This window comes from Taudactylus pleione, unplaced genomic scaffold (genome assembly GCF_031769625.1).
Source record: "Taudactylus pleione unplaced genomic scaffold, aTauple2 ptg000333l, whole genome shotgun sequence".
NCBI classification, from domain to species: domain Eukaryota; kingdom Metazoa; phylum Chordata; class Amphibia; order Anura; family Myobatrachidae; genus Taudactylus; species Taudactylus pleione.
In genome coordinates this window covers 17,226-161,404 of record NW_028284734.1, presented here as the reverse complement: position 1 = coordinate 161,404, position 144,179 = coordinate 17,226, and the positions used below count along the sequence as shown (strand labels likewise).

Sequence of the window (144,179 nt, the reverse complement as noted above, 5' to 3'; positions counted from 1 at the left end):
TCAAGTGCCGCTATCTTACATCTACCCCAATATCCTCTTGTTCCAACACCGGCAGTTGGTGTGGATATGGTCAAGAGACTTTACTACTGGAGATTTTCATGCATTTCCTAATTTGGATATAAACTTTCATCCGAAGTAAGTGAGGTGCAGGTACTTTTCTATCACACAGATATATATCCTGGGATCATCCATTTATGATCAGCTTTGTGTGCACCTATATAAGATCACTTTTTAATCATATTGCAACACTGTGATATGTGTCAAAGATTATTATACTGCAGATACTTATTATCAACAAGACAATGTTAATATACTGTTGTAACACTTTGTCACAAGATTTATAATAGCCTGTTTCTGTCAGTGTGCTTTTTTATATCTCTTTCTACATATGTTTAGGAAACACATTTTAGGGCTTAACAAAGTGTAAGTAAGTAGTTCTCCTGTAGCATACATTAATGTCCAAACTGTATATACAATATGCAATGACTAGCATGGTAGATATACAGGTATTGTGTTTTCTTCTAGTACGCAATGGATACAAACTGTATATTGGGCGTGCGGTCGCACAGGGGTGCTGGTGTCTAGCTGTAGAAATCCCCGCCCTCCACTCACCTGCTGCATTTATTTTTGTTATGCTCAGGGGGAGGGCGCAGTGAGGGAAGGGGCAGCACAGGACCGCGCTGGGTGCCGAGACACCTAGCACCAGCCCTGACTGTGTATACTGTATACAGTATATACTTATGTATATCATTTCATCTCTTATTGTGTCAGTCTAGCACAGGTGTAGTAGGCAGGACTGCTCTCTCATGCAGGTTCTGTCCTAACAGCGCTGGTGAGAGAAGAGAAGTGGGCGGTCTGGAAGTTTGCCCTCTTAGCCAGTGAGAGCTAAGAAAGGAGGGAGATGTGTGTATGTACTGTATGCAAAGAGGATACTTTGCCACCTTCTGATTTACCGAACAGGACCCGCTACCTAGGACAAGGGGCAGACAGGGTTTCCTACAGGAAAGGTTTTACATGCAGCTGCACTACATGGGTGTGATTGCTCTGGAGTGTGTGAAGTGGGGCTTCCAACTCTGACTAGCAGCCTGACGATAGTTAGGGCTGGTGGGGCATATCTAGTCAAAAGGTGACCAGGTGCACCATACAACCATTTCATAATTATATATCATATATGAGGTTTAGGCATACATTTGGCCAAAGTTATGAGCTTACACACCCCTGAGGTGCCCTGGGGTGATTTGGCTGAGCTGGTTTGGGGGTGCCCTATGACCCAGACATGAACCCCTATAATGCTAGGGACTTACCCGTTGAGGTTACCTTGATGTTGGTGGGTAAGCTCATAACTTAGGCCAAATTTATGCCAAAAACTTGTATATGATGTACAATTATTAAATGATTGTATGGTGCTCCTGCTCTCTTTTGTCTATGTTGCTGTACTAAGTCTCAGCTACTGTAGGTAGCACATCCCATTACATTAGCTAGAGTGTGCAGTCCAGACCCCTAGCCCTAATATATGTGGCATAGGTAGTATCAGGAAGCCATCTCATGTATACAAGTGTGCTGTAACAACATTTCTGATGAATAAAGAAGCCATCTAAAATAACTAACCGGGGTGAGAAGTCATTTGTTTGCACTCTGGTTTCTACAAGTAGAAGAGAAACAGCGCTTTTGAACTCAAAATGTATATTGTAACATTTAATAGCAAGTTTAATAAGTACATCAATCTAACATAAAAAACCATAAGGTTCAAAATACAATGTAATGGTGCATACACACGATCAGATTTTTTCTTCAGATATGGACGATAACGATTTAAAAATCGTTCAGTCGTTCATATCTGAAGGAAAATCGTTCATATCTGACATGCCTGAACGATGGACGATCAACGATGCGCGTTCCCGTTTGTCAGATAACGATATCTGACATCTGATGGGTTTGCAGTCAGACTTGGACGATTCCATTCATTTTAATGCAGTCAAAAATCGTTCAAATCGTTCAAATCGTTCAAAACTTTGGTCAAATCGTCCAAATCGTTCAAATCGTTTAATCGTTCAGTCGTTCATCTGACAAATCTGACAAGTCTGACAAATCTGACCGTGTGTACGCTCCATAATGCTGTATAGAATTCTAATTGTCCCACGGCATAAATTCATATATAGTCTGTGCACACTCCTAATATCTCATAGATCCACATGTTCTGTGGGGAGACAATGTCCAGCTGCAAATGTTTATTACCGCCTCTGTGGAACAAGTGGGTGGAGTCCTTAATTAGCGGTGGTCAAATGTTGTAACAGAATTCAACACAGATATACAGGCTCCTAGTCCTCAGACCTACAAGTTATAAGCTGGTGGTCCCCAAATATGGACAATGGTATTGTTTGCGTAGAGAAGCTTCTCATAGGTAAAATCTAATGCCTAGTTTCTACAAGTGGTTTTAGATGTGAGATACTACTGCCAGGCACGTTCCGCGTGGCATAAACCAGGCACTGCCTTGCTAGGTCGGTGAGTGGGGTTAACCAGCCTGTAAAAATCAGCATGGATAAGTTATGCAAAGTGCAAATGTGTAAAGTCTATGCTGTGTCCTTGAAGAGAAATAAGTGTTTACGCAGTATGAATATTTTCAAGCAAAGGCAACTGTTTGTGAATTTGTTGCAGCAGAATATGGTTATTGAAAAAAAATTGTTTTTTCCTTCCTCTCTATTCTCTGCCTTGTTAAACCAGAGAAACCTGGGAGTAGCGTAGTTACCTGAGCACAGGACAGCTAGGGAGAAGTTGTACCTGTGTGTATAAACCCAATTAAAGGGGAATATTTTTTTTTTGCGTTGTGTGTGTGTTGTTCCTCCTCAGAAGGTTATATGCAGCAGCCACTGGCAGCTAAAATTATATGAGTGTCAGTAACACTGGCTTGTCGGTGTATGATAAGGGAGGCCCAATTTCGCTATTCCGTCAGCTCAGACAGCAAGGAAATCCTCCGGGCCTTAACTAATGTGGCCACTGCGAAACAGGCTCAGCAGGGCCAAATGCTAGCCATTGCTGAGGTCCAGGTGGAGGGCAACAATTGTTGCAGGCAGAGCTCAGTCAGGTCTGACTGGGTAAACACGGGCTTGCCGTGATGCAGATGATGATACCCTCAGATGATGTTGAGGCCTTTCTGTTGTCCTTTGAGAGGTTGAGAAATCGGCTTAAATGGCCAATAGAGTGGGTAGCACAACTGGGTTCTACATAGGTACTGCCACTCCAGAATTATACTCTCCAGTACAGACTTCTTAAAGTGTTGTTTAAACACATGTTTGTCCTCAAAACAAATGCTTTTCCATCATGCTCCCTATAAACAATCACACCTCTCATGGTGCCCCTTATATGCCATCAGACTCCTCCACATGCCCCTTATTTATTTTATTATTATTTATTAACAGTTATTTATATAGCGCACACATTTTCCGCAGCGCTTTACAGAGAGAATATTTGGCCATTCACATCAGTTCCTGCCCCAGTGGAGCTTACAATCTATATTCCCTACCACATGCGCACACACATACACACACAGGTTAATTTTTGTGGGGAACCAATTAACCTACCAGTATATTTTTGGAGTGTGGGAGGAAACCGGAGTACCCGGAGTACCCGGAGAATATACAAACTCCACACAGTTAGGGCCATGGTGGGAATTGAACCCATGACCTCATTGCTGTGAGGCAGTAACGCTAACCATTACACCGTCTGTGCTGCCCACTTATATGCCATTAGACCCCTCCACATGCCCCTTATATGCCTTTAGACTCCACCACATGCCCATTATGTTGTAATGCACACAATATGGCAGCCTCCATTAAGTACCTCAGTGTTGCCCCTTAGAGTGGGTCTTTTTATATATATTATCTGAGCCCTTAATTTATCAGACAGGTAATCACATATATACATATTTACTTTAAAACAATATAAGCTGTAGAGAAGATACAGAGGTGAATACAAGATGCAAGATAGCTGGAGTGTCAATAAATGACACTTTACTTTTATCAGTGCCTATGGCTCTTCATTGTTATGGAGCTACAAAGCAAACCTGCAAGGAAGAATGGGCAAAACATGCTCCCAAACAGTGTGCACACCTGGTAGAAATTCACCCCAACAGACTTAAACCTGTTATTGCAGCAAAAGGTTCTATCAAGTACTAGTCTGCAGATGGTCCCAGGTTGGGTGAGGGTCTGTCTGCTGTTCAGCCTTTGGATTTGAGACCTGGATAGATACCGGTGTCTCTTCTGAAGTTGGAGTGCCTGTAAATTGAGGATTGCCAGTCTGCATTATCTGCTCCTGCCACATCCCTTTAGGTCTCCTGTTAAGGGTCTGCAGAGTTGGTGCAGCACACTGTCGAAGCCGGATAATTGGCTAAGACAGAATCTGTTTAAAATCAAGATCTGCAAAACGCCATTTTAGCTACAACTACAAAAATCCTTACATTAAATATTCAGTGATGACAAGACAGGTTTTGTAGATTTGTCTGTAACAAATAATTTAAAATACACAAAGACACTAATATACTCAGGCAGAGTGAATTTGGAAACAATTGTTAGGCATTTAAGCTATCATTAGCCATTGTAGGCTTGGTATCTGATGTTGTTAAGCTAAATAAACCATTGTATTTAAGTTTGAGGCATAAACAAATTAGCCTTACCTGTGTGATCTCATCAAGCATCTTTTGATAACATGTGTAAACACATTGCCTGTCATTGTTGTAGTCCAGACAATAATACCAAAATATGTCAAGTAAAGCATAGAGAAATATATATATATATATATAATAATTCATGATAAATACATGCATGCACATAGACAATTGCATGTGTATTCACAATGCGTGCAAATATACACACAACTACATTAAAAGGTTCCGCAGTATTTTAGGTTAATATTCAGGGTTTTATTTATATCAGCAATGTTGTGAAGTGCATATTATATGATATCTATGGTTTAGTACATGATAAGCAGACCATGTTTGGTGCCATTCTGATCCGCTGTTTATTTGCAAATCTCCGGTTCTATCAATGGGGAGATCGCTACATGCATCTGCGAATTATGAAATATAGAGAGATAGCCATTGAAATGCTGTAATGATATAGCTAGATTAGATTTGTTTACAGTACACAAAGAGCCGTTGGGAGGCTGAACTACTGAAGTACAAACAGACCAATGAACTATCGTAACAGAAGATTCAAGAAGAAGAACCAATTAAATTATGCCAGCTCATGTCCATTGTATTGCTTATCTCTGTTCGGATATATAGTCAGGCTCTCTGAAACCAGCTTGTCAGTCATCTTCTTTTCTTGACGAAGGTTTCATCTTTGATGCCAGGATCTGGATCCAGAGTGCCTGCATAGGTATCGACTGTACCTATATTGAATGTAACCTTTGCACGTATTGCCTAGATCATGTGCGTTTAAGTACCTTTTTCTTTTATGCTGAATAATAACTTTTTGTGCTTCGAAACGACAACCAAAGTCTGATAGTGTTTATTGTTGTGTGCGACTATTCATAACGCTAATTAGCATCATCTAAGGTTTAGAGGTTATAGGTAGGATCCCATAGCGGTTATAGGCAGGATTGCATAGAGGTTTTAAATAGGATTCCATAACACAACACTCCTTATAGTCGCTTATGCCTCCAAAAAGATATATACAATTAATTCAAACATGGGATTTAGACTGATTCTGAAAGCAAATTTATGGATGATGTAAGTTGTCATATAGGAGGTGCCACGTTTTTTCCAGGAGGAAGTCTGGGTACATCCTAGACTATCCAGAAATATCAAAATAAAAAGAAAAATGAAGGGTAAGAAGAAATTACCACTTAAGTGTCTGGAATCTACCTTCTGAAGGGGGACATGATGTTAGGATTCTGTTCTGGTGAACCATGTATTGTGCAGTACTGTGGATTCACTACTGTGGGTTGCTGTCTGGACACCACTCTGTCTGTACTTTTGAGGGTTTGCTTGTGAGGAGTTAATTTTGCCTTATTAGCTGCTCCTGTTGGGCATGTATTTGATTCCACTCTCTGAGACAGCGAGTTGCTGGTCATTGCTATTCATGTGATCTTGTTATTAGTGTCTCCTGTTTCATGTTCTTGAGTCTGTTGCTGCAAGTGCTTCTCTCCCAAGATTCCAGTGGCCTGCGTATACAAGGTGCTTCTCTCCCAAGATTCCAGTGCCTGCATATACAAGGTTCTTCTGTTCCAAGATTCCAGGGCTTGCATATACAGTACAAGGTGCTTCTGTTCCAAGGTTCCAGGGCCTTCATATACAAGGTGCTTCTGTTCCAAGATTCCAGTGTCTGCATATACAAGGTGCTTCTGCTCCAAGATTCCAGGGCTTGCATATACAGTACAAGGTGCTTCTGTTCCAAGATTCCAGGGCCTGCATATATTAGGTGCTCCTGTTTCAAAATTCCAGTGCCTGCATATGCAAGGTGCTGCTCCAAGATTCCAGGGCCTGCATATATTAGGTGCTTCTGTTCCAAGAACCCAGGGCCTGCATATACAAGGTCCTTCTGTTTCAAGATTCCAGTGTCTGCATATACAAGGTGTTTCTGTTCCAAGATTCCAGTGTCTGCATTTACCAGGTGTTTTTGCGTCAGAGAGAGTCCAATATCTGCATTAACAAAGATATTTTGCTGTGGTTCCAGACTTTCTATTCATTTGCATTAACAAGTACACTCTGCTGTGGTTCCAGATTCATGCTTATCCTGTCTGAATACCATTGAATGTATTCATTGAGTTTGTTTCTGTGCTCTCAGCTTTCAAAGGCTCCATACACACCTGCACTGTATCCTGTATCCAGTGGAGCTATATTACTCCTAGTAACCACACTCATACAGGGGAATTTCCCGTAGTAACGTAAAAGGGACATAGCTTCACCTTAAGCTGGCCACACACTAGACCAATTTTCATCCAACCATCCAACTTGTTGATTGGTTGGAATGAAAATCTGGTAACGTATGGGAGTAAATGATGATCAGCAATTTGCTCCTAAATGCCAGAAAACAGATGAAAATGGTCGTCAGACAAGTTTGTTAAATGTTTGATCTAAACAATTTGTTCAATCAACAGTTTTTGTCCATTATCTGGCGTTTGGGAGCAAATTGCTGATTGTCATTTGCTTTCATACCTTAACAGATTTTCATTCCAACCAATCAACTAGTTGGCTGGTTGGATATAAGTTGGTCTAGTGTGTGCCCAGCTTTAAAGCCTGCATCTCTAAGAAATCTTACTGGAGACTTTATAAGTTCAACAGTAAATGCTGGCAATCGACTATTAGCCTCACTTAGCATTCTTAACAGTACAACAATCTGAGCATAAACAATCCCAGGAGAGGGAGGATTCGGTAATATTCAACTGGCAGAAAAAACATATATTCAGCTTACCAAACACATAAGCTGCTGCATAGAATATATTGCTGGACATGTCTGACTGTATTCATAACAGCATAAATAGGCTGAAGGAGATCACCTCAGATATAAAACTATTTTCCCTTGGCGGCTATAATTAAAGTCCACAATTGGCTGTTATATACCTGGATATAAACTGCAATTATATATATATATATATATATATATACATATATATATATATATATACACTGTATATATTACTGTAATGTATATATACTCATATAAATATTGTATAGACCGCCAAGATTGCTATAAAACACCAAGGTGATATTATGAATCAGATGCAGAACTCAAACAGGAGCATCAGTTGCTAGAATCAGCTGCCTATTTCATGATTGTCTTAATGTGCCCCAACATTGTTCAATCATTACGGTGTTATTATAGAAATGTTTTGGAACGTTGTCAGCATAATACATGTTTATAAAGGGATGTAGTTGGCATCCCGGCGCAAAGAATGCTGACACTCAGAATTCCGAGACAGGGAATCCCAGCAAGGTTACGATCCTGGCTACAGAATCCCAGCAGCTATGATCCCGACGGTAAGTATTAGGTTTAGGGTTAGGGGTTAGTGTTAGGCACTACGGGGAGGGTTAGGCTGCAGGAGGGGAGGGTTTGGGTTAGGCTGCAGGAGGGGAGGGTTTGGGTTAGGCTGCGGGAGGGGAAGGTTAGGGTTAGGCTGCGGGACGGGAGGGGTAGGCTTAGGCTGTGTAAAAGGTGGGTTATAGTTAGGGGTAGGGGAAAGGTTAAATGACTTACTGGCATATGTCTGGATTTATAACCTTCGGGATTCTGGTGCCGGGATTCTGACCGCCGAGATTGTGTGTGCTGGGATTGTGTACCCAACCCATTTATTAGTATTAATGCAAGGGTTTAACACCCATTTAATATGGGTGAAAAATGAATTAAAGTATTACTTATCACTATTGTTATTGCAAGTAAGGATAGCATAGGTGGCTACACTAAGGAGTATATTTACAAAAATGAGAGTTTTTAGAAATAGAGTTGTTCCCCATGGCAACCAATCAGATTTTATTTAACATTTAACTAGTATCTTCTAAAAGATAATAGTTAGAATCTGGTTGGTTGCTATGGGCAACATCTCCACATTGTACCTTGGCAAAAGAGGCTCTGAAACGTTGGTGAAAATATACTAAACAAGTTTCTCTAAATCCCGAAGTGCCTTCCCTGTCTGTCCTAGGATCGACAAGAGTACATACATTTCGATTACTGGATAGGCACCATTTAAGTACATGTGGACCTGAGAGTGCCGCTTTTTGTGGTTTGGTATATACAGTCAGGTGCATAAATATTGGGAAATTGACAGAATTTTCATATTTTGGCCTCTATTCACCACCACAATGGCTTTGAGATGAAACAAACAAGATGTGCTTTAACTGTAGACTTTCAGATTTAATTTGAGGGTAATTACATCCAAATCAGGTGAATTACAACGGTTTCTATATGTGCCTCCCACTTTTTAAGGGGCCAAAAGTAATGGGACTATCAACTCAAAAGCTATTTCATGGACAAGTGTGGACTATTCCCTCGTTATTTCATTATCAATTAAGCAGGTAAAAGATCTGGAGTTGATTCTAGGTGTGACATTTGCATTTGGAATCAGTTGCTGTCGACTCTCAATATGAGATCCAAAGAGCTGTCACTATCAGTGAAGCAAGCCATCATTAGGCTGAAAAATCAAAACAAACCCATCAGAGAGATAGCAAAAACATTAGGTGTGGCCAAATCAACTGTTTGGAACATTCTTAAAAAGAAAGAACGCACACGAGAGCTCAGCAACACCAAAAGACCCGGAAGACCACGGAAAACAACTGTGGTGGATGACAGAAGAATTATTTCCCTGGTGAAGAAAAACCCCTTCACAACAGTTGGCCAAATCAAGAACACTCTCCAGGAAGTAGGTGTATATGTGTCAAAGTCAACAATCAAGAGAAGACTTCACAAGAGTGAATATAGAGGGTTCACCACAAGATGTAAACCATTGGTGAGCCTCAAAAACAGGAAAACAATCTACAAAAGCCTTTACAGTTCTGGAACAACATCCTATGGACAGATGACACAAAGATCAACTTGTACCAGAGTAATGGGAAGAGAAGAGTATGGAGAAGGAAAGGAACTGCTCATGATCCAAAACATACCACCTCATCAGTGAAGCATGGTGGTGGTAGTGTCATGGCATGGGCATGTATGGCTGCCAATGTAACTGGTTCCCTTGTATTTATTGATGATGTGACTGCTGACAAAAGCAGCAGAATGAATTCTGAAGTGTTTCGGGCAATATTATATGCTCATATTCAGTCAAATGCTTCAGAACTCATTGGACGGCGCTTCATAGTGCAGATGGACAATGACCTGAAGCATACTGCAAAATCAACTAAAGAGTTTTTTAAGGCTAAAAAGTGGAATGTTATGCAATGGCCAAGTCAATCCCCTGACCTGAATCTGATTGAGCATGCATTTCACTTGATGAAGACAAAACTGAAGGGAAAATGCCCCAAGAACAAGGAGGAACTGAAGACATTTGCAGTAGAGGCCTGGCAGAGCATCACCAGGGATGAAACCCAGTGTCTTGTGATGTCTATGCGTTCCAGACTTCAGGCTGTAATTGCCTGCAGTTGCAGTTAAAGCACATCTTGTTTGTTTAATTTCAAAGCCATTGTGGTGGTGAATAGAGGCCAAAATATGAAAAATTCTGTCAATGTCCCAATATTTATGGACCTGACTGTATATATATATATATATATATATATATATATATCAAAGTGTTATTGGTTTGGCACTCAGACAATGAGGTGAAAAGGTGGCTTCCTTCCCAGTAGAGATGTGGATGTATTTTCTCTTAGGAGCTATGCAAGCCCTAAAGCAAAAGGATAGGTGGCACTCCAAATGATGAAAAAAAAAATATTTGTATTGAAACAATTACATGGTACACAAAAATATGTTTGATCATCTGAGAGTTGTCTCATGACCTCTAGGTTGTAGTATACTGTATCTAGTACGACCACTGCTCCCCCCTTGTCGGCTGACCTTATCGTTATTTTGTCATTCGTTTTTAAATCTCGTAAGGCTGATCTCTCTAATGATGTTAAGTTGTGTCTGGCCTTCTGTTGTGTTTTTAAAGAGTCATTGATCAAGTAATCTGGTGAAGGTTTTAATACTGGGGTTTTGTGAGGGTGGATCGAATGAGCTCTTGTTTTTTAAATTTATTGATTTTTATGTTGGCTGTATCTCTAAACTTCTCTTTCAGTCTTAGTTTCCGACTGAGTTTATAATTGTCTACTCACCTCATGAATTCATCATGGTAGGTAGTTGGTACAAAAGAAAGCCCCTTGGATAGAAGACATATCTCTGTATCACTCAAAGTGTGCTGACAGATTAATTACTGATTCTTCTGTGATTTGGTTTGTTTTCTCCCTCCTCTTGAATTTGCCATGCCTCGGTGGGGCCTTCTGCATTTAAAGGGATATCAATCTGGGAACAAGTGTATGCACGTGGTAGTGGGGGGTTTTGTGTGTCCGAGGAGTCCCTATCTGAAGATGTATAGCTGTCTAATTGAAATTGAGTATTTCTGAGTCTGGTTTTCCTAAATCTATAGGTCACATTGTCACTTACAGTTAACCAGTGGTATATCCAATGCTCATGGTAATCACGGTTCACCTTTTCCAGTTTTGCTCTTTTAAATGTTATTAGATCTTTCTGGTAACGTTCTATATGTAAGTTTAGTTTCTCTAGCCACTGTTCTGTGTTGTCACTCTGTAGTGAACTGACAGCCTTAGATTTAAATGTGGAGATTTCAGTCCTGATTTTTTTGTAAGATCTACACCAACCTCTTCTATTACTAATAACAGTAAATCAAACAGGCACTTGTTTAAGACAGAACTCCATTTGCTACAAAAAAACAGATTACTTCTCCCAATCATGGGGATATTTTTTAGCCTAAAATCACGTGGTATCTGTTTTTTCCGATAGTAGTCGGATAAAAACTGTCCGTTGAGTAATAAATCAATTTCTCTCTTTTCTAAATGTAGCAGCTGGGACATCAATCCAATAAGGGAGGGGTTATGCAATTAGTCTGGTGGGTATATAGGGGGTTGTAAATCACTTGTATTGTTATCTTGACAAAGGTCCACGCACAGGACCGAAATGTTGATCCTGGTAATGCTGTCATTTTTTACCTATGGAATAAAAAATACTTTTTGAGAAGACTGGTGAGTTCACCCCTATTTTTCTTTATATATATATATATATATATATATATATATATACACACTATACGGACAAAAGTACGTGAATATAGAGTTGGTCCCCCTTTTGCAGCTATAACAGCTTCTACTCTTCTTGGAAGGCTTTTCACAAGATTTTAGAAGGTTTCTGTGGGAATTTCTGCCCATTCATTCTGTAGAGCATTTATGAGGTCAGGCACTGATGTTGGACAAAAAGGCCCAGCTTGCAATCTCTGTTCCAATTTATCCCAAAGGTGCTTCATGGGGTTGAGGTCAGGGCTCTGTGCGGGCCAGTCAAGATCCTCTACACTGAACTCATTAAACCATGTCTTTATAGTCCTTGTTTTGTGCACTTGGTATGCTGAAGCATTAAGATTGCCCTTCACTGGAGATAAGAGGCCTAGCCAAAACCCTGAAAAACAACCCTATACCATTATCCCTCCTCCATCAAACTTCACAGTTGGCAAAATGCAGTTGGGCAGGTAACGTTCTCCCGGCATCCACCAAACACAAACTCACCCATCTGACTGCCAGAGAAGCACGATTCGTCACTCCACAGAACACGTTTCCACTGCTCCACAGTCCAGTGTCATTGTGCTTTAATATATATATCTATAAATATGCCCTCCTGCAGCCATACTGGCTAAAGGAGGAAACAAGGACCTGGCTGTCACCGTGACCCCACCATCACCTGACAAGCTGACCGTTGTGCTACCCGGCAGCCCGGGGGGGGGGGAGTTCTTCTGGGGAGTGGGGGGAGCTGCAGAGTCGAATGCCCCAGTCAAGAATACCATATTTCCATGGGGATTACAAACTTTGTTGAACATACTGTACCAGTTTTGTTATTTTTGTTTCCTTTCTCCCATCTTGGACGAGTTTGCAATCCAGACTGATATTTGGACAGGTGACTGCATCTTGAATTGGTTGGCATTTACTGTTGAATTGCTTAATGGGATGTATTGTTTTATTTCCTTTATTATTATTTAAGCATCGTTACTGTTGTGTTTCTATTATCTATCCATTACCTGATCTTATGAAGTGCTGGCAAAAAAAATTTTTTAATACTCGGTATAGGCAGCTGTAATTTGTGCACCTAGGATAATCATTTTGTATTTTTGCAGTCTCAGTTTTCTGAAAACCGAGCTCACTCGAACTTCATGGATCAAAATGAATCCAAACGGCGGCTCGGGTTTTCCCACCTTGCTCGGATTGCAAATCGAGACAAAACATCATCATCCCAGCGTCGGATTTTCATGGGTTTTGGATTCTATATATATAAGTCCCTCCCACTGTGATTCGGGTGCCATTTCACACTGACTCCAGTCTGTGCTGTGCTGTGTGCTAATGTTGCCAGTGGCTGCTGTGCTGTGTCCATCCTCTCCACCTCCAGTAGCTGCTGCTGTACTGTGTCCATCCAGTCTCTGTGTCCAGTGGCTGCTGCTGTGTCCATCCTCTCCACCTCCAGTGGCTGCTGCTGTGCTGTGTCCATCCAGTCTCTGCGTCCAGTGGCTGCTGCTGTGTCCATCCTCTCCACCTCCAGTGACTGCTGTGCTGAGTCCATCCTCTCCACCTCCAGTAGCTGCTGCTGTACTGTGTCCATCCAGTCTCTGCGTCCAGTGGCTGCTGCTGTGTCCATCCTCTCCACCTCCAGTGGCTGCTGCTGTGCTGTGTCCATCCAGTCTCTGCGTCCAGTGGCTGCTGCTGTGTCCATCCTCTCCACCTCCAGTGACTGCTGTGCTGTGTCCATCCTCTCCACCTCCAGTGACTGCTGTGCTGAGTCCATCCTCTCCACCTCCAGTGGCTGCTGCTGTGCTGTGTCCATCCAGTCTCTGCATCCAGTGGCTGCTGCTGTGTCCATCCACTCCCTGTGTCCAGTGGCTGCTGTGCTGTGTCCATCCTCTCCACCTCCAGTGGCTGCCTGCTGTGCAGTGTCCATCCTCTCCACCTCCAGTGGCTGCTGCTGTGCTGTGTCCATCCAGTCTCTGCATCCAGTGGCTGCTGCTGTGTCCATCCACTCCCTGTGTCCAGTGGCTGCTGTGCTGTGTCCATCCTCTCCACCTCCAGTGGCTGCCTGCTGTGCTGTGTCCATCCTCTCCACCTCCAGTGGCTGCCTGCTGTGCAGTGTCCATCCTCTCCACCTCCAGTGGCTGCTGCTGTGCTGTGTCCATCCAGTCTCTGCATCCAGTGGCTGCTGCTGTGTCCATCCACTCCCTGTGTCCAGTGGCTGCTGTGCTGTGTCCATCCTCTCCACCTCCAGTGGCTGCCTGCTGTGCTGTGTCCATCCTCTCCACCTCCAGTGGCTGCTGCTGTGCTGTGTCCATCCAGTCTCTGCGTCCAGTGGCTGCTGCTGTGTCCATCCACTCCCTGTGTCCAGTGGCTGCTGTGCTGTGTCCATCCTCTCCACCTCCAGTGGCTGCCTGCTGTGCTGTGTCCATCCTCTCCACCTCCAGTGGCTGCCTGCTGTGCTGTGTCCATCCTCTCCACCTCCAGTGGCTGCCTGCTGTGCAGTGTCCATCCTCTCCACCTCCAGTGGCTGCTGCTGTGCTGTGTCCATCCAGTCTCTGCATCCAGTGGCTGCTGCTGTGTCCATCCACTCCCTGTGTCCAGTGGCTGCTGTGCTGTGTCCATCCTCTCCACCTCCAGTGGCTGCCTGCTGTGCTGTGTCCATCCTCTCCACCTCCAGTGGCTGCTGCTGTGCTGTTTCCATCCAGTCTCTGCGTCCAGTGGCTGCTGCTGTGTCCATCCACTCCCTGTGTCCAGTGGCTGCTGTGCTGTGTCCATCCTCTCCACCTCCAGTGGCTGCCTGCTGTGCTGTGTCCATCCTCTCCACCTCCAGTGGCTGCCTGCTGTGCTGTGTCCATCCTCTCCACCTCCAGTGGCTGCCTGCTGTGCTGTGTCCATCCTCTCCACCTCCAGTGGCTGCTGTGCTGTGTCCATCCTCTCCACCTCCAGTGGCTGCTGTGCTGTGTCCATCCTCTCCACCTCCAGTGGCTGCTGTGCTGTGTCCATCCTCTCCACCTCCAGTGGCTGCTGTGCTGTGTCCATCCTCTCCACCTCCAGTGGCTGCTGTGCTGTGTCCATCCTCTCCACCTCCAGTGGCTGCTGTGCTGTGTCCATCCTCTACACCTCCAGTGGCTGCTGCTGTGCTGTGTCCATCCACTCCCTGCATCCAGTGGCTGCTGCTGTGTCCATCCTCTTCCTTACTAGTCTAACTGGTCTAACTGTCACACAGTGGTGCTGCACTGCGACTCCGCAGGCCATACCCCACTATGATCATATACGAAGTGTGACTCCGCAAAAGTAATACGAAGTTAAAAATTTTTTTATTTATACAACCTCTGTGCGCTGTTCCCCAGTGTATTTGTTCACGTACATATAATGCTGGCCATACACGCTACAACTATCGGGGCGATCCGCCTGATATCAGCGGATCGCCCCGATAATTGTAGCATGTGGGGGGCGACTGAGGGTCAGGGCTGTTTTAACAGCAGTGTGGTCCCTGGGCAAAGCAATGCACTGGGGCCCCTACCCACCCATTCACATCAGTCCCTGCTCACAGGGTAGGGAAGGCTTGACTTTGATGGTGGGTGGGAGCCACAGGGCAGGGAAGGGTAGCGGCACAGGGGTGTGCACAGGTGCAGGGTAATAATATATGTACATTGTGCACTGGCAGCAAGCCAGGCACAGTGAAACAGGACTGAAGGGGAACTATCTGCAACTATGAAATCGCGCCGGGCTGCTTGCTGCAACCCGGCAGATGAAATGGCGCCTATGCATAACCCCAACACCTTTACCCCATTGCAGCAAACCCCCAATTTCAGTCCTGTATCTATTGCATATCTAAACCTCAGTGACTTATCTCCACCTCTGCATCATCAGTGCCACAACCTCAGTTCTGTACCCCCACTTCTGCATACCCACCCCATATCTGACCCCCACGACCTCAGTCCTGTACCCCTCCCCTGTATATCCCCCCCAAAAAAGAGTCCAGCGTCCCCCTTCTGCAGAACCCCATCCCCCCCCACACACAAACACACACACACACACATCTAAGCCCCACAACAGGCCAGGGAGACAAGATCATCCATTCCCCCTATCTCTCCCATACTTCTGACACCCCAACAACTATCACCTCTCTCCATCCTCAAATCCCCTATACTATCGTTCACCCTTCGCCTCATGGTTCCATCCTGTAATGCGATTCCAGACCATGTTGTAGTGCCCAGCCTCCTGTCAAGCCCCCTCACCCAGTTACTTATGCGACCACCTCCCCCGGGGCCACATGACCACGAGCCAACAAATTCCTGGACTGCTAGCATCCTGCAATCCCAGCATTACCTAGGGAGTATAAGTTCTAACCGCAGTGTACCTTCATGGCTCCCGGTAGTGCCGCGTCACCCTCAGTCCCACGGAGCTCCTGTAGTGGTTTCAATAGAAAAGAAGCAGAACACACAGACTCCCGGCTGCCGTGCAGCGCTCCTGTGCCTGACTGCAGCGCCGCTCCTGATTGGCTGCCATTCCAGACGCTATGATTGGCCGTGGTGATGTTGATATACTGCCGGCACTATTTCATTGTGCCGTGATGCAGCAGGCACCCCGGCCAAATAGGTACCGCTGCCTCCATTAAGTATGGTGGAACTGGGCTAATGGGTGGTCCGGTGCACCCCCGGACCACCCCCCAGTTTCGCCTATGCTCGTCACCCGGGGAGGGGGAGCAGAGGAATACAGTGCGTTGGCGGCCAGTCTTTAAAAATATCACTAATTTACAAACAGGCCCCAGCTGCAGGGGGGCAGGTTGGTGGGCCCCTTAATCTTCGGGCCCATGGGCAACTGCCCAACAAGCCCAATGGAAGAAACGGTCCTGCTGAGAGTTAAATATTGCTCAGTCGGGCATGCCGGACTGTCCAGCATGCCTGTCCGATGCGATATTTCCCGTTAAACTGTCGGCCGCATCGGGCAGTGCATGCCCAGCCGCGGCCGACAGACAGACATTTCCTGTGTTCCTTCCTATGGAAGGAACAGGGAAATGTCTCCTCCCCCGGGGGCGGAGCGCGGATGTCTGCCGAATACACTGTGAGAGAAATCTCACAGTGTATGCCTGCGACATCTGCGGCTGGCAGCCGGATAGATAAAAGTCTGTCGGTCTGACAGACATTTTATCTGGCCGTGTATGCCCAGAATAAGCGAAGTGACTGTACGCAGTGTGAGCTAAGAATTTTAAAAAAAGTAGAAAAAAAATATTTCTTCTATTGTTTGTACTACGTCTGTGCGCTGTCCCCCAGTAAAAACTCTGTAATATAGCAGAGTGCCATTGCATGATGTCACACTTCAATATCTTTTATTGCTAAGGTTTCACAAGGCTTCTGTAGCGCCGGACATAGGAGGTAGAGGAGGTAGCCGGCAACCCGGTGGTCGTGATGCCGGCTGTCAGAATCTCGGCGACAGGAATCCCAACAGCAGTCAGAATCCAACACAACGCATACATATACAAACAGAGGTTCCTAATGACCGAGGGATAAGGTGCTTGTCCCCCACACAAATCGTCTCATCATATTATGCATGGCATATTAAGGTTATTATTTCATATAAATAGTACTATTTTTAACAATATGAATCTATTCAATTGCTCCACCAAAGCAAATTAGCTCTATTCTTTCTGATCCTATTGCGGTCATATTTCTGATATGAAGATTCATCTGATATATGATTCACCATTTTCTATATACCCTTAACATAATTCTAATTGTGCAGTAATTTCATGCATAGACCAGTCAGCCTGCTGCGAAGGAGGCTTCAGGGAACAAAACACAAATTATTGATCTAACTGGCATATTAATCAGGAACAATCTTCATCTTCTTGTTTACGACAGATCAGGATTAAACTGACTGTTCTCAATTACTGTAATCACAGGTACAATATTTACATCTAAATGATATATTGATGCCACATGAATTACATACTGCAAATGAAATGTCATCTAACAATTATTTTAATTGTAACAAGCTTGTTTTTATTTCATCTAATCTCTGTGTTTATTTTAGTCTTAAAAATAGAACCATGGGTAACACATAGAGGACCTCATTCAGTGTCGGTCGTTGCGACCGCTCGGTCGTGCGCCACCAATGTTCGCTAAACTGTGCATGCATAAAATTCGCAATGCGCTTGCGCAAACTAGCTACTACGATCAGAAATTGCTCTCTCCTTGAACACAGCCAGGTTGTTAGTTTGAGTGACAGGATGAGGCGTTTGTGGGCGGTAACAGGGGAAGGTGCTTGTGAACGGGGGAGTGGAGATCCGAACACAGGCATGCCTGACTATGCAAACGGCGTTTTCTGGGAGTGCATAATTAACTAAGTAGTGTCATGGCACATGTGACATGGGAGGTTTTTACACTGACTTGTTCGTAGTGTTTAAGAGAGGGTATGGTCAACCTTAAGCTCTACGAGCAGCTCCGATGGTTCCCGATGGTCTCGATTAATCCTTATATGCCCGGAGATGACATGTAATGCGAACGAGAAGGGGGCGTATTTTTAGTCTTACGGCCGCATCCTCCCCTCGCTCGTCCAGCTAACGATCCCATCTTAATGACGCAACTTGCGAGCGCTTCATTTGCATATCTGGCCCCTTTTACCTTACGACCGTGCGACCACAACAACCGACTCTGAATGAGGTCCAGAGTGTGGGATTGTAAACTGCAATGTTCCTTATTGTGTGTTTTACCACAAGCAATGCTAGTAACATTCCTAATTACATCCTATAATCCGAGAATTAATTTAAATGGGTTTTATTCTATGCCACCAAATATTATCTCCAATTAATCCTTATTTACAAATGATTAGGGAGATCGCCCCTAAACCCTTTCATTATCATAAAATTTTTTGCTCATTTTAGACATCAAATTAATTCATTTTTATTATAGTATCTTTAGGGATTACTATCTGAGTTTAACAAAGCAATATATGGGAAAAAGGTTGTTTTTATACTAACACCATGGAAAGCAGAAAAAATCAATGCACTTAAATACCCTTTCAAGATATTTTTGTTATATTCTTTACTAGGGGTGTGCACCGGCCACTTTTCGTGTTTTGTGTTTTGGTTTTGGATCTGGATCTTTCTTCGTGTTTTGGATCTGGATTGGTTTTGCCAAAACCACCCTTCCGTGTTTTGGGTTCTGGGTTTTGTGTTTTGGATCTGTATTTTTTTTTAAAAAAAGCATAAAAACAGCTAAAATCACAGAATTTGTGGGTTTTTCTGCTCCTATGCTATTATTAACCTCAATAACCTTAATTTCCACTCATTTCCAGTCTATTCTGAACACCTCACAATAGTGTTTTTATGTCCAAAAGGTTGCACCGAGGTAGCTGGATTACTATGCTAAGCGACACGAGTGGGCGGCACTAACACGTGGCCCATCTAGGAGTGACACTGCAGTGGCAGACAGGATGGCAGTTTCAAAAACTAGGTCGCAAACAGTACATAATGCAAAGAAAAAAAAGAGGTGCAAGATGGAATTGTCCTTGGGCCCTCCCACCCACCCTTATGTTGTATAAACAGGACATGCACACTTTAACAAACCAATCATTTCAGCGCCAGGGTCTGCCACACAACTGTGGCTGAAATGATTGGTTCGTTTGGGCCCCCACAAAACAAGCTGGCAATTAATCTGTCCCTGCACAAACTGGCTCTACGGAGGCAAGATGTCGTCCTCATCCTCCTCATTCACCGATTCCTCACCCTCTTCAGTGTTGTGTACATCCTCATCCTCACAGAGTATTAATTCGTCCCCACTGGAGTCCACCACCACAGGTCCCTCTGTACGTTATGGAGGCTGGTCTCCTTGGAAGAGTTGATAATTCATTTTTATGAACATCATCTTCTCCACATTTTGTGGAAGCAACCTCCTACGCCTTTCGCTGACAAGGTTCCCGGCTGCACTAAACACTCTTTCGGAGTACACACTGTAGGGGGGGCAACTCAGGTAAAATAGAGCCAGTTTGTACAGGGGCCTCCAAATTGCCTTTTTTTCCTGCCAGTACATGTACAGACTGTCTGACATGCCTACTTGGATGCTGTCACCGATGTAATCCTTTAACAGACAGACGCACGCTTGTCGCTGCTGTTTTGAGGATGCAGGTGCGGCTACAGCCCACACAATTCACAAAGACAGAAAAAAAAGAAGAATTTTTTATTTTTTGTGGAGCGCACTTTGAGGGTTACACCACCATTTAAGACAGACGCACGCTTGTCGCTGCTGCTTTGAGGATGCAGGTGCGGCTACTGCACATACATTTCACACACAAACACAGAAAAAAAGGTTATTTATTTTGGTTGGAGCGCACTTTGGGGGTTACACCACCCTTTAACAGACAGACGCACGCTTGTCGCTGCTGCTTTGAGGATGCAGGTGGGGCTACAGCCCACACAATTCACAAAGACAGAAAAAAAAGAAGAATTTTTTATTTTTTGTGGAGCGCACTTTGGGGATTACACCACCCTTTAACAGACAGACGCACGCTTGTCTCTGCTGCTTTGAGGATGCAGGTGCGGCTACAGTCCACACTTTTCACAAAGACAGAAAAAAAAACATGAATTTTTTATTTTTTGTGAAGCGCACTTTGGGGTTTGCACCACCATTTAACAGACAGATGCACCCTTGTCGCTGCTGCTTTGAGGATGCAGGTGCGGCTACAGCCCACACAATTCACAAAGACAGAAAAAAAAGAAGAATTTTTTATTTTTTGTGGAGCGCACTTTGGGGATTACACCACACTTTAACAGACAGACGCACGCTTGGCTCTGCTGCTTTGAGGATGCAGGTGCGGCTACAGTCCACACTTTTCACAAAGACAGAGAAAAAAAGATGAATTTTTTATTTTTTGTGGAGCGCACTTTGGGGTTTGCACCACCATTTAACAGACAGACGCACCCTTGTCGCTGCTGCTTTGAGGATGCAGGTGTGGCTACAGCCCACCCAATTCACAAAGACAGAAAATAAAGAAGAATTTTTTTATTGTTTGTGGAGAGCACTTTGAGGGTTACACCACCCTTTAACAGACAGACGCACGCTTGTCGCTGCAGCTTTGAGGATGCAGGTGCGGCTACAGCCCACATAATTCACAAAGACAGAAAAAAAAGAAGAATTTTTTTATTGTTTGTGGAGCGCACTTTGAGGGTTACACCACCCTTTAACAGACAGATGCACGCTTAGCGCTGCTGCTTTGAGGATGCAGGTGGAATCTAGATGGGATTTGGAACCGGGGACACACTACCTCCATCAATTGTCTAAATCGCACGTCTAACACCAACATAGCAGTCAAGGCCTTAGTTATACGTTTTGCTTCAGGATGACTGCTGTCGTACTTCATCCTCCTTGCTAAGGACTGTTGGAGGGTCAATTGTTTAGTAAAAGTAGTGGTGTTCCTACTTCCTCTCTGGGATGATGAACAACTCCCAGCAGCAGCAGCAGCACTAGGAGGAAGTGGTTCTTGATCTTTCCCTATTTTATTTTTATCGGAGAAAGTTTGGTCCTCCATTTATGTTGTATTGATATATACGTGCGGCTAAAGCGCACACAAACACAGAAAATAATTTTTTATTTTTGTTGGAGACTAGTGCACTTTTTGGGTTATACCACCCTTTAAGAAATGAGCCAGCCAGCCCTTTACTTATGGGACACAGGCAAATGCTTGGCGCTGCTCCTTTGTTGATGCACGTGCAGCCACAGTGCACACAATTCACAAACACAGAAAATATTTTTTTATTTTGTTTGGAGTGCACTTTGGAGGTTACAGCACCCTTTAACGGTCAAGCCAGCCATCCCTTTACCTATGGGACACAGGCGCACGCTTGGCGCTGCTCCTTTGTTGATGCACGTGCCGCCACAGTGCATACAATTCACAAACACAGAAAATATTTTTTTATTTTGTTTGGAGTGCCCTTTGGGGGTTACAGCACCCTTTAATGGTCAAGCCAGCCAGCCCTTTACCTATGACACAGGCGCACGCTTGGCGCTACTTTGTTGATGCACGTGTGGCTACTGTGCACACAATTCACAAACACACAAAAAAATATATATTTTTTTTTGGGAGTGCACTTTGGAGGTTACAGCACCCTTTAATGGTCAAGCCAGCCGTCCCTTTACCTATGGGACACAGGCGCACGCTTGGCGCTGCTCCTTTGTTGATGCACGTGCCGCCACAGTGCATACAATTCACAAACACAGAAAATATTTTTTTATTTTGTTTGGAGTGCCCTTTGGGGGTTACAGCACCCTTTAATGGTCAAGCCAGCCAGCCCTTTACCTATGACACAAGCGCACGCTTGGCGCTACTTTGTTGATGCATGTGCGGCTACTGTGCACACAATTCACAAACACACAAAAAAATATATATTTTTTTTTGGGAGTGCACTTTGGAGGTTACAGCACCCTTTAATGGTCAAGCCAGCTGTCCCTTTACCTATGGGACACAGGCGCACGCTTGGCGCTGCTCCTTTGTTGATGCACGTGCCGCCACAGTGCATACAATTCACAAACACAGAAAATATTTTTTTATTTTGTTTGGAGTGCCCTTTGGGGGTTACAGCACCCTTTAATGGTCAAGCCAGCCAGCCCTTTACCTATGACACAGGCGCATGCTTGGCGCTACTTTGTTGATGCACGTGCGGCTACTGTGCACACAATTCACAAACACACAAAAAAATATATATATTTTTTTTGGAGTGCACTTTGGAGGTTACAGTACTTTTTAACGGTCAAGCCAGCCATCCCTTTACCTATGGGACACAGGCGCACGCTTGGCGCTGCTCCTTTGTTGATGCACGTGCCGCCACAGTGCATACAATTCACAAACACAGAAAATATTTGTTTATTTTGTTTGGAGTGCCCTTTGGGGGTTACAGCACCCTTTAACAGACAAGCCAGCCAGCCCTTTACTTATGGGACACAGGCGCACGTTTGGCGCTGCTCCTTTGTTGATGCACATGCAGCCACAGTGCACACAATTCACAAACACAGAAAATATTTTTTTATTTGGTTTAGAGTGCACTTTGGGGGTTACAGCACCCTTTAACGGTCAAACCAGCCGGCCCTTGACTTATGACACAGGCGAACGCTTGGCACTACTTTGTTGATGCACGTGCGGCTACTGCGCACACAATTCACAAACACAGAAAAAATATTTATTTTTTTTGCACTTGAGGGGAGCACCACTGATGGACAGAGCACCCCCTGGACAACACTACAGCACCCCTTTAGGACTGGGACACTGCACAGGACTTTGGAGTGGACACAGCCCCTATGGACAACTGACTGCACAACACAGTCCAGCCAGCCCATATGGACTTTGGACTGGAGGAGTGGACACAGCCCCTATGGACAACAGCAGCACAGCGCAGCACAGCACAGCACAACACTACACTGCACTACACTACACTACACAGCCCAGCCAGCCCTAACTCCCACCCTCCCTCTTCACTGTCCACAGCCGATTGAGAAAATGGCGGCGACGCGGGTACCTTAAATAGGATCCAAAACCCGTGAGACCCGGAAGGCGGGATGATGACGTTTTGCTTCGATTTCAGATCCGAGTCAGGCGGGAAAAGTCGAGCCTGACTCGGATCGGCGTCGGATCGGGGGGGCTCGGGGGGGTTCGGATTTCAGAAATCTGAACCCACTCACCCCTATTCTTTACACAATTAAGCTAAGTCTGTGATCCAGATGAGTTGCAGATGTTCACCCAAAATGTCACTTATTACACCCAATCTCCTACTTTCACTTTTGGACCAACCCTATAATTATTTTTTTTTCCAATAGATATTTATACTTAATTTATCTCTCAAATAAGTTATGAGTGTAATCAGATATCTTGACTGTATACAGTATATTTCAGTCCGATTTATACTGGAAAGAACATTATTTTACATTTCATGTAAACATTTTGCTATCTTAATTATCACTGCATTTAAATGTTCAGCCTATAGCAAAAGCACATATGTAGGATGAAAAATGTATATTAGTGGTCCATACTCTGTTGTGTTCCATCCCACATATGTAACTTTATCTCTAAATATTCTCCCTAGGGCTTGTTACTGGACCTGGTGCTTAACACCTCTCTTATCCGTTCACATGAGAATGCAGGACTTCTCCAGAGTTTCCCTCTTATCTGGAACTCTCTGCCTTGCTGAGCAATTGGAAATGGTGCATACTGCATTCATGATCCATTATCATTTAAAACAGAAGGTCTATTTAACATACAGTAGACATCAATAATCATTATATCAACAACTCCTTCCAATATGTCTTCAACAGTTTTTTTTCAGATTGTTATTTATACCCCTATTCCACCAAAATTCCTGGTCTGACCCAGAGTTGGAACAGGGTTCCTATACGGATCAAACCTGGAATTTAGCCGGCGCCGACTCGGGATATTCCCGAGTCAGCGCCGCTCACACCGCAGTCGGGTCTGTATAAACTCGGCTTTTCCGGCGTGAAAGTGGACACTTGGAGGTGACGTCTTCTCCAAGCGCCACTGAAGCCAGACCAATCGGCCGGCATGCGGCTCACTCCAGGTCATCAAGACCCGGAGTGCGCCGTACACACAGCAGGGTTTCACGGGCTACACCCGTGTTAAACCCTGCTATTTACCTGGGTTGGATTGCCGGGTCACTCGACCCGGCGATCTAACCCTAACCCCTTTTACACCAAGAAGCTGCCCGGGTTAACCCTGCAATAACCCGGGTTTTAGCTCCGGTGTAAAAGGGGTATTAGTAAGATATAAGACATTTAGCTTATGATCTCCTGGGCAACACAGGTTAAAGGGTGCACTTTACCATACAGTATATGAGTTCAACTCGTTGGTTGTTTGCCACAAAAATGTTATATAACAAGCCCCTCAGCTTAACAATTTCAGCAAACGATTTGCAACTTTAAAAGGAAAACATCCTGGCACCTGATTGTAATGTTCAGGAACACTTCACAGAATCACAAGGGAAAACAGAAATATCTGTATGCTCACTGGATTTTCTATAATGCAGCACAAGTCCTTCCACACTAACCAAAACACTAGTCATAGCCAGTGATTACAGGGATGGGGGATTTACAATGTTATTGGTGATGTAATGACAGAGTACATTGTAAATTTGTTTAATTGCCACATCATAATTACAAGTCAGTGATCCAAAACTGGCAATTTCCTAGTATTTGGTTGCATCCTATAGCATTCATTTAATTAATGGGTTTGTTATTTTATCAAAGAGAACATGCTTGCTGATTACACATGTGTGCCTCATGAGACACATGATGACATATAACCTTGCAAAGGAAATCAGCAAGTGGATAAGGGATATAAAATGATGTTACATGTGCTGTACTATATGCATCATTAATTGAAGCAACCTGCCATCTGCATATAACATAACAATGTTGTGTGCATTTTATATACCAAATGAGGATTTATATAGATAAGTGGTTATTGACAGGATAAATTATCTGTTCATTGTTCTACTAAAAACAGCCCCGGTACCACCTTTCTTCAAGCATTTGAATAGAATGCTTGTTGAAATGGTCGTGCATAAAATATAAGGACTAGATAGGCTAAAAAGACAATAATAGAAAAAAACAGTAAACATTTTCCGTATGTGCTAAAGCGTGGGTCCTCTGAAAGCTTTGACTGATTATGGTAGGTTCATTCTCAGTCAATAACTGCTGAGAACAAGAGTCACTAATCCTCATCATCACAGGAGAAAAGATATATAAGGTATGTTATATTCATATAGGGGATATCATTGCTACAGGTTGAGTCTCCCATATCCAAATATTCTGAAATACGGAATATTCCGAAATACGGAATTATTTTGGCATGACTGAGAAAATAAAACCTTTGATTAATGATGGTTCAATGTACACAAATTTTGTCTAAAGCAGAAATTATTAAAAATAATGTATAAAATTACCTACAGGCTGTGTATAGGGTGCATATGAAACATAAATGAATTTCATTTCTGTACACAAACTTTGAGCCACAAAATTATTGAAAATATTGTATAAAATGACCTGCAGGCTTGTGTATATGGTGTATATAACACATAAATGCATTCTTTGTGTATATTGGGGTCCCATTCCTAAGATATTTCATTATGCTATGCAAATATTCCAAAATACGGAATATTCTGTTATCCAAAATACCCCTGGTCCCAAGCATTTTGTATATGGGAGACTCAACCTGTACTAGGTATCTGACATTTTAGGTTTTGTTTCTTTTCAGTCTAGATACTTTTTCAGTGCTTTGATATTACCCATTGAGTAAACTCTATATAGTACTTGTGCAAATGTGTCTTTCCACAGATGACTAGAAGATTGTGACAATCTAACGTGGAAGAACAGAGGACTGTCACATGCTTCACTAGTTCTACATGGCAAGTAGTATTTTCTGGGCCTCTGACTAAAGTAAAGTATTGTACATCTTGAGCTCCTAATTTGGGTCCAGTGTAGTGAGTTCCCATAGTAACCCAGCATAGTTTGCCAAATTAGCAAACGGCTCAGCACAGTAGACCTGAGGCAGACCTGTCAAGGAATGTGGTCCCACAGTCTATAAAAAGAAGTTTACATAGTAACCCAGCATAATTTGCCAAATTAGCAAACGGCTCAGCACAGTAGACCTGAGGCAGACCTGTCAAGGAATGTGGTCCCACAGTCTATAAAAAAAGTTTACATGGTCACACTGTGACAGTAGCTCATCGGGCTTGGTATAAAAGATCGACAGGAATTAGATAGACAATGTCTGGATAGACAACAGATGTTAGACAGGCAATAGGCCAACAGGGACAAAAGGTCGAGAGGGACAAATTGTCGACACAGAAAAGGTTGACATGGATGAAGGTCGACAGGTACAAAAGGTTGAAACAAAAATGATAGACATAAAAATGGTTGACACATTTTTTTTTCTAACTCTAATCTTCACTCGAACCCTAACCCTCCCCTTGGTACCTAACATGTCGTCCCTCCTAGTGCCTAACCCCAACCCTCCGGTAAGTGCCTAACACTAACCATTGAGGTACATGCCTAAATCCTAACCGTCCCTCCTAGAGCCTAACCCCAACCCTCCGGTAAGTGCCTAACCCTAAACGTAACTCCTACTGCCATAACACTAACAATCGAGGTACATGCCTAAATCCTAACCGTCCCTCCTAGAGCCTAACACTAACCGTCTAGGTACATGCCTAACCCTAACCATCCCTCCTAGAGCCTATCCCTAACACTACCGTAAGTGCCTAACCCTAACAAAAAAAATGTGTTGAACATTTTTTGTTGACCTAATGCCTGTCTAACATCTGTTGTCTATCTAGGCATTGTTGACCTTTTTAATGTAGTTCTATTGACTGGAACCCTAGCTGTGTGTGGCTGTGTTTGAAAAAAATGGCAGATAGGGGCTGATTGGTTGGTACTTTATCACTCTCCACTTTATCACTTTCCAAGGCTTAGTACATCTACCCCAGAGAAAGCCAGTCACACTGAGTTTTGTAGTAAGAACAATATAATTCTGTTTACAAATCATGATGATCACTGCTCTGGAGAGTGGAATGACCAACTGCAGAAGTACTGAAAGTGCTTTTAACCCATAAGATGCTGATGGAAGTGCTAAAACCAACAACATAGAACAACAAACTACAGGAAAGACCAGATCCTGACAAATAATAGCAACTATATTGCTACATACTTAAGTTTTTACATCTGAGTGGTTTCTCAGTTCAGTTTTGGACTCATTAAATTGAAATTTCAAGAAAGCGGACTAAAAGTAAATGTGATTTACTTTTTAAACATAATATATATATAAACTAGGGGTGTGCACCGGCCACTTTTCGTGTTTTGTGTTTTGGTTTTGGATCTGGATCTTTCTTCGTGTTTTGGATCTGGATTGGTTTTGCCAAAACCACCCTTCCGTGTTTTGGGTTCTGGGTTTTGTGTTTTGGATCTGTATTTTTTTAAAAAAAAGCATAAAAACAGCTAAAATCACAGAATTTGTAGGTTTTTCTGCTCCTATGCTATTATTAACCTCAATAACCTTAATTTCCACTCATTTCCAGTCTATTCTGAACACCTCACACCTCACAATAGTGTTTTTATGTCCAAAAGGTTGCACCGAGGTAGCTGGATGACTATGCTAAGCGACACGAGTGGGCGGCACAAACACGTGACCCATCTAGGAGTGACACTGCAGTGGCAGGCAGGATGGCAGTTAGAAAAACTAGGCCCCAAACTGTACATAATGCAAAGAAAAAAAGAGGTGCAAGATGGAATTGTCCTTGGGCCCTCCCACCCACCCTTATGTTGTATAAACAGGACATGCACACTTTAACAAATCAATCATTTCAGCGCCAGGGTCTGCCACACAACTGTGGCTGAAATGATTGGTTCGTTTGGGCCCCCACAAAACAAGCTGGCAATTAATGTGTCCCTGCACAAACTGGCTCTACGGAGGCAAGATGTCATCCTCATCCTCCTCATCCACCGATTCCTCACCCTCTTCAGTGTGTACATCCTCATCCTCACAAAGTATTAACTCGTCCCCACTTGAATCCACCACCACAGGTCCCTCTGTACCTTCTGGAGGCTGGTCTCCCTGGAAGAGCTGATAATTCATTTTGATGAACATCATCTTCTCCACATTCTGTGGAAGCAACCTCCTACGCCTTTCGCTGACAAGGTTCCCGGCTGCACTAAACACTTTCGGAGTACACACTGGAGGGGGGGCAACTCAGGTAAAATAGAGCCAGTTTGTACAGGGGCCTCCAAATTGCCTCTTTTTCCTGCCAGTACAGGTATGGACTGTCTGACATGCCTACTTGGATGCTGTCACCGATGTAATCCTCCACCATTCTGTCAATGGTGACAGTATCATATGCAGTGACAGTAGACATGTCAGAAATTGTTGCCAGGTCCTTCAGTCCGGACCAGATGTCCAAACTTGGTCCTGCCTGCCCTGCATCACCGCCAGCGGGTTGCTTAGGATACCTAAGTTTTTTCCTGGCAGCCCCAGTTGCGGGAGAAAATGAAGAAGGAGCCGTTGACGTGTCACGTTCCGCTTCAGCTGACAGTGTGTTCACCAGCAGGTCTTTGCACCTCTGCAGGCTTGTGTCGGCCGGAAAGAGAGACACCACATAGGCTTTAAACCTAGGATCGAGCACGGTGGCCAAAATGTAGTGGTCTGATTTCAACAGATTGACCACCCTGGAATCCTGGCAAAGCGAATGAAGGGCTTCATCCACAAGTCCCACATGCCGAGCGGAATCGCTCCGTCTTAGCTCCTCCTTCACTTTCTCCAGCTGCTTCTGCAAAAGCCTGATGAGGGGAATGACCTGACTCAAGCTGGCAGTGTCTGAACTGACTTCACGTGTGGCAAGTTCGAAGGGCTGAAGAACCTTGCACAACACGGAAATCATTCTCCACTGCGCTTGAGTCAGGTGCATACCCCCTCCTTTGCCTATGTCATAGGTGGATGTATAGGCTTGTATGGCCTTTTGCTGCTCCTCCATCCTCTGAAGCATATAGAGGGTTGAGTTCCACCGCGTCACAACCTCTTGCTTCAGGTGATGGCGGGGCAGGTTCAAGAGTGTTTGCTGGCGCTCCAGTCTTCGGCACGCAGTCGCTGAATGGCGAAAGTGGCCAGAAATTTTTCGGGCCACCCAAAGCGTCTCCTGCACGCCCCTGTCGCTTTTCAGAAAATTCTGCACCACCAAGTTTATTGTGTGAGCAAAACATGGGACGTGCTGGAATTTGCCCAGATGTAATGCCCGCACAATATTGGTGGCGTTGTCAGATATCACAAATCCCCAGGAGAGTCTAAGTGGGGTAAGCCACTGGGCGATGATTTCCCTCAGTTTCTCTAAGAGGTTGTCGGCGGTGTGCCTCTTACTGAAACCGGTGATACACAGCGTAGCCTGCCTTGTAACGAGCTGGCGTTTCTGAGATGCTGCTACTGGTGACGCTGCTGCTGTTGCTGCGTAAGGTGATACATCTACCCAGTGGGCTGTCACAGTCATATAGTCCTTAGTCTGCCCTGTTCCACTTGTCCACATGTCCGTGGTTAAGTGGACATTGTGTACAACGGCATTTTTCAGGACACTGAGGACACTTTTTCTGACGTTTCTGTACAGTCTCGGTATCGCCTGCCTAGTGAAGTGGAATCTAGACGGGATTTGGAACCGGGGACACACTACCTCCATCAATTGTCTAAATCCCACTGCACTAATGGCGGATACCGGACGCACGTCTAACACCAACATAGCAGTCAAGGCCTCAGTTATACGTTTTGCTTCAGGATGACTGCTGTCGTACTTCATCCTCCTCGCTAAGGACTGTTGGAGGGTCAATTGTTTAGTAAAAGTAGTGGTGTTCCTACTTCCTCTCTGGGATGATGAACGACTCCCAGCAGCAGCAGCAACAGCAGCAGCGGCAGCAGTAGGCGTAGCAATGCAGGATCCTCCGGAGGAATCCCGGATAGGAGAGTCAGTCATGCCAGTGATATGGCCTGCAGGACTACTTCCGATCCTGACTAAGGAGGAAATTGACGAGGAGGGAGTTGACGGTGTGGTTTGCAGGCGCTTGGATACAACAGGACAACGGGATTTAGGTGTCCCTGGACTGCTTACGGTCTGAGCCAAAGTTTCTGAACTTGACAGTAACTTTTTATGAACGCGCTGCAGGTGCCGTATACGGGAGGATGTTCCTAGGTGGTTGACGTCCCTACCCCTACTTATTTCACCTTTACATATGGTACATATGGCAAGACAGTTGTTGTCCGGATTTGGATAGAAATATTGCCAGACCAAAGAGGTGGAATGTTTGGTCTTCTGCCCAGGCATGACCGTGATGGGCTTTTTCATCCCACGGACAACAACTGTCTCCCCCGGAGCCTGATTTAAACAAACCACATCACCATCAGAATCCTCCTCGCCAACTTCCTCCTCAGCGCCAGCTACACCAGTATCCTCATCCTGTTGTACTTCAACAGTGACATCTTCAATTTGCATATCAGCAAGTGGACTGTGGGTGCTCCTTTCAGCACTTGCAGGGGGCGTGCAAATGGTGGAAAGAGCCACCTCTTCCCGTCCAGTGCTGGGAAGGTCAGGCATCGCAACCACCACCACACTTGGACTCTCTTTGGGGATTTGTGATATCTTCTTAGAAAGCACAGTTCTTCGCTGTGCTTTTGCCAGCTTAACTCTTTTGATTTTTTTAGTGGGAGGAGTGCTTCCATCGTCATGTGAAGCTGAACCACTAGTCATGAACATACTAGGGATCGACCTTAGCCGTTCCTTGCCACTCCGTGTCGTAAATGGCATATTGGCAAGTTTACGTTTCTCTTCAGCTGATTTAAATGTCTTTTTCAAGGTCATTTTCCTGAACTTTGCCATTTGGGATTGTATGTGCCCTCTACTATGACATTGGGCATCGGCCTTGGCAGACGACGTTGATGGCATGTTATCGTCTATGTCATGACTAGTGGCAGCAGCTTCAGCACTAGGAGGAAGTGGTTCTTGATCTTTCTCTATTTTATTTTTATCGGAGAAAGTTTGGTCCTCCATTTATGTTATATCGATTTGATATATACGTGCGGCTAAACACAGAAAATAAATTTTTTTTTGGTTCGGACTGGAGTGTACTTTGTGGGTTACAGCACCCTTTAACGGTCAAGCCAGCCGGCCCTTTACTTATGACACAGGCGCACTCTTGGCACTACTTTGTTGATGCACGTGCGGCTACTGCGCACACAATTCACAAACACAGAAAATAATTTTTTTTTAGGTTTGGACTGGAGTGTACTTTCGGGGGTTACAGCACCCTTAACGGTCAAGCCAGCCGGCCCTTTACTTATGACACAGGCGCACGCTTGGCACTACTTTGTTGATGCACGTGCGGCTACTGCGCACACAATTCACAAACACAGAAAATAATTTTTTTTTGGTTTGGACTGGAGTGTACTTTCGGGGGTTACAGCACCCTTTAACGGTCAAGCCAGCCGGCCCTTTACTTATGACACAGGCGCACGCTTGGCACTACTTTGTTGATGCACGTGCGGCTACTGCGCACACAATTCACAAACACAGAAAATAATTTTTTTTTAGGTTTGGACTGGAGTGTACTTTCGGGGGTTACAGCACCCTTAACGGTCAAGCCAGCCGGCCCTTTACTTATGACACAGGCGCACGCTTGGCACTACTTTGTTGATGCACGTGCGGCTACTGCGCACACAATTCACAAACACAGAAAATAATTTTTTTTTTGGTTTGGACTGGAGTGTACTTTCGGGGGTTACAGCACCCTTAACGGTCAAGCCAGCCGGCCCTTTACTTATGACACAGGCGCACGCTTGGCACTACTTTGTTGATGCACGTGCGGCTACTGCGCACACAATTCACAAACACAGAAAATAATTTTTTTTTTGGTTTGGACTGGAGTGTACTTTCGGGGGTTACAGCACCCTTAACGGTCAAGCCAGCCGGCCCTTTACTTATGACACAGGCGAACGCTTGACACTACTTTGTTGATGCACGTGCGGCTACTGCGCACACAATTCACAAACACAGAAAATAATTTTTTTTTGGTTTGGACTGGAGTGTACTTTCAGGGGTTACAGCACCCTTTAACGGTCAAGCCAGCCGGCCCTTTACTTATGACACAGGCGCACGCTTGGCACTACTTTGTTGATGCACGTGCGGCTACTGCGCACACAATTCACAAACACAGAAAATAATTTTTTTTTGGTTTGGACTGGAGTGTACTTTCGGGGGTTACAGCACCCTTTAACGGTCAAGCCAGCCGGCCCTTTACTTATGACACAGGGGCACTCTTGGCACTACTTTGTTGATGCACGTGCGGCTACTGCGCACACAATTCACAAACACAGAAAATAATTTTTTTTTAGGTTTGGACTGGAGTGTACTTTCGGGGGTTACAGCACCCTTAACGGTCAAGCCAGCCGGCCCTTTACTTATGACACAGGCGCACGCTTGGCACTACTTTGTTGATGCACGTGCGGCTACTGCGCACACAATTCACAAACACAGAAAATAATTTTTTTTTGGTTTGGACTGGAGTGTACTTTCGGGGGTTACAGCACCCTTTAACGGTCAAGCCAGCCGGCCCTTTACTTATGACACAGGCGCACGCTTGGCACTACTTTGTTGATGCACGTGCGGCTACTGCGCACACAATTCACAAACACAGAAAATAATTTTTTTTTAGGTTTGGACTGGAGTGTACTTTCGGGGGTTACAGCACCCTTAACGGTCAAGCCAGCCGGCCCTTTACTTATGACACAGGCGCACGCTTGGCACTACTTTGTTGATGCACGTGCGGCTACTGCGCACACAATTCACAAACACAGAAAATAATTTTTTTTTTGGTTTGGACTGGAGTGTACTTTCGGGGGTTACAGCACCCTTAACGGTCAAGCCAGCCGGCCCTTTACTTATGACACAGGCGCACGCTTGGCACTACTTTGTTGATGCACGTGCGGCTACTGCGCACACAATTCACAAACACAGAAAATATATTATTTTTTTAGCACTTGGGGGGAGCACCCCTGATGGACAGAGCACCCCCTGGACAACACTACAGCACCCCTTTAGGACTGGGACACTGCACAGGACTTTGGAACTGACTGCACAACACAGTCCAGCCAGCCCCTATGGACTTTGAAGTAGTGGACACAGCCCCTATTAACAACAGCAGCACAGCACAACACAGCCAGCCCCTATGGACTTTGAAGTAGTGGACAACAGCAGCACTACACTACACTACACTACACAGCACTAACTCCCACCCTCCCTCTTCACTGTCCACAGCCGAGTGAGAAAATGGCGCCGACGCGGGTACCTTATATAGGATCCAAAACCCGCGAGACTCGGAAGGCGGGATGATGACGTTTTGCCTCGATGTCAGATCCGAGTCAGGCGGGAAAAGTCGAGCCTGACTCGGATCGGACTCGGATCGGGGGGGCTCGGGGGGGTTCGGATTTCAGAAATCCGAACCCGCTCACCCCTAATATAAACACTACAAATAAATACATTTGTGGGTTTTGCCTTGGTATTAATCCAAAGCGAAATGACAAAAAAAAAACAGGATTCTATGAGGTGGTTTTGATAAAACAAAGAAAATCTGCATTGGGAAAGGATTATGCTCTCTTCTTTTTCTTTTACACAATGTGTAGGAATAATATGGTAGCCCAACAAGACCTAGTATTTTATAGTTTAAAACCTATGCATTAAATGAGGGGAATTCTCTTTTAATGTGACACAAGATGGGGAGATCTGAGCTTTGTTTTCCCCCCTCCCCCATTTGTGGAAAAGTAATATTTTGTTATACATTTAGTCGATAGATGGTAAGGGGGCACACGATTTGAAAAAGGAGATTATTTAAGCATCTAAGAGACTATATGCCAATCTACAGAATAAGAACAGTAAGGTGCATTTGTATACAACTAATACATTATTCTCTAACCATTTCATATGTTTTTAGAATTTTTGGAAGCATCATCTGTGCTCTATGTGCAATCTCATAGATTTGGAACTTGAGCTAGGCTTATACTTAGGATTTAGGCTTCATTTAAAGTGAGGAAAAGGATTAAAGATTGGCATGGTATCATAGTAAGTACTTTACAGTGACGTGCAGTGAGGTGAGGCATCTGAGGCAGAGCCTTTCCTGTCATACTTTAGTATACTCCGCAGGTTTTACAGTAAAGGTCATGGGAAGAATTAAAAAATATATATTATAAATATCTTCTTTGTATTGTTCTGATGGTTTTTGTGGTCAAAACTCTGGAGTAAAAAGTGAATGGCAGGTGAGGCACTGCCTCCCCTGCCTACCTTTTCTGCACATACCTGATCAAAACACACCAAACTTCCAGCACTATTTACTGCTGCACCTTTGTATAATACCCACATGGACCCTCGGGTTCATATATGTACTGTATGTGTAAATCTGGCTCTGATACTAGCATTGCCGCCCCAGCCAGCTCACCGCACGTCACTGGTACTTTATATGTGCAACTGTGGCATAGAGCACATGTGGTATGCTGATGACTGCTGTTTTATTGACTAGAAAAGCTAAATTCTCATGGGTTAATGTATGATGCCCAATGAGCCTAATAATTCTTTTTTTGCCAAAATGACCTATATGGGTTCACTTCTAAGCAAAAAATAACTGTTTATAAAGATGTTTAGGTGAATAAAAAGTGTACACATGTATCTTAGCCACCGGCTGGGAACCACTGACATCATAGAATCTCCATCACTCTTTAATAGTTTTGGTCTCTCTCTCGCTCGCTCGCTCTCTCACTCGCTCTCTTCCTCTCTCGCTCTTGCTCTCTTTCTCTCTCACTCTCTCTCCTGCTCGCTCTTGCTCTCTTCCTCTCGCTCTCTTCCTCTCTTGCTCTCTTCAGCACAAGAAATAAAAATGACAAAGTTGCTGCAAGAATAAAATTGTTTTGTAAATGTAACCAACTATATTAGTTATTTTCCTGATCACACATAAAATACTAAAATATAATGTCACAAGATGTAATAACTTTATAAATTGCAGTACTAACAAAGAAAAAAAACATATGTACTGTGCGTCCTTTATAGCCAAGTGAATTAAGTGCTCTCTTACCATTCTTAGCTTATTTCATCCAAACCAGGCATTTAAAAGGCTCACAATGAAAATATATGACATGGGCAGGATTTGGTGTTCTTACATCTAGTCATGTACACATTTAATTTATTTTTAGTCAGGGTAACCTATGGTTACTGAGTTTTTATCTGTCACAGGACAATGTTCCTTCCCCTTCAATTTTCTATATAAAGGGGTCTGTCAAGGAAACCCCTGTAGCTCCTCCTAGTATTAGCACAGACAAGAAGGGATTGAAGTGAATACACAGAGAGAGGAGAGCCATCTGCAGCATGAACCAAGCATCTAGACTTCAGTGGCATGTACTGCTCATCATCCTGGCAGATCTCAGGGGACAATGCAGGTACATACAGGTGAGGTCATGCCTTTCATTATTGCCATCTGTCATAGGTGATATAGTGCAGAGGGATTAACACCAGAAAACTCCAGTGTCCAAATGCCCAAAGTATTTATAAAAAAAAATAGTAGTAACTTGATAATAAGCAAAACTTTTTTTTATTTGCATTATCTGTATGTTATCTTTTTGTTCTGTTAGGTAAGAGATGCAACAGAAGATGCTCTTGTTCTTTTGAACACAGATATTAAAAGGGAATTATCTCAAGAACAGATATATAGGAGATCACTCAGTAAGTATTAGAAGATATGATAGCAGTTGGTCTTTTGGGAAAATAAATAAGAACTTTGTAGTTTGCTGACAATAAACATTCTAGAAGCAAAAGATCCAAATGGATATTATTGGTTCACTACTCTCAACCATTATGTAACATTGTGTCAGTATTTTTTGTTCTTAATATGCAAGACACAACAGTTGTAATATATATATATATATATATATATATATATATACAGTATATATGTTTTTATTTTATTATATAGTCATGAAAATAGAGTAACCAGTTATATCAACAAATTGTTGAAATTGGGCAAAACTAAATATGAAACATCACTTTAACATGGTAACATTATTACGGTATTTAATAAACCTTGCTTAATACACATTGGTTTACATATCTCATGTACAGAAACCACTGGAAGGAGTATAACAGTATATTAGCATCTAATAATACTACATGTGCACTGTATTGGCAAGGCAGGTTATACAACCTATTACATACATAAACATATTGTAATAAGTAAAGGCAACAAAAAGAATATAAGATAATAAATGTATGTCTGTTGTATCCCTGTCAGGACGCATTTATATACTAAGTATAATTTTAATAAATGAGATAATAAATGTATGTCTGTTTTATCCCTGTTACGACGCATTTATATACTAAGTATAATTTTAATAAATGAGATAATAAATGTATGTCTGTTTTATCCCTGTTACTACGCATTTATATACTAAGTATAATTTTAATAAATGAGATAATAAATGTATGTCTGTTGTATCCCTGTCAGGACGCATTTATATACTAAGTATAATTTTAATAAATGAGATAATAAATGTATGCATCTCCCATCTCTGTATTAGGATGCATTGACATGCTAAGTATTGACGGACAGTTCACATTTAAAGCAGAACAACCTCAGCTACACTGCGCTCTGTTCCTTATTGGAGACCCAGAGGAGTTCATCACTATTGAATATAATTTTGTAAATATCGACTGCCTTGGAGGTGACATTCTAAAGGTAGGTTTATATTAGGCAATTCCTAGTACATTTAATCACTATAGAAAGGACACAAGGTAACAGGATTGTTGCTCTCTGTCTGCTGCAGAACATAATGACCCTGCTAGCCCTCCAACTGGTGTACTGTAGAAGGGCATGCTGGGATTTGTAGTTCCTTCACATTTGCCAAACTTATGTACAGTAAATGGAATAATTATTTGTGCTGTTTCTAGAGATATTAATAATTGTTTATTCATGTTTGCATTTATTAATACAAAATAACCCTGCCATAATAATTGCTCTACTCCAATGAATTTACAATATAACAGCATCACCAAGGTTTTAAACAATTAGAAAATGGGACCAGGTTCCCTAAACACAGTCCTCCAGGCACACTAACAGTTCAGGTTTCAAGGATATCCATTCTTGTGCACAGATGGCAAAATGAAATTAACTGAGGGGGAAGCAATCGGGAAGCCGACTGCCTAAATACCGGCAGCCGGCTTCCCGACTGTCATATCCCCGCATTTCCCCGACGGCGGGTGACCGGCGCCCGGCATCCCTGATGCCGGGCGCCGCGAGCGGACAGCCGCGGGGGGGGAGTGTTAGGTTTAGGGCTCCCTGGGGGGACTTAGGGTTAGGCACCCCCCCGGGACGGTTAGGCTAGGGGGAGGGAGGGTTAGGGTTAGGTACCCCCGGGGGGGACTTAGGGTTAGGCACCCCCCCGGGGGACTTAGGTTTAGGCAGCGGGGAAGGGGGTGGTTAGGGTTAGGCACTTAGAGGGGGGATTAGGATTAGGCACTTGGGGGGGAAGTTAGGGTTAGGCACCCCTAAGGAGGGTTAGGGTTAGGGGGGTTAGGTTAGGTTAGTAGATACTCACCTATCCACGATCGGGATTTCCAGCGCTGTCGGGCTTCCGCTGCTCGGAACTCTGCTGATGTCGGCCTGCCGCTGACGGGAATCGAACCGCCGGGTATTTCATACCCATTCCAACTGAGGTACTAAGTTACCTGTGCTTAAGCATGGATATCCTTAAAACTGGACTGTGTTAGAGTACCTTAAGGACTGAATTTGGGAACCACTTAAATGGGACAGAATGCTTGACTGACATAACCTAGAAATCACTTTCTTATGCAGCATCTCACACATGGAAATAGTTTTGTAGCACTCTGTTGCAAAAAGTATTTTTGTGTTTAAAATATAAGAGTAAGAACTTTTTTCTAACCTATTTACTTGTGAGCTGGATATCTTAACTGAGGTGTCAATTTATTTAAAAAATATTCTGTACAATACAATAGGACTCGAAGCTTTGTGGATTGATGGGATTTCTGTGTTTTACTGTAGCAATACTACTCCTACAGTATCTGGAAAACAGTTAAACCATTGCTCTGTATACATAGCAATTAGTATAGCATAGCATTACAATGAATACAAAGCATTTGTTGAACATGTTATGACATGGGGAATATAACTGTAAATAAAGACTTTAGTGACTATATTTTCCCTCTATATTTTCACTATATTTGCCGTTTGTTTTAGAAAACACTGGAATATGTTTACAGTATGTTAAGAACTTTGTAGCTGCACTTTGTAAATACCGGTAACTCTAATATTATTTATACACTTGTTTTTTCCCAGTTCTGACCACAGAAACATAGACTGTGCTGAAATTAGCCTATGTGTCCATATAGTGATAGTGTGACTTTATTGTTATGTAATGTTTCTGTGGGGGCTTGCTTTATTTTTCTTACTATTTTACATCAAATGCTTAGAGCAGCATAATTATCCCATATATTCTTATATGATTTATATGATTTCATTTATGAGCCATCGCCACAGCTGATGTGTCCTCTGGTAATAGACATACTCTTAAATCTAAACCTTCATCCTTTAATTCTGTTAATTGTTTTGATATACTTGAATGTATCCATCAGGTCACCTCTGTCTCTTCCTCCTCTTAGCTGTAGTTGTTCAATTTGTGAAGTTTCTTGAAAGTTTTTATGTAGCAATTTAATAGCCCTGATCAGATTTTATAATAACTGTAAGATAGAACACTTTTGTCCATTTCTCTAGTTTCTCTAAATCACTACACATTTTCCTTTGTTGACCAGAAGTAATATAATTATTAATGAATACACTAAACAAAACAGATTCCTGATGCTTGTAGTTTTCCACTGGTTATCAACACTACATATGATATCACACATTTACTACAGTCTTTTGTCCTTTAGCTGAACCTTTATCCATTCCACTTCTTAATTCTCCAATACCCCTTTCAGAGATATGCAAAAACCTGGGAATTTGCCAGGGCACGGTGAGTCTGCTTAAAGGTGGGTACACACTATACAGATATATCTGCGATGATAGTTGTTCGTACACACTGAACAACCATCATCTGTGCCTGCCCGCAGGTCCTGGCGACTAGGGGGGGTGTCCCGGCTGGCGGGCGGCGTATCCCACCCCCTTCATCGCGGTGCCGCTGTGTGTGTACGGGCGGTCTGCCAGCCGCCCGTACACACCTGCTGATGGACAGATATGTCTGCAGACATATCTGTTCATCGGCTGTGCAGCACAGCCAATGCGATGTGTCGGTGAACGCCGGCGTTCACCAACATACTGCAGGTACACACTGCCCGACGGGCAGCAGATACATTGGCCGTTCAATTGATCGGCCAATGTATCTGTCAGTGTGTACCCAGCTTAAGTCTGATGGGTCTGGCCCAGGTTGACAGTCACGGGTCTGTGACTCTGCAATCGACCAGGGTTATTCCCAAAACTTGAAAACTCATGTCAGTGCCCCAGTCTTGATGACCCACGGCCATGCCTAAAAGGACTTGATGTCATCTTCATGCGTCCAGAAGATTCTGGCCACTGGAAGACACGGGTCCGGTGTGAAAGGTGACGACCCGGGAATAACCTGGGTCCATCACCTAGATATGAAAGGGGGTAAGTACTGAAACCCCGGCTTCAACCCATTTTCAGTGTCCAGGATCACCAAATTAGAGCAAGTTTGGATACATCTTATTGGCTATCCAAAATATGTTAGAGCCGGATAGCCAATAAGATTATGTTTTTCATATCCAAACGTAACTGAGTACAAATTAATCGATCATCTCTAGTTAAAACGTTTTGTTAATGACACTGTAAGCACTGCTCTTTATTCAAGTGAATGTTATTCTGTGGTAAATATGTTTGTGCTAACTGTGCAGTAGTCCATTATGTTTATCTTTAACTTATGAGCTCTGATTTAGGTGACTCATTTGAATTTCCAATAATAAATTCAGAACAAAAATAGTTATCTATACAGCCTGTGTAGTCTATACTAGCTTTATATGCTTATTTTGTCCTCTATTGATTGGGTCTGTTGATACTCCATATATGCCATTTACTTAGCACTTCTAATAGCTGCCACATGCATATGTTTGGGGAACCATATTGTCTTTCTTATCCTTTTGCTTATACTAGGAAAAATCACTGCTGCATTTAATAATGCATTTTTTTTATCTTTCAACCTGTCTTTTCTCACCCTATCAGACATTCACATAAATAATTTCTCATGTGACTAAAGTCAGACTTTCTGATATATAAAACTTTAGTTTTGGCATTGTCCCCTTTTACGGCTGGTGGCATATTAAATTACATTGACCGACGGTTCGTTAGGATCCCTATAGACACATTTATATTAATATTATAGTGTAAATTCACTAAGTTTGGTCAAGTTTTTTTTTTTTAAACTCTCTTTGCTTCACCGAAACTCGGGTGAGTTTACCCTTTAACAACTCGCAAATTTACTAAGAAGTGAGTTTAGCTGAAAGTGAGTTTTCCGATGGTGAAGCAGATCGAGATTTCTCCCCCTATTTGCGAGTTTAGATGACATTACTCACCTGAGATTGCAGTGCCAAACTCACCCAAACAAGCAGCCTGCACATATTGGTGAGATATGTGTAAGCTGATTGTGTTTTGTACCTGTAAAAAACAGGTTAATTGTTTTAAAAAAAAATGATGTGAGGTCCCCCTCCAAAAAACCTAACCAGCCCCGAACTGTTAGCCTGACCTGGTACCTAAAATTACGGGGAACAAAACAAGTAGGGTTCCACCATAATTTAGGTACCAGCACCAGGCAGCAGGGTCGGTCCTGGTTTTAATTATAGGGGGAAAAAAATGCATAAGGGTTCCCCTATAATTAAAACCAGCACCTGACCCAAAACAACCGGGGTGTAATTCCTCAGCCAGGAGACCCTGTTACCGGGTCTCCAGGGCCAAAGCATTCTCAACCCAAGTTGCTCAGGGCATGCCAGGGATCTCAGGGGAGGTGGGGACCCCCCCAAAAAGGGGTCCCCCTCTCCCAAAACCCCAGGCGTGTTCTGAAGCCCGGGGCTCTACCCCGCACCCCTGGGCTATGGGTACAGGGGTAATAAAGTGTTAATTTTGAAAGAAAACTATTGTATTTTACAGTGGAACTACAGGTGCCAGCATGCATGCCCTTTGGCACTTGTGGAACTACAAGTGCCAGCAGGCGTCCGGCACCTGTTCCTCCACTGTAAAATAAATAGTTAAATAAAGACACCACACACACACACTGTGCCTAGTAAAACTTTATTCCATACACCTACCCATTCACACATACTTACCTGCTGCCAGGTGATTTGTCCTCTTGTCCCATGTAGAATCCACAAGGAATTTAACCTGCAAAAAAGATTCTATACTCACCTTCAGTAGAAAAAGGAGGGGTGTTTAACCCCCTATTGTTCCTCAGCCCACTGAATAATACTTGCAACAATATATGAAGACTATATGGTCATAGAAATTCAGAGATATTGGTTGCATGCATTTGCAAATACATGGGAAGCTGCTAGGCAACGTCACGGCTTCTCTGTTACTAGCAGTCCCTAACACTAAGGGGTTCACGTCCGGGGCACAGTGCCCCCGAAAAACGTCCAGCCCAGGACCCCCCAGGGCATCACACGGAAAATGGAAAAAGAGTGACAGTGCAGTGTAAAGTATAGATGTAAGACTAATTAATAAGTGTTGAAAAAAAGGGGTTAAAATATATGTGAAATATTACATGAATAAAACTCAAACATAACAGGTGATGTGAAAAGCAACTATGTGTATTAAGTGGTGATGCCCTGAGGAGGCCCAGCCAGAGTAGCCTCGGGGGCCCTAAGCCCAAACGCTCACCCCAAATGTAAAATATACCAATTATAAGGCCTCATGATAAAGGCACATATAAATTTTGTTAAATGTAAGTTTTTTCCAGTTTGCAAACTCACATGAGTTTTAACAGTGAAAAAATTTGCGAGATGAAAAAAATGCCTAAACTCGCATGAGTTTGCAAACTCACACAAAGTCACCCAAACTCGATTCTTAGTAGATTTACCCCCATGTCTCCATTTGTGAGAACTGGATCTAGATGTGCTTTATTGTTTGTTGGTTCCCTAATTATTTGTTAGCAATCCAGTCTCTGTTGTGTTAAAAGCATGGGTGTCCAGAGGTGCTGAGAAGGGAAGGGGGGCGGTACTACTTACTCATGCCTGGGCCAGCTGGAGGGGTCCTGCGGGAACCCGAGCCAGTAGCACATCGGGGAGGGAGAGAGAGGATACTGCTGCTGCTCAGTGGCAGCAGTCTCTCTCCCTAGCACATGTTGCTGTGTGCTAGGCTGCAGAGTGTTCAGAGAAGCAGCTGCTTGCCGCTGAGCAGTAGCCATCTCCTCTCTCTCCCTGGCAGAGGGGGACAAATTTGTCCCCCCTCCCAGCATGTGGTGCCTGTCACTGTATTTTTTTAAAGGGGGTGTGGCCATGCCTCCTCGATTTGGTCACACCCCCTCCCAGTACACGGGTCCATCACTGCTCTTGATGGCCCTGTGGATGTCCAGTGAGTTTTGGGTGACATTTAAGGAAAGTGCTTCACAGATAACAGTGAAGAAAAGTTTGGGTGGCTCAAGGCAAATTTCATTTTAAAAACTGAACTAGAAAAATTACAGAATGTGTTTGAGTGCTATGGCCTGCACCCCATTATCTATACAGCTACCGGTGTCTTTAAGATAGAATAAAGCTGTTTTTTCTACATTTAGGGCCTGAATTAGATTTGCATGTAAAGTGACACCAATTTCTGCTGCTTTCCATGTTAGGAGATAAAGGTGGATTTCCCCCTATATTCAGGATCAGTCACATCTATGCGATCGCACTGCTTCTATGCACCCATTGGTGAAAGTAACCAGCATCATCATCATCATCAGCCTGTAATTCTACCTGCCCTATCCGTGGTGCAGAACACCTGACCGCAGTTGGATGGACGTCTGCATTCGTTCACCTCTGAATATTCTGAAATTCCAGTGTCACCCACTCAGTCACCCACTTAGGCCCGTATTCAATTAGAGGTGAAAAGTCGGAAAGGTTTCGCCTGTCCAACTTTCCGCCTCCTTCGCCTGTTTCAGAGGCAAAAACTTTTTGTGTGCGCCCCCGCTTTTCGCCCTATTCAATTCCAAACCATTGCGAAAATGGCAAGCGGTGAATACGGAACAGACGGAAAGTACTGTCAGAAGTGGGGAAGTCAGTCTGTACCCCAAAAAAAGATGCACTAACATAGGGAATCAATGTAGATGTATCTTAATAGCCCTAATAAAAGTTTTTGGTGTACTTAATTAGTTTAATTTGCTTCTTATTAGCATCTATGCAAAGTGGTGAAGAATGGCATAAAGCAGTATTTTTTGGTGAAAATAATTAGTCCTGTCATATTTGGGGTACTTGAAAATGGATGCAAGCATATTTAAATGTTTCTAAAGTGAACTTTTAAAAAATGTCAAAAACGCACCTGCTACATGCACCTGCAATCCCCAAAACACCTGACCCATCCTTGCAGACCCCCAAGAAGTCTATTTAGCTAGTTTTTCTGCTTGTCCCCCCACTTTTTAATTTTTTTTGCCCAAAAATGAAAGTACTTACGTTTTTTTTGTATTTTTTTTTTCAAGATTTGGCATTTGGGGGACTGTGCCAAGGGTTCTGGGTCATTTCCCCACGTTTGCACCCCAAAATAAAGATTTGGCACTTTTTGTACCTGCTATTCATAGGCGAATCTTTTTCGCATATTACATTGTATTGAGTTTCCACGTCGACGAATTCCGGCTAGAATTGAATTTGGAGATAAGTTCCGACAAGGCGAAAAGCGGCAATCGGCAAAACTTCATCGCCAATTACGGCTTTTCCCCTCTAATTGAATACGGCCCTTTGACGCATGTGGAGATATGACTGAGATCTGTACAACTCTGAATCACCTACGCAGACGGAATTGCATGAAACTCTGATCAGGCCGTAGTATTTCTTCTATTATTCATTGAATGTTGTTTTCCTGCACAATTAAGATTACAAGCAAAGAGTGCCTCCAATGGTCCATTGCTGCTCTGCTCTGAGCTCTTAGCACTTGTTAGTGCTGTGTGCATGGGAATTACAAAGGGATAGTGTATGTACACCCCTTAGTGCATGCCTTCCAACATTGGCTGCCAGCTTATCGGCACATAAAGGCTAGCTGGGTCATGCATACACACGACCAGGGACGGATTAAGGCTTGTGGGGGCCCCAGGGCAACTAAATTGTGGGGGCCCCCTTCAAGCCACACGGAACCCCCCTTCTCCCTCCCCCTAGCCAGCCTGAGCATCCCACCCCCAAACCACACTCTGCCTATTGCTCCATCGGCACTACTGACTTACCTCAGTGACAGCGTGCGGAGGGGACCTCCCGGCAGAGCTGCTTCCTAGTCCTCTCATCAGCATCGCGGATGTAATGTGTCACGTGACGCCGATGAGAGGACACGGGAGCCACTCTGCGCTGTATGCAGCAGCACTGACTGTGCCGCTGTATACAGTAACACCGGAGCGCGGCAGTGAGCCTCAATCCGAGAACAGGTGTCATTGGACACCTGTTCTCGGCAGGGTTACACTGACCCTGTGTGGAGGCCCCTCTGTGTGTGGGGGCCCAGGGACGACCGCCCCTGTCGCCCCTGCCTAAATCCGGCCCTGCACATGACAGAAACTGACCTAGTGAAGTAGTAAGTCAACCCTTACCACTCTGGGCCAGTATTGCTGAGAAAGCTGAGAGTCGATCTGCTGCCTCTGAGAAATGGACGTAACTACCATAGGTGCAAGGGGTGCAGCTGCTATGGGGCCCAGAGCTCAGAGTGGCCCATCTTCCTTGTCAAAGTTACATGTGTTACTGTATATATATATTTTTCATCACTGGGTGGTACATAGGGGCCCTTACAAGCATTTGCTATGGGGCCTTCAAATACCTAGTTATGCCCCTGCTCGGAGATATTTGTTGTGCTTCTGATACATCATCGACACTCATTGAGGCAATAATTACTTATCAATGTGCAAGAAAATCACTTATCACTGTAACCAGGGTTTCTGATGGAAACAGGGCGGTAGTGCGGACGGCACATAAGTGCCGTCCACACTACACTAGGAACAAACACACAGACAGACTCTCATCGGCTGCTGCGCCCACTGCTGGAGCCAGGCTGGAGCTCACACATGAGCTCCATCTTCCGGCTCCTGCAGTGAGTGATGGGAGAGAGTGACGTCATGATGACGTCTCTCCCATCATGCAGACAGAGCGCCCGCCCGGGGGACAGAGGAGCGGACGCCAGAGCGGGGATTAAGGTAAGTGGAGTTTTTTTTTTTTTTCTTTTACATGTGTCTATCTAGGATTACTGCTGGGGGGAGGTTACTACTGGAGGCACCGCACTACTACTGGGGGCACTGCTGGGGGGAGGTTACTACTGGGGGCACCGCACTACTACTGGGGCCACCGCTGGGGGAGGTTACTACTGCGGGAACCGCACTACTACTGCGGGCACTGCTGGGGGGAGGTTACTACTGGGGGCATTGCACTACTACTGAGAGGAGGTTACTACTGGGGGCACGTCACTACTACTGGGGGCACTGCTGGGGGGAGGCTACTACTGGGGGCATAATTACTATGGGGCAATGCTGGAGGGAGGCTGCTACTGGGGGTACAACTACTACTGGGGCCACTGCTGGAGGGAGGCTACTACGGGGGCCACTGCTGGGGGGAGGCTGCTACTGGGAGCATTGCACTGGGGGGGTTAGTACTGGGGGCGCTATATAAGAGGCACTGCACAGGGGGGGACTAGTACTGAGGGCACTATATAAGGGGCACTGCACGGGGGGACTACTACTGGGGGTATTATATAAGGGGCACTACACAGGGGGGGACTACTACTGGGGGTATTATATAAGGGGCACTGCACAGGGGGGGACTACTACTGGGGGTATTATATAAGGGGCACTGCATAGGGGGACCACTACCTGGGGCACTGCATAGGTGGGACTACTACTGGGGGCATTATATAAGGGGCACTGCATAGGGGGACCACTACTGGAAGAACTGCATAGGGGGCCACTACTGGGGGCACTGTATAAGGGCTTGTGTAGCTATCCAAGGGTGGGGGGCGGGGCGGGGCGCAAGGCTGAAGAAATGCCTAGGGTGCCAGGAAACCTTGCACCAGCCCTGGATGGAAAATAGATCTACAGTATAAGTCTTATGCTCTCAGCAAATCTCATTGATTTATTGAAAGGACTAAACATTAATGATAAAGCTGCTCTACAGGGGAGAATGCATACAGCGGCAAACGCAGGATTTTGAAAGGGGGGTTTCCAATACTTGGTTACAAAACCAATGGCAAAAAATATAAACACATACAGGCAGCACTCCTCCTCCTCCTACTCCTCAATAATCCAAGCTTGTTAATCCATTACTGTGCCTACCATGGCGCTGGGAGAGGCTGCAGTGGGGAGATTTGTTTAGGTCTTTTCCTTTCCACCACTGCAGCACTCTCCGGTCCTCAGCTTCTTGATCCTCAGCTTCTTGCTGTAGGTCCGTCCTGGCCAGCAGCGCCTCCTATTCTTGGGTAGCTCTTCCTTCTTCTTTTCTTCTGGAAGTCTTCTTTCCTCCCTCTCTGCTCCTCTCCCTTTGCAGCAGCACACCTTTCCTCACTGCAGCCCACACCTCTCCTCATGCTCACACCTCCCCTCCCCAGAGCACTCACCTCTCCTCACAACTCCCCTCCCCACAGCACTCACCTCTCCTCACACCTCCCCTCCCCACAGCACTCACCTCTCCTCACACCTCCCCTCCCCACAGCACTCACCTCTCCTCACACCTCCCCTCCCCACAGCACTCACCTCTCCTCACACCTCCCCTCCCCACAGCACTCACCTCTCCTCACACCTCCCCTTCCCACAGCACTCACCTCTTCTCACACCTCCCCTCACCACAGCACTCACCTCTCCTCACACCTCCCCTCCCCACAGCACTCACCTCTCCTCACACCTCCCCTCCCCACAGCACTCACCTCTCCTCACACCTACCTTCCCAGTGTATATGTAACCCCCCCTTTACCTCTATAAAGGGACACCAGGTTACTAACACCTTTGTTACTCCTAATGTACCCACCCTTAGCATTCCTCTAAGTGGTGTACATCCCCATTATCAGTGCCTCCACCCAAGTACTTATGGTCAATGTGGGTCTACTTGGGGAAAACCCAATGGTTAATGTAGTGAATTACCACAATATACAAATACAGTTTCAATTACATTCACAACCTTCTTCCTTTCTCTCCGCCGAAGATTGCTGATAAGCTTCTGTTTCCAGGTAAATATTACACAATAATAAACTGTTATATATCTCCTTTATAAGAATGAATGACAACAATATTCACAGGTGGTACATTTGAACATATATAACAATACTTATACGTATAGAACTAAGACCATATACATACTGTAACTCTACAGCTCATAGTGTATTGACAATGTTTCAGTATATAATTAACCAATATTGTCACTGTATTTGTCCAGGCTTCTTAGTGGTGAAATGTTTCCACTATTTAATAGTTACAGTAGTGCTCCAAGGCGATATGCATGAGTCCTTAGGTTACCATAAGTCCAAGTCCCGCAACAGTAACCTAAAATGTAACCTTGGACTGAACAATATATTTCACTGCTTTGACAAAGGTATTACTGTGGGTTTTACTGAAGCGAGAGCACTAGGCTATGTGCTGAAAAGTAATCCCCTCCTGACTTTCCAATATTACACTGACTCACTGTAACTATCTGCAACTGCTCCTGGTACTTAGTTATAATGCTGCCAGTTTATACAGTTTCTTTTAAGGGTGCCTGTCCCTGGACTTTCCCTTCTGTATTAACATTCTCCTACTGATAAAAGTCTATAACGCATGACAACTCCTATCCAGGGGACTCTGTCTGCTCTTCCCGGATAGTAGTATGTGGTAATGTTCCAAAGTGTGCAGGTTTGAGAATATACTGGGCTTAATATCTCCTATATTGGAGCTGATATTAAATGTATGGGTACCAGGTATCACTACTGATATAGGTTACCTCAGCGCTGACAATTGAATCTGCTCACAGTCCCCTCAGCACTGTGCTGCCTGCTCCCTGTGACAGCACTGCTGCTTCTGCCTTCTCCTCTGTAACCTGCCCTGCCTCCTGGCTCTCCCTCTCCTCTTGGCTGCTGGCTGAGCTCGTATGAGCAGCTGGGGAATGCCTGGCTGTGACAGCTTCCGTGGACTTCCCGAAGGTGCCGCACTGCACTGGGGGAACTCACCAGACAATGCCCCCAGCAGCGCGGGTCCCTCCGCTCCTCTCTGAGCCACCGGGACCACATTCCGCGATGCCGCCTCTCCTGCAAGACAGGGTTAGTACCCCTGTCTCACTTTCTTCCCCAGCTCCGGCTGGGCTCCCATCTCCGGTTCTGCCCCCCTGCGCCCGGCAGCTCATCACTGCTCACTGGCTGCCCAGGTCACAGGAGGGCAGGGACTGGAGGGAGGGAACAGCAGACTGACTCCCAGTCTGCTGTCAGTTCCTTTTATATGTTTCTCTGTCCCTGCCCCTCTTTTCCTGACAGGCACCTAACCACTCCCAGCCATATCTCTCCTCCCACTTCTTCTCCTGTGCATGCGCACCCCACACACTGTGCACATCCCCACCACAGGGATAGAAAAAAGTACCACACAAAGTCATATGCAAATACATTAAATACATATATACACATCATGAACTACAATACTCCATTACAAATACATGACACACACATACATTTTACCTCAAGAACTGTGACTGCAGTACATATATATTTAACTCATATATGTACTTATTAATATAGTATGTTATTTAACCCTTAACCAGGGTTACATATATGCACAGCAGATGTAAGGTGCTGTGTGTATGCAGATCTTATAGTGAGGGGCTGTGTGTACTGTGTATGCAGATGGTGAAGAGGCTGTGTAACACAACACCTACACCATCTGCATACACAGTACACACATCCCCTTCATCATCTGCCACCTCACCAGCATCTCTGCAGTCTGCACACACAACCCCTTCACATAGCCCTCTCAGCACTCGCTTTGCTGCAGTGGTGTGCTACAGAGTGCACTCTTCCCTTCAGTATCCCAAGGTGGCACTTTAGAATAATGCGCTGCGGGCCGCATGGGCCGACAGCCAATTAGGAGCGGACACGTGGCTGCTCCTGATTGGATGCCAGTCCGAGAGCCATGATCGGCTCATGCGACTGGCGTTAGTGGCCAAATTTGCTGCTGGGTGCCTTACAAGCTGCGCGGCGATGGATGGAGTTTCTAGGTACTCGGAAACCCCCCCTGCGTGCGCGCCTGGCATAAACTTTGAGGAGATAAATCAAACCTTCTAAAGAGAACAAGTGGAGAAGTTCCCATAGTAACCAATCAACTTCTAGTTATCAAATACATTCTATAAAATAATAGATAGAAGCTAAGGACAAACTGGAACGATTTTATGTTGCTCCTCCCAACATAAAATTGTTCCGAAGCCCCTGTCTATGATTCCAAAGCTCCATATAAAGGGAGGTGTGTAAGGTATCACTTTGTTGCCAGAAATGATAATCTGCAAAGCTTCCCCAGGAGTTTTCACCATATGTTTCTCCTGTCTAACTTGAACAGTTTAACTTATAGTAGATATAAAGTTTAATAATGATTAATTCTGTTAAAGTATTTATCTATTTGAAACATGCAGGGGCACAGAGAGGGGAGGGGGGGCACAGGTACTAATTACCTCAGCCTGGGTTTGTTAGAGGGGCCTGGGGGAGGGGTTCTGCTGGCGCCATTCCTGGATTTGCCCCTGTCTGAGGAGCTCACAGTGCCTACCCCCCTCCAGAGTGCAGCCTCGCCCCCGAATATAACTGGGGCCCCGACACAGCTCTCTACAGATATGGTACAGGAATATGATCCTACTTAATAGAGAACTAAACTCATTAAAATAGTCTTCATAACCATTAAATATTAGTTAACCCTTAGGTGATATTTACAAATATAGTATCACTGTTGGCTAACTTTATGGAAATGCATTTTAAAGGGAAAAATTTATCTATCTGTCAGAATTATGCAGACTTATTAGATTAAAACATCAATCTCTAAGATGTTTCTTAGAGAATCTTATTTCTTTATTCTAACTATTTTTATTTTATGCCATTGCCTTAGTATCTTGTCTGTGAAGGTAAACTGGAATATGTTCAATATACCCCAGTTAAATATTCAGGCTCACTGACAAAGTACATTGTAATGACATCTAAGGGTGTAGACAAATATTGACATTTCTACTAATGAGATTTCCAACTAAAAATCTGAATGTGATGGACTATGGGCCTACCTGGATCACAACTGCGATTATGCACGCTATCGGCTGATAGTTGCGTTCTGTACATGTGTATGCATCGCAGTGACTACGCAGACCCATCGCAGAGTGATTGACTGGAAGTGCCATTTGTGGGAGGTGAGGGGGGGTAGTCGGCAAAACGCAGGGCATTTGAAGGCCGTTGCAGGGGCGTGCATAAATTATCCACTGCGACGGCATACGCAGCTTGTGTACTCACTGCGAACCGGAAGGTTAGCAATTTCTGAGTATGGTCTGACCTTGTGCAAGTGTACGTGAGGCTGCGATGGTACTCGATGTTGCAGATGGTTTTGCAGTCTTGCTAAACATTACAGATGTGTGTAAGGTAAGGTGGTGGGCACCCTTATGTAGTGCTGCGACAGCATAGCGATCGCAGTGGATTAGCATATCATCCCAGAGAGACTGCGTGCATAATCGCAGCCGCAAATCCTTACTGAATCAGGCCCTATATACAGACATTTAAACAGTTAGTATGAAAGTTACAAATGTTTTGTACAGATTGAGAATCCCATAAGAACAAATCTATTTTATAATAGGCATATGCAATCTGTATAACTCCATATAAGATTACACTGGTGCAGAGCCGTAACTAGACATTTTGGTGAACTGTGCCAGGAAGCTCATTGGTGCCCCCCCTACTTTAAATAAGGACAGTCCAAAAAAAGGAGTGTGGTCTCACAGCAAAGTGGCGTGACCACACAATAGTACCCCCAATTCAAATTACACCCCACAGTAGTGCCCCTTATAAATTATGCCACACAGTAATGCTTCTTAGTGTTACACATTACACCACACAGTAGTGCCCCTTACACATTGTGGGGTCTATTTACTAAGCTGTGTTAGGAGATAAAGTGAACAGTGATAAGGTACCAGCCAGTCAGCTCCTAACTGCAATGTCACAGACTGTGGTTGAAAAATGGCAGTTAGGAACTGATTGGCTGGCATCTTATCACCGTTCACTTTATATCCTAAGACATATTAGGAAATAGGCCCCTGTGTCACACAGTAATGCTCCTTGCACATTATTCCTCACAGTAAAACTGTTTGTGAGAAGTGAGAAAACCCCATTGCGGAGCTCCATCTGGAAGTTACAGGCGTTATCAACTAAGCTCACACAGGGTAGCTCCTGCCGGTGCCAGTTGTCGAGCTTCTTTGGAGAAATTCCCGCTATCAATTAATCTACAGTGGAGGTTGGTGAGTGGACTCTATTACCCTGCACAATGTAACAGCTTGACATCCCCTGCCTAGACAGTGATCTCAGTGTTACCTGTGGCGAATCTGGGAGCGCTCAACAAGATCTTCAGTAAGACCTGTGGATTAGTACTAAAGACATTGAAGTCACTCAACAGCTATTATATATACAGTACCACACTCCAATGACTATTTCCAGCATCAGCAGTTAAAGGAAAGATTGTGCTCACATTATTTGAACAAACAGCCTCACGTTACTTCTGTGACCAGTCAGCAGCCATGGCGTCCTATTTAAGTTACTTCTTAGCCACTTCTCATTGCCAGAGCACCTTCTGCTGTGTTCCTGTCTGCTTGTTCCAGTTGTAAGTACTCAGAGTTTGGCTCCACAATCCAGGGAATTCCAACAAGCTGCAGTATGTTCTCCAGTGCTAGCATCTATGCTGAGCACTATCCTGTGCATTGTATGCTTCCAAGTACCTGCCTGTCATGCTACACGCCATGCAAGACTTCTGAGCCAATGTATTACTAAAGTAACTATCTGCCCAGCTGGTACTACCACAGACTTCAGTTAGTTGTACTTCAAGTTACTGTCAGTACTAATTCATTATACAGGCTAATGTGTTGAACTGTGTGATATCCTAAGCTAATCAGTGCTGCTGTAAGTTATCTGACTCCTGAAGGAGGTTATTGTTGCTAAATGTCGTACTAGTCTGTTTACAACTACAGCCAGTCAAGTCTGGTGGTTTCATCAAAACCTGCAGTTTTTCAGTGACATCAGGACTATTCAGCCTGCTATGTATCATTGTGCATATCTGAGGTATCTACTTTGCCTGTTCCACCAACTTCTACAGACTGCAGCGGAGAAGCTTTATACCAGAGCTTCAAAGTGCTCCTGGACCATGACTCTTACCTGTCTCTGGTAGCCTCATCCTACTCTCTGTTATTATTACCTGCTACTGGAAGTACCATCATATGAATCTGGGCTGTATACCATCAGAGACTTTCCATGTACAGTGCTGAGCACTTATTTCAGTTACTAATCTGATTATACTCGCCGATCCTGATGGTAACCAGCAGTGACTGCATATTGTGCTCTGCCAATAACCCTGTTATGTTTGTTCACTAAAGCAAATAAATGTATCCTTCATGAGAAGAAGCTATATTAGACCTCCGAATTTACATCAGACGGCCTCCAGCCATATAGCTGCCTTGGGTCCTGTATCAAATCAAGACGAATCACAGACACCGACACCTCTATATACCCACTGCTACAATACTGACCCCTTTGTACCCTACTCTATATTACTGACCCATCTATACTACATTACTGACCCCACTATACCCTACTCTACATCAGTGACCCCTCTATACCCTACGCTACATTACTGACCCCTCTATACCCTACACTACATTACTTACCCCTCTATACCCTACACTCCATTAATGACCCCTCTATACACTACACTACATTACTGACCCCGCTATACCCTACACTCCATTACTGACCCCTCTATACACTACACTACATTACTGACCCCTCTATACCCTACACTCCATTACTGACCCCTCTATACACTACACTACATTACTGATCCCTCTATACCCTACACTACATTACTGACACCTCTATACACTACACTACATTACTGACCCCTCTATACCCTACACTACATTACTGACCAATCTATACACTACACTACATTACTGACCCCTCTATACCCTACACTACATTTCTGACCCCTCTATACACTACATTACTGACCCCTCTATACCCTACACTACATTACTGACCCCTCTATACCCTACACTACATTACTGACCCCTCTATACCCTACACTACATTACTGACCCCTCTATACCCTACACTACATTACTGACCCCTCTATACCCTACACTCCATTACTGACCCCTCTATACCCTACACTACATTACTGACCCCTCTATACCCTACACTACATTACTGACCCCTCTATACCCTACACTATTTTACTGACCCATCTATATTACATTACTGACCCCTCTATACCCTATACTACATTACTGACCCCTCTATACCCTACACTACATTACTGACCCCTCTATATCCTACACTACATTCCAGATCCCTCTATACCCTACACAACATCACTGACCCCTCTATACCCTACACTACATCACTGAACCCTCTATATTCTACACTACATCACTGACCCCTCTATACCTGCCACTACAATTTACTGACCCCTCTATACCCTACACTACTGACCCCTCTATACCCTACACTACATTACTGACCCCTCAATACCCTACACTACATTACTGACCCCTCTATACCCTACACTACATTACTAACCCCTCTATACCCTACACTACAATACTGACCCCTCTATACCATACACTACATTACTTACCCATCTATACTACATTACTGACCCCTCTACCCTACACTACATTACTGACCCCTCTATACCCTACACTACATTACTGACCCCTCTATACCCTACACTATGTTACTGACCCATCTATACTACATTACTGACCCCTCTATACCCTACTCTACATCAGTGACCCTTCTATACCCTACGCTACATTACTGAACCCTCTGTACCCTACACTACATTACTGAACCCTCTATACCCTACACTACATCACTGACCCCTCTATACCCTACACTACATCACTGTCCCCTCTATACCCTACACTACATCACTGACCCCTCTATACCCTACACTACATCACTGAACTTTCTATAATCGACACTACATCACTGACCCCTCTATACCTGTCACTACAATTTACTGACCCCTCTATATCCTACACTACACTACTGACCCCTCTATACCCTACACTACATTACTGACCCCTCTATACCCTACACTACATTACTGACCCCTCAATACTCTACACTACATTACTGACTCCTCTATACCCTACACTACATTACTAACCCCTCTATACCCAACACTACATTAATGACCCCTCTATACCATACACTACATTACTGACCCAGCTATACTACATTACTGACCCCTCTATACCCTACACTACATTACTAACCCCTCTATACCCTACACTACATCACTGTCCCCTCTATACCCTACACTACATCACTGACCCCTCTATACCCTACACTACATTACTGAACCCTCTATACCCTACACTACATTACTGACCCCTCTATACCCTACACTACATCACTGACCCCTCTATACCCTACACTACATCACTGTCCCCTCTATACCCTAAACTACATCACTGACCCATCTATACCACACTACATTACTGACCCATCTATACCCTACACAACATCACTGACCCCTCTTTTATACCCCCCAATTTATTATGGACACTGCTATACCCTACATTACATTAATGACCTCTCTATACCCTATACTACATTACTGACCCCTCTATACCATATACTACACTACTGACCCCTCTATACCCTACACTACATTACTGACCCCTCTATAGCCTACACTACATTACTGTCCCCTCAATACCCTACACTAAATTACTGACCCCTCTATACCCTACACTACATTACTAACCCCTCTATACCCTACACTACATTACTGACCCCTCTATACCATACACTACATTACTGACCCATCTATACTACATTACTGACCCCTCTATACCCTACTCTACATCAGTGACCCTTCTATACCCTACGCTACATTACTGACCCCTCTGTACCCTACCCTACATCACTGTCCCCTCTATACCCTACACTACATCACTGACCCATCTATACCCTACACTACATTACTGACCCATCTATACCCTACACTACATTACTGACCCCTTTATACCCTACACTACATCACTGACCCCTCTTTTATACCCTCCAATTTATTATGGACACTGCTATACCCTACATTACATTATTGACCTCTCTATACCCTATACTACATTACTGACCCCTCTATACCCTACACTACATTACTGACCCCTCAATACCCTACACTACATTCCGGATCCCTCTATACCCTACACGACATTAATGACCCCTCTATACCCTACACTACATTACTGACCCCTCTATACCCTACACTACATCACTGACCCCTCTATACACTACACTACATTACTGACCCCTCTATACCCTACACTACATTACTGACCCCTCAATACCCTACACTACATTCCGAATCCCTCTATACCTTACCCTACATTACTGACCCCTCTATACTCTACACTACATTACTGACCCCTCTATACCCTACACTACATTACTGTCCCCTCATGACCCTACACTACATTACTGACCCCTCTATACTACATTACTGACCCCTCTATACCCTACACTACATTACTGACCACTCTATACCCTACGCTACATTACTGAATCCTCTATACTCTACACTACATTACTGACCCCTCTATACCCTACACTACATCACTGACCCCTCTATACCCTACACTACATCACTGTCCCCTCTATACCCTATACTACATCACTGACCCATCTATACCCTACACTACATTACTGATCCATCTATACCCTACACTACATTACTGACCCCTTTATACCCTACACTACATCACTGACCCCTCTTTTATACCCCCCAATTTATTATGGACACTGCTTTACCCTACATTACATTATTGACCTCTCTATACCCTATACTACATTACTGACCCCTCTATACCCTACATTACATTACTGACCCCTCTATACCCTATACTACATTACTGACCCCTCTATACCCTACATTACATTACTAACTCCTCAATACCCTACAATACATTCCGGATCCCTTTATTCCCTACACGACATTAATGACCCCTCTATACCCTACACTACATTACTGACCCCTCTGTACCCTACACTACATTACTGACCCCTCATGACCCTACACTACATTACTGACCCCTCTATACTACATTACTGACCCCTCTATACCCTACACTACATTACTGACCCCTCTATACCCTACACTACATCACTGACCTCTCTATACCCTACACTACATTACTGACCCCTCTATACCCTACACTACATCACTGACCCCTCTATACCCTACACTACATTACTGACCCCTCCATACCCTACACTACATCACTGACCCCTCTATACCTTACCCTACATTACTGACCCCTCTATACACAACTGTACATTAATGACCCCTCTATACCCTACACTACATTACTGACCCCTCTATACCTTACACTACATCACTGACCCCTCTATACTCTACACTACATCACTGACCCCTCTTTTATACCCCCCAATTTATTATGGACACCGCTATACCCTACAATACATTATTGACCTCTCTATGCCCTACACTACATTGCGGATCCCTCTATACACAACTGTACATTAATGACCCCTCTATACCCTAAACTATATTACTGACCCCTCTATACCATACATATATTACTCACCCCTCTATACCTTACACTACATCACTGACCCCTCTATACCCTACACTCCATTACTGACCCCTCTATACCCTACACTACATTACTGACCACTCTATACCCTACACTACGTCACTGACCCCTCTATACTCTACACTACATTACTGACCCCTCTTAACCCTACACTACATCACCTACCCCTCTATACCCTACACTACATTACTGACCCCTCTATACCCTACACTACATCACTGACCCCTCTATACCCTACACTACATTACTGACCCCTCTATAGCCTACACTACATTACTGTCCCCTCAATACCCTACACTAAATTACTGACCCCTCTATACCCTACACTACATTACTAACCCCTCTATACCCTACACTACATTACTGACCCCTCTATACCATACACTACATTACTGACCCATCTATACTACATTACTGACCCCTCTATACCCTACTCTACATCAGTGACCCTTCTATACCCTACGCTACATTACTGACCCCTCTGTACCCTACCCTACATCACTGTCCCCTCTATACCCTACACTACATCACTGACCCATCTATACCCTACACTACATTACTGACCCATCTATACCCTACACTACATTACTGACCCCTTTATACCCTACACTACATCACTGACCCCTCTTTTATACCCTCCAATTTATTATGGACACTGCTATACCCTACATTACATTATTGACCTCTCTATACCCTATACTACATTACTGACCCCTCTATACCCTACACTACATTACTGACCCCTCAATACCCTACACTACATTCCGGATCCCTCTATACCCTACATGACATTAATGACCCCTCTATACCCTACACTACATTACTGACCCCTCTATACCCTACACTACATCACTGACCCCTCTATACACTACACTACATTACTGACCCCTCTATACCCTACACTACATTACTGACCCCTCAATACCCTACACTACATTCCGAATCCCTCTATACCTTACCCTACATTACTGACCCCTCTATACTCTACACTACATTACTGACCCCTCTATACCCTACACTACATTACTGTCCCCTCATGACCCTACACTACATTACTGACCCCTCTATACTACATTACTGACCCCTCTATACCCTACACTACATTACTGACCACTCTATACCCTACGCTACATTACTGAATCCTCTATACTCTACACTACATTACTGACCCCTCTATACCCTACACTACATCACTGACCCCTCTATACCCTACACTACATCACTGTCCCCTCTATACCCTATACTACATCACTGACCCATCTATACCCTACACTACATTACTGATCCATCTATACCCTACACTACATTACTGACCCCTTTATACCCTACACTACATCACTGACCCCTCTTTTATACCCCCCAATTTATTATGGACACTGCTTTACCCTACATTACATTATTGACCTCTCTATACCCTATACTACATTACTGACCCCTCTATACCCTACATTACATTACTGACCCCTCTATACCCTATACTACATTACTGACCCCTCTATACCCTACATTACATTACTAACTCCTCAATACCCTACACTACATTCCGGATCCCTTTATTCCCTACACGACATTAATGACCCCTCTATACCCTACACTACATTACTGACCCCTCTGTACCCTACACTACATTACTGACCCCTCATGACCCTACACTACATTACTGACCCCTCTATACTACATTACTGACCCCTCTATACCCTACACTACATTACTGACCCCTCTATACCCTACACTACATCACTGACCTCTCTATACCCTACACTACATTACTGACCCCTCTATACCCTACACTACATCACTGACCCCTCTATACCCTACACTACATTACTGACCCCTCCATACCCTACACTACATCACTGACCCCTCTATACCTTACCCTACATTACTGACCCCTCTATACACAACTGTACATTAATGACCCCTCTATACCCTACACTACATTACTGACCCCTCTATACCTTACACTACATCACTGACCCCTCTATACTCTACACTACATCACTGACCCCTCTTTTATACCCCCCAATTTATTATGGACACCGCTATACCCTACAATACATTATTGACCTCTCTATGCCCTACACTACATTGCGGATCCCTCTATACACAACTGTACATTAATGACCCCTCTATACCCTAAACTATATTACTGACCCCTCTATACCATACACTATATTACTCACCCCTCTATACCTTACACTACATCACTGACCCCTCTATACCCTACACTCCATTACTGACCCCTCTATACCCTACACTACATTACTGACCACTCTATACCCTACACTACGTCACTGACCCCTCTATACTCTACACTACATTACTGACCCCTCTTAACCCTACACTACATCACCTACCCCTCTATACCCTACACTACATTACTGACCCCTCTATACCCTACACTACATCACTGACCCCTCTATACTCTACACTACATTACTGACCCCTCCTAACCCTACACTACATTACTGACCCCTATATACCCTACACTACATCACTGACCCCTCTATACTCTACACTACATTACTGACCCCTCTTAATCCTACACTACATTACTGACCCCTCTTAACCCTACACTACATCACTGATCCCTCTATACCAGGGGTTCCCAACCACGGTTCTCAAGGCACACTAACAGTCCAGGTTTTAAGGCTAGCCATAGCTGGGCACAGGTGACTTAAGCAGTACCTCAGTTATTTTGATTTAACCATCTGTGCTTAAGCATGGATATCACTAAAACCAGGACTGTTAGTGTGCCTTGAGGACCGTGGTTGGGAATCACTGCTCTATACCCTACACTACATCACTGACCCCTCTATACCCTACACTACACCACTGACCCCTCTTTACTCTACACTACATCACTGAACCCTCTATACCCTACACTACATTACTGAACCCTCTATATTCTACACTACATTACTGACCCCTCTATACCATACACTACATCACTGACCTCTCTATACCCTACACTACATTACTGACCCCTCTATACCCTACGCTACATCACTGAACCCTCTATATTCTACACTACATCACTGACCCCTCTATACCTGCCACTACAATTTACTGACCCCTCTATACCCTACAGTACACTACTGACCCCTCTATACCCTACACTACACTACTGACCCCTAATAAATGTTCTCCTATTTCACTGTCACTATTAGCAATGCAGACACTTCCCATCTCCCCAGTGCCATCCAATAATGCCCCCTCAATATAGCAATATGGATGGGATGCACTAAAGTGAAAAATGTGGCAAAACCCTGAAAAATGCAGTCTTTGTGAGTTTTACCGCATTTTCCATATGCATCGCATTCCTGTGCATCTTCAGATAGAGTTACCCAATAGAAGCCTATGAGCTTCTTATTGGGAAGCCCCCTGAGAGGGATCCCATCGGATCCCTCACTGACGTTCATATGCACATGCATATGTGCAGATTGACACCAGAGGGACTTCTGGGTGTCAAACCTGGAAGTCCTTCTATCCGGGGGTATCACAACGGATAGCCCTTATCGGGAGAGCTGTCCTTTGCAATTTAAATTGCATTTCTAAGTACATACTAACACTAATGAGGGGCCAGACATGGCCCCGTTAGGCATAGGTCATTAATTTGTTCAGGATGCACAGAGGACAGAGTAATGTGGTTGCCTATCATCACAGTAGCAGGTGGGACCCACACAGTGAGGAAAAGAAGGTGCAGTAGTGGATCATGCAGATCCACCATCCGTGGTGCACACAAGAAGTGCGCAGCGCACCTGCAAGTAGCATCAAATAAATGTCACCAAAATCACTGGGGAGGCTCTTGTCCGGGTCCCCCCCCACCTGTGCCACTTTGGCAGGGGAAGTTAGCGAGAACCAGGGACATTATGGAGCAGAGTAGAGGCAGCAGGAGGAATGATGCGGAGGCTGAGGGGCCTGGCTGACTGCAGCTTCATCCTTCCAGGCTACATTGCTCTGGATTTGGGCTCTGTCAGCATGCCCCTTGAGCCGCACCTATTAAAGGAGTAAGATGGCAGCAATTCCTAACTAAGTGCCTGATTCTCTCAAGTACGAATAATTGTTTGCCATTGCGCATGGGTATAAGCCGCACTGCATGGGTGCTGCAATGTCATTGCAATTACGGATTCACAGAGGAATCCAACGCAAAGTGAGTGACAGGCTGTCAGTGTTTGGGGGTGGTGACGGGGGAGTGGTCAGAAAAACGCAGGCAACATATCCGTTTGAACGCCATTTCATGGGCGTGCATAAATTAGGCACTTGCTTACGCAGCTTGAGTATTCACTGCGTGCAACTATACTTGCAGTTTCTGTGGCTGGTCAGGCCTGTGGTAAATGCTGCATGACGGGCCGTTGTACGTTGATGAAACTGATGTATATACAAAGCGAGGTTGGACAGATATGAGAAAGCAGTAATGGGTTATAACATAAAACCTTAGCACTCAAAATACAACTGTAGAATCGGAATAACCTGCAGCAGTTCTAAAAGGTCAAACTCCACATAGACAATAAAAAGCAAAATAAAACTGTGCTGGCATAAGTGCAATAATGGTAAAATATGCTTAATTCAATAAACAAAAGAAATCAAACATAGAATTACATATAAATAATATACCACAAATATATATATATATATATATAAAAATACATAATAAAGGACGAATAACCACTGCAGTAGTACATATATTCTAATCTATTTGTGGAACCATATACTGTACTTGTGCAGATAATAATGTCCTTTAAAGTTAAGAAATGCTGTGTCCACTCCAGAGCAATATGGCTGGTAATGTATAAAATTGTAACCATCAATTAACTCAATAACTTAAGTATCGAGCAGCAGTTCCATAACAGTTTAATTCCTTTATCTGCTCCTTTTGTTACAAAGTAGCCGAGTTCCAGGAATCAAGGTCTGCAACTATTAGTATTCTGCACTGAGGGCCTGATTCAGTAAGTATCGTTATTGCGATCGCAATAGTGATTACGCACGCAGTCTGACTGCGAAGATATTCTAATGATTGCAATCGCAATTCCATACGCAGCCTAACATAAGGACACCCACTTTACCTTACACACATCCGTATAACTTAGCAGGACTGCAAAACCATCGGTAACATCGAGTACCATCGCAGCCTCATGCACACTTGGGCCCTCATTCAGACGCGTTCGCAAGCGCTGAGCACTCGCAACCGGGTCAATGTTAAGGCCCTGCGCATGCGTAGCGGCCACACTGCGCGTGTGCGAGCCCCGGAGCGAGAGAGAATTTCTCTTGCTCCGGAGCTCACTACAAAAGGGGCGGCTGTCGATGGTGATCGACAGCTCGCCCCATTTTATAGGCGAGATGGGGGGGTGGCTACACAAACGGAGCAGCACTGACATCAGCAGTGATGTCAGTGGGGAGCTTCCTGCTCGATCAGAGCTGGAAGCTGCCTCGGGTTTGCGGTTGCCAAGATCCAACCTTAGGGTCTCGTCGCAAGCCCCCGATGGTCGCGATGGTAATGACCATCGCGACCATCAACCTGGTCGGTCGCTAAAGCTGTGGGTGGTAACCCATAGCTTAGCTAGCGACCAGGAGGCCGCACTTAAAAAAGAAGCGGCCACCCTCATTCAGAACGAGCGCTCGCTTCTTGCGAGCGCCTCTGAATGAGGGCCTTGGTCTGACCTTACTCAGGAATTGCTAACCTCATCGCATGCAGGGAAAGCCCAAGCTGCGTATGGCATCGCAGTGGCTCATTTATGCATGGCGTTCAAAAACACACTGGCACGCCTGCGTTTTGCTGACCACCCCATCACCACGCCCAAACGGTACTTCCTATCAATCACTCTGCGATGGGTCTGTGTAGTCACTGCGATCGCAGTCCCGATTGCAGTGGAGTCTTCTTGCACTTCGATGCATACATAGAACGCAACAATCAGCTGATTGTGTGTGTAGTCGCAGTTGACACCCGGACCTTGAAACTTCTGGGCCTTGATAAAGACCCAGAAGCAGGTCGAGTTGGCTGTGACGATGTGGACCCAACAAAAGGACATCAGGATCTAAGCATTGGGGCCCATTTTACTATCGGTATGAATCAGTATGAACTTTTTATCTACGTCCGAATATGTTTTATGTTACCACTATTACTAAATCATTGTTTGAAGTATTTTTAAATCCCTTTGATAAGGGTAAGCTTCTTATTGTTTATTAATAAAGTCTTGCATTCCTAATTTACCAATTTTTTTATTTGAAGCCTATTAATTAGGTTATTTTATTGTGCTTATATTGCATATATGTTCTTATAAAGAAGATTTATTTCACTTGTAGGGTTGAGCGATAAAAGATAACCTACCTCTTAATTTTCCTTATTAAAGGTCTATGTACTAAGCCTTGGATGGAGATAAAGTGAACGGAGATAAAGTACCAGCCAATCAGTTCCGAACTGCCATGCTACAGGATGTGTTTGAAAAATGACAGTTAGGAGCTGATTGGCTGGCACTTTATCTTAGTTCACTTTATCTCCATCCAAGATTTAGTAAATAGACCCCTCAGTTTAGTTCTTTTCACATCTCAGCCTTCAAAAGTGTGCTCCTTTTCAGGACCATTCACTGTCAACAATGTAAAAAATTAAAGGTGCCCACACACATAGCGACATTTTAAACGATTTGGCCGATTTCGACGAATCGTGACGACGAATCGGGTAAAAAAAGTACAAATCGTGAGTTTATACTCACGAGCATGATGCCGATGCGCGTCCCCGCTCGTCGTACATCGCATCTTCTGATCTGCTGTGCTGTAGGGCAGATTAGCCAATCTGGGATACAATGCATTGGCTGCAAGATAGATCTTTAGTCAGATTGGACATTTTTAACTCCAAATCGTGATCACGACGGCAAGGGAGCTCCCGTGAAAGTTTTTGAGGAAATTGGCCATAAAATCGTATCGTGAGGACATCGGTATGTGTGTGGGCACCTAAGACTGCAGATGGACTTCAAGGTCCCTTCTTCAACCAGGGCAACGGCGGGTATCCCAGCTAGTAAACAATAAACAAACAATGCATCACATAAATTACAACAACAAAAGCTGTCACAGTTCTTATAATAGACTATTCCGTATACTATATGTGTGTATATATATATATATATATATATATATACATGTATATATATCATTAGTAGAATAACCTAATGCAGATGACAATGAAGTGATAAACCAGGTTACGGTTACCTGTTTATGCACATGTTGGGCCAAAGTGTATTTACAACTGAAAATCAAATAGCTATGTTGCACCATTAATATATAAAGTAGGAGCAGTGTCTCTATATCACACATTGGGGTCCCCTGTGAATTAAGGATTGAACTCGCTGCAAGTTCAATCCTTGTACAGGAAGCATTCATCATGCCTCCTATACTTAATTATCACTTCCGAAAATCTGCTCCTTTGCGGAGACAGCTTTTCAGAAAAAGGGGACTTTTCTCCTGCATGTGCAGCTTAAAGACAGGCTGCGAAGAGACAGTGAAGCAGCAGGAGGAGTCCAGCCCCCTTCCCCCCCTGTGCGCTAACCTGCTCATCTCGGTGCTCGTCCCGAGGCGACCCCGCCACCTGTCCTTTGACCCCCCTCGTAGAGCTGTAGCCGCCGCTGGAGTCTGTGACTCCAGCAGAAACAGTGCAGCCCCGCAGCATCAGTCCCCCGCCGCCGCTGCTGTGCCCTCTCCCTTGTTCCCGGCTCATTGGAGGAGAGCTCGGGGAGCCGGAAGGCAGCTGCTTAAAGGTAAGAGGACACAGCAGGGAGAGATCTTTTCAGATTCCTCTGCTGTATGGGATGCTGCACATCATCTCAGGGTGACATACAGCTTCACTGTCAAGTTCCGATAAAAATGCTTTTTCAGAACTTGATGAATTTCATATGTTCCATGGGTATTGCGGAAATTATCGGGGGACAAATGTATCCAGGAGATATCAGTGATATCTCCTGCGTTGCAAGAATGATGAATAACCCTGGCATCTTATTTTTCACCTGCTTTTGTAGAAATTAAGTGATGATGAATAGACCCCATAGAAGTTGTATGTAAAAATGGGTTCCTCTCAACAAATCTGAGGACCTAAATGAGGGTGCGACTTCCCCTCCAGAAGGTAGCCACAGCAAACATTTGGACAGGACACTTAGCTTGGCTTTCTGTGTGGCACTACAGGTCCCAGTCACTCTTATATTTTTCTCTGTCTCTCTCAGCTACTTATTCATTCAGCTGCTGATAACTGAGCAGTAGCTTCCCCTCCGCTCCCCTCTCTCCACAGCCCCAACTGTCACTCCTCCGCATAGAGGGGGCTGATTCCGAGTTGGGAACAAATAAAAAAAAAGCAGGTAACTGTGTATCTGGAACAAATCATATTGCAATACAAGGGGCGCAAATACATTTGTGATACCCCGCAGTTACATTTTGGAAAGGGACTGAAGCCATTGTCATTTTAAAATAAAGTTGATTTAAAAAAGATGGCCTTCATTGGTTACAGTCTTATTGAATGCTGAACTGCCTGTGACTCACCACCTCTTGCCTGTCAAGATACAGATTGAAATTTACCAAAGCTTGGAGAAAGACATAGGGCTCTATTTATTAACATTATTTTTACTAAAATAAAGTAAAAAAGAGTGTTTTCACTCCCTTTTCACATTATTTTAGTTTCACCTATAGTTATTACAGGGCAATTAGAGTAGAATTAGTAAAATTCTACTCCAACCCCTAGGTATCACTTATTTTTAGTAAAGCAGATCGCATTTCCCATAATTGTAATGGGAAATGTGATCCGACCAGAGTTACTAAAAATAAATTGTAAAAAAAATACCGGGAGAAGCCCTGTGATAATAACGCCACCTGGAGGTGGCGTTATCCAGGGTCTCCCCTGGTTACCGGGCTCCCACTCTGCTCTAACGGGGAGAGCAGAGACGGGAGCCGGTACCAGTAATCAGCTGTGGTCTAAGCAGACCGCAAGCTGATTGCTGTAAAAAAAAGAAAAAAAAAATTAAACATTTTTTTTTTTTTTCTTACCTGAATCCAGGGACTGGTGATCGGGCCTCCGGTGATGGCTCCTCTCTGGTCAGCTGGTCTCCCATAGTACACTGGGGCCCGGTCATCCGGTGATCAGGCCCCAGTGCAGTATGGGAGATCACCTGATCGGGAAGCCCGGAGAAGATCACCGGAGGCCAGGAGGATGCAGGTAAGTGTAATGAAGGAAGGGGGGGGTCGCGGGGGTCCGCGATCGCGGGGGGCGGGGCTTAGTGTCGGTGGGGGGTAGCAGCAACGGTGGGTCGGCGCATGCGCGGGCTCTTGGTCGCGGTATTTTTTCCGAAAATACCGTGACTAGAGTGCGGATGGGATCCGCAGGGACAGAGCTTTATCGTAAGCTCTGTCCCTGCAAGGGATTTATAGTAAATCCCTGTGATATTGCCTGAATTCGCAAGGCGAATTCACTCGGTAATATCACACTACAATCCGCATTCAATATGCGGATTGTAGTAAATAGAGCCCATAAAATGGAGAGAGATTAAGGGGGGGATGCATCAAGCATCGTATTTGCCACTGATACGTATTTGCCACTGATACATCCTGCCACTGATCACATGCATAGCGGTGTTTAGCAGATCCTTCAACATGACATGTTCCATTAGGTACAAATGGGTCTATTTAATAAGCCTTGGGGAGAGATAAAGTGAACGGAGATAAAGTACCAACCAGTCAGCTCCTAACTGTCACTGTACAGGCTACCGATATGAGGTTCAAGTTCTTGATGCATATGGGGATTGCAGTCAAACCTCAGAAAACAGCTGTTTTTTGAGTTGTGATTGCATTTTGGGCTCCTGACGGCCATTTTACAGGCTGTGGTTGAAAAATGATAGTTAGGAGCTTATTGGTGGGTACTTTATCTCTCTCCACTTTATCTCTCCAAGCTTTGATAAATCTTCCCCACAGAGCATCACCCATCTCTCACCACTGTCTGCATCCTACCTAGTTTGTTGGTTACTTGCTTTGTTTCTTCTTTCCAGTGATCTGACAATTTACTGTACCTTTAATATGTCAGTTATTACTGTTACTTGTACAGTATATTCCCTGTACGGCACTGGGGAAATTATTTAAGTACAGACAGACCTAAAACATGTGAGTTCAATAACTGGTGGTTGCCTTTGGTAATACTCTTATCACTGTAGATTTGTCAATTCATCACAAGCAGTTATTTTATCTTTTTTATTATTATTATTATTATTATTATTATTATTATTATTATTATTATTTATTTATTTTCTGATGTGCTTATTTCTACTGACAGTGAATAAAGATTATTATCAACTCATGTTACTGTAGGTTTTTGATGGCTGGATAATTAAAGGAGAAAAGTTCCCAAGTTCTTTAGATCATCCTCTGCCCACTAGTGAGCGTTACACTGATATTTGTGAAGACGGCAACATGCAAAGTATCACAAGGTCATCTCAGAATGTGGCAATGATTTTCTTCAGAGTCCACAAGCCAGGCCACGGCTTCACACTGACTATACGCAAGACTCCGAAGATGTTCCGTAAGTTGTCTCCTATTTCACACAGTCATTCATCTCTTGAGGAGAATGAAATAATTAAATAAATGTAAGAACAATCTGATAAATGCCCAGCCAGAAATAGCTATTGATTTTCAGGCATAGTACTTGCTGTATAGCAGTAAATATGATTTACAGTATATTGTTCATTTTCTAAATATGATGTGAAGTTGGAGGAATTGAAGTGACTATTGTGCAGCCTATGTAATTATTGTTAGATAGCATTGTTTATGATTCATTGGCTGCTAAAGTCTCAGCAACACAATAAGAAAAGGAGAAATCAGTGGTGGATAGGCAGAAGTTTCCAAATAGTGAGTAATGCCTTCTATCCCCCATTTTTAGAAAGCCAGGGGGACGTGGTCTGTGACCCTAGTGCCCAAAAAGTGAAAGAACACAAGGAGATTCTCAAGAGTGTATATAGGAAGGACTCCCTTTTCTTCTGGGATTTGCCGAAGCCTTACTCAAGCCTCAGATAGGGAAAATCATAGATAACTCAATGCCACTCCACCTGCCCTGAAACTGGATGGCAGATTCTATAAAGTGTCAATTACCTCATCAATCCAGTGACCATAAAACACACATACAAAAATATCAAAATAAAAAGGAAAAAAATAAATGACCTGATTATAGTCCCATATGCAAAAAAACAACAAGAGTAGCAATGAGGATTGGATCCAGGACTCTCGCAAACTCACAGTTCCCAATAATGCCCCTTCTACACCAATGCTAAAACCCGGGTTATTGCAGGGTTAACCTGGGTTGCTGCTAGGTTTAAAAACAGCAAGGGTGACCCGGCAATCCAACCCAGGTAACTTGCAGGGTTTAACAAGGGAACGACCCGTGAAACCCTGCAGTGTTAACGGGTAACCCAGGTCTGACCCGTTTACAACATGGGGACTCCCAGGTTTCTCAGCGTTTGGAGAAGATGCCATCTGCCAGCGCAGGGGGAATTGTTCCACTACACCCATGTGCAGTGTGAATAGTGCCGATCCGGGAATAACTCGGATCGGCACTGCACTGGAAAAGGAGTCTGTCCCGGGTCTGGCCCGTTTTGGAATGGGTCAGATCTGGGACTTAGGTGGAAAAACAGTATAAGAGATATAAAAGGGGAAAATGCAAGTTTCCTTAATTCTCTAATAAGCATTAATTTCAAAACTTTTTTTAACAGCAAAACGGAATAATACAGTACAAACTTGTCATAAACAGCTACACCAGTATTGAGTATATAAAACAAATACTATTTAAGACTACTGGTTATCTGTTTATAGTGGAAATAGTTTCAGATTTCAAAGTCTAAAGCTGGGTACACACTATACGATGTATTGTAAGATATATGGTCCCAACGCGGATCGGAACTATATATCATATGATACATATCGTGTATTGTGTATTAGGGGTGAGCGGGTTCGGATTTCTGAAATCCGAACCCCCCCGAGCTCCCCCGATCCGAGGCCGATCCGAGTCAGGCTCGACTTTTCCCGCCTGACTCGGATCTGAAATCGAGGCAAAACGTCATCATCCCGCCTTCCGGGTCTCGCGGGTTTTGGATCCTATATAAGGGACCCGCATCGGCGCAATTTTCTCACTCAGCTGTGGACAGTGAAGAGGGAGGGTGGGAGTTAGGGCTGGCTGGGCTGTGTAGTGTAGTGTAGTGCAGAGTAGTGTTTTGCTGTGCTGTGCTGTGCTGTGCTGCGCTGTGCTGCTGTTGTCCATAGGGGCTGTGTCCACTACTTCAAAGTCCATAGGGGCTGGCTGTGTTGTGCTGTGCTGCTGTTGTCCATAGGGGCTGTGTCCACTACTTCAAAGTCCATAGGGGCTGGCTGGACTGTGTTGTGCAGTCAGTTGTCCATAGGGGCTGTGTCCACTCCAAAGTCCTGAGCAGTGTCCCAGTCCTAAAGGGGTGCTGTAGTGTTGGCCAGGGGGTGCTCTGTCCGTCAGGGGTGCTCCCCCCAAGTGCTAAAAAAATATATATTTTTTCTGTGTTTGTGAATTGTGTGCGCAGTAGCTGCACGTGCATCAAAAAAGTAGTGCCAAGCATGCGCCTGTGTCATAAGTAAAGGGCCGGCTGGCTTGACCGTTAAAGGGTGCTGTAACCCCCAAAGGGCACTCCAAACAAAATAAAAAAATATTTTCTGTGTTTGTGAATTGTGTGCGCAGTAGCCGCACGTGCATCAACAAAGTAGTGCCAAGCGTGCGCCTGTGTCATAAGTAAATGGCCGGCTGGCTTCACCGTTAAAGGGTGCTGTAACCCCCAAAGTACACTCCAAAGCAAATAAAAAAATATTTTCTGTGTTTGTGAATTGTGTGCGCAGTAGCTGCACGTGCATCAACAAAGTAGTGCCAAGCGTGCGCCTGTGTCATAAGTAAAGGGCCGGCTGGCTTGACCGTTAAAGGGTGCTGTAACCCCCAAAGTACACTCCAAAGCAAATAAAAAAATATTTTCTGTGTTTGTGAATTGTGTGCGCAGTAGCCGCACGTGCATCAACAAAGTAGTGCCAAGCGTGCGCCTGTGTCATAAGTAAAGGGCCGGCTGGCTTGACCGTTAAAGGGTGCTGTAACCCCCAAAGTACACTCCAAACCAAATAAAAAAATATTTTCTGTGTTTGTGAATTGTATGCGCAGTAGCCGCACGTGCATCAACAAAGTAGTGCCAAGCGTGCGCCTGTGTCATAAGTAAAGGGCTAGCTGGCTTGACCGTTAAAGGGTGCTGTAACCCCCAAAGTACACTCAAAACCAAATAAAAAAATATTTTCTGTGTTTGTGAATTGTGTGCACTGTAGCCGCACGTGCATCAACAAAGTAGTGCCAAACGTGCGCCTGTGTCATAAGTAAAGGGCTGGCTGGCTTGACCGTTAAAGGGTGCTGTAACCCCCAAAGTACACTCCAAACAAAATAAAAAAATATTTTTTGTGTTTGTGAATTGTGTGCACTGTAGCTGCACGTGCATCAACAAAGGAGCAGCACCAAGCGTGCGCCTGTGTCCCATAAGTAAGGAGCCGGCTGGCTCATTTCTTAAAGGGTGGTGTAACCCACAAAGTGCACTACTCTCCAGCAAAAATAAAAAAATATTTTCTGTGTTTGTGTGCGCCTTAGCCGCACGTATATGTCAATATAACATAAATGGAGGACCAAACTTTCTCCGATAAAAATAAAATAGGGAAAGATCAAGAACCACTTCCTCCTAGTGCTGTTGCTGCTGCTGGGAGTTGTTCATCATCCCAGAGAGGAAGTAGGAACACCACTACTTTTACTAAACAATTGACCCTCCAACAGTCCCTAGCGATGAGGATGAAGTACGACAGCAGTCATCCTGAAGCAAAATGTATAACTGAGGCCTTGACTGCTATGTTGGTGTTAGACATGCGTCCGGTATCCGCCATTAGTGCAGTGGGATTTAGACAATTGATGGAGATAGTGTGTCCCTGGTTCCAAATCCTGTCTAGATTCCACCTGCATCCTCAAAGCAGCAGCGACAAGCGTGCGTCTGTCTGTTAAAGGGTGGTGTAACCCTCAAAGTGCGCTCCACAAACAATAAAAAAATTCTTCTTTTTTTTTCTCTTTGTGAAATGTGTGGGCTGTAGCCGCACCTGCATCCTTAAAGCAGCAGCGACAAGCGTGCATCTATCTGTTAAAGGGTGGTGTAACCCTCAAAGTGCGCTCCACAAACAATAAAAAACAATTTTTTTATGTGTTTGTGACTTTTGTGCGATGTAGCCGCACGTGCATCAACACAGTAGCAGCGCCAAGCGTGCACCTGTGTCATAAGTCAAGGGCCGGTTTGGACATCTGGTCCGGACTGAAGGACGTGCCAACAATTTCTGACAAGTCTACTATCACTGCATATGATACTGTCCTCAAAGCAGCAGCGACAAGCGTGCGTCTGTCTGTTAAAGGGTGGTGTAACCCTCAAAGTGCTCTCCACAAACAATAAAAAAATTCTTCTTTTTTTTTCTGTCTTTGTGAATTGTGTGGGCTGTAGCCGCACTTGCATCCTCAAAGCAGCAGCGACAAGCATGCGTCTGTCTGTTAAAGGGTGGTGTAACCCTCAAAGTGTGCTCCACAAACAATAAAAAAATTATTCTTTTTTTTTCTGTCTTTGTGAAATGTGTGGGCTGTAGCCGCACCTGCATCCTTAAAGCAGCAGCGACAAGCGTGCGTCTGTCTGTTAAAGGGTGGTGACACCCTCAAAGTGTTCTTCACAAACAATAAAAATATTCTTCTTTTTTTTTCTGTCTTTGTGAATTGTGTGGGCTGTAGCCGCACCTGCATCCTCAAAGCAGCAGCGACAAGCGTGCGTCTGTCAAAGGATTACATCGGTGACAGCATCCAAGTAGGCATGTCAGACAGTCCGTACCTGTACTGGCAGGAAAAAGAAGCAATTTGGAGGTCCCTGTACAAACTGGCTCTATTTTACCTGAGTTGCCCCCCCTACAGTGTGTACTCCGAAAGAGTGTTTAGTGCAGCCGGGAACCTTGTCAGCGAAAGGCGTAGGAGGTTGCTTTCACAAAATGTGGAGAAGATGATGTTCATAAAATGAATTATCAACTCTTCCAGGGAGACCAGCCTCCATAACGTACAGAGGGACCTGTGGTTGTGGATTCCAGCGGGGACGAATTAATACTCTGTGAGGATGAGGATGTACCCAACACTGAAGAGGGTGAGGAATCGGTGGATGAGGAGGATGAGGACGACATCTTGCCTCCGTAGAGCCAGTTTGTGCAGGGACAGATTAATTGCCAGCTTGTTTTGTGGTGGCCCAAACGAACCAATCATTTCAGCCACAGTCGGGTGGCAGACCCTGGCGCTGAAATGTTTGGTTTGTTAAAGTGTGCATGTCCTGTTTATACAACATAAGGGTGGGTGGGAGGGCCCAAGGACAAATCCATCTTGCACCTCTTTTTTTTCTTTGAATTATGTACTGTTTGGGGCCTAGTTTTTCAAACTGCCATCCTGTCTGCCACTGCAGTGTCACTCCTAGATGGACCACGTGTTTGTGCCGCCCACTCGTATCTCTTAGCATAGTCATCCAGCTACCTCGGTGCAACCTTTTGGATATAAAAACACTATTGTGAGGTGTGAGGTGTTCAGAATAGACTGGAAATGAGTGGAAATTAAGGCTATTGAGGTTAATAATAGCATAGGAGCAGAAAAACACACAAATTCTGTGATTTTAGCTGTTTTTATGCTTTTTTAAAAAAAAATACAGATCCAAAACACAAAACCCAGAACCCAAAACACGGAAGGGTGGTTTTGGCAAAACCAATCCAGATCCAAAACACGAAGAAAGATCCAGATCCAAAACCAAAACATGAAAAGTGGCCGGTGCACACCCCTATTGCGTATGTCCGATCCGTCATTCCCAATGGTCGTTCATCGCATCGTTCTATCTGCTGTCCTACATGGGAGATGGAACGATACAATGAATAACGCTGTGCTGTCACATGCAGCATGTAGCGATATATTGTGCCGTTCTACACCAGATTGTGCAGTGTGTACGGCGCGTGAGATGTGTCATTACATTGCTCATTACATCATTGGGTAACATCGTCGTTCAGGTATGTACCAAGCTTAACTATTCAGCTTAATCCAAAGCTCATTTACTCACAATAGCAGACCATGGTAATTGACTTCACTTAGCTTCTACTATATCTATGTGATCACAGGTTTAGGGAAATTAGTCTAATTTAGCTTTTAGTCTGTAAAGATTTATCAGTTGTAATAGCAGTTTATGTACATGTACGTGTATATAAGGCAGCAGCTTTTGACTAATATATATATTTTTTGGCCCAGCTAGAAGGTAAGAGCAAAAAAAAGCATTATAAGCAGAAAAACTTAAAGCCTTGCACAAAAGTACCATACTCACCTCTATGGGGAGCACCACTCTGTGATATTGTGTTACGCACAAATCAGCACTTCCTAACGGTGTGTAGTCAAGAAGCCGGCGGGCGAAATGCATTTCCGCCGGCTTCCCAACTGTAGAATCCCGGCATGGAAGTAATGATAGGCATTGAAATCCCGACGCCTATCATTATCTACCCACCGAAATCCCGAACGAAGGTAAGCCAGGCATTGCGAGCAGAAAGCCACGGGGGGGTGGTTTAGGTTTAGGGGCTCCCTGGGGGACTTAGGGTTAGGCTAGGGGAACGGGGGGTTAGGTTTAGGTTTAGGGGCTCCCTGGGGGACTTAGGGTTAGGCTAGGGGAACGGGGGGTGGTTTAGGTTTAGGGGCTCCTTGGGGGACTTAGGGTTAGGCTAGGGGAACGGGGGGTTAGGTTTAGGCACCCCTGCGGGGAGGTTAGGGATAGGCACTAGGGGGGAGATTAGGGTTAGGCACCCCTAAGGGAGGGTTAGGGGGGGAGAGGTAGGGATAGCGTACTTACCTGCCCTGTCGGGATCTGCACTGTTTGGGCTGCCGGCGTCCGGATTTCAACCGCCGGGCTTGCGTCCAGCGGTCATTCATACCGATCCCCTTTCTAACTAATGAAGCTTTTGCCAAAAGACCAAAGTAGATAAGATAGAGCAAAACTAGATTTGATTTTAGGAAAAAAGGTGAAGATAAATATAAACAGTCTTTCTCAATAAAAAAAAAATATATATATATTTGTATATTTCTTAGGAAACTGAATGGCTGTGTGATATCTCTTTGTATGTAACTGCAGCACCCAGACATTGAGAATAATATTAAGCGTGTGCAGTTCCTCACATGATCTGTATATATATATATATATATATATATTCTTCCTTTTTTTATTAATTAATAGATCTAAAAAGTAAACATACGACAAGAGATGGTGAAGCATTGAGTACTGCATAGCAGCAGTACAGGATACAAGACAATGCCTTATAAGATGTAGGAGTTGCCATGGATCCATTTAGAATATGGTGGAATTTGGGTGAGGTGGGCAAAAGGCATATGAAAAGCCTGAATAAATTGCAGCAATAGCAAAGATAGAAGATTCATATACTGTATAATTCTTATTTAAGGAATTGTGGTTGGAGACAGGCAACTGATTATATTTTCCATGTAGGGTAACTATACATCCAGATTTTCTAGCTTATATCACATATATAGCCAAATAGGAACGGCCATCTTTCCAACTTGCATAAAGCGAATTAGCTGACATCAGTGCAAGGTATGAAATGTCATTGTAATACATACATATCCCAAGCATACTTTTACTGTGATACATCTCATTTATAAGTAGCATTACTAGGTAAGGGGGTGGGCGGTGGCCATGTGGGCAGTATGGGGGCGTGATGGTGCAATCATGGCCTCGTCCACGGCTATATAATACCGCTATTACCAGAATTCTAAAATGGGAGCGTTAATATAACATGGTTCATCTGGGCAGGAAAACCTCTCTCAAACTCCATAGATGTGAGCAATAAATGAGCACAGGGTTTCCATCCAGTAATTGCCCGCTATGTGCGTACTGCAGATTATGCAAAGTTCTATAGAAACCTTAGTCTTAATTAATCTCCCCCTAAGAGTTACATTGTAGAAGTTTCAAGGTAACATGAGGCTCCTGTCACACTTTTGCTTTCTTTAAGGGATGGATCTACTTCTGGCAATCCAAAATGTGTGGTGCTCTTCAAACGGGATGTAGTCAGCATCCTGGCATGCGGGATGCCAAACCATCCCCAAACGGGATGTAGTCAGCATTCTGGCATGCGGGATGCCAAACCTTCCCCAAACGGGATGTAGTCAGCATCCTGGCTTGCGGGATGCCAACAATCTAAATACCTGCACCGAAATCCCAAAATCGTTGGGATCCCGGCACCGGTATCCTGACTGCTAGCATCCCAAAGGTAAGTATCGGCACTTAGGGGAGAGTTAGGGTTATAAAATGATAAACAGAGTGCTATTAAACTAAAATGTATATGTAAAAAAAGTTTAAATGTATGCCATAAAATAAATAAAAACAAGACTCAATGTTTATAGTCTTTTGATAGAATATATGTGGTTCCGGTGTGCTAGTTTATGCAGGATTCCAATTCTATGCCTGATGGAGATGGACATCTGTTGGGAGCTAGCTAACTGTCCCTAACTCCTACCTTCCAATGTTCAAACTTCTCCTCTCGGCTGGTCTCCTTGCACTCGGGCGTACACTTCCGGTACGGCGTTTCCAAACTTCTGGTTCCCGCTTGACGCTGACCAACGCGTTTCATGCTGTGATTCTTCGGCAAGGTTAGGTTTAGACATGGGGAGGGAGAGTTAGGGTAGATGTTAGGGCTAGTGCTAGCATACTTACCTATGGGTGTCAGGATTCTGACTGTCCGGATGCCGCTGTCAGTATTCTGACCAGCGGCATCTAGACCACCGGCAATCCATACCCAACCCCTTCAAACTAGCTTTCTAGCTACAATTGTAAAAAGAAAAATATATATCAGGACAAAGTACTCTCCCAACCAATCAGATTCTACTTAAAATTTATCTCACACATTCTAGAAGATAATAGCTAGAATCTGATTGGCTGCTATGGGCAACATCTCCACTTTCTAAAAACCCGCACTTTAGTAAATATACCTCTGAAAGTCTATCCTAATTACACTGTGTCCGTTAGGAAGCTCTCCCTGCATTATGTCTACCCCACACTGTAAAAGCAGTTAGTACCCCAGTGTACTTGGTAAATGAGGACTAGAATCCTTTTTAGAATGTTTAGAAGATTTAGTAAATCTACTCCTATAACTGATTACACAGACTTGCAGGCACCAGAGTCAGATTGCACCTACACCAGCACAGACTTCCAGCTACAGTGTGTTGGTATAATCTCAGTCACTATGTTAAGATCCCATCCTTATTAACACACCATTAGCCTCATAATATTAGGCCCTCATAGTACAGTACTCTATATCTTACTTTCTAGGGATGGACATCGAACATCAATGTATAGCAATAATAGATGTTCAGTAAGCAATGCTGTTTTCTTGGGGCAGGAGGGCAAAGGGAGCGTTGCATCAATAACAAGACTCTGATATTTCCCCTTTATCTGTGATTGTGGCCCTTTCTGAGACATAATGCCGCGGTTCAAGGGGATGGGGCCATGATGTACTGTCATAGTGATTCACTTCATCACACCTATGTCCCGCCTACTTCATGCCAGTAGTGGGCGGGATGCCGGAGACTTTTCTACCGGAATCCTGGGAATTTTCCCCATAATCGGGAGAGTAGACAATTATGAATTACGGAGCACCACAGCCAATTCCTGTAGGATCAGATTTGGGTGGACGCTGGACGCCACCAATCCATGATAATGTTATTACCTATGGCTAAAACTTAACCTGCCCTAGAGCAGTGCAACATCACAGTAAGATTCAGGTTAGAATCTAGTATAAAATGTAACAGAAATGGTTGGTACTGATTGCTGATTGATGAATTCATGCATACACATAATTATGCTGAACTACATTTATTGAAATTATTATTATTTTTTTTATAATACTGATGTTAATATTAATTATTTGTAATGCCGTAGAAATCAAGTAAAAAAAAAAATCTTATTTTCTGGATTTTTTTCCTTCAGCTTGTAATGTGATCTCACAGTCACCCAGTGGGAAATTCACCATGATCATCCCCCATCAACACAGAAACTGTAGCTTTTCTATAATATACCCAGTAATTATAAAAATATCTGACCTAACACTGGGCCACTTCAATGAGCTGCAGATAAAGGTAAGGACATTACCACTATGTGTACCCTGTTTGATTTGTGCTTACTGTATGATGCTAGTGGGATAGGCTGTGCAATCTGGTGCAGCGCTGTCATCAATGGGACAAAGAAGTCTTATAGTAAAATGTCCTTATTATGGTAGTTATTTATTTTTGTACCACATTGCACATAAGTCCACTAGATCTTAATGTAGAACATTGTACTTTACAGAATTATATAGGCACTATGAATTGTATTAGAAAATAGCATACAGTATGCACTATTGTTATACTCTCTCCAACGCTAATTATAAACGTGCATGGTATTCAAGGCACTACGTAAAAAGGGCATTTCCCCACAGACAGATTCTTTGGAATCATGCTATGTATATGATTTTGGAATGACAGTACACGGGCCCTCTATAAACAGTAGACAGTGTCCAGTCTACTCCACCACCTGCATGAGTTTCTTGAGATCTGAGCCCCATCTGTGTCACACCTGTTTGTCAGCCCCTCCCCTTTAGAATGTAAGCTCTTACGAGCAGGGCCTCTACCCTCTTGTGCTTCTTCTTACTTTACTTTCATCTACTTCTTACCCCCCCACCAGGGTACCTAACACTTGGTTGCTTACGCTCCGCTGCATATCTAGGTGTTATGGTCACTAATGTAGCAATGTATATTATCCATGTCCTTGTCCTATTGTGTACTGTAATCACTTGTCAAATTATTTGTTTATGTACTTTGTAAGGCGCTGCGGAACACTTGTGGCGCCATATAAATAAAGCATAATAATAATCAGAAGAACTGCACCCACAGCCAGCATCCAAACTTACTGTCTCAATTTATAACCATTTTCTAACCTAAAAACATCAGAATCAGACCTACCGATGTGAAAGATACTGGGTTCCTTGAATAATAATTACTTAAAAATCCCGACATTGAATGGTCTTTTTATCTACTAGAATATGTATGTACAGTCAGGTGCATAAATATTGGGACATTGACATAATTTTCATATTTTGGCCTCTATTCACCACCACAATGGATTTGAAATGAAACAAACTAGATGTGCTTTAACTGCAGACTTTCAGATTTAATTTGAGGGTAATTACATCCAAATCAGGTGAACGGTGTAGGAATTACAACGGTTTCTATATGTGCCTCCCACTTTTTAAGAGGCCAAAAGTAATGGGACTATCAACTCAAAAGCTATTTCATGGACAGGTGTGGGCTATTCCCTCATTATTTCATTATCAATTAAGCAGGTAAAAGGTCTGGAGTTGATTCTAGGTGTGACATTTGCATTTGGAATCAGTTGCTGTCGAATCTCAATATGAGATCCAAAGAGCTGTCACTATCAGTGAAGCAAGCCATCATTAGGCTGAAAAATCAAAACAAACCCATCAGAGAGATAGCAAAAACATTAGGTGTGGCCAAATCAACTGTTTGGAACATTCTTAAAAAGAAAGAATGCATCGGAGAGCTCAGCAACACCAAAAGACCCGGAAGACCACACACAACAACTGTGGTGGATGACAGAAGAATTATTTCCCTGGTAATGAAAAACCCCTTCACAACAGTTGGCCAAATCAAGATCACTCTCCAGGAGGTAGGTGTATATGTGTCAAAGTAAGAGAAGACTTCACAAGAGTGAATATAGAGGGTTCACCACAAGATGTAAACCATTGGTGAGCCACAAAAACAGGAAGACCAGATTAGTTTGCCAAACAACATCTAAAAAAGCCATTACAGTTCTGGAACAACATCCTATGGACAGATGAGACAAACATCAACTTGTACCAGAGTGATGGGAAGAGAAGAGTATGGAGAAGGAAAGGAACTGCTCATGATGCAAAATATACCACCTCATCAGTGAAGTATGGTGGTGGTAGTGTCATGGCGTGGGTATGTATGGCTGCCAATGGAACTGGTTCCCTAGTATTTATTGATGTTGTGACTGCTGACAAAAGCAGCAGAATGAATTCTGAAGTGTTTCGGGCAATATTATATGCTCATATTCAGTCAAATGCTTCAGAACTCATTGGACGGCGCTTCACAGTGCAGATGGACAATGACCTGAAGCATACTGCAAAAGCAACCAAAGAGTTTTTTAAGGCTAAAAAGTGGAATGTTATGCAATGGCCAAGTCAATCCCCTGACCTGAATCCGATTGAGCATGCATTTCACTTGATGAAGACAAAACTAAAGGGAAAATCCCCAAGAACAAGCAGGAACTGAAGACATTGCAGTAGAGGCCTGGCAAAGCATCACCAGGGATGAAACCCAGCGTCTGGTGATGTCTATGCATTCCAGACTTCAGGCTGTAATTGCCTGCAAAGGATTTGCAACAAAGTATTAAAAACTGAAAGTTAGTTTTAGGATTGTTTAGTTTGTCCCATTACTTTTGGCCCCTTAAAGAGTGGGAGGCACATATAGAAACCGTTGTAATTCCTACACCTTTCACCTGATTTGGATGTAATTACCCTCAAATTAAATCTGAAAGTCTGCAGTTAAAGCACATCTTGTTTGTTTCATTTCAAAGCCATTGTGGTGGTGAATAGAGGCCAAAATATGAAAATTCTGTCAGTGTCCCAATATTTATGCACCTGACTGTATGTAGTTGTGCCTTCCAGTTTTCATTCACCTGCCAGGTCCTTCCCCCAATTTGTAACCAACCCCTGTATGACCTAAATTTCCCACTATTTCTGACTTACACCCAACATAAAGACCCATGTGATCCTAGGAAGTAACTGATATGGGCCCTTCTCTGTTCTGATTGTAAAACAAAAACAAAAGGCCTCGGAAAAGAGCCTAGGATTTCTAATGGATGGTGGATGGTCTACCTCTGCCAACAAGTATTGTGTATCCCCCAAAGATTCCCAGCCTGAGGCAGATCTTTAATGCTTACATCTATCTAGTCCTCACTTTTTTTTTTTTTTTTTTTTGGGGGGGGGGGGGCAGCCTAACACTAGCACTTAGTGTACAGTGCAGTGGTTCCAATTAGTAGCTTCAAAAGTTCATTAAAATCAGGCAGTGCTGCAAAGTCCTGACCCTCTCTTAGTGCAGTTCAGTTACATATGGTGCAGTGTTTCTTGACTTCCCTGTAACCAATCATGAAGCTCCATTTCTGATGCTGCTATTAGCGCTGTATTGCATGCCAACCAATCATTGCTTAACTTGTGCTAGACAGATACAAGAATTGCAAATTACTTGTTGTGGTTCATTTAAAAATGTGCACCTAATACAATGTTAGTAAATGAGAAATTTTGTTATCAGTACATGCACTAAATAAATACATTACACACATTCCTCCTACAGAAGCCACCACCAAAAGGCTGCGGTGGAGCTGGAGACTTTGTGGAACTGTTGGGAGGTGCTGGTCTAGATCCGTCCAATATGTTCCCTCTGGCTGATCTCTGTCACTCATTCCATGGCTCCGGTAAGTGATACTTTGAACTAGGGGTGAGCGGGTTCGGTTTTACTCGGATTTACTCAGATCTTTAAACGGCATTTTATTGGCTATCGCCTATCATGTGTTTTGGATAGCCAATATAATAAATCCAAATTTACGGTAAAGTGGCGATAAGAACCGAGTAAATCCGAGTAAAACCGAGCCTGCACATGAACTAAACCTCATCATGGTAAAGGGACTTAAAATTAAAATATATCATTGTGAGAATATTGGGCCTGATTTACTACCGATCGCAACTGTGATTACGCACACAATCGGCCGATTGTTGCGTTCTGGGCATGCATACGCATCGCAGTGCACGTGCGCGAAGACTCCACTACAGATGTGTGTAAGGTAAAGGGGGCGTCCTTATGTTAGCATCGCGATTGCAATTGTTAGTATATCTTTGCAGTGAGACTGCATGCGTAATCGCTATTGCAAACGCAATAGCGATCCATACTGAATCTGGCTCATTGTACTTTATGCTTTTAATGGTGTTAGCTATTGGTCCAGCCCACAAAATGGCAGCCTCCACTAGGTATAATTGAAGGATACACTTTAATCTGTGAAGGAATGAAATACTCAGTTACATATGAAATGTCCCTAATATTTAGCACTGGCCCCACACGCATTTTTCTACAAACAATTTGTTTGATAAAACATCACCTGTGGTTTTTATCATTCAAATTCTTTGGGGCCTATTGATAAAGCCTCTCTGCGCCGTTAGTCATGCAGAAGCTTCAGCAAAATGATCAATAAATGAAGTAGAACAGAAAGGTTTGACAAATAGGCCCCTATGGCTGATGTCTCATTTTATCTGTGAGCTTCAAAATCTTCCTCTCCACACACTTTCCCCCCATAAAAAAGATCTCCATGTATACAGTAAAGGTAGCTATTCCATAGCTTGCAGTGCACAATACTCATGAACTCCTTGCTGTACCTTTAGCTACAATGTAAGCTGGCCATGCTCTGAACGATAATCTTTCAGATCAACTGACGAAAGACTGTTCTGAGTGACTGTCAATCAGTGTATGGCTCTGAATGATAATCATTCACAGCCTGAAAACAGCCGAGAAAGGGTCTGGATCAGTGGTGGATGTTACCTAAGGGCTACAGGGCTGCCTACACTCCCCTACAGTACAATCTGCTAACTCAGTGAGCCAGTTGCAGTCCACTTAAATACATGCGCCAATCCTGGTGCTTGCCAGATCCATTGTGCAGACGCCAGGACCCGGCCGCCTGGACCGTCTCCTCCTCTACTCCAACCTCGCCCAAACAAACACACACTCACTATTGTAAGACAAATACTGTACCCACATTGTATACCGCTTCTCTCTTATTTACAAGTTCATAGCTACATATCGAAATCAGTTTTGCTATTATTTTACATGGACCACAGCTGTCTGCTGAATGGTGCGCTCCCACACATGATCATTTTCCACCTCACTTGTATATATCATATGTGCCTAGCCCTTGACTCGCTTTCTAATGAAATGGTTAAATGGCTTTTCAGGGATTTAGGGCCTGATTTAGAGCCACTCGCTGTTTGCGAGGGCTCGCTCTGAATCAAGGCGGGGATTTTTTATTTTTTTGCGGCCTCCAAGCCGTTCGCTAAGCTGTGGGTGACCACCCACAACTTTTGCGAGTGGTCTGGCGATGGTCGCGATTATCGTGACCATCGGGCTTGCGAGGAGACCCTGTGGTAGAGTCTCAGCTCTCGCAAGCCCGAGTGGACTTCCTGCTCTAATAGACCAGGAAGTCCACTACTGACATCACGAGTGATATCAGTAGGGCAGCCCACAAATGGCAGGCATTCCTAAAGGAACGCCTGCGTTTGTGCAGCCACCCCCCCTCCCCGCCTACAAAACGGGGTGAGCTGTCAATCAACATCAATAGCTGCCCTGTCTTGTAGCGAGACCCGTTGCGACAGAGCTGCTGTCGCAGTACGGGTCTCACGCGTGCGCACACCAGAGGCGGTGCATGCACAGTCGGGGACCATCGACCCACTTGCGAGCGCTGTGCGCTCGCGAGTGGGTCTGAATCAGGCCCTTAGCTTGCAGATATTGTAAAAGTGTGTGTAAAATTGAAGTCATTTTATTTATGCTATTATGCAGAGATGAGCTACAGTTTATCTTATTATACTCCGCGGGTAAGATTTCTCACAGGTGATTCCAACTTCCTGCATCAGTGGTTGGCCCTTCTTCTGCACATGCGCAGGTATCAGAACACGCATGCATAAGCGGACATTGCCAGTAAATTGTTCAGATTGTAGTCCATAGGCTGCAAATACCATCTAAAGGAGAATAGTCCCTGTATATGTACACCACCATACTCCAACTAGGGAAGCCAATCCCGGGATCAGGATCAGTGGGATCCCAGGATTTAGGGCAAATAATGGCGGGATTTCAATCCTGGAATTGGTGCCTCCAATTCCGGGATTTCAGGATTAAAATGCTCGGTCTGGCGCGGCTTAGTTTTCTGATGCTGCCTGCAAGCCTCCTATGGCTGTGTGGCTGCATGTGACATCATAAAGGTTGCGCTGCGCAGCCACACACCAGCCCATGCCCTTGTACTGAGTCTGAGTGCTGTGGACGACCGTCAGTTATTATCTCAATCCCTGGTATCCTGGGAATTCCAGGATTGAGATTTTTTTCAATCCCGGGATTGAAAAGATGAGCCAGGATTGGCCTCCCTAACTCCAACCCCTCTTCCCATTAACGTCCCTCCACAAAAACCCATACTGAAATCCCAACTGGTGTTTATTAAGCATCACATAAAACTTCGCCAAGTTGCATCTTCATTAGGGACAGAAATATTATGCAAATAACATCTATTTTTTACAGTTAGTATAGGAGGAGGATAAACTGTGAATAACAAGAAGTTTTTGTACATATATATAAGTTAAGTTTTATGGGATTTTTTAGGCATTCGTTAATGATGGTAGCTCCAGTTTCAATAACAGTGAGTAAATCAAATGCAGGGTGTAGCTATGAAATTATTGCTGCTGTAAAATAAAATGTATTTCTCGCCATAGCACAAATGAAGATTGGTTGTGACAACAGTGTTGTACGACTGGTTTCCAGTGGCAAATTTATCAATCGGGTGACATTCGAGTACAGCCTGCTAGACAGACAACTGGAAAGGCAACAAGGCAACAGTGTGGAGGAGGTCTGCTCACCACTTGACTGATCGGGTGATTTTTTTTTTGTATTAACAAGATGTTATTTACAAATAAATGAGTTACTCATAAACTATTCATTTGTAACTATTTATTGTCCCTTCTGTTGTTTCACAAGCAATATATAAAATATGTATAATATGTTATTTTTATATGATTGGCCCTAGTTCTATATTTTAGAGCAAGGTGACAAAAAATAAACTGTACACATTTGCGAGAGGTATAACTCTCTTAAGACATTGTTCTGCTAGTATGATAAAAACAGACCCCCAAAAGCATGGGCCAAATCAAGATTATGGGGGAAGATTTATGTCCAATTGTAAAGCGCTGTATAGTATGCTGGAACTATACAAATAACATTATAATAATAATAATATGTATTTATATAGTTCCAGTATACTATGTGGCTCCATACAATAGGAATTCGGGTTGCATTCCTGCCCTACACATGTATGGCTAGCATAGGTCTTTGAGACCATGACAATTACACAATCATACTAAAGTACTATATAGGTACAGAGATTAGCAAAGGTCGTATCATAAATTTACTATTTTCTGTCTGCAAGCAGCAGCTCCCAGGGTACTAAAGAAGCATCGGGGTGGGAAACATTTTGAGAGGATTAGGGGAAAACAGGGTCAGAATAGAGGGTTACAGACCAGCAGCTTTGGGGTCCTCATCCATATTGCAGATGTGAGTGCTGCTACCCTTATTCTTACACCTCTGCCAAGTGTGAAACTGTTCTCTTTCCCATGAGTTGGGGTTTAATTTTCTAGAGCAACGGTTCTCAACCTCAAACACCTTGCAGCTTTTGCATTATTTATACCCTCAATATTTAACATTTTTCAGTAAAAAAGGATGCGGCTAATAGGCACAGAAATGACACTTAACAGAATTATTTTATATATAGATAAAAAACTTTGTAGTTTTTAGAGACAAAGATCATCTCACTTCGAGCCACTCTGCAACAACAGTCAGGTGCAGGCTTTCTGGCAAAGTCACATCTCACTGTCATGGCCATCTTCACAGTGCCTGGTGAATCCTGACAGCCATGGCAACCTCACCCACACTACCCCCATACCCAAATGCAAGGAATAACAATAATAATAATAACAACTCATCTGGCCCCCAGGCAGCCCCATCCATCATTACCAATGTTGCTTTTAGTGTACCCCTGGCTGTCATAGTATGTACCCCTGGGAGTACAAATATCCTGGTTGGGAACTTATGTTCTACATAATCCCCAGCAATATTATGAAATGTATTGTTTAAACTGCATTGTGTAAAATATTATATAATGTATCCAAAATAAAGACATTTGAAAACTATTTTACATTTCAAGTTTTAATGAAAAATAGAAAGAAAAGCAAGTTCTGGTGATTATGGTAAAAGATTTTATCAATGTATAAAAAGAAAGTTTTGTTTATGTACAATAACAGGTTATTTATTTGTAATAAAAAATATTTCAGACATGAATAAATATATACACAAATATAGCATTTAAGCTGTTTCATTTCTTTCTTTCCTGTAAAAAAAAAAAAAAAGAAAGCAAAAACAATCCTCACGACACAGTTATTTAATGTGAAGTTAAGACACCCATTGTTTTGAATCTTACATTATGCTAAATAATTTACCCACTAACTAGCGATAAACAAAAAGACACAAAAAAGACTGGGTGCTAATCAATGGATCAAATGTTATGAGAAATAGCAGCAAATTCACCCAATGGACTTTTGTCTGCCCACTACTAATATAGAAATACCACATTAAAACAATGGTGATACGCTAATAAACAGATAGATAATTTACCGAACAGTTTTGCTCCAATATGGTGGCGTTATCAAAGAGGACATCTTTGATAAACCCCCATATTGGAGCAAAACCGGTCAGAGATTTACCTGCCAGTGATTGGATACCGCAGTAGCTTTGCTGCCACGCTACTGGAACTTGGATCTTGTGCTGTGGAAGCCTAATAGACAGAGATTCCAGCTCCCTGCTTGAGACTCAATCAGCACAACACTACAAGGGACTGTGACTCAAAACAGCTCACTTTCTTTGGGTTCATGCATTGGACTGGACCCCCACTACTTACCAGGAGTGCCCACCGCGAGCATGCTTCATAGGAGGTGTGTCTTCCAAACTCAATGGATTGTTCCTGGGACCCTGTAACTAGGTATCAATGTTGTGAGAGACTGGTGTAACAGTGTGCACATATATATCATACAAAAAGAGCTTCACATATTGATTATCAGATTTTCCATATGTCATCAATTTGACAAGAGGTTGCTCCAGGCATCAAAGATCTAGTGATTTACTTCCATTAGAGGCAGTGTATTTTTATATTTCAATTCTTAGGAGTGCACTTGGTTTTTTATATTGGATAATGTGATTATTTATAAGAGTAAATCTGAATATATCTACTGACATATTCTATTGCTATAAAGATTATTAATATTACATAGATGGTGTCTTGAGAATTTTTTTTGCCATTTCAGGAAATACATAGTATATTATTGATGAGGGGTTTATTCCCTTCTTTGCTTTGTACACACAGGCCATTGCCAGATTGTTTAATCCCAATATATCTGAAGCAAATTATTCTATTTTTTATTTAAATAGCTAATAATTATCAGGTTATACGTAACATAAATATATAAACTCGCAAAGTGTTTAACCAGAATTATATACCTTTTAAATCATTTGGATAATTTTCTTTCGTAAAGATAACGATGCACACAAAATGTTATAAGTAAAATGTTTTTATATTCATCAAATCAATCTTCATAAAACAGTGTTTAAACTTAACAATACTAGACAAAATAGAGAGAGAGGGAGAGAGAGAAAATGGCTGCTGTGTGAGATTATGTGTGGGGGTTGTTGGAGCCTATTGTTCAAACCACATGGTCTCTGATCACAAACTCCATTTTGAATGTCACAAAACTCACATAATGTTGTAACTTCTGTAAATCATATATCCATTAATGATCATAATTATAATAACTTTAATAAACCTATTTGAACTATACAACACCAAAACTGGGTAGAGTGATAACTATGATCACAAGACTAGTAATTCACAACTTCCATTGAATCAAGCACATGATTCAATTGGGAAACGTGGAGCACATGGAATTTCCTTTGTTCACACCACATGGAGGTAGCCAACTTTAATAAACTGCAGACTACCTTTCACAGGGTAATTATTACTTATACCAAATCTGAACTATAAAATCCCCAAACTATGATAGTACATAAGTTCACAATACTATCACAATATGGCTAGCAATCCACAACTCCCATGGAACCACAACCAGTAGCTGAATTCAACCTGAAATATTCACATTCCATACTACAATATTTGAACCAGATTCCATTATATAATGTTTCAGAAAGTATAAACTACTAAACAGTGTACATTACTTATAAACTTATTACAATGTAATTGACCACTACCGAGTTACGGGTTCCTTCATCACCAGTTGATATCAAACAATTATATATCTACAGATTGCAATATTTTACCCAATTTCCATCTTAATTTTAACTACACAATGTTACAGTCAGACCACAAGAATACAACACACACTAAACCTATCTCTCTCAAACAGTGCGATTGTTGAAGCGCATGGTGGATCGTATGAACGAACTACAGTCTCCATTAAACACATGTGAATAGACAAAGACTATACCATATCATCCACTGTATGCTAACACAGACTTATGAATTCCCTTACCAAACTACAAACTTATTACATACAATCTATATAAGCTAAGAACAGGTTAATACAAACTTGTTACAAATACCCATATAGGCTATCTAATGTACAGTTTACTTAGCCATTATGAGTAGATATCTCCAGGCCTCCTGGGGAATGAAGCTGCATTTTGGCCTTCTGGGGGGGGGAGTCTGCTCTGCCTGTGTCTATGGTGTCTCCTTGCAAGAATTTGTGTTTCTCCAAGTGTGTGTGCCTGCATCTGTGTGAGACACTTTGATCTCTGTGAGAATCCAACCGTTTTCCTATTACCTGATAGGTGTGTTCAAAAAGGGGGTGTTTCAATCCTTTACTTTGAAACTCATGCCCAATCACCTGTGAGGAAGCTTCAAGAGGAAAAAGCCTCTTGCCGGGGGTATGCTGTGGAGTGTGAACACCTTAACAAATGCTAATTAGATTGTAGTTTCAGTTAGCCATCTCTATTGATATGCTGGAATAACCAGTTCTGTGTAAACTTTTTTTGGGGCCTGACTGTCTCTGGAATATATGAATGAAACATATATATTTGATTCTAATTGTATAAGGAATTATTATTATTGATTTTAATATACACACTGTAACAATTATTTATCTTTTTATTAGCGCATCACCATTATTTTGTTGTGGTATAACTAGAAGTAAAGACTCGAACACTTATGCGGAATTAAAAGGACACAGCCGAAATTAAATTTATCAGATTGTAATTGTAACGAAGGTGGCATTAAGAAAGCAGTGCTCCGAGGCCACAGCCCAGCAATCGTATATGACAAAATAAGGGGCGGATCCCCACCCAACGTAAACTGGCTTGAGGCAGTACCACTCTCTCTTAATTGGCACAGCCTTGACTCCTCCCTAAGATGAAGGCCAGGTTCCCCCCTAAGGTAGATGACCAACTTGCCGCTATCAAAAGGAAAATGCTACCAAGGCACTCTTATGCCAATAATAGGCCGCCCAGGAGCACTGCCTCCCGCCAAAGCTCAGCTCAAAGAACCCAGCCCCGCCACCCATCAGGAACAATTTGCACTGCAAAGGAATCCGCAAAGGTCTCTAATAAACCACTCCAGACCTGCACCCATGAGGTGTACCCCATCGGGCCTATAAAAACTCTCCTCTTCATAACGCAATTGAGGGTACCGTATAACACGCCCTCCTATATGGGTGACCAGGCTGGAGACTGCAGCGATGACTTTCCTACGAACCCGATCTAAGGCTGCGCCACCTGGCGAGCCCCTCCAAAATGGTCTTGGCACTATTTCTGACCAGACTAGCTTTACTTCTGGCCATTTCTCGGAAACTAAGTGCAGGTCCCTTTAAATGGTAGTTATAAGTTCAACACCTTTGCAAGTACCCAGATCTTTGCCCCCCAAATGTAGGACTAGCCAGTCAGGGGTCCCAAATATTGCCTCTGCCGTCCATAATGTAGCTAGAAGGCCGTCCCAGCGCATGCCCCTGAAATCGAACCAACGAATCTTGTTAGTACCTAACAACTGGGCAGCCTGAAATGTTAAAGGATGCTGATTAGCCCAGTAAATATGAGTGCCCCACAAACCACACGCGACAGTTACCATTCCCAGGAATACCTGTAAAAAGGACTAATTACCTCAGAATTGGTAAAATTTTTGAACGGCCTAGCTAAGGGAAGGGAAACAATAGTTGGGTGACCCAGATGAAGGTGAAAAACATAAAACCTCTTTGAGGGCAAAACTGAAAAGCTCTTCAACCTCCAAAGCGGCAGTAGGCATAAGAGCCCTGGGTTTCCCAACAAACTCTTAAGAAGCGCTGCTAACTATGTAACTTATTTCCCCGCAAGTAATCCTGTAAGTTGATGGCTTCCATTGACCTTACTGTTTTAAGGCATCGACGGAAGCACCAGCAGCTGCTGCGCAAGTTGCTGCCCCAATCCTGAATGAATGAGTTCTGAACTGATCTAAAGGCAAAGTCTAAAGCAATCAAACCGTCTTGAAACAAACTTGTAAACTGAAACTTGGAAAGGGGTGTCCGGTCAGCGTGGATAAGCCATTGCATGCCGATGGAGGGCCAAACCTTAATAAAGCGCTTGGCCAAACCCACGGATAGCGATCCACCGCCCCCTAGCAAGCTGATCGGTTTTTGATCTAGGTATACGGCATAAAATCAGGTACTGCTTAACAACTACATTACTGAACAATAAACCAGATGATGTTGAACTCTTATTTACTGACGTCAACTCGCCAATTCTAAATGCCACAAAATAAGCTAATGAGAATGCTAAACTAAAGACTGTTGCATCGTAATTGCCCCTTGCGACTCCTGACACCGCAACTATCAGCTCCCTCAAAAGTGTCGGATCAATAGGCCTCCGCAAATCCGCTGGAATGAGGCGTTCCTTCACCCAACCCCTCATTGCTTTAGTTAATAAAAACAGTTTGGTTGGGTCTGTCCCACTATGTAGCCTTGAGAAATAAGAAATGCCAGACAGAGTTACTGACATAGCCACTCCGGAACGACCCAGCTCGAGCCAGTTCCAAACAAATTCTAGCATGCAGTCATGTATCGGTTTACCTCCCTCTGTCTTGGAAGCTAAGAAACCTTTCCAACCATTCCAGGCCACCGAATAAGTCCTCAGCATACTTGGAGCCAACGACATCCTTCAATGCCGGCGCGATAATCTGCCAGACATGGACAGGACAGGGTAAGCCGTGCGCATTAGCAAAGGGAGCCAACACTCAAAACTTATCCCATTGAAAATGAGGCAAGGCATCCGCTATCTCGTTCTCTACACTTGGAACATGACAAGCCCTAAATATAGCCCTGGAAGGCTCGGAGATGGAAACCTGAGGACTCGAAACGACGTGTGAGGTGGTGGAATGAGGAGTAGCTATAGCTAGGGGAGCAGGATGGGCTGCCGCTGGAGGAGCAGTGATTGATGTGCCAGCAGGAAAGGGGGGGCAGAGGGGGGGTTGGTGGCGCCGGTGGCAACGGAGGAGGTTGCAGAAAAGATACCGAAGGCCATCAAAGGGGGAAGCTGGTAAGCCTGGTAAAAACCTGCTGCACCTTGCAAAACTGGGTTAAGAAGGGGAAAACTTGGAGCCATGATATATTGCATTGGAGTCTGTTGCAAAAAGGGGTGGGTGGCCCTAAACTGGGTAGCAAATGAAAGGGGGAAAGGCTGCTGCAGTGCTGCGCCTGGCAAATAAGGGGACCAACCGGAATGAAATAGTGGGGCAGGGCTGGGAATTGCCTGCATACGAATGCCTAGAATCCTCAGAACCCCCAGGAGAAATGGCGCAATGTGAGCCCCTTGGGCTAAACAACAAGGGTGACATGCAACTGCCAGAAGGCAAAATCAGTCTGCTATGTGTCTGCTGAACAGGGGCTAAAATGGCCGCCATGGCTGAGTGGGTGGAGCTACCTAGCAGGGTCGCCTGCGGGGATGCCTGGGTGGGTGGGGGATGACTGACCTGGTGGTGGGGGGTGCCCAGGGTACTGGCAGCAGCCCCCGAAAGCCAGGCAGTAAGGGAGAAAGCAGAGTGAGCACGGCAACTGTGGCCATAGGCATGGCATTGCAGCCTGCTGTGTACTGCGCCTGGAGGAAGCCACCACCGCTTCCATTAAGCGGTGCGGCAGAGGGGCCGAGGCATAGCGAGGACTAGGCTGGTGGGTGGGAGGGGAGCAAAACGAGTGAGGGTGGAGAGATGAGGGGGGGAAGGGGGCGGTGAGGATACAATAAAAGTCGACTAGATAGAAGGTGGAAGGAAAGGGGACAGTGGGAAGAGCAGATTATAATAAGGAAAAGGCAGAAAGGATAGAAAAAATTATGTGACAGAATATTTAGGTACTTAGCCAGCCTGGTTGAAAAACTGGAAAGAGGAAGATGGCACCTCTCCCAGGCTATTTATAAGACTAGTAGAGGCCTAGCCCCTTACTCAACAACCATAGGCTACTATTTTGATGGACAACCTCCCGGCTACGCCCCCTTTTCTCCCTTAACACTTTAAATGGAAAACTAGCAATATTCCATAATAAAAACAGGGTGCTTATCTTTCCTCAAACTTATGCAAGTATTCAGATGCCTATAAGGGGTATATTAATATTAACTAAAGTGCGGTTTTATAGAAATGGAGATGTTGCCCATAGCAACCAGTCAGATTCTACTTATTTCTCTAGCACCTTCTAGGAAATAATAGCTAGAATCTGATTGGTTGCTATGGGCAACACCTTCACTTCCTTAAACCCGCACTTTAGTAAATATACCCCTCAGTATCACTAGCATAGGAATGCTGTAACTGGAAAGGCCAGGAACACAGCAAGTTACACATGAGCAAATTTATAGTGATTACCCAGCACTTGTACTTCCATTGAGGAGGAAAATGTAGGTTACACTACTGACTACAATGCTTTTGACTCATATTAAAAGATTACATGGACCAGTCAGCACCCTTATTTTGTAATAACTGAAATATTGTAAAAGGGAAATATTTCAATGGTTACTGAAAGAAAGGCAATAAAGAGCCTGATTCAGCAAGCAACGCAAGTGAGCGAACGCACGGTGCGAGCCGATGTTTGCGATCTGTGCATGCATATGCATCACATTACGTCTGCGCGAACAGGTTGCTGAGTATGGTAAGGGCTCTCTCAGAGTATGCAGGGAACCCGCAGAGACCTTCGATGTTGATTGACAGGAAGTGCCTTTTGTAGCTCGCACCGTGCATTCTCTCACTTGCGTTGCTTGCTGAGTCAGACCCACAGTGCAGAACCTGTGGTACATCCCTCCCCAATGAATACTCATGCACTTGGATGGGTTTAAATAGCATCATTTGGCCAATAAAGACCTGTCAGTTTTCAAGTAAATTTCTCTAAAAAATTCATAAAAATCAGCCATTTGGCACCTTTTAAGAGCCTCCAGTACTTGCTTATGGCCGATAGCAGTCTTCTATATGATCCTGCTCAGAGGCGTTCCTCCCCGCGGTGACACCTGGTGCGGAGAGGGATGCTATGCGCACGGCAAAGCCGAGCGCCGACTAAATGGGGAGTGGCCTCTGGTTAGGGGGCGTGGTCTCGGGAAGGGACGTGGCCTCGCGCCCGAACCTCCCCGGCCCGTAGTTATCAATGGAGTGGTGGGAGATGTCGGAGGTGCAGGTAGTGCTGGCTCCCTCACTGTGACAGGAGCCAAGTGCTGCACTTAATGCTACAGTGCAGCACCCGGCTCCTGTCACTGAGGGGGAGCCTGCACCTTGGTGTCACCGACACCCGGGTGCGGCCCGCCCCCCCCACCTTGTGACGCCACTGGTCCTGCTATCTTTGTTGCCAAATTTTGGGGGTCTAGGATGGTTTCCCCCACTTTTTTATGCACTTCTCACAGGATGCTTTTTATAAAAATATTGCACAATCTTGCCGTGAGTACCACATATTGCCATTTTTTATTTAATCTTGCAAATCTCAGGTGCCTGCATTCACATGATGTATGCAAATTTCATTAAACAAACTTTCATGAACTCGTTTCTAATTGAATTGACCCCTATGGGGTCTATTCATCATTGGGAGCTGAATGACCCAATGATAAAGTATCCAACTTGCTGCAAGTTGCGGTGGTGGATACTTACATTAATGACAGGAGCAATTCAGTACTGCTCTGGTGCGGGGACAGTTGCTCTGAAAGCAGCTGCCCCCTCTATCAGTAACACTGCTACCAAAGTAGTAGCCTTGTGCAGATGCGTGACCTCATCCCATAGGAAGGGATGAGTCACCCAGAATCAATCCAATCTGAAGATAGTTTTTGGAGTTTGATTGTACGAACCAACCTATCAGGGCAGGGTAGACTGGACAAGGAGGGGGCACTGGGCTCGGAAGGGGGTGGCAAAGGGCAGGGAAGGCTGGTTGGACTAGGGGGGAAAGGGCAGGGAAGGCCGGCTGAATTAGGGGAGGGGCAGGGAAGGTAGGCAAGCTGGCTGGACAAGGGCAGGGAAGACAAGCAGGCTGGCTGGACTAGGGGGCAAAGGGCAGGGAAGGCCGGTTGAATTAGGGGAGGGGCAGGGCAGGGAAGGTAGGCAAGCTGGCTGGACAAGGGCAGGGAAGACAGGCAGGCTGGCTGGACTAGGAGGGGGGTGCCAATCACAGCTCCAGTCCATAGTTGAAATGTTGTAGCGTCTATGTTTTTTCTCCCTGCCTGCCGCCCCGTGCTTTCCTCGCTGCTGCCACCCGGGCCCCCTCTCTCACTGGGCCCGGTACTGGAGTCCCGGCAGTCCCCCGCTGATAACGGCCCTGAACATCTGCTGCGAGCACTATTGTTTGCATAGCAGGAAACATTTCTGATATATCCTGATTTACAGCCTTAAATAGGGGTGATACTTAATTCTGCCTTGACAATGCGGAAACAGCTGTTTCCACATTTTTTAGAGGGAGATGTACTAAGCTTTTTGGAGTACTCTGCTCCTAACTGCCATGTTACAGGCTGTGTTTGAAAAATGACAGTTAGGAACTGATTTGTTGGTAGTTTATCACTCTCTAATATCACTTTCCAGAACTTAGTACAGTACATCTGCCCCAAAGTGACTAATATAAATACGGCTGTGAATAAGAGACCCAATTAGTGTTTTGGTGCCTTACGTTGCCTAGTAGTAACATTGCCCATGGTCCTCAAGATGTCAGTGATGTCATACATTTGCCCACCTGCTGTGCTAAGCGATGCCCCACTATGGACACTATCATACATGAATAACAGAGTACAGTATATAATAGGATTTAAGGCAGAGACAACACTGTATTGAAATGAGAGCTTCACAAACTTCACATACTATAAGCTATGCCTAATAATAAGCATGTTATCATATATTTGTCACCACATATATAGTAGTCTCTGTGAGATAGGCCTATTGACAGGATGATGGGAACTCACACGTTAAATTACTCACATACATATTATATGAGCACCAGAACTTTGTGTAATTTGTTCATTGGGAAAGACAGTTACCAATAGTCTGAAATTCCTGGTGCAATTAGAGGTAGATATTTATTATGTACTAGTAGTTTTACCTTTAATATATAAGGGGAGGGAGATGTATCAAACCTTGGGGAGAAAGAAAGTGGAGAGAGATAAAGTACCAACTAATCAGCTCCCAACTGTCATTCAGCTACTTATCTTAGTCTGGGCAGGTTTGAGTTTACCATATAGACTTACCCCTTGACTGGCGACTGGAAAACTATACTAGCAGAGGTTGTAGAGAGACACCACAAAAGTGGTAAAAGTGCTATCGGTCAAAGCAGGGTCAGACTGGCCCAAAAACAAAACATGGGGGTCGGCGCACATCTCTATTTAAATACATTATACTCTATTTGACAGGGTTTCTTTAAGCGACCATACAGAGTGTACATGGTTTTAAACTGTTCAGTCAATGAGATATAGAATTACTGGCAATTATATTTCCTTTATGCATTGCGTATTGTGATTGTGGGTGATCTGTAATATATTACACAAATTACCTCAGCTTGGAATCCTAGTTACAAGCTTCTCTCAGCCTTTTCCCAAAGAGCCCTAAACTTTCATTTAGCCACTTCTGATGGTGGCAGCTATTTATAGACATTTATACAGATGCATCTCTGATCAAAGCAGACAATAGGCTTAACGTCATACAAGTCATTCCCAGCAGTCTTCATTATAGTTATCTCACGTTACACGCAGGACAATAAAGTCCCAGAGCTGTAATTGCACTGAGCTGGTATTATATCTGATCAGATAAAGGGGCAGGTTTTGTTGGCTGCTGTATATCAACCTCTGATAAGGCTGCTATGGGATTTCAGGCAAAAATAGTTTCCCATTCTTTTTATATATAAATGGCCATTTACTATTCTCCTATTCAGAAAATCCCCTGAGACCTTGAAACCATTAAATAGTGGACTGGTGTGCAGGATTTTAAAAATCACGATGGATAAAGAAGTCTATTAGTTATAGAGATAACAAAAAAACATAGTAATTAAAAATGTACTTTAATGTCTGTCTATTAGAAAGTTCTCATACCAAGGGGCCTGTTTACCACTGTATATTTGTGCCGATTGATACATTCCACCGGCACGATCGCATCTTGTAATACGATCGTGGGCGATACTGTCTTGCCCATAATGCATTGCAAATGCGATCATTAATAAATGGGCCCCCGAAGTACATAGGTAAACATAAAGGAGTCGGTGCAGATTACATGCAGAGTACAACGCAAGTTGGCCATAATTGCTCTTGGAATGAAAGAACAATACTAATTGTGTATATTCCCCCGTATGTAGAGCTGTATATATCTTCCGGTGCACCTAACCTTTATTCATATGCTTGGTATGATACCCGTCGTCATCATCATCAGTATGCTGCCGGCACAATCGCAAGTGGAGATGTAAGTGAATACCGCTCTCTATCACATGTAGTTGTCTATATTTTGAAAGTTGATAAACATTTTCAAAACAATGTAATTAAATGACATTATTTAAAGTCACTTAAGTAAGAAAGATAAATGCAGAAGTATACAGCCAAGGGTTTAATGATGGATGGATAACCAACTCACAAAGAGATAAATATTAGAGTGCAAACATACAGGGCCTGATTCACTATGGATCGCTATTCTGCTTATATGCACGTAACTGCGTTGCTAATATCAGCGGTGTTATTTAAATGTGTGCATTCGCATTGCGATCACAGCCTGACATAAGGACGCCCCCTCACTCTCATTCGTATACTTGGCCAACATAGAGAAACAATCGGTCACATCGAGTAACATCGGACCCATACGCACAGTTAATGAAGCCCAGACCTCACGCAGGAATTGCTTACTTCAGCGCATGCTATGAGAGGTTTTGCAGTGGCTAATTTATGCCTGCCCATGCAACAGCATTGAAACGCACTGGCTAGTTTGCGCACTGCAATGCATATGCATGCGCAGTATGCAACAATCAGCCAATTGCGTGCGTATAAGTGCGTTCCTTGCTAAATCAGGGAACTGGATTAAGCTAGGTTGCAAAGCAGACATTAAGAGCAAAGAAAAAGGCCAGCTAAACTTTTTTTTTTTAATATAGATCAACCACCCTTCCATCTTTCACAGAACTCCAGTTTAAAAATTCTGGGCTTGCACTTCAGAGGGGGGGACTCTGAACTGGCACATAAGGGGTTGGACTCTACACTGGCACATAAGGGGCTGGACTCTGGGCTGGCACATAAGGGGGATAATTCTGGACTGGCTCATAAGGGGGGGATCCTGGGCTGGCACATAAGTGGCTGGAGTCTGGGCTGGCGTATAAAGGGGTGATTCTGGGATAGCACATAGGGGGGACTCTGGGCTGGCACATAAGGGGGGACTCTGGGCTGGAACATAGGGGGTGACTGGTCAGGCACATAAGCGGGGGACTCTGGGCTGGCACATAGGGGATGACTCTGGGCTTGCACATAGGGGGGGGACTCTGACCTGGCACATAGGGGGGGACTTTGAGCTGGCACATAAGGGGAGGACTCTGGGCTGGCACATAAGGGGGACAACTATGGGCTGGCACATAAGGGGAGAACTCTGAGCTGGCACCCAAGAGGGGGACTTTGGGCTGGCACTTAAGGAGCGACAACTGTGGGCCAGCATCTAAGGAGGGATGAGTTTGAGCTGGCACATAAAGGGGGACATCTATGGGTTGACACATAAGGGGGTACATCTATGGGCTGGCAGTCACATAAGGGGGACAACTATGGGCTGGCACATAAAGGGGGGATTTTGGGCTGACACATAAGGGGCTGGACTCTGGGCTGGCTCATAAGGGGGGGACTCTGGGATAGCACATAAGGGTGGACTCTGGGCTGGAATATTGGGGGGTACTCTGGTCAGGCACATAGGGGGGGATTCTGGGCAGGCACATAGGGAGGGACTCTGGGCAGGCACATAGGGGGGGGACTCTGGGCAGGCACATAAGGGGAGGACTCTGGGCTGGAACCTAAGAGGGTGATTCTGGGCAAATAAGATTTTATCAGTAGAACTCTTATCAAATTGCTGGAAGGCCCTCCGTTCAAAGTAATTTTTTAATATGGCACTCCAAGAAAAAGTTTGGATGCCCCTGACATAGAGGGTGAAGGTAAACTAAATTAGTCAAATATGGTCACTGTTAGAATAAGTTGTCTTTGGATCACTGGAGTATTCAGCATATGGAAAAGATTATTATCTGATGAATCTGTATCCCAGTGTTTCAAAAGTTATTGTAATTCATTTGTGAGACACCACTCACAGGGTGGAATGTACTAAGCATCGCATCCACGATGAAGTATATCCCACCTCTTATCGGGTGCACACTGGGGATAGAGGGACTTACGGGTTTAACACCCAGAAGTCCCTCTGCAGTCCAGAGGGACTTCTTGGTGTTAAACCCGTAAGTCCCTCTATCGGAGGCTATAGTAAAGGACAGCTTTTACTGGGAAATACATTTTCACTTTAGTACATCCTGCCCACAGTGTACTTTGCTCTGGTATTCAGATGAAAATAACTGCACAATGCTAGAAGGACCCTGTAAATGAGTGATGCAACACAGCAGTACAAGTGATACTTATGGGTAGATATACTATGCCCCGGTTTGTCCGATCATCAGAGGCTTTGGCAGATTGTTTTAAAATGGCAATAGGAATTAGTTATAATCCAGGCTTCTTTTCGGATTACTGTAATTCCTAATGCCATTTTAAAACGATTGGTCAAAGGAACCGATAATCAGCGACATTGACAAACTGCTATTTAGTCACTCTACTCCTTAGTGCGGTGTTTCCCTCTGAAGCAGAGTATACACCCATACAGACGGTGCTTGCCATAGCAATTGTAAAATTAAGATTACCATTAAGATTTCACCACTGAAAAAAAAATTACATACGAAAATAGGATCACAGAAATGAAAAGTTTTGCAGCAAAAGACATTACCAACTATTTTAGGTCCTGGTGGTAACAGGCAAGAAGATTATGGAATTACTGAGAATATTGCTTATTGAGGATATAGGAGGCCCAGAGTGGAGAACACATCTTAGTCATCATAGGCATTCTGGTTTACTGTTCAGGTCCAGGCTTTGGGATAGGACTACCCACAAATTACCAATACAATTGACTCTGACCTTTGGCCCATGAACAGCCAGACTAGACTGAAACCAAATCCGTTCAGAAAAACTTTATTATCACAGTCCACCTAAACATAGACAGGGGTAGCTTCTCGTTCCTCATAGTGAGATTATCGACAAGGCCTGACATGCTGATGACTATTTCAGATACATCTGATGCAGGGCCATCTCTTCCACTGGGCTTGTTGGGCAGTTGCCAAAAGGCCCAAAACTTGTAGGGGCCCGCCAACCCGCCCCCCTGCAGCCGCGGTCAGTTGGTAAATTTGTGATATTTTTATAAGCCGGCTGCCGGTGCACTGTATTATGACCTCAGTCCCAGTTTCACTTCATCCGCCGGTTTCAGACCAGTCAGACAGAGTCTCTGCATGTGTGAGAGGTCTGATGGGCATGCAGAAGGGTTTCATTTTATTGACCATTTACATTTTTTTCCCGTGAATGGATGGGTAGGGGCCCCAGTGCATTGATTTGCCCAGGGCCCACACTGCTGTTAAGACAACCCTGATCTGATGTAACATGTTCCTAATAGACATCTAAATAAAAACTGAGCAGAGGTTTCCCGGCAATTACGGCTGTCACAAGGGACTATTCACTATACCATCAGTTTGGCTCCTGTCAATGTTCTAATTTTCTAATCTCAGTGGGACTTTGGTCACTGTAAATTATGAATAGGTCTATTTACCAAAGATAGAAAGCCCATTTCTCTATCAAAGCCCACGGTCAGTGATAACTTCTGGAAGCCTATTTAACAAGGATCTCAGTACCACAAAGACGAATTATCCTTAAAGGAAAATATATTTTAGTATTTAAATAAGAAATTTTTTTTTGCCGAGTTAAAGATATTAAACTTTTTTTTATATATTTTCCTGATATTTTTATAGATTTTTTTTTCCATTATTTTTATTATTAATGAAAGTGCAAGTGCGGGCCTCCAATCCACTGCTTTGTAGGAAAGCCAGATCATGCATGTGTAAATACATAACCTCATGCAGTATAACTCGGTTGTCCCAGTAACATAGGACCTCATTCAGAGTCGGTCGTTGCGGCCGCACGGTCATAGGGGAAAAGGGGCCGGATATAATGATGCACTCGCAAGTTGCGTCCTTAAGTCCGGATCGTTAGCTGGCCGACCAAGGGGAGGATGCGGCCGTAAGACAAAAAATACGCCCCCTTCTCGTACGCATTAAACGTCATCTCCGGCCATATAAGGATTAATCGAGACCATCGGTAACCATCGAAACTGGTCGTAGAGCTTAAGGTTGAGCATACCATCTCTTAAGCACTACGATCAGGTCAGTGTATAAACCACCCATGTCACGTGTGCCATGACACTACTTTGTTAATTATGCACTCCCATAAAACGCCGCTTGCATAATTAGGCACGCCTGCGTTCGGATCTCCACTCCCCCGTTTTCAAGCACCTTCCCCTGTTACCACCCACAAACGCCTCATTCTGTCACTCAAACTACCGACCTGGCTGTGTTCAAGTAGAGAGAAATTTCTGATCGTAGCAGCTAGTTTGCGCACGCGCATTGCGAACTTTACGCATGTGCAGTTTAGCGAACATCGGTGGCGTACGACCGTGCGGCCGCAACGACCGACTCTGAATGAGGTCCATAGTCTCAGTAAATTCAGTGATACAAGATTATTTTATTGATAGAAAATATTTGTTATCGTTGCTTTATAGTAAATAGGCTATTTTAGAGGGAGATGTATCAAGCATCAGAGCGTGATAAAGTGGAGAAGTTGCCCAAAGCAACCAATCAGCTTCTGCCATTTATCTAGCACAGTTTTTGAAATGACTGTTAGAAGCTGATTGGTTGCTATGGGCAAATACACCACTTTAACTCTCTCAAAAGCTTTTTACATCTCCCATGTTATCAAAGCTTGGAGAGAGATAAAGTAACAACCAATCAGCTTCTAATTGTCATTTTTCAGGCTGTGTTTGAAAAATGATAGTTAGGAGCTGATTGCTTGGTACTTTATCTCTATGCAAGCATACCTCCCAACATGACGCTCTCCAGGAAGGACACAATGCTCTGCTCCTGGACTTCCCTGGTGATTTATGATAGGTGGTGGCTCCAGAGGGGGGGCTGCAGTACAGTCCAAAATTCAAATAGGGGAGTCACACCAACTGCCAGTGAGTCCCAGCCAGTGATGTTTGGCAGCGTGTGAAATGACAGCTGGTGTGGCTCCCCTATTTGAATTTTGGACTGCGCTGCAGCCCCAGCTCTTACCAGGGAAGTCCAGGACCAGAGCATTGTGTCCCTCCTGGAGAGGGTCATGTTGGGAGGTATGTGCAAGCTTAGATATATCTCTCCCTTAGGACCCTATCAACGAGACATAACCTCTTTAGTACTTGCTACAGGGATATGTCCTCCTTTCAATATTTAAAAAACAGAGGTAAACTAAGATTACAGCTGTTTGTCTCTGAACAGGGCTGCCATCAGAAATAATGGGGCCTGGGACTGACTCAGTCCCATCAACAGTATCCATTGTCTGAAATTGACTACACATCCATGAAAATGGCCTGGCCCGGGTCTGGGAGAAAGGACATAGACACACACACACATACACTTAACTTACCTGTCTCACTCACTTGTCTTCTGTCTCAGCCTCTATGCTCCGGACGCCGGCTCCTCACACTACCCACCCGCCGCGGCTCCTTTCTCTCATTTAGCGGCGCGGCGTGACATCATGATGACACGCCGCACCTGCTTCAGTGTAAAAAAAAACTTATTAATAAGAGGTGGTATCTGAAATGATTCACCCTTATTAATTTGTTTATTGTGAAGTAGTAATATCAGAGCTATTTATTGGGTAGCGACTCTATACATTATTTACCAACAACTTTTATTTTATATTTAAAATAGCGCCTGGTGTTGTATGTTCATAAAAAAAAAACTTTATTGGGGTCAAGGTAGTGTGCATGGCGGCCAATGCGGGAGGGCGGAGCGGCTGGGTGAGAAGTAACTCACAACAAGTCACTTACTCACTCACTGTATTGTGCAGCGAGGGGGGAGGCCCGGCCAGGGGGATAGCGGTGGGCACCTGTGCGATTTGGTCGGGAGCCTCCTGAAAATCGGGTGCTGCTCCCGACCTCCCGGGAAGGCAGGCAATTCTCCCGGCTGCCGCTCACCCCTCCTATCCCCCCTGCTATAACCCCTGTATCCCCCGCAGCGGGGAGGGGGCGGTGACGCGATTCGCGTCATTTTGGCCCCGCCCCCTGCTGCACAATGCCTATTTTTATCGGCATTGTGTAGCGGGGGCGGGGCCAAACTGAAGCGATCGTGTGACTCCGCCCCGCCACGCCCACAAGTGACATCACCCGACCAGCCACTCCCCCTTGTCTCGGCCACGCTCACCCCGTCCTGCCGATCTGGCTGCTCCCTCCCGGAAGGAGCAGCCAGAATGTCGGCAGGTATGGATATGGTTCCCATTGCCAGAAATGGGGACACGGCAGCATCATTTCTGGCTTCAGCGAAGCCTTCCAGGTTTTGCTGTATCCCCACTGGGTGAAAGTGGCGTGTATGTGCAGACTGGCCGTCATGCATGCACATGACAGAGCAGCACATCTCTGGCAGCAGAAGGCTACCAGCAGCAGAGAGAAGGATACCGCCGAGGAGGGGGGCGTCGCTGGACCTCGCTGTAGGGGTATTTAATTTTGAATACCAGTGGCATGTACTGTATGTTAGTATCATTGCAATACGAAACTAAATTTGCCGCTGGTATTAAAACCCATTAGTAAATAGGCCCTTAACTTAAGGAAGAAGAAATCTATTTCTGCAAAGAGCTAAGACCAAAAAATACTATTGTTCTTCATCTCATTAATGTTACTAGTATCTAACAAACATTGTCTATCTCTGCACAGCAGGAATGTAACAGCTGCTCACATTGTCCACCGCTGCAGGCCAGGAACATAACGCTGCATGCTAGGAACATAACGCTGCACGCTAGGAACATTACAACTGCTTACGTTGTCCACCACTGCACGCCAGGAACATACAGTGACACTGCACGCCAGGAACATACAGTGACACTGCCAGGAACATAACACTGCATGCCAGGAACATAACACTGCACGCCAGGAACATAACACTGCATGCCAGGAACATAACACTGCATGCCAGGAACATAACACTGCACGCCAGGAACATAACACTGCATGCCAGGAACATAACAGTTGCTTACATTGTCCACTGCTGCATGCCAGGAACATAACGCTGAACGCCAAGAGTGTTACAGCTGCTTACATTGTCCACCGCAGGAACATAACAGTTGCTTATATTGTCCACCGCTGCAGGCCAGGAACATAACGCTGCCTGCTAGGAACATTACGCTGCACGCCAGGAACGTTACGACTGCTTACATTGTCTACCGCTGCACGCCAGGAACATAAAGCTGCATGCCAGGAGCGTTAGGGCTGCTTACATTGTCCACCGCTGCAGGCCAGGAACATAACGCTGCAAGCCAGGAACATAACAGTTGCTTACATTGTCCACCGCTGCACGCCAGGAACATGATGCTGCACACCAGGAGCGTTACAGTTGCTTACATTGTCCACCGCAGGAACATAACAGTTGCTTACATTGTCCACCGCTGCACGCCAGGAACATGATGCTGCACACCAGGAGCGTTACAGTTGCTTACATTGTCCACCGCAGGAACATAACAGTTGCTTACATTGTCCACCGCTGCACGCCAGGAACATGATGCTGCACACCAGGAGCGTTACAGCTGCTTACATTGTCCGCCGCTGCACGTCAGAAACATAACAGTTGCTTACATTGTCCACCGCTGCACGTCAGAAACATAACAGTTGCTTACATTGTCCACCGCTGCATGCCAGGAAAGTTACAGCTGCTTACATTGTCACCGCAGTTGCTAATATTAGTGGGGAAATGCAAATGTTTGCAATCGCATTGTGATCACAGCTAACCATAAGGACGCCCACTTCCCCTTACACACATCCGTATACTTGGGCAACATAGCAAAATAATCGCTAACATCGGTTAACATCGGACCCATACGCACAGTTAAAACAGGTCAGACCTCACTCAGGAATTGCTAACTTCAGCACACGCTATGAGCCCTCATGCTGCGTATGGTATTGCTGTGGATAACTTATGCATGCCCCTGCAATGTCGTCCCAATGAACTGGCATGCCTGCGTTCGCCCGACCACCCCTCCGTCACCACCCACAAACGGCACTTCCTGTCAACCAATGTGCTCGGGGTCTGCATAGCCTCTGCAAATGCATGTCCCATTACAATTGCTAGTTCGCGCACGCGCACTGCAATGCATACGCATGCGCAATGCAAATCATTCGACCGATTGCGTGCATCTTTGCTACTGTGATCCTTGCTGAATCAGGCCCCTTGTCCATTGCTGCACGCCAGGAACATAACGCTGCACGCCAAGAACATTACAGTTGCTTACATTGTTCACCGCTGCACTCCAGAAACATAACAGTTGCTTACATTGTCCACCACTACACGCCAGGAACGTTACAGTTGCTTACATTGTCCACCGCTACATGCCAGGAACGTTACTGTTGCTTACATTGTCCACCGCTACACGCCCAGAACGTAACAGTTTCTTACATTGTCCACCACTGTTCACCAGGAACGTTAGTTACTTACATTGTCCACGGCTACATGCCAGGAACTTTACAGCTGCTTACATTGTCCACCACTACACGCCAGGAATGAAACAGCTGCTCACAATGTCCACCACTGTTCACCAGGAAGGAGATGTAGCAAGCCTTGGAGAGAGATAAAGTGGAGAAGTTGCCCAAAGCAACCAATCAGCTTCTGTAATTTATCTAGCACAGTCTTTGCAATGACAGCTAGAAGCTGATTGGTGGTTTTGGGCAACTCCTCCACTTCATCTCCCTAGCAAGGCTTTATACAGTACATCTCCCCACAGGAACGTAACAATTGTTTATATTTTGCACATAACAGCTGCTTACATTAACCCCCCCTCCCCCCGCTGCACAAAAGGAAAGTAACAGCTGTTTACATGTCATCCGCTGCATACCAGGGATGTAATAGCTGCTCCCATTGTCCACCACTGCACACCAAGAACATAACAGCTGCTCCCATTGTCCACCACTGCACACCAAGAACATAACAGCTGCTCCCATTGTCCACCACTGCACACCAAGAACATAACAGCTGCTCCCATTGTCCACCACTGCACATTAGGAATGTAAGTATGTAACAGCTGCTTCTATTGCCCACTGCTGCACCGTACACGCCAGGAATGTAGCAGATGCTTACATTGCCCCCACTACATGCCAGGAACGTAACAGCTGTTTATATTGTCCACTGCTAACCATTGGGGTAGGTGCCTGACCCTAACCCTCCCTCCTGGTGCCTAAGTCTAACCGTCGGGGTACGTCGTGCCTAACCCTAAATAAAAACAAAACAGAAAACATGTCGACCATTTTTGTGTCGACATTTTGACCATGTTGACCATTTGCACCTGACGACCTTCTTATATGTCGACCTTTAATGTTTCGACCTTTTGTCCCTGTTGACCTTTTGTCCCTGTAAACCAATTGACTGTCCAAGGTCTGGTGTCTATCTAGACACACCTGCGTTCGGCCGAACACCCCCACGTCACCACCCACAAATGGCACTTTCTGTCAATTACTGTGCTCGGGGTCTGCGTAGCCTCTGCAAACGGATTTCTCATCGCTATTGCTATCCGCGCACACGCACTGTGATGCATACACATGCGCAATGTGAATTAATCGACCGATTGCGTGCACCTTTGCTACTGCGATCCTTGCTGAATCAGACCCATTGTCCACTGTTGCACACCAAGGACGTCACAGCAGCTTATACTGCCCTTCCTGCACACCTGCAACGTAACAGCTGCTCACATTGTCCACCGCTGCACGCCAGAGATGTCACAGCATCTTACATTCCCAAATGCTGCAAGCCAGGAACGTGACAACTGTTTACATTGTCCAGCGCTGCACGTCACAGCTGCTTACATTGCCCACCACTGCAAGCAAGGAATGTAACAGCTGCTAACATTGGACCTGATTCAGACCCGTTCGCTAAGTTGCGCTCTGAGCGACTTTCACCCATCTGCGCATGCGTATAATTCGCAGTGCACATGCGCAAGCCAGTCTTTGGTTGCCCGCAAGCCACTATCAGGTCGCTACTTTGAGTGACAGATAGTACTGTTTGTGGGTGTTAACTGGGGAAGGTGCTTGTAAACGGGGGAGTGGTGTTGCGGACGCAGGCGTGTCAGGCCACCAAAACGCCGTTTAAAGGGCATGCATAATTAGCAAAGTAGCGTCATTGGTCACGTCACCTGCATGTATTTCAGGCCGCACTGATCGCAGTGCTTGCGGTGGGGTAAGGCAACCTCAAGGGCTGCAAGCAGCTCCAATGGCTCTCGATGATCCCGATTATTCCTACAATTCCTGGAGATGACGTGTGTTGTGAGTGGCAAGGGGGTGTCTATATACACTTGCGAGCGCACTTTGCCGTAGCTCACTAAAACATAGTGGGCGTCCTTACGCGACGCAGTACGAGCACTTAATTTAAAAATCCAGCCCCTTTTTGCCAGTGAGCAGCCGCAACTTGTGAGCGGGTCTGAATGAGGTCCATTGTCCATCACTGCACACCAGGAATGGAGCAGCTGCCATTGTCCACCACTGTTCACTAGGGGGGAGATGTATCAAGCCTTGGAGAGAGATAAAGTTGAGAAGTTACCCAAAGCAACCAATCACCTTCTGTAAGTTATCTAGCACAGTCTTTGCAATGACAGTTAGAAACTGGTGAAGTTGGTGGTTTGGGGCAATTTCTCCACTTTATCTCTCACCAAGGTATTGATACATCTCCACACAGGAATGTAACAGCTGCATACATTGTCCACCGATGCTCACCAGGAACATGACAGCTGATAGCAAGTTTATTAGTACATTCTCTCAACTGTAAAGGGTCCATTCAATTTAATGCGAATTTGCAAAAGTGAAATCACATCATTAAACTTACATGTATTGTAGCAATGTGTGTACATGAGAAATGTAAGTGTCAATCAGAAATGGTGATTTGCAGGATTCGCACAGATGTCGAGCATCTTCTCTAAAAAAAAAAGCGACTGGGCAGACGTGTATGAAAAAGTGGAGAAATTATCAAGGAACCCCAAAAATTGGCAACTAATACCCCTTTTAAACCGGAGCTAAAACCTGGATTTTTGAAGTGTTAACCCGGGCAGCTCCCTGGTGTAAAAGGGGAGATGGTTGGATCGCCGGGTCGAGTGACCCAGCAATCCAACACAGGTAACTAGCAGGGTTTAACACGTGAAACCCTGCTGTGAGAACAGCGCACTCCGGGTCACGATGACCTGGAGTGCACTGCTAGCCGGCCGATTGGTCTGGCTTCAGTGGCGCTTGGAGATGACGTCATCTCCAAGCAACCACTTTCACTCCGCAAAAGCCGGGTCTATGCAGACCCGACTGTGGTGTGAGTGGCGCTGACTCGGGAATATCCCGAGTCGGCGCCGGCAAAATTCCGGGTCTGATCCGGATTGGAACTTTGGCCCTGATTCAGAGCCGGACGCTCTGACCAGAGCGCTCGCTCTGAATCAGGGCCCACCTCCATTAAAATGGAGCGTCCTCCTGGACGCTCGTATAGCTGTGGGTCACCACCCACAGCATATACGAGCGTGCAGGATGATGGTCGCGATGGTCTTGACCATCGCGACCATCGCCACTGCGAGCAGAAGCCTGCGGTTGAGTTTCTCAACCGCAAGGCCAGGAGTGATTTTGGCTCTATCAGAGCCAAAATCCTTCCCACTGACATCACTAGTGATGTCAGTGGGGCCGGCTTCTGACGGTAGGCATTCCCTTGGGAACGCCTCCGTCTGGCAGGCACGCCCCCGGCATGCCCACCAAAGGGGGCGTGCTGTCAATCAACATCGACAGCACGCCCCCTTTGATCAGGCACTAAGAGCGAAGGAAAGTCCTTTGCGCGTCGCGTCTCGCGCATGCGCACGATGGAGCTCCCTCCGTCGTGCGCATGCGCAGTGCAGACCATCTACCCACTTGCGAGCGGACAGCCGCTCGCGAGTGGGTCTGAATCAGGGCCATTGTTCCAACTCCGGGTCAGACCCAGAATTTAGGTGGAAAAGGGGTATAAGATATCAAGACAGTACAGAAGGCGGATAATGGCCATTAGTAAAGTATTGACGGTTCTTAAAAGGTGTGAAATGGTTACTTTTTACTTTGTTTAGTAGTGGTAGAAGAATTACAATAAGCAAGTGTTTTTCAGTAAATTAACTTTACTGTATTTTGAGGGACATTAAAATGTGTTTCATGTGATTTTTCAGTGTTTTTAAACAAGTTTGTAAAAGGTTGGGATAAACACTTTAGCTCCCATGTGCAAGTTCAGAAACACCTCTCCTATCAATAGAACATCTCCACAAACCTGTCCAACATTATTTGCACCTCCCCGTACCTATCCCACATCATTTACACCTCTACATACCTGTCCCACATAATTTGCACCTCCACATACCTGTCCCACATAATTTACACCTCCCAGTACCTGTCCCACATCACTTACACCTCCACATACCTGTCCCACATCACTTACACCTCCACATACCTGTCCCACATCATTTACACCTCCATATACCTGTCCCACATCATTTACACCTCCACATACCTGTCCCACATCATTTACACCTCCACATACTTGTCCCATATCATCTACACCTCCACATACCTGTCCCACATCATTTACACCTCCACATACCTGTCCTACATCATTTACACCTCCTTGTACCTGTCCCAAATCATTTACACCTCCACATACCTGTCCCAAATCATTTACACCTCCCTGTACGTGTCCCACATCATTTACACCTCCATGTACCTGTCCCACATCATTTACACCTCCACGTACCTGTCCCACATAATTTACACCTCCATATACCTGTCCCACATCATTTACACCTCCACATACCTTTCCCACATCCCTTACATCTCTACATACCTGTCCCACATCATCTACACCTCCACAATTATTTCCCACATCATGTGCACCTCCACATATCTGTCCCACATCATTTACACCTCTACATACATGTTCCACATCATTTACACCAACAATGTTGCCAGTCACAGCTGTATGCTCAGTAAATGAGCTCTCTCATACTGCGGCGTCCTGTCTGACAACAGTTTCCTTCATATAAATAGACTGCTGACGTATAAAATTATTTTATAATATATTGAATAATTTAGACATACAGGACACACGGCGGGCGTTTGCCTTGAAAAAGCTCACAGTGAAACGTGCGTCGGCACGCCCATCGTATGTCCTATGGACCTCATTCAGAGCCGCTCGCAAAATGCGAGCGCTCGCTATGAATGAGGGCGGCTGATGTAAAAAATGATCCGTCCTCCTGGCCGCTTGCTAGGCAGTGAGTTACCACCCACAGCCTTAGCGAGTGACCAGGTTGATGGTCGCGATGGTCGACAGAGCCGGAAGCTCTCCCACTGGTCTAACAGAGCCGGAAGCTCTCCCACTGAAATCACTGGTGATGTCAGTGGGGCCACCCACAAACGGCAAGTGTTCACTTGGGAACGCCTCCATTTGTGAAACCACCCCCCGCCACGCCTACAAAACGGGGTGAGCTGTCGATCTGCATCGACAGCCGCCTCTTTTGTAGTGAGCCCCGGAGCAAGAGAATTTCTCTCTCGCTCCGGGGCTTGCGCTCGCGCAGTGCGGCCGCTGCGTGCGCTCACAGTCAAATATCAACCCGCTTGCGAGCGCTCAGGCGCTTGCGAGCGGGTCTGAATGAGGTCCTATATGTCTAAATTATTCAATATCAAAACCTTTATATTGCTGAATTAGTACTATATTACTAATTTCTTTTAATGCATAACCAATAAAGATTGATTATTTTAGATGAATAAAATAAAGTGCGCCACACAATAGGACAATCTTCTCTTAGAAATCCAACAATTGTCAAATATCTGTCAATTGGCAGCACCCCCAGTTTGAATATGATTTAAAATATTAAATATGGGGTTTTTCTCACAACCATATGTGATGTGTGCAGATGTATTTCTTACTTTGTCTTTTTGGCCAGTGAGAGTGTGTTTGTTTTAGCAGCCAATGAGAGTCAGACAGACTCTCATTGGCTGCTGCACCCACTGCCAGAGCCGGCATGGAGCTCACTCTTGAGCTCCACCTTCCAGCTGCATAGGGGTGGGGGCACTGCATAGGGGGGACTACTACTGAGGACTACTACTGGGGGCACTGTATAAGGGGCACTACTGGGGGCACTGTATAAGGGGCACTACTTGTTGTTCCCCCTTTTTTCTCTCATCACTCTGCCTTCCAACCCTCTGCTCCTTTCCCCCGCCTTTCCTGTTCCTCCACTCTCAGCCACCTCCCTCCCTCCCCATGGTCTTGTTACCCCACCACTAAGCCCTATGCCCTCCTGGTTCTGCCTGTCACCTCCAGGGCTGCCAAGAGAAATTCTGGGCCCAGGCACAACAACAATCTGTGGGACCACAACATGTTGGGCATGGCTGCACCCATTTGTGGGTGGGTCTAGCATGTGAGATGCACCCACTGATAGGAGCATGGCATAGCACTCAGCAGCTGGGATTAAAGTAGTCATTACTGTATTAGGATGACGGGACAGTCCCATAATAGCTGCATTTTTATCTGGATGTACTGTATTTAGATGCTACAATGTAACACACAATAATTAAGGTGCTACAACTTTATTTTGTACATCTCTCATGTAAATAACACATAATCAAAATCTATTTGTTGACATAGAGATAGATGAATGAAAGACTTAATTTTGACATAACATCAGGTCATCTTATACACACACATTCCGCAGCACACACATCCTAACCCACTGCTCCATGCTCCTTCCTCACTATCTACCCCATCTGTGTCACCCCTGTCTGTCTGCCCCTCCCCTTTAGAATGTAAGCTCTCACGAGCAGGGCCCTCTTCCCTCATGTGCTTCTCCTCCCCCTACGTATAATATAATTTACTCCTAACTCCAGACAACAGCACCTAACACTTGGTTGCTTATGTCCTGCTGCTTGTGTTATGCAGCTATGTCTATAAACCATGTACTTGTCCTGCCTTGTATTGTATGGCTAATAACTGTTTTTCTTGTGTGCTCATTTATGTACCGTGTAAGGCGCTGCGGAACCTTTGTGGCGCCATATAAATAAAGGATAATAATAATAATAACTACTGGGGAGAGGGGGGTCTTTAATAAATCATGCTGGCCGTATTTATTTGCCTGCTGCATTCACGTTTTTTAGTGATAGAGGTGTGTGTGTGTCTGTGTCAGTCAGTGTGTGTGTGTACCCCGTCATAGGCTGGGTGGTATATTTTTTAAATCCTGTGTAAGCTGTTTATATATACATACTACACTGTTATTGATATAACCTATTGGGTGGCACCTGACAGTGGTAAACTATGGAATATCCACCACCCCTGCAATATGCAGCTTTGGGTCTCTGTAGCAGCCCTGGGGACATGAATGTGACTTCAATAATTTAGCTGGTGCCTAATCAAAATATTATGATGGCATACTTCCCCAACATCTAGATTTTGGCAGGACATTCCCGATTTTAGAGCACTGTCCTGCCATACCACGAACCAGCAAATTTGATTTGTGGGACTTTGAAAGACAACTGCCTCTGTTAAAATTAATGTAAATTTCTGGTAATTATAACGCTCCATTCAGTAAGTATAGTTCCTGTTGTGCAACAGTGCAACATTGTCTGAATAGATGGATCAGTCTCACAAATTAATTCTACTTGGAGCAAATCATAAATGCTTGGTGTTTTGAACAAGGTATTAATTTTTAGCATTTTTTTATTTACTTATGCTGGGCATACACGGCAAGATAAAATGTCTGTCAGACCGACAGACATTTTATCTGGCCGGCTGCCAGCCGCAGATGTCCGCGGCATACACTGTGAGAGAAATCTCACAGTGTATAGCCCGACATCTGCGCTCCGCCCCCGGGGGAGGAACACAGGAAATGTCTATCTGTCGGCTGCGCTGGGCATACACTGCCCGATGCGGCCGACAGTTACCGGGTGAATATCGCATCGGACGGGCATGCTGGACAATCCAGCATGCCCGACCGAGCAATATTTAACCCTCGGTCGCCCCCCCCCACGCTACAATTATCGCGGCGATCCGCCGATATCGGGCGGATCGTCCCGATAATTGCAGCGTGTATGGCCAGCATAAGTCGTCAATTGCTTTGATATTTATTTATTTAAATATGATGTGTTAGATCTGTATATCTATAAATTCCGGCTTGGCTTTGTCAGTCGTCAGGATTGAATATGTTCTTAGAAAGTATCATTCATTATCAGCGGTGTCTGGGAAAGGTTAGCTTTCACGTCACAGACACAAGTTAATATGAAAATGGACATGAATAAAAAAAAATAATAATTTTGTAACATGGATTATAAATTACTATTTAGCCTATTAAACAGAATGTGGTCTCACTGAGCGGTGAGTCCTATATTTGCTTCAGAAAACAAAATGGCAATCTTTGCGGTCAATATTATATTAGAATTAAGTAAATGCTCTGTCGTTATTCATAACAAATTTTGCATAACTGGAATTCATTTTAAATTGATTATTCATCATATTACACATTATTGAACATGAGTAACTTAATTGGTAGGATGGTGTGTATACAATTTGAATGCACATTTGTGTGTTGACTCATTATTAAAAATAAAATAAAAACTTTATACATAAAATTCAACTTAATGGCTATATGACTGCGGAATAAACATATTAGTAATACTGCCACTTCATACCGGTAAAACATTTTTTTCTCAAAAACACTTTGGCTAACTATAAAAGAAGAACTGCAATTATTGTATTTTTTTAACAATATAACCCCTTCATAATTACAGAATATAGAATTATAGTGGGAGAGGTGGGGAAGGGGTTGTGTTTTATTAATAAAATGAATTACGTTGTTATTAGCCTTTAGAACCAGGACTGTATGTTTCACCTATAACAGCTGCCTTCCCATAAAGCCAGGTATGCATAATGGCACATAGAAGTCGCCAGGATTTCAGCTTGGGTAGTAATGACTTATTAATGGTTAATGCAATTGAGACTGAGAGAGGCCGCTGAGGGAGGCCATGGAGAGACACACTGGAGGAAGGAGTAGAGGGTAATCCTGGAGAGACACAGGGTGAGAGCTGATCCATGGAGAGACACAGGAGGGGGAGCTGAGAGAGGTATTGGAGAGACACAGGGTCGGAGCTGAGGGACATGGAGAGACAGAGGGCCAGATTCACATATGGACGGTATTGCACAGCCGCAAGGAAGCGGCTCTGCAAAAACGTCCAATGCAAATCCAAATGCAGCAGGAGGTGTCTGTAGGAAATAGACATCTAAATGCTGCATCTGCGATCCGAATGCAGCATCCATAGACGCTGCCTCGGATCACCATCACAACCATCGTGACCATCAGTTGTGATGGTTTCTCCTTTCACCAGGCTGCGTAAGCTGAGACATACTCAGCAAAGCCGGTTCCTGGCAGCTTGCGAGTCAAGGAAATATGTCGCCACCAACGGGGAGGTGAGGATGCTTGAGAGACACAGGTGGGAAGGGAAGCTGAGGATACTGGAGAGACACTGTGGTAAGAGACAGCTGGAGATACACAGGGGAGGGGATGAGAGGGAAATCTCCATAACTTTTAAGCTTAGCAGGAAAGGCTGGGGCACAATAATCTTTATTAGGACACCAGTTCTATAAAAACCCATATTACCTCTGTATGATGATGACATTGGTTATATACCTACACAGATCTCTTCCGGATGATGTGATTGCATACATGAATAGTGAATACCAAATGAAGTTACCGTCTGCCCAGGGAAGATCAGTTTCTTCAGAGGTTCCCCAATGCAGAGAAACCACCATATAGGAAAGAAAAGTCTCAAGCCGACCGGCCTGTACCTAGAAGGGGCCCAAAAAACATGAGTGTAATGGGCCGCATTGAAGAGGCCGGTGTGTGTGTGTGGGGGGGGGGGGCAGGTGGGGTTTCAAGGCGATAAAAATATATATAGGGGAGCCTATGTACACTATATCGAGGACATTAGGGCTGCCAATGTGTACTCATGATGGGTTCACCTTCCCCTCCTATTAATAACAAGATTTTATAACATTGAGTATTGATAACACTAGATATTACATATGAAAAAAACACATCAAGAGAAACATAAATAGGGGTATTCAATATGGAGCGAAAATGCCGTTTCTGCGAGGTTTTCGCCACTTAGACTTTTACACCGTATTCAATTTGAATACTTTTCCCCGGTGCAAAAAGTATATTGCATTCGACCCTGCGAAAAAGTATCACCAAGGAATGGGTGGCGAAAAAAAGTGCAGAATTGGGGTTTTGGGGTGCAACATTTCGGAAACCACCCTGCAACCTCCAGACAGTCCCCCAAAGGTAAGCTGTGTCAAAAAATAAAAAAAAAATACCTCAGAAGACCCCCAAAAAAGCACTTTCATTTTGGGGGTGGAAGAAAAAATTGGGGGGTACAAAGTTAAAAACTAGCGAACTACAATCTAGAGAGGTCCCCAAGTATGCCCCAGGTGTTTTTTTCTTTGCAGGTGTTTGCGGCAGGTGGATTTTTGAAGTTTTTTAAAACTTCACTTTAGCAACTTTTAAATATGCTCACCCCCATTTTGAAGTACCCAAATACTATTCTTCACCACCTTCCCAAATCCCCAAAATAGCAGCTATTGAGCCCGTTTAAAGACCCCAAAAACCTTCAGCAGGGCTAATCGGGGGTATCCAGAGTGATCCCCCATGTCAGAGCATCTTTTTGGGGGTGTTAGGGTGATTTCCCCAAAAATCAGCGAAGTTTTCGCTGATTTCACATTTGCCGGGTGCCATTTTCGCCGATTTCATATTGAATATGGATATAATCGGGGGTGCGCGCAATACTTTTTCGCCGGTAAAAGCTCTCATGTGCGGCAAAAATTTCGACACGCATAGATGGCGAAGTTTTCATTTCATATTGAATACCCCTGATAGTGTAGTATCAATAACAATTAAAATTCAAAACACTCTTGTGCTGAAGAAATAGAAAGGTGTTTCTTAGACCCCTCGAGCCATTCAAGATAGATAAGAGGTAAAAGGAATCCCTTCCCCTATAGGTTTTCCCTTTATAGAGGTAGTCATATATCAGGTAGTTTCACAAGGTCTTTCAATATCAGATGGACCACCAGATCAAATATGGCATATTCTTACACTTTCTCCAAATCAATATGTGAACAAAAAATATAGAAAAATAGTGCAATACGTCCAAATAACTAACTCATTGTAAATTACATAATGCACTCACATTAAACAAGATTGTAAAGCACATCACAATAGGATCATGCATCTTAAGATGGTTCGCCTACCAGATATAGATAATCAAAAAATGTGTCAAAATGATGATGAGGTGCTCCAGAAGGATGTTCCCCAAAAGTCTCTCTGAATGTCATGGCAGATGGTGAACAGGGCAATTACCGAGATCCCTGCAATGGTCCCTTGAGTCCGCTTGACGCGTTTAGAGTGTATACTAAAATCATGGGTTTTATCAATAACAATCACTGATGCTGAGTAAAAATAAGTGGGGGAGCTGGGTTTAAGTGGCCGGTGGAGACATTTTGTGGAAGATTTGAGAGGCATGTTAGAGCATATTTGATTAAGTTAAAGACTAAAGTGGGGCTGCTTAGCATATTGAGGGGCTGTTTTTTTATTTCAGAAAAAGGTGATTTTCAAACCTTTTGAACGTTAGATACAGTAGCTGCACCTCCAGCCCTTCAAGTGTGTCAGGCTCCAGGGCCAGTGTCAGCTCTGTAGACACTCTAGTTGGCATCTCCTGTTTCTCAGACTTGAGTGTGACATCAAATGTGACATTTCCAGCCCATCATTGACACTGATAAGCAGTAGCCTCACAGTTAAGAAGCTGTCAGATGCTTCTCCTTTATTAGACGCTTAGTGTAGGGGTTGCTGTGATGGCATTAAAGACACTGAGGGGCCAATTTATCATACCCTGCAATTTTTTCTGAAGAACACCTCTCCGCAAAAAGTTGTGAATATGTAGTCTATAGGCTACAGTGACTAATACATAGATGGCCCTAGGTAAAAGGGCCAAGCTCCGTAATTCTTTTCATAGCTTGGTAAATTGTTCATTTTCACAGTTCCCATAGAAACCTATGGTGCGGCTTCTGTAATTGAAAACAGAGGGACTGCCAGAGATATCTCTATCTGCTACAGTACCCTCATACTAGCTCCTATACTTAAATAACATCAATTTTCAGAGGATTGAAAGCAAAATTACTTTATAAATATGTTCCTGCATGAAATACAGTATGTCACTCATGGGGAGATGCATCAATTTTCGCAAATAAATTGCAATACATCTTGCCCCTATTCACATTTTAGATAGCTGGTATGCAGGATTGCTCAGATAATATAGAGCTGTCCTGGTGAAGCACAGACATCTGAGTTTATGACCTATGGGTGTAAAAGCATGTCCATTGGCCAGTGCATGTACAAACTGCAAGGATCCCTCTCCAAAGTCCGTAGGCTTCTATCACTCACCAACGCCATCTTTTCGGACACAAGCTCTGGAAAGTTACGCTTTCTGGAGCTTGCTGCATGCTGGCATTTCGCAGCCACATGGAATCCTATTGGGACTGCTCAGCCATGGGACCACAGCAGATATCTCTGATATCTGCTGCAGATTTTTCATTAAACATATGGGGATCCATATGAATTGCAGCAAACCTCCGAAAATAGCAGTTTCTGGAAGACTTAACGCATTTTTGCATTTTGGTAAGTCTTGTCCTCAGTGTTTTAAGTGCTTCCTTACCATTGGGACCATTAGGTTCACCTAATGCGGTGGTTCCAAAACTCAACCTTCAAGGCACCCTAACAGCCCAGGTTACAACGATATCCATGCTCAAGTGATGTCAGTTACTTTGACTGTACTATCTATGCACTAACTTGGATATCTTTAAGACCTGGACTGTTAGGGTGCCTTGAAGGCCCAGTTTGGGAAACCCTGATCTAATGGAAACAATGGCCCTGCATGTTGCACACATAAAATATGTAACCATTACGCATAATCCATACCATCTAACTTTCTAAGTTGAAAATTTGGGATAAAAATAACCTTGCCAAATAAGGGGGTGTGGTCATGAAACAAGAAGGAGTGGCTATTGCTTCTGAAGTGCTGGATCATCCACGCCTCCCTTAAAACAACATTTTGAATGCCTCTGCGTCATGGCAGGTGCTCACAATACTAGATCACTGCTGCTGTTCACTGAATGGGGATATATCTCCCAATATTTCAGCCTATCAGATGATTGGGACAGTGCCCCAAAGCAGGACCTTCCCACCTATATTGGGATAGTTAAGAGCAGGGCCGGGCTGCCCATCTGACACTTCTGGCAATGGCCAGATGGGCCGGTTCGGCGTCAAGCCCTGGCCGAGCAGCTCCGCCTCCAGGCACTCTGCTCAGCAGGAGATACTGAAAGAAGGGTGTGTGCCACAAGGCCACGTCCCCATGACTCACGGCACGCCCCCATGAGGTGTGGCCACACTCCTTTTGAGGCAAGGCCACGGCCCTTTTGTGAGGTATTGTTAACATGTTAATTTAATCATACCAGGGGTGACACTAGGGGGAGGAGCTAAAGGATTTGAGGGGCACTGCACTGACACCAAGGCTGGATTAAGGGGGGTCCTGGGGGCAAGTACCCCCAGACCCTCCTCTCTGGGAGGGCCCCCCACCGCAGATTGGGGGCCACTTACACAGCCAGCAGCCACTTACACAGCATTCACAGCCTCCTCCGGCGCCACAGAGCACTGCTAGGCAGCCGGGCCGGAGGCGGACCTATGAAATGATAAGTTGCAGCCTACGGCTCCTAGTGATTTGCTAGCATGCAGGCTGTAAGGAAGAAGACGGCAGGTCTTGGGAGGGCACAGCTGCATATGGAGGAAGAAGTGGTTTGAGAGACAGAGGAACATGCAGCAGTTTAGCTGAGCCAGTGCAGTGTCACATACATCAAAGTCTGTCTGTCTGAGTGTCAGAGAAAAAAGTAAGACAGACTGGATTTAATAATTTTTTTTTTTTGTTACCAATTAAAATTTACTTGTGGCATAATGTGTAAGGGGCATTACTGTGTGGCATAATGTCTTACAAGTATAAAGGGTGTAAGTTAGTGTGGCATAATGTGTAAGGGGTATTACTGTGTCATGAAACCACACCCCCTTTTCGTGAGTGCATCAGCCTTAGGCGTGCGCAGAAGTACGCCCTCAATTGGGGGGTTTTGGGGGATGGGGGGCGCAAAATTACTGCCTTGCCCTCGGTGACAAAAGTCTAGTTTTGACCCTGTTCATACTTTATTGATTCCCTCTAGGAGAACTGCGGTGGGGAAGTCAGGGTGTGACATAGCATCACTTCATATCATTACGGGCGGCCCTGTTCCCAATGGCATAATGTCGCAATTTAGGGCGTTATGCAGATCATCTGTGAGAGTTGTTTACTGTCCTGGAAGACCTCAGGAGAGGGAAAGTAGACAAGTAAGATTTAATTTAGATGTATTTTTCATATGCAAGCCAAATGATGCCACGGCCCATGTTTGCTTCAGATCTCTGGTTCTAAATGAGTGGAAAGGAAATCTTATACATCAGACTGCCACCAGATAGGTTCTTATTTTATTGTATTTATTTTGTAAAAGGGAAAATAAATCAATGGACAAGAAAGGGATGGCATAAAAAAAAATATCCATTGTAATTCATCTACTGCCATCTAGAGGATTCTTCCATCATATCCGAAAACGACATTTCTGCAAAAGATTTCACAGACTTCGCACTCATCAGTTGCAAAAAACACCCCTAATTTTCGATAGTTTGGTATTTCAATACGAATATAGGATAGGGGGTGCTGCCACAGATTATATAGTACAAAATGGACTGAAAACAGAAAATAAAGAATAAATTGTAACTTTAATTAAATTACTTAAAATATGTCCGTATTTTAAAATAGCAAAATATAAAATATAATAGAAGTAAAGAGTGCATGTAGATATGAAATGTGTAATAAAAAACAACACTGTATGCCTGTATTTGGTCTCCTATTAAAATAGTGTGTATTCTGTCTATACTTAATAAATATTCAAGCAGGATAATAACATATGAATGGAGAATACTATATTGTCTCAATACTCAATGTTGGAAAAATATTGATTGATATTGATAGGTAGTATTCACTATAGTAATTTGGATACGCTAAGGATACTGGGCCTGATTCAGACCCGCTCGCAAGAGTTATGCGTTCTCGAGCGGGTCGATGTTTGGCCACTTCACATGCACACGCCGGAGCCGTCTCCGACGTGCGCATGCGCGAGACCCGGCTAGCGACGGGCGCTCCGTCGCTACAGGTCTCGCACCAAAGCGGGGCAGCTGTCGATTTTGATTGACAGCTTGCCCCATTTTGGAGGCGGGCAGGGGGGGTGGCTGGCCAAACGGAGGCTTTCCTGAAGGAACGCCTGCCATTTGGGGGCGGCCCCACTGACATCTGACACTGACACTGGCCCCACTGACATCATGAGTGATGTCAGTGGGTGAGCTTCCGGCTCTAATAGAGCCGGAAGCTCACTGGGGCTTGCGGGAACGAGACCCTACCATAAGGGACTCGTCGCAAGCCCCGATGGTCGCGATGGTCGAGACCATCGCAACCATCACCTGGCCGCTCACAATAGCTGTGGGTGGTCACCCACAGCTAAGCGAGTGGCCAGGAGGCCACACAAAAAAAAATACGCCCTGATTCAGAGCGAGCGCTCTGAATCAGGCCCACTGTGGACCTCATTCAGAGTCGGTCGTTGCGGCCGCACGGTCATACGCCACCGATGTTCGCTATACTCCGCATGCGTAAAGTTCACAATGCGCGTGCACAAACTAGCCGCTACGATCAGAAATTTCTCTCTCCTTGAACACAGCCAGGTCGGTAGTTTTAGTGACAGATGGAGGCGTTTGTGGGTGGTAACAGGGGAAGGTGCTTGAAAACTGGGGAGTGGAGATCCGAACGCAGGCGTGCCTGATTATGCGAACAGCGTTTTATGGGAGTGCATACGGATTATGGGAGTGCATAATTAACAAAGTAGCGTCATGGCACATGTGACCTGGGAGGTTTTTACACTGACATGATCGTAGAGCATAAGAGAGGGTATGGTCAACCTTAAACTGTACGACCAGTTCCGATGGTTCCCATTGGTCTCAATTAATCCTTATATGCCCGGAGATGACGTGCAATGCGTACGAGAAGGGGGCGTATTTTTTTGTCTTCCGACCGCTTCCTCCCCTTGGTCGGCCAACTACCGATCTGAACTTAGGGACGCAACTTGCGAGGGAATCATTTGCATATCCGGCCCCTTTTTCCGTACGACCGTGCGGCCGCTTCGACCGACTCTGAATGAGGTCCAGTATGTTAGCATATACATGTAATGCATGCCGTGTTGAGATAATTAGCCATAAGAAGATAACAGATGTCTATATTTAGGCAGTCTCAAAACTCCATTTCGAAAACATCTATAAATATCTGCTATATATTTAAAGATCATATATAATAGAGGTTACACTTATGGTGCGTACACGTGGGATGATTAAAATGCTCGATATGAATGGTAACGTTCATATTGTGCATTTTTTGGTCACTTCCAACCCACCAACGACCTGCGATACGTGGGCACACATGGGCGATAACGATATATGCCAATCGCCCGTGCATGCAGGCCAACCTTGCTGATATCGACCAGGTTACTATAGGGACCCACGATCGTTGGCCGTCGTTGGTTGGTTGGTGGTGTGCTGGATGATTGATATCGATCATCCAGCACACCCGGGAGATCGTTTAGCGATATCGCTATCGCTAACGGTTGTCTCGCGTGTATGCACCATTAGAGTATGTGCAAATATTAGGGAACAAATATGATACAGTTTATACGTTTTGCCTTATATTTATTGCAAACACGCTTTGTTATCAAACTATGGCCGTTTGTGCAGTAAGTGGCATATCATTAGTCAATGCATCTAATATGTATTTAGTCCACACTTATTTAGTATTCTCATATAAATTCATGTTTATTTCCTGATTAATGCTTGTTTCTTAGCAACAATGGATATTTCTCCTCATGTGAAGGGAGAGTTTAAAACAGAGTTCAACTAAATGTTGCAACATATAAGTTCTATTGCAACAAATGAAGCAAGTGATCTCAGCATTACAATCTGTTTGTCCCCCACTATATTGTTAACTATATGCTGAATAGCTGAATAGTATATATTGAGTAATGATTTTGCATGTTTATTTATTCAAACATCTTATTCAGTCACCGCATTATGGTCCTGATTCAGCAAGGATAGCAGTTGCTAATACGCACGCAATCGGTCGATTGTTGCGTACTGCGCATGCATATGCATCGCAGTGCAAGTGCATGAACTAGCCATTGCGATCGGGACTGCAATCGCATTGACTACGCAGACCCCTTGCAGAGTGATTGACAGGAAGTGATGTTTGTGGTTAGCAATTTCTGAGTAAGGTCAGGGCCTGTGTAAGTGTGCGTGAGGCTGCGATGGTACTCGATTGTACCAATGGTTTTGCAGTCTTGCTAAACACTATGGATAGGTGGTAAGTAAAGTGGGCGTCCTTATGTAGTGCTGCGAGGGAATAGCGATCGCAATGAATTAGCATACTATCGCAGTTGAACTGCGTGCGTAATCTCTATTACATATGCAGTTGCGTACGGTAGTGAATCAGGCCCTAAGTTATATACAGGCTGCAATCAACATCCACTGCCATTAGCCATACATCATTACAGGAAATAACTAGTATAAATACTTTTGTCATGTAGTCACATGGCAGGTGCATGTGGCAGGAGACAGGATTTGATAGATATTGGTGAGTTTTTCAGTGATTGTTGGAACTTGTGTAGTGTCTTTTTGTGTAGGCTGCTGTTCATTTAAAACTTGTGTCCTTATTTTTGTCTTCTGTTATTTATTATTTTTGTCTTGTCAGTTTCTGTGTGTACATGAGGAGTGTTTGTGAGTACTTTAGTGTTAGTGTTGGTTTTATTTTTCTTGTTTGTTAATGTACTTTGTTTTGTGTTATTTGTTACAGGTTGAAATGGAGGGTGATAGGAGGAGGTATAGAGAGGAGGAAAGGGACAGTGATTAATAGGATCCTGTGCAGGAGGAGGAGGAGGAGGAGGAGGTGGAGGAGGAGGAGGAGGAGGAGGAGGAGCAGGTTTCAGAGATTGTGGAGGAAAGGTCATCAGGGAAGATGAAGTCAGGGCGGAATGTGCATTCGACTTTGATGAGAATGTGGCCTTGGTTAATTACCTTGTCTCAAATTTTTACACCCTATTTGGGAGAAGGGCAGCACGCACCTTAGTCAGGTGTAAACATGTAATGTGTCAGGAAGCAGTGGCGCAGGAGAGGAAGGCAGCACGCAGGACAGGAGGCGGTTCACCAGGAATATGAGGGGAGAGAGTGAGCTATTATTGCTGAAGCAGCTGTGTGTGGTGTCAATTTACACGGCACAGAAGAACCACAACGTCCTAGACAGTGCAGTGTCTAGCTCAAGCTGAGTCTTGACAAGGTCATACAGCATCATTATTTGGGTGCGGCTGAGGCGGAATATCTGTATGACATTGCCAGCAGACAATGCATTGAGGTTTAACCAACACTGGAAGAACCTGGGCCTCAAGAAGCTGCTGGTATGGTTCCACTAATTCTGCTTCCTGGGTCTTCAGTCAGGCGGTAATTTCCATACAGCAGGAAAGTGCCCAGCATTGTATGGTATTGAATTGCCATAATTCCTATGGGGGCAGATGTACTAAGCTCTGGAAAGTGATAAATTGGAGAGTGATAAATTTCCAACCAATCAGCTCCTGTCATTTTTCAAACACAGGGCCTGATTCAGACCCGCTCCCGAGCGCATATCGCTTGCAAGCGGGTGGCCCAGTGTGTACGCGTGTCGTGCGCCACGCGTTCGTGCAAGCCCTGTAGCGAGTGAGAACTTCACTCGCTCCAGGGCTTGCTACAAGACGGGGCGGCTGTCGATGTTGATCGACAGCTCGCCCCGTTTTGTAGGCGGGTAGGGTGGGTGGGTTTACGAATGGAGGCGTTCCCTTAGGAATGCCTGGCGTTTGTGGGAGGCCCTACTGACATCACTCGTGATGTCAGTAGTGGACTTCCTGCTCTATTAGAGCAGGAAGTCCACTCGGGCTTGCAAGACCTGAGACCCTACCACAGGGTCTCCTCGCAAGCCCGATGGTCGCGATAATCACGACCATCGCCACCCACAGCTTAGCGAGTGGCCTGGAGGCAGGGGGGAAAAAAAACACGCCGTCCTGATTCAGAGCGAGCGCTCGCAAATAGCGAGTGCCTCTGAATCAGGCACACAACTGAGTTTTTGTCACTTTCCAATTTATCACTTTCCAGAGCTAAGTACATCTGCTTCATAGTCACAATGTATCACATAGTTGAGCCCCTTTTTATAGGCATCATAATGAGAGTTTAGCCAATAGAATGTGTTTTAGAAGTGAAAAACACCTGTCACTTACAGTATTAGGGGGTATATTTATTAAAGTGAGAATTTTTAGTAATGGAGATGTTGCCCAGCGCAACCAATCAGATTGTAGCTATTATCTTTTAGAAGGTGCTAGTTAAATGTTAAGGAGAATCTGATTGGTTGCTATGGGCAACATATCCACTACTAAAAACTCTCAATTTAGTAAATATACCCCTTAGACTATTGTTTGGTCATTTTGTCAGTCAATTTTGTGGTCGATTTTTATTCCATTTACAAACTAATCGTTAGTAAATCTGGTGTTTCGACAGTCGGCCATGTAAGAGTATTGATGTTGGACCGATGTTTACATTTTGGTTGAAATATGCTTTTTTGGGGGCAAAATTTTTAGTCGAGTTTGATTTTAGTGACTTGCAATATTGATAGAAAATCGGTTCAAAAACAGATTTGATCAAAATCAGCCTTTAGTAAATTTACCCCTAAGTATGTTTTTCCAAGTTGAAAGGGCAGATTTAAAGTTATGAAGTTGAGACTTGTAGTTGGGGAAATGAGATTTTAAACAAAATGAATAAATTATAATAACTTCTTGCACTTGTGTTTCTCAACATTTCCCCCAGACTTCACATTTTTAATGTTCTCTGACAACTAGTTTTTACTAGAGCCTATTCTACTCCACCTCCTATTCTACACCGCCTCCGTATTGTTCTACACCACCTCCTGTTCTACACCGCCTCCGTATTGTTCTACACTACCTCCTCTTCTACACCACTCTGTATTGTTCTACACCACCTCCTATTCTACACCGCCTCCGTATTGTTCTACACCACCTCCTATTCTACACCGCCTCCGTATTGTTCTACACCACCTCCTATTCTACACCGCCTCCATATTGTTCTACACCACCACCTATTCTACAACGCCTCCGTATTGTTCTACACCACCTCCTATTCTACACCGCCTCCGTATTGTTCTACACCACCTCCTATTCTACACCGCCTCCGTATTGTTCTACACCACCTCCTCTTCTACACCACCTCCTATTCTACACCGCCTCCGTATTGTTCTACACTACCACCTTTTCCACACCGCCTCCGTATTGTTCTACATCACCTCCTATTCCACACCGCATCCGTATTGTTCTACACCGCCTCTTATTCCACACCACCTCCGTATTGTTCTACACCACCACCTATTCCACACCGCCTCCGTATTGTTCTACACCACCTCCTATTCTACACCGCCTCTGTATTGTTCTACACCACCTCCTATTCTACACCACCTCCTATTCCACACCGCCTCCGTATTGTTCTACACTACCACCTATTCCACACCACCTCCGTATTGTTCTACACTACCACCTATTCCACACCGCCTACGTATTGTTCTACATCACCTCCTATTCCACACCGCCTCCGTATTGTTCTACACCACCTCCTATTCCACACCGCCTCCGTATTGTTCTACACCACCTCCTATTCTACACCGCCTCCGTATTGTTCTACACCACCTCCTATTCTACACCGCCTCCGTATTGTTCTACACCACCTCCTATTCTACACCGCCTCCGTATTGTTCTACACCACCTCCTATTCTACACTGCCTCCGTATTGTTCTACACCACCACCTGTTCTACACCGCCTCCGTATTATTCTACATCACATCCTATTCTACACCGCCTCCGTATTGTTCTACACCACCACCTGTTCCACAGTATTGTTCTACACCACCACCTATTCTACACTGCATCCCTATTGTTCTACATCACATCCTATTCTACACCGCCTCCGTATTGTTCTACACCACCACCTGTTCCACACCGTCTCCGTATTGTTCTACACCACATCCTATTCTACACCGCCTCCGTATTGTTCTACACCACCACCTATTCTACACCGCCTCCATATTGTTCTACACCACCTCCTATTCTACACCGCCTCCGTATTGTTCTACACCACCTCCTATTCTACACCGCCTCCGTATTGTTCTACACCACCTCCTATTCTACACCGCCTCCGTATTGTTCTACACCACCTCCTATTCTACACCGCCTCCGTATTGTTCTACACCACCACCTGTTCTACACCGCCTCCGTATTGTTCTATATCACATCCTATTCTACACCGCCTCCGTATTGTTCTACACCACCACCTGTTCCACAGTATTGTTCTACACTACCACCTATTCTACACTGCCTCCCTATTGTTCTACATCACATCCTATTCTACACCGCCTCCGTATTGTTCTACACCACCACCTGTTCCACACCGTCTCCGTATTGTTCTACACCACATCCTATTCTACACCGCCTCCGTATTGTTCTACACCACCACCTATTCTACACCGCCTCCATATTGTTCTACACTACCTCCTCTTCTACACCACTCCCTATTGTTCTACACCACCTCCTATTCTACACTGCCTCCGTATTGTTCTACGCCACCTCCTATTCTACACCGCCTCCATATTGTTTTACACCTCCTCCTATGCTACACCACTCCGTATTGTTCTACACTACCACCTATTCTACACCGCCTCCGTATTGTTCTACACCACCTCCTATTCTACACCACCTCCATATTGTTCTACACCACCACCTATTCCACACTGCCTCCGTATTGTTCTACACCACCACCTATTCTACACCGCATCCGTATTGTTCTACATCACATCCTATTCTACACTGCCTCCGTATTGTTCTACACCACCACCTGTTCCACACCGCCTTCGTATTGTTCTACACCACATCCTATTCTACACCGCCTCCGTATTGTTCTACACCACCACCTATTCTACACCGCCTCCGTATTGTTCTACACCACCTCCTATTCTACACCGCCTCCATATTGTTCTACGCCACCTCCTATTCTACACCGCCTCCGTATTGTTCTACACCACCTCCTATTCTACACCGCCTCCGTATTGTTTTACACCTCCTCCTATGCTACACCGCCTCCGTATTGTTCTACACCACCTCCTATTCAACACAACCTCTTATTCTACACCGCCTCCGTTTTGTTCTACACCACCTCCTATTTTACACCGCCCCTATTGTTCTGCACCACCTTCTTATTGTTCTGCACTGCCTCCGTATTGTTCTACACCGCCTCCCTATTGTTCTACACCGCCTCCCTGCGAACACTGGAGTCAGTGCAAGTGTGGAAAAAGTCATATTCGCTGCCAATGACATGCCTGTGTGTGGCCAGCCATACACTTGTTACCACCCTGAAATAGACTGAAAACAATGCCTGCTTGGCTCTAACATCGACACTGCATCCATCTCTGAATCAGGCCCAATGTGAGCACATGGAACCGCCCTGAATTCTGGGAGTGCCATGGAAGGGAAGCAATCGGGAAGCCGACTGCCTATATACCGGCAGCCGGCTTCCCGACTGTCTTATCCCGGCAAGGGTGAAATGCCGGGCATCTAGATGTAGACGCCCGCATTTCCCCGACACCGGGAGACCGGCGCCCGGCATCACGATCGTAGTGATGCCGGGCGCCGCGAGCGGACAGCCGCGGGGGGGAGGGTTAGGTTTAGGGCTCCCGGGGGGGACTTAGAGGTAGGCACCCCCCCGGGAGGGTTAGGGTTAGGCTAGGGGGAGGGAGGGTTAGGCTATGGGGAGGGAGGGTTAGGGGGGGACTTAGGGTTAGGCACCACCCCGGGGGACTTAGGTTTAAGTAGCGGGGAAGGGGGTGGTTAGGGTTAGGGACTTAGAGGGGGGATTAGGGTTAGGCACTTGGGGGGGAAGTTAGGGTTAGGCACCCCTAAGGAGGGTTAGGGGGGTTAGGTTAGGTTAGTGGATACTTACCTATCCACGATGGGGATTACCAGTACTGTCGGGCTTCCGCTGCGCCGCACTCTGCTCCTGTCGGGCTGCCGCTCCTGTCGGGCGGCCGGCGGTATTTCATACCCATTCCCCATGGAAGTGTCCTCGGCTTGTATCTAAAGTTCCATGCTATTCAGAATCAGCACAGGACTGGTGCTAGTACCAATACTAATGATGATGGTTGCAGCAGCTGGTGTAAAATCAATGGGCAGCACTGGTTTCTTCTTACAGACATACAAACCCCTGCATTCACCCTACAGATTCTCATATAACCATAAAGTTGTAAACGAGGGTTCTACAGCTGGCCACAACTACAGTCACTAGAGTACCACTCAGTATCAGCCCCAAGGTGCTCTCAGGCACAATGTTACTGTACACACAAGCAACTGGTGGTCTTGTCTCCCCCTCCACAGGCTACAGTAAGTTTCACCTACCTTCCCCAGGAACTGACCTAGGCAAATATTCTATGAGAAGATTCTATGAGAAAGCTTATATTTGACGGGGAAAATGCAATATCCAGATCCTATAAACATGTGTCTTTACATTGTAATAACAACTTTAACGGGATGTAGTTGTGATCCCAGGTGCTCAGAATGCCAGTGCTAGAATCCCAACACCAGTCAGAATCCTGGCGCCAGCATCTCGACCACTTGAGATTCACTGCTTGAGATTAGATTTCCAGGAGTAGAAAGATCCCACTGAAACTACTCACCCAGTCCCCTGGTCATACTTGCCAACTGTCGATGACATTCAAGGAGACTGGCTGAAATTTTTGTAATATCGTTTACTCCCTGGATAATTCAGAAATCTCCCTGAAGCTTGACCGAGTGGGTGCAACACAGTGATGATGTAATCTCTCCCCACCTACGATAGAGGAAACATCAGTGGGTTCACCAACGATCATCACTGATGGTCATGTCTGATTTAGTACTTGCCTGGCAGTGGGCCAATCAGGGAGTGGGGGTGGGGCTTTGTAGGTCATGTCGGGGGCAGAGCTATGCTCCCTTTCCCTGCTCATGAGAAAGAGAAAAAACATTGCGCTGCTCTGTGCCATCGATGGTGGAGAACCATTGTATCACAACCATCAGTGGTTAATCATTGATGATTATTAACTATCAATGGTCGATGACCATCCCTAGGGAGAAGTATAAGGTGGTACAAGAAAACTGCCACTGCTGGTTACATGAATGTCTGCATTCCCAAAGATGTGTAATGAATTACAGGGAATCAGGGGCGCCGAGAGGGGGGGAGCGGGTACAGATTACCTGGGTCCGGGCTTCCTGAGGGGCCCGGTGGGGGCCCGGATCCGACGCCGCCCCCCCCTCCCTCACAGCAGCCCAGCACACAGCGTGTGCTGAACTGCAGTTGGAGACTGCTCGTGGCTGCTGAGCAGCAGCCACAGCAGTCTCCTATGCCTGTGCGGGGGAGCGATCACACTGATCACGCCCCCCATGGCTTTGCACCGGGCTGAGGGGGCTCAGAGCGCCCCCCTCCCCGGCGTGCAGCGCTTTGCAGTGCTGCAAATCTTTTTTATTTAATTTTTTTTTTGGCAAGGGGGCGTGGCCATTCCTCCCGAGATTAGGCCACGCCCCCTTATTACCAGGGTCCTCCTTGGCTCTTGGCGGCCCTGCAGGGGATGTGGGCCCAAAGATGTGTGATGAAGTTCTTGTGTGCTCCATTACAGTGTCATACCTTCCAACTGTTCCACGTTCAGCAGGACAGTCCCGTTTTTCTGGGACTGTCCCGCTGTCCCACCAGCACGCTGCAGTGTCCCACGGTGGGAGGGGGGGAGTGGAGAACACACCACTGCAGCAGGTAAGCAGTAGGAGAATAGATACTGTGCACATGTACATGTCATCTATTCACAGTGTATGGGGAGCCTGGGGGCAGCCCAGCATCTAAGAAAATACCGTGACTAGTGTGCGGATGGGATTCGCAGGAACAGAGCTTTATCGCAAGCTCTGTCCCTGCAAGGGATTTGTAGTAAATTCCTGTGATATTGCCTGATAATATCACACTACAATCTACATTCAGTATGCGGATTGTAGTAAGCACTGTAGTTTGACCTAGCAATGATAAAGGTAAGGTATTCCAATCATCTAAACTAGGAGCTATATTCCAAAGAAGAGGGGTACAATTAGTCAAGTATAAATCATTCAATCAAGCGGAGATAAAGAAACCTAAGTACTTTAACTTGGAATTAGATATTTTAAACTGAGAAAAGAGAGGAAGCAATGAGGGATCTATGGAATCACTGTTTAGAGGGAGGAGTATATTATGGCCCATGGAAATTCCGGTAAATTCCCGAGGAAGATCAAAAGGCAATGACAAGAGGTTGTATAGCAATAGGAGTAGTGAAAGTGGACATTCCTCTTTGAATGTCAATAGGGTCAGACAGAAATTCATTACAGGTAATACGAGATCTGGGAGATAAGTATAAAGTATGAATTAGAGCGATGAGGTCCTCTGAAAATACAAATCTTTTCAAAGATTCAATTAGGTGATACCAAGCAGTGTCAGACTGGCCGACAGGGGTATACGGGAGATCCATGGTGGGCACCACTGCTTGAGGGCTTCTCATCCTTTCTTATGAGTCAGGTACCAGACTACGTACTCAAATAATACTTTGTTACACTATTAGTGGGTCAGTTACTTGGCGGAGCAGGACCATGGACTGGTGGCTAACATGAGTCCCAACTGCTGCATTCCCCAATCTGACAGAGATCCAAGGCCAAAATATGTCTAGGTTAATGGGTATTAGAGGACCTCAGGCACCGAGCAGCTGAGACACCTTCCTGATGTTACCTACAAAATAGCAGCCCCAAATAAAACCAGTCTGTTCTTTGGAAACAATGGAAGGGAGTACACATTTAACTCGTTTCACCAGAAATTTAGTCAGAAATTGGTGGTCCAGGTTTAAAAAAGATATAAGTCTATACTATAGGATCGGAATGCTCTGGGTCCCAATCAGGTTTAGGGAAAATTTTTATCTGAACTTCATTGAAATATGTAGGGAGTTTATGGTTTGTCAGAATGGTGTTAAAGATATTAGAGAGCACATCACATATTCTAGGAGACAGAATCTTATAATATTCTCCTGTTAGACCGTTTGGACCCAGGTGTTATATCTGTACTCGGCTGGTCGAGTCTAGACTGAATCATTGGAATGGTTGCTGACTTGTTCACCTGTTGTGATGATGTCAGCCTGGGCATTGGCCTGGTCGACTGTGATTGGTTTGCTAGCAGTTTTAATCAGGTGCTGGCTCTTGGACCTGTGCTGGTTGTTCTGTTCTGGCTGAGTCTCCCACAGGATTCTATGTCTTGCCTGGTCCCTGCCTAGGAAGGATTGCTGGCTTCTTCATCTGCTAAATATCCTGGATAAATTATATTACATATTATTGCTAGTTGATGTACTCCTAGCTAAAATTCTACTCTGGATAATCCATGTATTTTGAAATGTCTTATCCTGCAGTTGCTGTATATCTAAAGAAATTGCTGAGTTTTCCAATTACTCTCATGTTTATTGAGTTATCATTCTGGAATTATTACTATTGCTTAAGAATGTACTGAATATATTAATATTTACTGAACATATAACTGCATATCCTCTTGTTAGCTGCTAAATTGAAACCTGGTTTGTTATTAGCTTGCAGAGACATTAACTGGAGGATAGTATTCTGGTAATCACTTAGTAGGAGAGATATTTGTATTAGGGGTGTGCACCGGCCACTTTTCGTGTTTTGTGTTTTGGTTTTGGATCTGGATCTTTCTTCGTGTTTTGGATCTGGATTGGTTTTGCCAAAACCACCCTTCCGTGTTTTGGGTTCTGGGTTTTGTGTTTTGGATCTGTATTTTTTTTTAAAAAAGCATAAAAACAGCTAAAATCACAGAATTTGTTGGTTTCTCTGCTCCTATGCTATTATTAACCTCAGTAACCTTAATTTCCACTCATTTCCAGTCTATTCTGAACACCTCACACCTCACAATAGTGTTTTCATGTCCAAAAGGTTGCACCGAGGTAGCTGGATGACTATGCTAAGCGACACGAGTGGGCGGCACAAACACGTGACCCATCTAGGAGTGACACTGCAGTGGCAGACAGGATGGCAGTTAGAAAAACTAGGCCCCAAACTGTACATAATGCAAAGAAAAAAAAGAAGTGCAAGATGGAATTGTCCTTGGGGCCTCCCACCCACCCTTATGTTGTATAAACAGGACATGCACACTTTAACAAATCAATCATTTCAGCGCCAGGGTCTGCCACACAACTGTGGCTGAAATGATTGGTTCGTTTGGGCCCCCACAAAACAAGCTGGCAATTAATGTGTCCCTGCACAAACTGGCTCTACGGAGGCAAGATGTCATCCTCATCCTCCTCATCCACCGATTCCTCACCCTCTTCAGTGTGTACATCCTCATCCTCACAGAGTATTAATTCGTCCCTGCTGGAACCACAGGTCCCTCTGTACGTTCTGGAGGCTGGTCTCCCTGGAAGAGTTGATAATTCATTTTATGAACATCATCTTCTCCACATTTTGTGGAAGCAACCTCCTACGCCTTTCGCTGACAAGGTTCCCGGCTGCACTAAACACTCTTTCGGAGTACACACTGGAGGGGGGGCAACTCAGGTAAAATAGAGCCAGTTTGTACAGGGACCTCCAAATTGCTTCTTTTTCCTGCCAGTACAGGTACGGACTGTCTGACATGCCTACTTGGATGCTGTCACCGATGTAATCCTTTAACAGACAGACGCACGCTTGTCGCTGCTGCTTTGAGGATTCAAGTGTGGCTACAGCCCACACAATTCACAAGGACAGAAAAAAAAAAGAATATTTTTATTGTTTGTGGAGCACACTTTGAGGGTTACACCACCCTTTAACAGACAGACGCACGCTTGTCGCTGCTGCTTTGAGGATGCAAGTGCGGCTACAGCCCACACAATTCACAAAGACAGAAAAAAGAAGAAGAATATTTTAATTGTTTGTGTAGAACACTTTGAGGTGTCACCACCCTTTAACAGACAGACGCACGCTTGTCGCTGCTGCTTTAAGGATGCAGGTGCGGCTACAGCCCACACATTTCACAAAGACCGAAAAAAAAAAGAACAATATTTTAATTGTTTGTGTAGAACACTTTGAGGTGTCATCACCCTTTAACAGACAGACGCACGCTTGTCGCTGCTGCTTTAAGGATGCAGGTGCGGCTACAGCCCACACAATTCACATAGACAGAAAAAAAAAGAACAATATTTTAATTGTTTCTGTAGCACACTTTGAGGGTGTCACCACCCTTTAACAGACAGACGCACGCTTGTCGCTGCTGCTTTGAGGATGCAAGTGTGGCTACATCGCACACATGTCACAAACACATTAAAAAAATAGTTTTTTATTTTTTGGAACACTTTGAGAGTTACACCACCCTTTAACAGACAGACGCACGCTTGTCGCTGCTGCTTTAAGGATGCAGGTGCGGCTACAGCCCACACATTTCACAAAGACCGAAAAAAAAAGAACAATATTTTAATTGTTTGTGTAGAACACTTTGAGGGTGTCACCACCCTTTAACAGACAGACGCACGCTTGTCACTGCTGCTTTAAGGATGCAGGTGCGGCTACAGCCCACACATTTCACAAAGACCAAAAAAAAAAGAACAATATTTTAATTGTTTGTGTAGCACACTTTGAGGGTGTCACCACCCTTTAACAGACAGACGCATGCTTGTCGCTGCTGCTTTAAGGATGCAGGTGCGGCTACAGCCCACACAATTCACAAAGACAGAAAAAAGAACAATATTTTAATTGTTTGTGTAGCACACTTTGAGGGTGTCACCACCCTTTAACAGACAGACGCACGCTTGTCGCTGCTGCTTTAAGGATGCAGGTGCGGCTACAGCCCACACAATTCACAAAGACAGAAAAAAGAACAATATTTTAATTGTTTGTGTAGCACACTTTGAGGGTGTCACCACCCTTTAACAGACAGACGCACGCTTGTCGCTGCTGCTTTAAGGATGCAGGTGTGGCTACAGCCCACACATTTCACAAAGACCAAAAAAAAAAGAACAATATTTTAATTGTTTGTGTAGCACACTTTGAGGGTGTCACCACCCTTTAACAGACAGAGGCACGCTTGTCGCTGCTGCTTTGAGGATGCAAGTGTGGCTACATCGCACACAAGTCACAAACACATTAAAAAAATAGTTTTTTATTTTTTGGAACACTTTGAGAGTTACACCACCCTTTAACAGACAGACGCACGCTTGTCGCTGCTGCTTTAAGGATGCAGGTGAGGCTACAGCCCACACATTTCACAAAGACCGAAAAAAAAAGAACAATATTTTAATTGTTTGTGTAGAACACTTTGAGGGTGTCACCACCCTTTAACAGACAGACGCACGCTTGTCGCTGCTGCTTTGAGGATGCAGGTGGAATCTAGACGGGATTTGGAACCGAGGACACACTACCTCCATCAATTGTCTAAATCCCACTGCACTAATGTCGGATACCGGACGCACGTCTAACACCAACATAGCAATCAAGGCCTCAGTTATACGTTTTGCTTCAGGATGACTGCTGTCGTACTTCATCCTCATCGCTAGGGACTGTTGGAGGGTCAATTGTTTAGTAAAAGTAGTGATGTTCCTACTTCCTCTCTGGGATGATGAACAACTCCCAGCAGCAGCAACAGCACTAGGAGGAAGAGGTTCTTGATCTTTCCCTATTTTATTTTTATCGGAGAAAGTTTGGTCCTCCATTTATGTTATATTGATATATATACGTGCGGCTAAAGCGCACACAAACACAGAAAATATTATTTTATTTTTGCTGGAGAGTAGTGCACTTTGTGGGTTACACCACCCTTTAAGAAATGAGCCAGCCGGCTCTTTACTTATGGGACACAGGCGCACGCTTGGCGCTGCTCCTTTGTTGATGCACGTGCAGCCACAGTGCACACAATTCACAAACACAGAAAATAATTTTTTTTTTGGTTTGGACTGGAGTGTACTTTCGGGGGTTACAGCACCCTTAACGGTCAAGCCAGCCGGCCCTTTACTTATGACACAGGCGCACGCTTGGCACTACTTTGTTGATGCACGTGCGGCTACTGCGCACACAATTCACAAACACAGAAAATAATTTTTTTTTAGGTTTGGACTGGAGTGTACTTTCGGGGGTTACAGCACCCTTAACGGTCAAGCCAGCCGGCCCTTTACTTATGACACAGGCGCACGCTTGGCACTACTTTGTTGATGCACGTGCGGTTACTGCGCACACAATTCACAAACACAGAAAATAATTTTTTTTTGGTTTGGACTGGAGTGTACTTTCGGGGGTTACAGCACCCTTTAACGGTCAAGCCAGCCGGCCCTTTACTTATGACACAGGCGCACGCTTGGCACTACTTTGTTGATGCACGTGCGGCTACTGCGCACACAATTCACAAACACAGAAAATAATTTTTTTTTAGGTTTGGACTGGAGTGTACTTTCGGGGGTTACAGCACCCTTAACGGTCAAGCCAGCCGGCCCTTTACTTATGACACAGGCGCACGCTTGGCACTACTTTGTTGATGCACGTGCGGCTACTGCGCACACAATTCACAAACACAGAAAATAATTTTTTTTGAGGTTTGGACTGGAGTGTACTTTCGGGGGTTACAGCACCCTTAACGGTCAAGCCAGCCGGCCCTTTACTTATGACACAGGCGCACGCTTGGCACTACTTTGTTGATGCACGTGCGGCTACTGCGCACACAATTCACAAACACAGAAAATAATTTTTTTTTTGGTTTGGACTGGAGTGTACTTTCGGGGGTTACAGCACCCTTAACGGTCAAGCCAGCCGGCCCTTTACTTATGACACAGGCGCACGCTTGGCACTACTTTGTTGATGCACGTGCGGCTACTGCGCACACAATTCACAAACACAGAAAATAATTTTTTTTTTGGTTTGGACTGGAGTGTACTTTCGGGGGTTACAGCACCCTTAACGGTCAAGCCAGCCGGCCCTTTACTTATGACACAGGCGCACGCTTGGCACTACTTTGTTGATGCACGTGCGGCTACTGCGCACACAATTCACAAACACAGAAAATAATTTTTTTTTTGGTTTGGACTGGAGTGTACTTTCGGGGGTTACAGCACCCTTAACGGTCAAGCCAGCCGGCCCTTTACTTATGACACAGGCGCACGCTTGGCACTACTTTGTTGATGCACGTGCGGCTACTGCGCACACAATTCACAAACACAGAAAATATATTATTTTTTTAGCACTTGGGGGGAGCACCCCTGATGGACAGAGCACCCCCTGGACAACACTACAGCACTCCTTTAGGACTGGGACACTGCACAGGACTTTGGAGTGGACACAGCCCCTATGGAGAACTGACTGCACAACACAGTCCAGCCAGCCCCTATGGACTTTGAAGTAGTGGACACAGCCCCTATTAACAACAGCAGCACAGCACAACACAGCCAGCCCCTATGGACTTTGAAGTAGTGGACAACAGCAGCACTACACTACACTACACTACACAGCCCTAACTCCCACCCTCCCTCTTCACTGTCCACAGCCGAGTGAGAAAATGGCGCCGACGTGGGTACCTTATATAGGATCCAAAACCCGCGAGACTCGGAAGGCGGGAAGATGACGTTTTGCCTCGATTTCAGAATCCGAGTCAGGCGGGAAAAGTCGAGCCTGACTCGGATCGGACTCGGATCGGGGGGGCTCGGGGGGGTTCGGATTTCAGAAATCCGAACCCGCTCACCCCTAATTTGTATTACTACATCAATTAGATTTTGATAGACTTCTTCTGTTTAGTGTGGGAAGCTAAGAAGTAAGGGCTTGGGTTTATTCCTGGATGGGAGACCTCCTGGGAATCTAGGTGTAGTTCCCTATATGAGTTCTTAGAGTGTCACATTCCTATATTTATATTATGATACCTGTGCTTCCTGCACTGTTATTACTTTAGGTGCGAAGTCCAGACAGCAGCCGAGAACCTACAAACAAGTGTGTGTTTCTGGAAAGGGGGTTGTTATTGGTGAGGGACACTTTGTTTAGGATTTGACAGTGCAGGAGTTCATCAGGTATCATAACACTTGGTGGAATTAATATGTTTACTTGCTCGCTTTCAAGAAAACGGGAGCGTGTCAGCCCCATTTTCTGGGAGTACCTAGTCCAGTGTCTATATCTTCCAACTTAGGTTTAATGGCCTCGCAAGTGTGCAGGAAGTAGCCATTATCAGTAAGCTGAGGCAGATGGTCGTGATGTTAATCCGATACTGCATCTTCAGACACAGGCATCGGATCTGAGATGCCAACAGGAGGTGTCTATGCATATTTTTCCATAGCAGCTCTGTGCAAAAGCGTCCATCTCTGAATCGGGACCATGGACAATATGAGACAGTGTACCATGAGCGGCATAGAGGCATGTGAATTCTCTGTCCACAGGATGTGGATGTGTTTCTTACAGTAGGTAAATGGCTCCACGATTTACAAGAGGAATCGCTATACATATGTTTAGAAGACAAGAGGTTAATGTCTCCTCACACTATAAGTGGGGAGATCTATATGGGTACAGTAAAGTCAATAATGATTGAAAAACATTTTTAGAATACACATTGGGTGCATGTACAGTGCATTGAGTGTAATGGAGTTGAGCAATATTCACTTCTGCAATGAGGTATCAGGATCTGAGATCGTGGAAATAGTTTTGATTGGCTAGTGCTTTCTCAACAGAATTGTCCCACCTCTCGCCTTGCATCTGCAGGGAGCAGAAGCTACTACAGACCAGCCAAGAGTATTTAGCTTGACAATTTCTTGTGGCATTAAGTGAGCCTCTTGTAAGAATACCAAATCTGAGAGAAGCTTATTTACTGTAGTTTTTATTTTATTTTATTGGGGAGTCTATACCCTAGGAGGATTCCATGAGCCGACCCTTATCACAATTTAGTGTATATATAGACCTACAGGAAATGACGATGCCATATAAATATGGAAGAATGTCAGCAAAGTAAGCAATAAGAAGTAAAAAAACATCTTAGTGGGAAAAAGAGACACTGGGCTTCATTTACGAAGCCATTATTTACACTGACTGCCGGTGCTGTTTTTACCAGCAACCCTTTTATAAGCCACTGCTTCCTAAATAAAGCCCACAGTGAGGAGCATAGAGAATGATAAGAGGACAGAAAAATGAACAACAAAAAAAGAAAACAGGTAAACAAATAACAAGATCTGAGGAGCCAATCGTCTCTGAGCAAGAAATGAAACGCATCAAATATACATCAAAATTAGGGTTTTGGGGGGGCGTGGCCACGGCAGCAATAGTGTAGGACACAGGGACTCTGAGCTCTCTGGCTGATAATCCTGCTTACCCCTCCTGAGACCCCTATATCAACGTTACTACCCTGCTGTCTCTCACATACCTTGCCAGGAACCTGCTGACTTGGTTGGAGCTGTGTGGAGTGAGGAGAGTGGCTCTTGAGGGCCTCCATTGCATTCCCTGGGCCTGCCTGTCTCCAGATCCTGTGATTCCAGAGCTGCACCCAGGCCTCTCCTCTCCTGTTGGCTTCTGTATTATGCAGCCTGTCTGTGCCTGACAAGGGGGCTTTGCTGGGAGCTTCTGGTCTGCTTCTCCTGCCTGGCTTGTGTTTAGAGTCAGGGTCAGGGAGGTTATCTCTGAGTCTGATACTGCCGGAGTTCTGTCAGACATCACTATTTCTCCCTGCTCTGTGTGGAGAACTGTCAGCTCTGCAACTGTGGGACTCAGCAACACTTCTTGCCCTGTGAGTGATTTCTAAGTTTGGAGGGATCTCTGCCTGTTGCTGCTGCTGTGTCACTACCTGTGCATTTATATATTATAACTTGTCTCCTACATTATTCTCCTACATTATATTAATACTATGGGGAAAACAGGTCATGCTGCTGCTGCAAAACTGGAACGCTTTGCCCGTTCCTCCACTCCTGTGCCCCCAGTGTGTTGTGATCCCCAGGGTACATCCAAGTCTGTGACCCCACCTCCCCCTGCTGCATCTGGGTCAGATTCATCACCAGAAGTTACGCTGCAACAAGTGCTGGAAGCAGTTACCTCCTGCGAGACTAAATTAGCAGATAAGATTGAGAAAGTTCAATCCGATATATCTTCTCTTCATCAAGGTCTCCAGCAGGTCTGCGAAAGAGTCGGGGAGGCAGAAACACGTCTATCTAATCTGGAAGATTCCCAGACCCCACTACAGGCTCAAGTGGCCTCCCTGACATCCCAAATGTCCGCAATGCAGCATAAAATTTCCGATATGGAGGGCAGACTGCGCCGCAACAACGTGCGGTTCATTGGTCTCCCGGAAAGAGAGGAGGGATCTTCACCTGAAACATTCCTTGAGAAGTGGTTGGGGGATACATATGGCAGAGACTCATTTACTAACCAATTTGCTGTGGAGAGAGCGCATCGGATCCTTACCCGTCCCCTGCCGCCTGGCGCTCCACCGTGCACATTTATAGCCAAATTTCTTCATTACCAGGACCGTGATACTGTGCTTCGATTGGCTCGAGTTAAAGGGCCACTGGAACGCAATGGTGTGAAAATTTCTATGTTTCCTGATTTGGCAATGGATGTCCAAAAAGACAGAGCTAAATTCCTTCCAATAAAGCGTCGTCTCCGGGATTTAAATCTTCAGTACGCTATGATTTTTCCATCTAAGTTGCGAGTGGTAGCGGATGGAGAGTCAAAATTTTTCTCTACACCACGGGAGGCTGCGGCTTGGCTGGACCAGAGATCTCCTGGTAACGGGTAAATGGCACCGGAATGACTGTACTGATTGCATTTGCTGATTATATTTGTTTATGGCCAGAAATTGCTAGTGTCATAACGACATTAAATAGGCCTTTTTCTGATATTCCAATATTTATATTTCTATAATAGTATTTATGTTGTGATATTGGTTGGATATTGTTCTATGTCCCGCTCCCCTTACTGGGTATATTTCTTTTATTTTTTCTCTGGTAGGGTTTTTCTTTTTCTTTTGTTGTTTATGTTGATATTTCGGTCAAAATATGGCCGGAGAGTTCCGTTGCATTGGTGGTTATTTTTATTCCAGTGCCTTTTACACCTATAAGGATTGAATAGTTGTATCCTGTGGGTTTTAGTGTAGTTTAGTTTAGTTTTGGGTTTAAGTATGCCTAAGTTCGGGTGGGTATACAGGGTGGGGGGTGGTTTTGGATGGGTTGTCCAGTCTTTTTCTTACAAATGTTTTTTTTTATTTTTTCTTTACCACACTATTTTTAAGTTAACTTCAATTATGCTTTATAGTTCAATGTATTACAATGGTGAAACTTTTAACATGGAATGTCCGGGGGGTTAATGATCGTTTAAAGCGCTCTTTGGTCTTTAAAATGATTAAGCAATATGGCCCTGATATTTCTTGTCTAATGGAGACGCGTTTGGTTGGGAGTAAGGTACTAGCTCTAAAAAGACAATGGGTGGGATGGGCTTATCACTCCTCGCATACTTCATCCTCCAGGGGTGTCTCCATTCTTATTAATAAATCTGTCCCTTTTTCTTTTACTGCGGTCCTAACTGACCCTTATGGCAGATATGTGTTTCTGGATTGTGTACTGTATTCTAAGCCCATTTTATTGTTAGCAGTGTACATACCCCCTCCTTTTTCATATGAAGTTTTAAAAAAAGCTGCTGAATTTGTGGCCCGTTGAGGGCTTTGCTAAGTTTGTAACTGACTTGGGATGGGTTAATGCGTGGCGAGTTAAACACCCTGGAGTACAACAATTCTCCTGTTTTTCCTCCGCGCATCACTCTTTCTCTAGATTGGATTTGGCCCTGGTGTCCCCATCTATTGTACCTAATATAACTAACATTGAATATAAAGCCAGAGGAATCTCAGATCACTCCCCACTTCTAGTAGAATTGAATATGTGTAGTCCTAGAGGTCTCCGTTTATGGAAACTACACCCCTCTTGGCTTCTTCAAATGGGTGCAGGTTCAGAGCTGGAAGTTATGTGGGATGGCTATTTCACTGACAATGTGGGATCTGCCTCTGTAGCTAATGTTTGGGATGCCTTCAAGGCCTATTTACGTGGGTCTCTGATCAAAAGGGTAGCAGAATTAAAAACATTTTATAGGGAAAAAGAACGTGTTTTGGAGATGGCCTGTAGAAATCTTGAGTTGGATTACTTGGGGGACAGGTTGGAATCTTCACGTTTAAAATGGTTGACTGCACAGACAGAGTGGACTGATCATTTGACAGATAGAATGAACCGTAGACTGTTATTCCATTCTCATTTATATTATATGCAGGCTGACAGAACTGGTAGTTTTTTGGCACACTTGGTTCAAGCTGATCGTCCTTCTGCTGTTGTCTCGGAACTAATTGGGCCTGAGGGTTCTATGGTCACATCTACACAAGATATTGCAGAGGTTTTTAGTTTATTTTATAAAAACTTATATCAAACACAGTTGACCGAGGACGTGAATGCTTTGTCATTATATATTGCTTCTGCTAGGCTTCCAAAATTGTCATCCGAGGCTCGGGCGTATTTAGATGCCCCGTTGACCCTGGAGGAGGTAGATGCTGCGATTAGTTCCTTTCCCGGTAACAAGGCACCCGGATCTGATGGGATTCCCATAGAGATATATAAAAAACATGCTCGTATCTTTGTTCCAAGACTTTTAGATCTGTTTAATGGGCTCTATGAAGAAAATTTGTTCTCTCCATCTATGTCTGAAGCCATAATTGTTGTGCTCCCTAAACCCGGGAAGGACCCTAGATACCCTGATTCCTATAGGCCAATTTCTCTAATTCCCACAGATGCCAAAATTTTGGCTGATCCTTTCTATTCAGCTAAACACTGTTATTACTTCGATTGTTCACCCAGACCAATCAGGATTTATGCCAGGCAAGTCGACGTCGGAGAACATTAGAAGGCTGCACACTCACAGGCCTCCCATGGAGAGGAATCGTCCTCTGTTATTGTGTCATTAGATGCTGCAAAAGCATTTGACTCTGTGGAGTGGCCCTTTCTGTGGGAGGTCATGTTATGTTCTTGAAATGGGTAAAGCTTATGTATGCGAACCCTACTGCCAGGGTGTCAGTGAATGAGTTTATCTCCCCATCCTTCCCCCTGTCTCGGGGCACAAGACAGGGTTGCCCCTTGTCCCCAACCCTGTTTGCATTGGCTATTGAGCTGTTAGCCTGTATTATACGTTCTCACCCTGATATTATAGGTCTACAATTGGGTAATAGAATGGACAAAGTTTCCTTATATGCAGATGATTTATTACTTTTTTTGTCTGACTATGTAACAGCTATGCCTGTTGTTCTTCAAGTCATAGAACAATTTGGAATTTTTTCTGGTCTTAAGATAAACTGGGACAAATCATCTATCCTTCCTCTTAGGGGGTTGTATCCGACTGTTCCCATTGTCACTCTCCCTCTCTGTTGGGTAAATAAATTTAAATATTTAGGTATCTGGATAACTAATTCCCCAAAGGACTATATAGTATTGAATGTTGAGCCCCTGTTTGTCTACTTAAAGGGCAAACTTCAGTCCTGGTGCCGGCTCCCTCTTACCGTTACTGGTAGAATTAACTTAATAAAGATGGTGGTGCAGCCAAAATTTGTGTACGTTTTGCAGCATTCTCCTGTTTTTATTACAGATACATTGTTTAGGCGTTTGAATAGTCTTCTTTCTTCATTGGTCTGGGTGAATCGTCGACCACGTATTCAATTGGCAGCTGTGACCCGATCTAGGTCTGGGGGAGGTTTGGCTCTTCCAAATTTAAAATTTTATTATTATGCGGCGCAGATGGCACATACGGTTATGGCTTCAAGATGACTCCCCTAATGCCCTGCACGTTTTGTTGGTTTCTCAGATTTTCCCTAACTTTACACCATTGCAGGCCTTGCTTGCGGGTAGAATTATACAGAAAGGCCCTCCCCTGTTGATGCAAGCTATTAAGATATGGAAATTGGTATCTAGTATTCTACAGTTTACGGGATTAGATCCAGACACTTCTCTATGTAGTTATCGTATATTACCTGAACTGGCCTCTTTACAGCTTGAGGTGACATGGGGTTCTAACGGTGTAACTACATTGGGTCATTTATATGACACTTCAATTCTTAAATCTTTTGCACAACTCCAAGAAGCTCATCATCTCCCTCAATCATATTTCTATAGATATTTACAATTACGGCATGCTCTCTCGGCTCAATTTTCAGATGGCCCTCCTCTAATTCAAATATCCCCATTGAAGTCATTCCTTTTATCATTAGGTCCCCGGAAGACGCTTTCTTACTTATACTCCTATATATTGTCTTCTTATCATAAGGATAGTTTACCACATCTTAGATCAAAGTGGGAGAGAGATATTGGCCTTATAAGTGATACGGAATGGGATAATGCTCTAGAAGCTCCTCGTATTTCCACGACTTCTATAAGATTTCAACAGATTCAACTGTTTATTCTACACCGTACCTATTTAACTCCTGTTCGTTTGCTAAAATTTGGGGGGAGAGCATCTGACATATGCCCTAAGTGTAAAATTAGTAGCGGTACTTTCTGGCACCTTCTATGGGATTGTCCGGTGGTTAGCACTTTTTGGAATAAGGTTCTGAGAGTTTTGTCCAATACAGGTATTGCTCCCACTTTAGCTATGCCATTGACGTGCTGTTTAGGCTCTATGGACGATGAGGTAGTGGACAGATATCTTACACAATACATTGTCAATATGTGTACACTAGCTAAGGTATGTGTGGCTCGGTCGTGGATGGCTCCTACAGGACCAGATTATAATGCTTGGTTGTCCTTGGTCCGTACCACTATTGAAAATGAAAAACATGTGTTTATTTGTCGCAAAGCTGAGAAGAAGTATGAACGTATCTGGAGCAGTTGGCTTAAATCCTGTTATGCCCGTGCACTGCCTAATGATTGACCGGTATATTATTGTTAGGATAATGAGGTAGATTATTACTTTGTTGGAGGTAATGTGCTGTGTGATAACTTGAGAATTTATTGGGATCTAGTTGATTTTGCCAATTTTTCAGGTGTTATTTTTGACAATATTCCAATATTTGTATAGTGTGTTTTTTTTTTAATGTATTTTTTATATGTTTTATGTGTATGTGTATATATATGTATATGTATATATGTATATGTATATGTGTGTATATATGTATATGTATATGTGTATGTGTATATATATGTGTGTGTGTGTATATATTAGGGGTGAGCGGGTTCGGATTTCTGAAATCCGAACCCCCCCGAGCCCCCCCGATCCGAGTCCGATCCGAGTCAGGCTCGACTTTTCCCGCCTGACTCGGATCTGAAATCGAGGCAAAACGTCATCTTCCCGCCTTCCGAGTCTCGCGGGTTTTGGATCCTATATAAGGTACACACGTCGGCGCCATTTTCTCACTCGGCTGTGGACAGTGAAGAGGGAGGGTGGGAGTTAGGGCTGTGTAGTGTAGTGTAGTGTAGTGCTGCTGTTGTCCACTACTTCAAAGTCCATAGGGGCTGGCTGTGTTGTGCTGTGCTGCTGTTGTTAATAGGGGCTGTGTCCACTACTTCAAAGTCCATAGGGGCTGGCTGGACTGTGTTGTGCAGTCAGTTCTCCATAGGGGCTGTGTCCACTCCAAAGTCCTGTGCAGTGTCCCAGTCCTAAAGGAGTGCTGTAGTGTTGTCCAGGGGGTGCTCTGTCCATCAGGGGTGCTCCCCCCAAGTGCTAAAAAAATAATATATTTTCTGTGTTTGTGAATTGTGTGCG

The 144,179-nt window shown here is 44.5% G+C and overlaps 1 protein-coding gene across 2 annotated transcripts; it reads left to right on the top strand.

The window, feature by feature from the left end:
* The first annotated feature begins 35,562 nt into the window (after window positions 1-35,562).
* On the top strand, window positions 35,563-85,538 carry CRHBP (corticotropin releasing hormone binding protein). Of its 2 annotated transcripts, none has more exons than XM_088443678.1 (7): window positions 35,563-35,696; window positions 35,879-35,969; window positions 36,821-36,978; window positions 67,605-67,815; window positions 77,354-77,502; window positions 80,797-80,917; window positions 83,964-85,538. In XM_088443678.1, the coding sequence occupies exons 1-7, from the start codon at window positions 35,616-35,618 to the stop codon at window positions 84,116-84,118; spliced, it is 966 nt and encodes a 321-aa protein (XP_088299804.1). In that variant the 5' UTR covers window positions 35,563-35,615; the 3' UTR covers window positions 84,119-85,538. The 2 variants fall into 2 exon arrangements, with proteins under 2 accessions (XP_088299804.1, XP_088299805.1); XM_088443679.1 differs by having other exon boundaries at window positions 35,609-35,686.
* The last annotated feature ends 58,641 nt before the right edge of the window (window positions 85,539-144,179 follow it).

What these genes read in the sequence shown, in the direction of transcription:
- CRHBP (XM_088443678.1), top strand. Translation starts at nt 35,616, where the DNA reads ATGAACCAAGCATCTAGACTTCAGTGGCATGTACTGCTCATCATCCTG. An exon ending in TTGGAGGTGACATTCTAAAG is followed by an intron (nt 36,979 to 67,604) that starts GTAGGTTTATAT and finishes ATGTTACTGTAG; the next exon opens with GTTTTTGATGGCTGGATAAT. An exon ending in CAAGACTCCGAAGATGTTCC is followed by an intron (nt 67,816 to 77,353) that starts GTAAGTTGTCTC and finishes TTTTTCCTTCAG; the next exon opens with CTTGTAATGTGATCTCACAG.